The sequence below is a fragment of the Coffea eugenioides genome, chromosome 5 (assembly GCF_003713205.1).
Source record: "Coffea eugenioides isolate CCC68of chromosome 5, Ceug_1.0, whole genome shotgun sequence".
NCBI lineage: Eukaryota > Viridiplantae > Streptophyta > Magnoliopsida > Gentianales > Rubiaceae > Coffea > Coffea eugenioides.
The window spans coordinates 42,290,434-42,434,612 of NC_040039.1; the positions used below are offsets into that span (position 1 = coordinate 42,290,434).

At 36.3% G+C, this 144,179-nt stretch overlaps 9 protein-coding genes across 12 annotated transcripts; all 9 read right to left on the reverse strand.

Annotated features, from left to right (window-relative positions):
* Window positions 1-6,701: 6,701 nt before the first annotated feature.
* Window positions 6,702-86,636, reverse strand: LOC113769886 (putative late blight resistance protein homolog R1A-3). Of its 4 annotated transcripts, none has more exons than XM_027314203.1 (2): window positions 85,526-86,636; window positions 6,702-6,743 (listed from the first exon to the last, which is right to left on the reverse strand). In XM_027314203.1, exon 1 carries the CDS (start codon window positions 86,260-86,262, stop codon window positions 85,546-85,548), a length of 717 nt encoding a protein of 238 aa, XP_027170004.1. In that variant the 5' UTR covers window positions 86,263-86,636; the 3' UTR covers window positions 6,702-6,743; window positions 85,526-85,545. The 4 variants fall into 4 exon arrangements, with proteins under 4 accessions (XP_027170004.1, XP_027170003.1, XP_027170002.1 ...); XM_027314202.1 differs by lacking the exon at window positions 6,702-6,743 and adding an exon at window positions 84,745-85,329; XM_027314201.1 differs by lacking the exon at window positions 6,702-6,743 and adding an exon at window positions 84,745-85,434.
* On the reverse strand, window positions 6,854-10,610 carry LOC113771709 (putative late blight resistance protein homolog R1B-12). Its single transcript, XM_027316277.1, has 2 exons — window positions 7,897-10,610; window positions 6,854-7,523 (listed from the first exon to the last, which is right to left on the reverse strand). The coding sequence occupies exons 1-2, from the start codon at window positions 10,608-10,610 to the stop codon at window positions 6,854-6,856; spliced, it is 3,384 nt and encodes a 1,127-aa protein (XP_027172078.1).
* On the reverse strand, window positions 48,770-51,921 carry LOC113771710 (protein FAR1-RELATED SEQUENCE 5-like). Its single transcript, XM_027316278.1, has 6 exons — window positions 50,458-51,921; window positions 50,306-50,371; window positions 49,886-49,966; window positions 49,660-49,763; window positions 49,049-49,138; window positions 48,770-48,914 (listed from the first exon to the last, which is right to left on the reverse strand). The coding sequence occupies exons 1-6, from the start codon at window positions 51,919-51,921 to the stop codon at window positions 48,770-48,772; spliced, it is 1,950 nt and encodes a 649-aa protein (XP_027172079.1).
* Window positions 60,258-64,038, reverse strand: LOC113771711 (putative late blight resistance protein homolog R1A-3). Its single transcript, XM_027316280.1, has 2 exons — window positions 63,156-64,038; window positions 60,258-63,010 (listed from the first exon to the last, which is right to left on the reverse strand). The coding sequence occupies exons 1-2, from the start codon at window positions 64,036-64,038 to the stop codon at window positions 60,258-60,260; spliced, it is 3,636 nt and encodes a 1,211-aa protein (XP_027172081.1).
* On the reverse strand, window positions 86,399-89,307 carry LOC113771712 (putative late blight resistance protein homolog R1B-12). The gene is made up of 2 exons (XM_027316281.1): window positions 86,597-89,307; window positions 86,399-86,402 (listed from the first exon to the last, which is right to left on the reverse strand). The coding sequence occupies exons 1-2, from the start codon at window positions 89,305-89,307 to the stop codon at window positions 86,399-86,401; spliced, it is 2,715 nt and encodes a 904-aa protein (XP_027172082.1).
* Window positions 89,308-99,616: 10,309 nt separating this feature from the next.
* Window positions 99,617-100,720, reverse strand: LOC113771713. Its single transcript, XM_027316282.1, has one exon. The coding sequence runs from the start codon at window positions 100,718-100,720 to the stop codon at window positions 99,617-99,619; it is 1,104 nt and encodes a 367-aa protein (XP_027172083.1).
* A 14,731-nt stretch (window positions 100,721-115,451) lies between these two features.
* Window positions 115,452-117,795, reverse strand: LOC113770843 (putative late blight resistance protein homolog R1B-16). The gene is made up of 2 exons (XM_027315451.1): window positions 115,984-117,795; window positions 115,452-115,791 (listed from the first exon to the last, which is right to left on the reverse strand). The coding sequence occupies exon 1, from the start codon at window positions 117,642-117,644 to the stop codon at window positions 116,004-116,006; it is 1,641 nt and encodes a 546-aa protein (XP_027171252.1). The 5' UTR covers window positions 117,645-117,795; the 3' UTR covers window positions 115,452-115,791; window positions 115,984-116,003.
* An 89-nt stretch (window positions 117,796-117,884) lies between these two features.
* Window positions 117,885-119,786, reverse strand: LOC113771714 (putative late blight resistance protein homolog R1A-4). Its single transcript, XM_027316283.1, has one exon. The coding sequence runs from the start codon at window positions 119,784-119,786 to the stop codon at window positions 117,885-117,887; it is 1,902 nt and encodes a 633-aa protein (XP_027172084.1).
* Window positions 119,787-131,820: 12,034 nt separating this feature from the next.
* On the reverse strand, window positions 131,821-135,084 carry LOC113771715 (putative late blight resistance protein homolog R1B-17). The gene is made up of 3 exons (XM_027316284.1): window positions 134,202-135,084; window positions 132,025-134,056; window positions 131,821-131,932 (listed from the first exon to the last, which is right to left on the reverse strand). Exons 1-3 carry the CDS (start codon window positions 135,082-135,084, stop codon window positions 131,821-131,823), a joined length of 3,027 nt encoding a protein of 1,008 aa, XP_027172085.1.
* Between the last annotated feature and the right edge of the window lie 9,095 nt (window positions 135,085-144,179).

Here is a 144,179-nt window from a genome sequence, read left to right on the forward strand (position 1 = left end):
AAAAAAAGGGTAGTGCGTACACGCTTTAACCCGATGGCTTGGACCTAATGAATACAAAAATAGTAACCGCTTTCTGAAATATCTTTTCCAGTCACAAGTTTCAACCGGGTTGGTTATCGTCTGTCGATTGAAGTTCTTAATTTGAGTCTAGATAGTAGAAGCAAGAGAGAATGGAGTGGATGGCGAGTGAAGAGAAAGACGGCAGCGTAAATTCTTCAGTCGCTCAAGCTATCGATAATTCTGCGTCATTAGAAATTGATCAACCTACAGAAAGTACTATGTCATCAGGAAAGAAGGTAGATAAGAATTCTGAAGTTAGTCTTCAAGCAATTGCTTTCTTCTCTTTGGGAGAAAATAATTGGATTCAAAACGGTGGTTCAAGAAAAATCTTTTCGATTTTGTCGAGGTGGCGACGAAATTGAACAAGCAAGAGTTTACCATTTTTGGCCTGGAAACAATGTAATCCTCCATTTGCTCTTGCTTTACATTCCAATGCTATTTCTTATCATTGTACTTTGCTGAATCCTGATAAAGCTTTTAGTTTATTGGTTTAAATCAAAGAAGAAATGGAGGATTTGATGCTTACGCAAAAAAAAGAAGAAGAAGGATTTGATGTTGGACGTCTTATTCTGAATGTAGGTATTCTTTTTCAAGGGGAGACTGATTTGTGGTCCGGATCCAAAAGGGCTGATTTTAATTGCCATTGCTATTAGTCTATCAAGTTGGACATTTGCAGTTCATGTTGCAAGTGACATAAGGAATCCGGCCATCATCGTAACATCTTCAATTTTGACAACAATTGTTAGTTCTAAACTAAATTTCACACACACAAACACACACACTTGTATGAGAAAGTTGTGAACGTAACCGAATGCCCTTATGTAACTATATATTGCCCTCAATGCAGGTTCTTGTGAGCTTGGTATTTGTCAGTACCATTGATCCTGGTATAATTCCTAGAAATGATCTAGGAACAATTGATGCTGGTAAACGCAGAAGGAGATCAAGGGTAGTTGTCATAAATGGGATAGAGGTGAAGTTGAAGTATTGTAACATTTGTAACATTTATCGTCCACCAATTAAGAACCTGTCATTGTGCAACTTGTAACAATTGCATCCAACAATTCGATCACCATTGCACCTAGATCGGGCATTGTGTGGGACTGGTATGTATGATCACAAGCCTGCAAGTCCTTCTGGCATTAAAATTAGTTTACTAACTATAACTTTCTAATTTTTTTCTTTCAAAATGCAGAGGAATTATCGGCTTCATGTAACATTTCTATTGACAGGACTGCTCTTGTTTGCCTTCATGTTTATCTTTTCATGCAAATCACTACATCACAAATTGCCCGGAGACGGCAATGGGGTAATTGGATTGCTAAGAAATGACCCGTAGACTGTGGCATTGACATTATTCAGTTTTGTAGCCATGTGTTTTCTTGATGGCTTTTCTTGTTATCATGTTTATCTAATTGCTATAAACCAGGTTTGCCCTTTATACTTTCATTTATGCCAACAGTACTAGTATCATCACGGTTGATCTCAAAGTTGAATTCATGCATATTTTTCTTGCATGATTGTATTTCATGTATGTCAAATATATTAATTAACGGAAAATTCTTTTGAGAACAGTACTGAATTTTTGGTACAACAATTATTTAAAGTGCACAGCTTTGAGGAAATTTCTGCTTTGGCACATAAACATAGAAGGCCAGTCTAAATAGCTGCTTAAACAAATTATGATGCAATTTCTATATTATGCCTTGTGCAGACATCTTATGAGCATTTTCACCAAAAGTATGTGAACTCTGGAAACCCCTATGACAAACGAATCCTAAACAACATTAAGGAGGTTCTACTTGCTTCACAACTACCCTCTAGAGTCAACTTTCGAGCAGATGTGGAGCCTGGATGGTTTGGTGGATTGAGTGATATTAGCATCAAATGATTTTATTGCATATTTAGTACGTTTGCTAGATGATTTCCTTGTTTCCTTCAATTTACTTGTCCCATTTAGAATTGCATTGTACCATGTTTTGGTAGCTGAATTTCAAGTCTGAGATTGATTACAAGATGGACAGGGATAGCATAGATTATGAACCTTTTTAATTAGTGACTACATAATCATACTTCCTCATCGTTTCAAACATTTTGCTGCATTTGGTGCTAGCTAAACTTTGCTTATGTAAGTTTTCCAAGTTTGGTTACTTTAATTTTGTCATCAACATACCACAATTAGGAGGAAATGCATCACTATTTATTATGTCAAATTAAGATGAAAATGTTTTGAATCTTCAACCTAGGTATTTATGTATATTTTTCAAATTATAAATTGGCAGTTCGCCTCTAACATACTCAGCATCGATAGATCAAAGGCATTTTGAATTGAATTTTTGAATTCTGTCGAGTTTGAATCATTTTACAAGTATTGAAGTAATTCTTGCCATCCAATTTCTTTGAAACTACTAGAATAAATTTATTATTTGCACAATTTTTTGTTTATTGTTTGTTAGATCACTTGCAAAGTTGTTTCCAATGCAATAGAGTCATGAAAAAAACTTTATGGCTTTATTTGGATTGGCAAATTTAACGAAAGATTTAAAATTCATCCAAACCACTTTAGTTATTTGGATTGATAAAGAAGCATTTGACTTTGTAATTCACCAATTATCAATATATATATATAATATTAGAATAATTGATGACTTATAAATTCAAATACCTCCTAAACAATCCAAACAACTACAGGGATTTGAGAGAATTTTAAATTATTCGTCAAATTTTTGAATCCAAACGCAGCATGAGAGAATGTAGTATCCCCTTCCGGTCACCTAAACTGTTTTTTATGTTTTTGGATACTATAAAATCAATTTTAGCTACTCCCTCATGTAATGTGTTTCACTTGTAGAGCCACAACAAAAGTTTACAGGGGTAAGGTAGAGATACTATGAGTAGATTTTGGCAAACTAGAATATACAGTTGCGGCTCCAAAATATTCAAATTTAAAGGGCTTTTTAAAAATTTTTAGAATATTAAGGATGAACAGGAGAATTATCTAAATCTTTGGATAAGAGTATCTGGACTTGGAGGATCCCTTCCAGCTCCAGGTCCATCTTTGGTGCCATCATTTCCCGTGAAACTATATAAGGTGGGGTGGCCCTAAAAATTATGCTAAAATCTCTTAAAAAATGTTCCACTTATACCTTGCCCTCTACATTTACCCTGGATGTTACCTATTTTGGGAGGCCTTTTGTATTTTGAAAATTATATACTAATTTTTAAGATATAATTTTAGAACAATTTAAAACGTTTGATAAACATCTTTACAAAAAGTTTCATAATATTTCTAAAGCAATAAAGAGACATTTAAGGGCTATGGCTCATGTGAGACCCCGTAAATTTTCTCATTTTCTAAATGATTTTTATGAGTAAATAGAGTTTTTAAATTATTTTTCTAGTATAAGTTAGTTCATGAGGTTTTAAGAGTGTATACCGGATGTGGGACCCACTAGTGCGGTAAGTTCGATAAAATTCGATCAATTAGGTTAAGTTGTGTATACCGGGTTTAATTTCTCAGGTGTTAAGAGAGAATTAGAGGTTACCAAATGGATGAGAGTTGGAGAAACAAAAGGATAACCATGCATTAATGAGAGTGACAAGTGTCACTTTGTGATTGGGTTGGACTTTGACCTTTGGACCAACTTTACCAATAAATCAAAAAAAAAATTGACCAAAATTCATCATCTTGTAAGCTCCTCTTGGCCGAACCTTGCTAGGGAGAAAAGGAAAAAACTCTTCAACTTTCTTCACCTCAAATCTTGCTCAAGTTGTAATCCAACCGATTAAACTTCCAATCTCTCCATAAAAACCCTTAGTTGAGTGGTAGTGAAGTTGTTGGAGAAGTGGTTTGAGAAACAAAGGTGTTTAGTTGCTTCCTTTCTTGCATTTCAAGGTGAGTAGCTAGGGAATGCTTTCTTTGGTTTTGATAATGTCAAATTAATGACTTGTGTTGGTTAAAGGTATGATTTTGTGCAAGATTTCTTGACTTTGGTAGAGATTGGGGAAATTTTTATTTTATTCCATGATTTTTTCTGTTTTATATGTGTAATAATGGTAGGCTATTGATGATGGCTTAGAATGGTCTGGAATGAAGCTTTGATGCGTAAATTGTAGCTATTTGCGGAAAATTTCCGCTTTGAAAGGAAATTTCGGAATTAGGGTTCCAATTAACCCCATTCTGCCTGATACTGTTTCCCATAGTTAGAGGCCTAATTAGCCTTAGGTTAAAACATAAAAGTTGTAGAGAATAATGTTTTATAGTTTCCTGCAAAATTTCAGGCTAATCGGAGCAACGTAGCCTGTGAAAAGACTGAAATACCCCTACTGCCCTGATTCTGTCCGAAACTGAAAATCAGCTTTGGTAATTGATTAATTTGATTGGGAATACTACTGATTTGGTTGTTGATGTCTTCTTAATAAATATATCCTATTTTCTTAGCTTTCATATGGCTTTGGAATCACTTGAATTGGACTTTGGTACCCTGAATTATGATTATTTAACCAGAATGCGGTTCGTTAACCTGTTTATGCGGTTCTGGTTTGGTACATTGAGCTTTTGACCTAGTTGCACTACAAACTGGACTGAGTGGCCTTCTTCAACATTGTAGTCCTTTCTGTTAGCTTCGAAACGGTGTAATTTGCACCCCAATCCGATAAGTGTAGCTGCTGTTGTACCCGTTCCGTACAGTAACGTCAAAACTGTCTTTTGGTTTCCAACCTAAATTTCATTTCCGCACATGTCCTAGATTGATTTTGCACTTATATGTTCTAATTGGCCTTACTTTAGTAGTATGCGGGTTTGGTTTATGACTCGTATTCGAGTCTTATTGTGTTTATTTGAATGTTTTAGGGCTTGTCGGTGACGCAAGGCATTTGTCGGGCGGAAATTTGTGATAACTTCCTTTGCTTGAGTGGTGAGTGTACTACTCACATTATTGATACTTCTTGGCTTGTTATACTTGAGATTTATGATTGGAATGTTTGTGTTTACTGATGATACTGGTGAAACGAGGGTGTACTTTACCACTCTCGTACTCTAGGGTTTAATTGATTGTTTACTGTATTGCTTGAAGTGACTTGATTATACTTGAACTGTGTCATTTGGACGTGTTTCCAACGACTTATACTGTTGAATCTTAGCTCAACCCTATTGATGGTCAATTGAATCGAGTCAGTTAGGGCTTGGTCGAGGAAATTGATAAACCAAGGGGACTGTTATAAGGAATCATTGAGTATGAGACTCTTGGTTCCGGTATACTCGAGTATTACCATTACTGAACTGGTTGGAGTTCGGGCCCGGTAGGGGTATGAAAGGTGGATGGAAATTGGAGAAAGTGGAGTCTACGGTAATTGTTATTCCTTAAACATTGACAGAGGGTCAACGGGGCGAGATCAAGAACGGCAAGCAAGGAAAAGGGCTCTTGAAAGCCGTCTGTATCCTTTTAATAATTTTACTATTATACGGTGTTAGTCGCTTCACCTATGGAATGCATTTGGATTAAGTGGCTTTGTGCTTATTTGAACTTTATTACGTGGGTAATGGTACCTCATTGGGCGAAAGCTCACTTTGTTATATTTGTTTTCCTTACAGGGAATGAATAACTTTTGAAGACTGTATTTTGAGGCCGAGTTGAGCTAGTTTACATATTCTTCTGTATAGCTCCTCGATGGGGTATAAACCTCAAATGTATTTTGATCAAACAAGTTCCTTTAAGTTGTAGATGTGCAAACATGTATATATATAAAAGTGTTTGGACATGTTCATGTGTTTTTGGCTTGTACATGTTTGGTTTCATGGTTCATGTGGTTTGTTGATGTTGGGATAAATGTTGTACAGACTCCGGCCGGATTGGTGACGTGGCCGTCACTGTTCACGTTCGGCTTCGGATTCCGTTTTTTTTATTTTGTGATTTTTGCATCGTTTAAGCGCATTTTTATTTTTCGGAACGTTTTAGATGGCATTTAACTGCCTCGTTAGTCCTGGCGAGAGTTGGGCAGACAGTCCGCTAACCCCTTTGGTACGTCTTAGGGGAAGGTGGGGCTGTCACAGCTCAAGTGAAGTTAGCACAATTAATTAACTCTCTTAACTTGGTTTCTCTTTAATGTCAAGGATGGATAGAAGGGTTTTTTTTTTTTTTTTTAAATGTTGGGTTTCTTCCTTCATTTTGTACAACAATCAATCTTGGTATCAAAAGTTATTTCGTTAACTACCAATAGTATATTATTGTAATTCAAAGTTCAAACCAATAAAGACAAATAAGTTCTTAGAAAATTTGCAAACTCAGTTGTGGAAGCAGAGTACTAGTATTGAAAAATTGCTTTCCAGAGAGTATTTGGGGTACGTATATGTCCCAGTACAAGATTCGGCCACAGGAATAACAAGAAATTTGCAAAGAAAACAAGACACAACATAACCAGTATGTGTGCAGATGTAAAGGGTTAATAAAGAAAAGTAGAATGAAGTGGCTTCCCAACCAAACCAAACACACTTGAAAAGATCAATCATCCATCATGAAATAAGGATCTTCAGATCAGTGTATTTCCCCTGCTTAATTGCTCTTCCTGAATTTCCTCCAATGAACTGGTACGGTTGGGACATTTAGACACCTCAAGTATTTCAAGAGTTGATAGCTTTTCCTAACAAGAAGGGATCTCCTCCAAAAACTTGCAGCTTTCCAGAACTAATTAAGAAAAAGAACAACTTGATCTTGATGCTAAACAGATACACATAACCCGTAGCAGTACACAAGTAAAGGACTTACAAAACTTACTTGAGGAGATCAATCGTCCATTATGAGATAAGGATCTTCAGATCGGTATTTCCGTTGCTTCTTTGCTCTTCCTGAATTTCTTCTAATGAACTGGTACAGTTGGGACATTTTGACACCTCAATTATTTCAAGGGCAGAACTATTTCTCAAACAAGAAGGGATCTCCTGCAATGCTCCACAGCGATCCAATACTAACTTCTGGAGACCAGGAAAATAGTCCTGCTCGTCGTACTCGGAGGAGGCTGTCCACTTCGCAATGTTCAAGGAAGCTAATTTCAAGAAACAAACTTTAGGGAACTTCTCTACTTCCATTTCCCATATTTCCCCCTCAAAGGCTTGTTTGAGTAATTTGAGCACCTCAAGATTGGGTAGATTTCCAATTGCTGCCATTTTGCTCCATGGCATGCGAAAATAAGATAGGGTCAATTTTTTAATAGTCAAAGGAAATTGGAAATCTAACTGATATCGGTCACCTCCATAAATAACGCAACTCAGACTGAGTGATTCCAACTGACTTAGACAATCCATTACTACATGATATTGAACATCTGGCTTCAGATTGACAGAGCATCTCAGCTTACGGATATTTGGAAACTTTCTCAACAGCTTGCTGATGTTTTCCTCAGGATCGAGAGACAAACAGGACAAGAAATCTAAGTCACGCAACTGTGACGAGTTGTCAAGATTGTCTCTAGGGAAAAAAAAAACAATAATGCTTATCGACCTCATCAATTAGCTGTAAATGCCTTAGTTTCTTCAGGTTCCATATGGTATCTGGTAGTGAAACTGAACGATGAGTTGAAGAATTTCGCCAAATCAAAGTTTCCAAGTTCGGGAGATTGCATACTGATGATGGGAGACTGATTTTACCTCGACCTAGAATCGCCAAGTAGCGCAAGTGAACAAGCAGTTCTACCTCTCTAGGAAAGGGGTCGAGTCCAATTTGGCTCAAATCTAACACTCTAACAAGTTTGATGATGTGAAAAATGAATCGGAGGTCAAAACTAATACTGTCTTCATCGTGACTGAATACTAATAGACTGCGTATGGCAGGAGAAAATAACCTCAAGTTGTCAAAGTGCTCGAGCTTAGAATCAATAATGCATAAGCGGCGTGGGTAGCATGGCACAGTGAAAGCAGAGAAGTCATCATACCTACGTACCTGCTGCAAAAGCTTTTCTTCTTTGGCTTTTGTCACACAAAACTCATATAACAAATCGTGAATGCGACAAGCTTTGACCCCATCAATGGATCTTGGTTTCGAAACTATGACCAAGCTTCTGCTAATAAGTTCCATCAGGTAATCATTTCCCACATCCTCTGATCTCTTGAGATGAGTTTTTTGAACAAAACCTTCAGCGACCCATAGAGAAATCAACCTCTTGGTATTGTGTTCACGGTCTTCTGGAAAGGCTCCAAAATAAAGAAAACATGCCTTCAAAGTATCAGGTAAATGTTTGTAACTCAGCTCCAATGTAGCGGTACATTGTTCTGTACTAGAAACATTCCTTGAACTTAAACCTTCCACAGCTTCTTTCCAACCATATCGGTCCATCCTTGAGAGAATTCCGGCAAGAATGACAACCGTAAGAGGTAGTCCTTGACACATTTCCACGACTTGTTGTCGAATTTCGCATAGTTCTGGAGGAGCCAAATCTTGTCCAGGGTATAACTTCAATTTTAGCAAATCCCAGGTCTCATTAGGAGTGAGTTGACGAAGAGAATATGGTTCATGGTCGAGTTTGTCTTGCGGAGCAACACCACGGAGCCGACTTGTCAAGATAACTCTACTTCCATTTCTATCATCAGGGAATGAGGCTTCCAATCCGTTCCATGCATCAATGTCCCATACATCGTCCAAAACAATGAGATATCTATTTTTCAGCAAATGTCTTTTGACTTCAAGAGCCAGATCTTCTTCACCCATCTTAAAAACATCTTCAGGAAGCTTGGATTCAATGCAAGTCAAAATTTCAAATAACAGATTTCTCTTGTGGTATACTTGAGAAACAGTACACCAAGCCCGCTTATGAAAATAGGACGTAACTGAAGAACTATTGTAAACTTTTCTGGCTAAAGTTGTCTTACCTTGTCCTGGCATACCCACAATGGAAACAATTTTCACTTGGCATGATCCATGTCTGAGTCCATTGATTATCGATGCTGTCTCATCCTCGAATCCCACCACCACATCATTGACTATTGGCTTACTTCCTTCTTGTGGCATGTGATTGAATCTCTTCGTTACTTCCTTAACTTTTCCACCAAGTCTTTCGCTATCACAAATCTTCAAGGCCGCAGCTTTAATGATGTTCATTTCTTCTAAAATGGAATGAATGGACATTGAAGAAGAATCTATGATATTTCCAGTAATTAAGGAGTCAATAAGAAACTCTATCCTGTATGCCACCCCAACAATACGATTCCAAATTCCCTGGACCTCCTCATCTTCATTTTGCAGGCCCACAATTTTCCGCAGCAAAGAACGTAAACAAACAAGTTCTTCCTGGACTTTTTGAATTGGATGATCGATCAAAGCAATCGAGCCAGCCTCAGAACTTGTCACATCCATCATCTTTTTTAGAAGGGAATCAACAAAGCCCAGTCCATTGGTCTTAGGAAAATTGAATGATGATGATTCTGGACACTTCTCTGTGATTACTGCATCGATGAGCTTAATTATTTCGGATAACTCAGAACACACGATATCCATATCCTTGGCTTGTATAGCGTCTTTGATTGCATTCAGAGAGAGTGGGGAAATAAAATCTCCTCCATAACATTTCACGACTCGAGTAGGATCTCTTACTTTCTCATCGAACTCCTTTGGCTTCTCCTTCAAAATGTTTCTCAAGGAGTCTAGCCCCTCGTAAAACATTTGTAGTTGACGCAAAATCACAGGACAAGTACCATGCTTTAGTATCTCCCAAAGATTACACAGGAGAGAATGGTAGAAGTCTCTCAATATGTGCTCATCTGTATCTCCGTATGATTGTCTTGATAATTTTGAAGCAATCAGGGCCTGCATACAAGTCTCAAGGACTTGCGGTTCAACAGGAAAACTCTTCTGCGGCAGTTCCGAAATGCTTTCCTTGATATCCTCGGGAGATCCGAAACCCTTCTTAAACTGGAACTTATAAGAGAGGCCTGCTGCATTGATAGCCACAGCTTCAGTGTGAACCAACAAGGGTCCCAATTCTGTGTTTTCAACGTCATGCAGTGTGAGAAAACGGATGAAGTTTTTCATGAACGCCAGCTTCTCTTCAAGGGCTTTAATTAGTCGAACTTGATGTGCCAGCCGACTCTTTGGACGAAAATTCACTAGATTCTCCAGAAGAGAATCCATGAATTCCATAAGGTCATCTTTTCGAACGACCGAATTACTGGACTGCCGTGACGAGGAACCCAAGAAAACGACGTACCATTCGCAAATTTCTTGTTCGAAGGATCCCAAGTCTTTTTCTAAATGATGGACCACTTTCCAAGGCTGATAAGAAGATTGGATCTCCTTTGCCCACTTGGGAATGGCTTCGCCAATCCGAACTGCCAGAGCTTCTAGGCTTGCATGATGATTATTTGCCTGGTTCTTTTTGTTGTCAAATGGTAATTGCACATCATCGTTGCTGTATTTTCTCGCACACAGAAGAAATGTTCTCAGATGTCTTAGCTTGCGTCTCAGGTACTTCTGCGGCCAATTTGGAAATTCTGGATAACCGTTCTCCAGCGCTTGCAGATCATCCAAGGTGGAAGAAATACAAGTGATACTAGTGGAGGCCATCTAATAAAAGGAAGATCAACAAGGGAACCGGAATGTATCGATCTCAATTTAAGAGATAAAACAGTTCTCAAATATGAAAGGAGACGAGAAGATCTGCAAAACCTCAAAAACAAGTGCTCTCCTCTTTTCTGTACGTTGATTGCTAGTGTCCAGAAAGTAAATGACAAATAGTCATTGGATTCTTCTTGGATGATTGAAAGAAAAAAAGACCCCACTGCACTGCGTTATCCATTAGTCCAACTGTTGGAATGGTACAGCATTGACTACGCTCTTAGCAATCATGTCATCAGAACGACCCCACTGCACAACAAGTTAATTGGGAATTATAATTGTGATACATATAAAATAGTATTTATGAAAAAATGTGCTATCCAAACACAATAATTTGTAAAAACTATACGAGTACAATTCGATTTCAGGTATGGTGTTTTCCAATAAATAGAAGTTTTAATGCTTTGGACTATAAGTTTCATTTTTATAATTTCAGTTTATGACCCTTTTATGATAACTAGTAGGAAGTAGGTACCCTTATTTAAGATTAGATCATATTACCTTGGAATTAATTATTAGTATTTCTTCTGATAATTTTGGTGGTTGTTAATTGTACTGGAGTGTTATGTATTGATAATATTATTATGGGTTACTTGTAATCATATTTTGATAAATACACGATTCAGCATTCCTGCGGCTGTCTAACCAATCAAAAAGGGCTCCCTTTAATCATTAAAATCTTGAAACGTTTGGGGCTGTTTACAATTTAGTCAATTGCAAAAACGTTTTGTCATGGTTTGGCGTTTGTTAAACTTTCAATTTTCACACAGCTCATGCACTAGAAAACAGAGGAATCACATATCTCAATCAAAATTAAAAGGGTAAAATATCAAAAATTTCTTGTGGTTTGCTAAATATTTAATTTAATTTTTTCTGATTTAAAAACCTATATCATAACTCCATGTGATTTTAATTAAATTAAAAATTGGACAGAAACCATCCAATCCAAAGCAGAAGAAATGCAAGTAATACTTTAGTGCTGGAGGCCATCTAATCAAAGATTAATAAGAGAACCAGCAGAGATCTCAATTTAGAGATGATGAGACAACGCTCAAATGTAAAAGGAGATAAGAACTGCAAAACCTCACAATCGAGTGCTCTTCTCTTTCTCTGGTCACAGATTGCTAGTATATAGAAAAGAAAGGACAAATAGTAAATGGACATTTCTTGGATTATTTAAAAAATATATATAGAAAACGACTCCATTGCAAGACCCTTAGTCATTAGTCCAAATGTTTGAATAATACAGCATTAATTACGCTCTTAATAATCTTTTAATACATCTAGCAGCACTAATTTCGCAACCGGGTCAATCACACCATACTGCCAAATTATTTTGATTAATCTTGCACGTTATATATAATTGCTTATGTCAATGAAGTAGGACTTTAATTTAATTTTGAGATTAACACCAAGAATTCAATCAACAATCCATTTAATAAACTAGTAAAAGTTCACGTACTTTGCACGTGATTATATTAACCCAAATATAACATGTCTTATATTTTTTTTTTTGTGAAATTTGATTGTTTACATGATAATAAAACATGTCATATTTTCGTTAACCAATTATTATTTCAAAGACCATCTAAATATGAACTCTTTGATCAATTATTTTTGAATTTATTTTTAGTTTTCTTTTTTAATTTATGATGATCTTTTTGGTAAATTATGGATTTAGCTTTGATAAATAATTCCTAATTCGGTTATTTTTCACCAAAGATGTTGTATGCTCGCAATATTTTTACCATAAAATCATAATATTATTTTTTTAATATTGTACAAAAAATATTGCTAAATAGGAAATATATGCATACATGTCAAGTGTGAGCCTAGTAAATAGAATTCATAATTATTAGTAAAATAAAGACTTAAATCGTAAAATCAATTTCTAAAGGGGTATTAGAATAAATAAATTGATTAGTTAGATTTTGTCATTCTAATTATTTTCACCACGCTCACCCTTTTCTTTACCTTTTTGGAAAGCTCGTTTACGAACCAGAGTCTAGACGTGCCTTTTCTTACTAAAAAATAAACCCCAAAGTAAAGTTTCTGATGAAATCAACAAATTTTAAGAAATAAAAAAATTTGTATCAATATTTTAAATATTATTTTCCCTTGCTAAGACAAATGAAATGCAATTGTATAGTTAGAATGTATAGTTAGAATGAATTAATTATTTAAGAATAAAATATATGAATCGTGCTCATATCCAACTTCGCTTGAACATTTTACATTATATCTTTCCAGTTGAACTTTTCAAAAAAATTTCGTGAATTTGAATTGAATAATATGCGGTGCATTGTTGAATTTGGATTAATGACTTTTTTCTAAGTGTTATTGTGGTTGACAAGAACAAAATGATTTATACAGCTTAACTATCTTAAAATGGCTATTTAGTTTCAATTGATAGAAATAGTTGGATTCTTTTATTTTTGCTTTTCTTTTAGTATTTCTTTATACTGATAGACGGCACATAATTATGTACTTGTCTCATGATATTCATATCAAGATTCTCCAAATGAATATAGACTCTTTTCTTATTCTCTTTTGTTCTAAGAGCGTCTACTTTTTTATACTAATATTTTTTTACAATCTTAAAATTGTGGTTAATGAAATTGGTCAAACTATTTTCAGTAAGAAAATGTTTCGAATAAGAAACTTTGATGCACATAAAAATTGGAGATGAAATGTAAGGGTCGCTAAATAGTTTTAATAGGGAGTTTTTCATTTTAATTACCATTATTATTGAGATATATTCATTTGGAATGATTCATATTTTAATTATTACCACAATTAAAATACAATAACTTGGGGTAATATGGAAACAGCATAAATTAAGATTAAAAAAGTGCTTACAACTCATAATGCCAAATCTCGTCATACTTTTAATATAGTGATAGTAATAGTAATAGTAATGGATAAAGAGAAAAAAAAAACAAGATAACACGTTTGATATTGGGAGGGACAGGGGGCATGGAACATTCTTTTTCTCTTTATTGGTATTTTTTTGAGCCTTATTGTTATTAACTTATGTATGGTCTGCATTCATAGCCAGTTAGACGTATCATTCAGACATTTGGACATTTGAAGCTTGTCTTCAGAATCTCAACATTCATCACCTTTCTTACCTGTTTTTCTTGTTGAGGCAACACTGCCTATACTAATAATTTATCTGAAAGCCTTCATTGCTTTGTGGTCTTGACAGGTGCCGAACCTATGCAATAATAATTACCTACTCAAGAGAAATACAGATTTTGTATATAGCGGTGAGTAGGATCGAATCCACAGGGATTGGGGATAATTCGTTTCCTCTAGAGTTCGAAGTATGGGGGGGTTTTAGGATTAAATGCTTATGAATTGCTAACTAAATAAATTAAATGTCCAAAATAATTAATTGGAAGAAATAATCGGGAAAACTCTAGCCAAGGGTACACTTCAGAAATGGTTCATGCACTGATCATCGATTCACAGATAATTCTACATTTATTAATAGATTGGTTATAGTTGTCATGCACGCGATAAATAACCAACCCTTCCTTAATTTCTCGGTAGTTAAGGTACGACCGTTAACTATTTCTCTAACCCAAAAATAACCCTCGGTACGACCGTAGGATTTAATTTCTAGATTACATTAAGAATTAGAAAGGCGCAATCCTAACTAACAAACACGCTACGAGGGTTTGTTTAAATTAGATCGTATGTTTCCCTGACATAAAACCAATTACGCCAGTTGCTACTGGGATAGAGATAACGAACAATTACGGATTCAATTACCCCTATTTAGCAAAATAGCCTATATGAATAATTAATTATTGCGCACTAATCAATCATACACAAGAGCTATAACAATTAAAAGCAGGAATCATATAAATACCAATAAATGAAAGAAATAATTAAAAGCGATTTAGATCTCATAGTAATTGCCGAACCAATTCGTCAGTTGCCCCCTTGACTAGAATTAAAAAGCTAGTTCTCCATTGATGGAGAACAAGCTATTCGAAACTTACAATTGTCACCAATCCGTGACATATGAGAGAGCCTCCTTTTTCTCTCCAATTGTGTTTTTCCAAAGTAAAAAGCCAAAAGCCAATAGTTAACAACGGCGGCTAGCCTCATTGGTTTCTCCCTAATTGTCTTTTAGAAACCAAAACAAAATCAAAGACTTAGGAAAGTGCAAATCCTTTTTCACGTTGATTCCACCCCAAAATTGAAGGAATTGCCTCCTCTCTTTTCGGCTAGAAACAGCATAAAGAAAAGCTGATGCCTCCTGTCCCTTGTGCGGCCAGGCCCACCAAAGAGTCACTCACGCTGCTGACTCCTTCGAGTATTAATCACACGGGCTGGCCATCCTATCATTTTCCTAATTTTTAGTTTTTTGAAACCAAATAAACTTCCTCCTAATCTTCCACCAATAATCTACGTAGACTCCATTTTGAATTGGGAAACTCTTGAAAAATCACATCTTTTTATCTCTTTTTGCTCCACCTTCCTACAATTGGCACCATTAACCAAATATAAGTAGAATCTATCAATTAAAATAATATTTGGCTAAAATCAAAGGAAAAATAATTATTAATTTAACAACAAATTATGATCTATCAATTTCCCCCACACCTAAACAATGCTTGTCCTCAAGTATGAGAACACAAATCAAGTAATCAAATTCAAACAATGGTATTATTCAAATCTTCTATTGCCGAGATACAATTAAAACACATGTCAAGTATTAGTGACAATTTGCAAGAAATATCTCTCAAATTAGCTTTCAAGATCAAGGACTCTTTCAATTTCTGACTAACTAATCTAAGAATATAAAATATTTAACCAGCATCCATAAGCAAATGGTTCGACTATTAAGCAAAATCGCAACATTAAAATTCATGGATCAGCAGACTAGCAATTCATTCACATTTTCACATTTTTCACTATTAACACATTTTTTTCTAAATTATCCCCACACTTGATTGATTTTTTTTTTCAGGGGGAATGCTTAGTTTTTAGCCATTCAAGCGTTTTGACGCGAACTCCGATATTAGCCAAATGAAGGAGCCCGATTACTCAGCCATCATCATTTAAAAACCACATACTCATAGCTATCGTCGCTTTTTGACACGAAAGTCGACACTTGTGGTGAAGACTCCTGGTTACTAGGCAACGATACTAGCGGAGTATAACCTAATATTATTCATAAATAAGCAACAAAAATAAAATTAAATACCACACAAACCCACTTCGTTTCCTAAACATGGAGAACTAAGATTAATAGTTGAACCAATTTGCATAAAAAAATGCTAGACAAATATTTACAATACTTAGAGAAGTTAACCAAAAAGTGCAAAAGTCACAAAATCTCAAATATTCACCAAAAAGATACCCTTAAACTCAACCATGTCATATTTAACACCTTAGAGTGTAAAATTTTAGCAATAGAAAAATTTGAGATATCTAACCATCGTTAAATAGGAACAATCACAAATATGCACAAAGATAGGCAAAAATTGGATAAAATTCGACTAAGTCAAACAAAAAATTTCAACAAAAATACCTACACTTGCACATTTTCAATAAAATACCAATATACTACCCCCCCACACCTAAATCTTACATTGTCCCTAATGTAAGCAATAAAGAATAAAATTCAAAACAAAAAAGGACAACGAAACTTTCCTGATCATCAAAGGGGGGTTGTGACACAACTCTAGGTGAGAAGCAAAAGACATGTAGAGCTCAATGGCAAAACTGATGACGATGAAGGCTATGATCGGCAGCTAAGGATGTCAGGTGGCTTACGATAAATGAGGAAGAATTATGCGCGATGAGCAATGATAATCAGGAACTGACGATCCACATTGAACAGTGCAACGGTGGTAGTGGAATTTGAAGTCCTTTGGTTGCGGTCTTGCAACTGGAAAAAAAAAAGAAAGGAATAAAAAGGAAAGGGAGAGAAGAAGAAAAGAGAGAAAGAAAGAAAGAAAAAGAAAAGAAAGGAATTTTTTTTTAAACCACTGCGTTAAACGTGGGCACGCCTAACTGCCCTTGAATCTTCTGACCACCCCACGGAAATTAAGATCCTTAAGCGTGACCACTTGGCGTGGGCACGCCTAACTACTAGAGAGTCTTCTGACCAATTTTTGAAAATTGAGTTCCTTAAGCGTGACCACCAGGTGTAGACACGTCTAATTACTATAGAGTCTTCTGACCGCCGACGAAAATTGCTTTCCTTAAGCATGACCATCTGGCGTGGGCACGCCTAACTGTTGGGTAGTCTTCTGTCCGTCAAATTAAAACTTCCTTCCTTAGGCGTGACCACCTAGCGTGGACACGTCTAACTGCCAGTTTCCTGCCACAAAAGTAACAAATCATTAAATGCAACTAACATTTAACAAAAACTCTGAAAACATAAGAAAACTAAAATAAAGGCCTTGGGTTACCTCCCAAACAGCGCCTTTTTTTAATGTCTTTGGCTAAACATTACCATATTTATTCACGGAGGATAAAATCGTGTAGCTCGTTTCAGTGTTTCATCTTCTATGTAATCCTGATAGCCCTCGAAAATAGAGTAATTCTTGAACACACGAGCTACGGTCTTCCATGGACTAGTAGATGGCACCAAACAAACAAGTAATGATCTTAAGTCTTCACTCACTCCTCCATCACAAGCACTTACTGGTTCGAGATATTTTGCCATCGTGACTCTTAACTTATTCCTGTTATGAAACTCAAAATCGTCTAGTATAATAAACTCAATCTCACTAACAAAAATTGAAAAATAAGAATCAGGAGAATATTGATGAAGAAATGGAGAAGATATCACCGCATTTGGAGATTGTCCACTGAATTCGTCCACTTGAACATTTTGATATTGGGGTTCCATTTCTTGTACTTCAATCCCCTTTTCAACTGCATCTTTAGATTCTTCTTCTTGAAACTCTTGCAGTTTCATGTCACTTGTCAAGATAATTATACCCTCATCTTCTTCATGGTCGATAATAGTCGCTGAGGGCAATTCTTCACTTATTCGAGAAGTCAATTGTGTTATCCTAAATGTCAATTGATCCATTTGATCTGCCAGGTTACGCATGCTCGCTTGTGTCTCCTAATAAAAATTCATTGTCTCCTGTTGAAGTAGATGTGTCTCCTGTTGAATTTGATATGTGTTAGTAGCTATTAATTCAACTATTTCTTCAAGAGACATACCTGACATGGATGACTGTTCTTGAGACTCTAGTTGTTGAAAATTTATTGGCCTTTGTTCATAATTAAAATTGGAATCATCTCACCATCCTCGCTCATACCTGTTTGAATAAGGGTCATACCACGTTTGATATTGAAGTGAAAAATTTTCAAAAGTATCTATTGGAGCACTTAGACCATCTTGAAATGCAGGGCATATGTCGGTTGAATGATTTGAGGCAAAATAAGTTCCACAATTTGCAACAACCCATTGATCATTAGAAAAAGTATGAGTCTCATAACCCCTTCTAGAAATAAAATCCAGTCTATCATCAAAATACAGAATGTTAGCAGCCATAAACTATATATTAAAAAAATTAAAAAAAATTAAAAAAATGAAAACAAGATGAACAAAAAAAAAATTAATCAGGCACCAGTCCCCGGCAGCGGTGCCAAAAATTGACAGGTGCCGAACCTGTGTAATAATAATTATCTACTTAAGAGAAATACAGATTTTGTATATAGCGGTGAGTAGGGTCGAATCCACAGGAATTGGGGATAATTCGTTTCCTTTAGAGTTCGAAGTATGGGGGGTTTTAGGATTAAATGCTTATGAATTGCTAACTAAATAAATTAAATGTAAAAAATAATTAATTGGAAGAAACAATCGGGGAAATTCTAGCCAAGGGTACACTTCAAAAATGGTTCATGCACTGATCATCGATTCACAGATAATTCTACATTTATTAATAGATTGGTTATAGTTGTCATGTACGCGATAAACAACCAACCCTTCCTTAATTTCTCGGTAGTTAAGGTACAACTGTTAATTATTTCTCTAACTCAAAAATAACCCTAGGTACCACCGTAGGATTTAATTTCTAGATTGCATTAAGAATTAGAAATGCTCAATCCTAACTAACAAACACGCTACAAGGGTTTGTTTAACTTAGATCGTATGTTTTCCTGACATAAAATCAATTACGCCAGTTGCTACTGGGATAGAGATAACGAATAATTACGGATTTAATTACTCCTATTTAGCAAAATAGCCTATATGAATAATTAATTATTGCGCACTAATCAATCATATACAAGAGCTATAACAATTAAAAGCAGGAATCATATAAATACCAATAAATGAAAGAAATAATTAAAAGCGGTTTAGATCTTACAGTAATTGTCGAACCAATTTGTCAGTTGCCCCCTTGACTAGAATTAAGAAGCTAGTTCTCCATTGATGGAGAACAAGCTATTCGAAACTTACAATGGTCACCAATTCGTGACATGCGAGAGAGCCTCCTTTTTCTCTCCAATTGTGTTTTTCCAAAGTAAAAAGCCAAAAGCCAATAGTCAACAACGGCGGCTTGCCTCGTTGGTTTCTCCTTAATTGTCTTTTAGAAACCAAAACAAAATCAAAGACTTAGGAAAGTGCAAATCCTTTTTCACGTTGATTCCACCCCAAAATTGAAGGAATTGCCTCCACTCTTTTCGGCAAGAAACAGCATAAAGAAAAGCTGATACCTCCTGTCCCTTGTGCGGCCAGGCTAATAGGTTACAATTTTATCATTTATTTTTCCTTTTACCTGACTTGATGTGGATTAATTATTCTATTCTACTCACTTTTTGTAATTTACATTTATTTCAGGGAGTAGAACGAAAATACCACAACTAAGGCCAATTTAACAGTCATTGGGAAAGAATTCAAATGGCAGGCATACAGGGGGCATTTTTGGGAACAAAAGAGACGCAGGCCCTTTTTTGGGCAAGTGGGCCGAAGTCCTCATTTTTTCTTGGTGTGGGCCGCCGCACAAGAGAATAAGAGAAAGCATTAGATAAAAACCAGGGATGGCAGAGGAGTAGGGAACCTTGAGCTTTTGTTGACTTTTCCCTTAGGATCTCTTTTTGCTTTTGATTCTTACACATGTCAAGATCAAATGGAAGAACTTTGATTCTTCCTTTCTTGCTTTCGTAGTAGCTTTCCTCCATTTGTCAGGACAAGGGCTAATCAATTTAGTCATTCTCTGGAAACGTGTTATTCTTTCTTTTGTATGGACGAATTGAATTTCCCCAATTTCAAGGGACAATGGCCGCGGCTTTCTTTACAATTTCCTGTGGGCTTTGTTCATCAAGGATGAACTAATTTCCTTACTCTAGTCAAGGAACATCGGAGGCCTTGGTTCGCCTAAAAATTGTGAGATCGATTTAATTTATTCTTTTCCTTTTATTTATTGATATTCGCATATTCCTTGATTGCAGTACTTTTGATTATTTAATTAATTGATTGTCTTGGATCCGGATAATTAGTTAATTGAATAATCTATTATCAATTGGAACATTAAATCCGTAATTATTTGAGTGCCTCAAAATAGTGACAACTGGCATGATTAGGTTTGTGTCAGGGGAATATGCAGGCTAATCTAAAATAACCCTGGTAGTGTGTTATTTGGTTAGAATAGAGCTCCTCTAATATGTAAGGCAATTAGGGAATTAAATCTTACTGGCGTACCTAGAATTATTTCTCAATTGGAGCAGTGATTAACGAGCGTACCTTAGTCACCGACACAGTAAGGAGGGGTTGGCTGTCATTGCTTGTTTGACAGTTATAACCTATTTATTAGTAAATAATTGGAATTGCTTTTGTATCGATGATCAATTAGATGAACCATTGCTGAAGTTAATTCTTGGCTAGAACCTTAATTATTATTCATTTGATTTTAGTAAATTGTTATTTAATTTTTGGTAGCTTCTTGGATTTTATTTGAATTTCTTAGATCGCCACCTTATGTCTGCTAACATTTCGTATGTTGATGATAGACTGGATTTTATTCCTGAATGGGATTATGAGACTCGTGTTTTTCCTAATGATCAATGGGCTGTTGCAAATTGTGAAATTTATTTTGCCTCAGGTTATTCAACTGACACATGCCCCGCATTTCAAGATGACCTAAGTGCTCCAATCGATACTTTTGGAGATTTTTCACCTCAATATCAAACGTGGTATAACCCTTACTCAAACAGGTATGATCAAGGATGGTGGGCAAATTTTAATTTTAATTATGCGACCGGGCCAATGGATTTTCAACAGCAAGACTCTCAACAACCATCATCCGTGTTAGGTATGTCTCTTGAAGAAATGATTGAATTACTAGCTGCTAATGCATATCGAATTTAGCAGGAGACACAAGCGATGGCGAATCAAGTGCAACTATTGACATCCGGGATAATGCGATTAGCTTCTCACCTTGAAGAATTGCCCTCACAAACCAATATCGACCTTGAAGAAGATGTGAGTGCAATTATCTGGCCAAATGACATGGAACTGCAAGAGTTTCAAGGAAACGGATCTAAAGATGCAGTTGAAAAGAAAGCTAAAGTGCAAGAAATGAGGTCCCAGTATCAACTCATCCAGGTGAATGAATCCAGTGAACAATCTCCAAATGCGGTGACATCTCCTCCAGTCCTTAATCAATATTCTCCTGATTATTATTCTTTAATTCCTGTTACTGAAATTGACTTTATTATATCAAAAAATTTTGAATTTCATGACAGGAATAAATTAAGAGTAGCGATGACAAGATATCTTGGACCAATAAATGCACGTGAGGAGGGAGTGAATGGAGAATGCAAATTATCGTTCACTTGTTTGGCGCCATTTACTAGTCCATGGAAGCCCGTAGCTCATGTGCCCAAGGATTACTCAATTTACGAGGGCTATCAGGACTATATAGAGGAAGAAACATTAAGACGAGCCACAAGATTTTATCCTCCATGAACAAAATATGATAATATCTAGCCAAAGACATTAAAGAAAGGCGCTTATTGGGAGGCAACCCAATCTCTTTTAATTGTTTGTTTGATTTTGTGTGATAGTTTAAATATATTTTCCTTGAGTTTGATTGATTTCAGGTTTTAAATTTTCTTTTTTGGTGATTTGTAGGTATCCTTCTGTCATGACGCGCCCGCGTCAAGTCATAGGGAAAGCTCATGGACAGAAGGGTTCCTGCCCTCTTGACGTGCCCACGTTACGTTCGCGGGAAAGGTAAGTATTCAAAAAAAAAAAAACTCGAGGGCGGTTATTGATTTCGTGTTAGTCTCTAATTTTGAATTTCGAAAATGAGTTTTGTAATAATAATAATATTCAAAAAAAATATTTTTAATTGAAAAAAAACAAAAAAAAAAAAGAAATCCAATTTCTTTTTTTTTCCTCATTTTCCTCTCTTTCTTTCTTTTCTTTCTTTTTCTTTATTTCTTTCTTTTTCTTCTTTCTTCTTTCTTTCTTCCTTCTCCCCTGTTCCTTCTATGTCACTTGAAGCTCGCACGCCGCCCGCTGCTCGATGCCACTGCCGTGCGCCGATTCTCCTTCTCCCTCCGAATCTCTCTCTCTCCGATTGCCGCCCAAGCCGCCAACTCCCCCGTCCAACCTCGCGCACGGCGAGCCATCCAGCAACGCAGCTCCCTCGCGCGTCTCGCCCCTGCTCACGGCCGCATGACCACTCCACCACCAGCTCTCCTCCAAGCCTAGTCAGCAGCTCTTCCGTCTAGGCAACGCTCGCAGCCGCGCGCAGACTCTGCGGTCTTCTCCTTCTCCGTCGCACAGCTCACCCAAGCTCCAGCTCGCCGCTGCCACTACTACGGACGCTGTCCGCCATCACCACCTGTCAAACAAATTGACGGGTGGAGAATTTGGCAGCATTCATGCAGCATGCGGGTCTTATGCCTCATTTTGGGTACCACCCTTCACTTTGACCCCACTTCAGGGAAGTTTTGTTACCTTCTCCCCTACTTTTGATGTTAATTTGTCACATTGAGGGCAATGTATTGTTTAGGTGTTGGGGGGGATCAGTTGTAGTTCTAGTTTTTAGTAGTTTTTAGTTTTTAGCTGTTTTTCCTTTATTTTTAGTTTGGCATTTGTCTAGTTTTCGTTACTTTTTTGTCATTCACCTGTCTAGCTCTCCTATGACTGCCAAAGTTTGATGTTGGTTTGTTGCCTCTAACTTCACTGTTGCCAAGTTTTATTAATAAAATGTATCAAGTTAATGTGGTTGAATCCAAAAACATTTTTTTGGTGAATATCGGTGATTGCTTAATTCTTTTGATTTCTTTGTTAACTTTTCTAGGCAGAGAGAATGATTGTTGGCATTTTCATGTGAATTGGTCCAATATTGACTCTAATACTCCATGTTGGGCAATAATGAGGCTAGCTGCTCCTATTCTTATTTTTAACGGTGTTATTTTGCGTTATTGTGCTATGTGGCTGTAAATAAGGTTGACTGTACTCCGCTATTAGTTACTACCGAGTAACCGGGGGTCTTCACTAAAAGTGTCGATTCTCGCGTCAAAAGGTAGTAATTTCTACGAGTAAGTGGTCGTATAGCGATAGGAGCTAAGTAACCGGGCTCCTTCATCTAGCAAATGTTGGAGTTCGCGTCAAAAGGTTTCGATGGTTAGAGACTAAGTCCTTTGTGCTATTGAAAAAAAAAGACAAAAATAAATAAATAACGAAAAAAAAGAAGTGAAAGTTGTGTTAGTGTGTGATAAAAATCAGCTTGCCGATTTATGGATTTAATGTTGAGATTTTGATTAATAACTGGACCATTTGCTAATAAATGTTGTGTGTCATTTCTTTTTCTTAGATTAGTTAACCTAGAATTGAAGGAGTTTGTGGTTTAGAAGCTAACCGGGGTGATGTTTCTTGGGTATTGATCACTGATGCTTGATCTATGTTTTTCTTGGTATCTTAGCAATATGGTAGATGGAGCAATGACCATTATCAAATATTGGTACTTGTTTGCTGTTCTCATGCTTGAGGGCAAGCATAGTTTAGGTGTGGGGGGAATTGATAGGTTGCAATTTTATCATTTATTTTATTATTCATTTCTCCTATTACCTGACTTGATATGGATTAATTATTCGATTCTACTCACTTTTTGTAATTTGCATTTATTTTAAGGAGTAGAACGAAAATATCACAACCAAAGCCAATTTAACAGTCATTGGAAAAGAATTCAAATGGCAGGCATACAGGGGGCATTTTTGGAAACAAAAGAGACGCAGGCCCTTTTTTGGGCAAGTGGGCCGAAGTCCTCGTTTTTTCCTGGTGTGGGCCACCGCACAAGAGAATAAGAGAAAGCATTAGATAAAAACCAGGGATGGCAGAGGAGTAGGGAGCCTTGAGCTTTTGTTGACTTTTCCCTTAGGATCTCTTTTTGCTTTTGATTCTTACGCATGTCAAGATCAAATGGAAGAACTTTGATTCTTCCTTTCTTGCTTTCGTAGTAGCTTTCCTCCATTTGTCAGGACAAGGGCTAATCAATTTAGTCATTCTCTGGAAACGTGTTATTCTTTCTTTGTACGGACGAATTGAATTTTCCCAATTTCAAGGGACAATGGCCGCGGCTTTCTTTACAATTTCCTGTGGGCTTTGTTCATCAAGGATGAACTAATTTTCTTACTCTAGTCAAGGAACATCGGAGGCCTTGGTTCGCCTAAAAATTGTGAGATCGATTTAATTTATTCTTTTTCTTTTATTTATTGATATTCGTATATTCCTTGATTGCAGTACTTATGATTAATTAATTAATTAATTGTCTTGGATCCGGATAATTAGTTAATTGAATAATCTATTATCAATTGGGACATTAAATCCGTAATTGTTTGATTGCCTCAAAATAGTGACAACTGGTATGATTAGGTTTGTGTCAGGGGAATACGCGGGCTAATCTAAAATAACCCTGGTAATGTGTTATTTGGTTAGAATAGGGTTCCTCTAATACGTAAGGCAATTGGGGAATTAAATCTTACGGGCGTACCTAGGATTATTTCTCAATTGGAGCAGTGATTAACGGACATACCTTAGTCACCGACACAATAAGGAGGGGTTGGCTGTCATTACTTGTTTGACAGTTATAACCTATTTATTAGTAAATAATTGGAATTGCTTTTATATCGATGATCAATTACGTGAACCATTGCTGAAGTTATTTCTTGGCTAGAACCTTAATTATTATTCATTTGATTTTAGTAAATTGTTATTTAATTTTTAGTAGCTTCTTAGATTTTATTTAAATTTCTTAGATCGCCACCTTCTGCACAAAAATACCCCCTTTGTTACTGTGAATTTGAAAAGAAACAGTTACACCCAGTCCCTGTGGATTCGACCCTGCTTACCACTATCTATAGAAATTAATTTTAGTTGAGCAGGTTTTTATTATTGCACAGGCTGACAACCTGTCAATTTTTGGCGCCCACCCAAGAGTCACTCACGCTGCTAACTCCTTCGAGTATTAATCACACGGGCCGGCCATCCTGTCATTTTCCTAATTTTTAGTTTTTTGAAACCAAATAAACTTCCTCCTAATCTTCCGCCAATAATCTACGTAGACTCTATTTTGAATTGGAAAACTCTTGAAAAATCACATCTTTTATTTCTTTTTGCTCCACCGTCCTACAATTGGCACTATTAACCAAATATAAGTAGAATCTATCAATTAAAATAATATTTGGCTAAAATCAAAGGAAAAATAATTATTAATTTAGCAACAAAATATGATCTATCAGGTCTATTACGGACACAATTCTAAATGTTACGAGACAAATCCTTTGGGATGTTTTAAGTCACATAAGAAAATCATCACTTAAGAAAATTTTAATTAACATGTTGTGTAAGTCTTTGTTCTAGTGGTTTGAGAACTTAATCATAACATTTTTTGTTTTTGTTGGGGAGGGGGGAGTGGGGGGGGTGTTGGAAACATGAAGTTGATATCTAAAACTAGGGTAAAGTGCTCCATTGGTTACTTAATCTATTCAAAATCTTAATTTAGTTGTCCGGCCTGATGAGATAACATGCTTAGCATTTCAAGCTTCTTAAAATCAGTTTGCATAGAAAGAACTTTGAGATTCAGGTTCAACATGAGGAGAAATTAGCTCAGTAACCCATGGCCAAAATTGCCAATTTCTTTCCAATTTCTTGGCATTTTGTTAAAGTTCATGTCAAATGGACACTAAAATTATGTAAATTTTGGAACAATTGCAGAACAATATTTCTGGTTTATGGTATGACTATGTACAAAATCTAACCGTTCCGCAGTTTATGTAACACAATATTCTTGGTTAATTATAAGCAAACACCCTTGGTTATATCTCCTGTACAAGCCTACCCTGAAACCCCTTTATAACCGAACTATTTTTCTTATTGAGGGAAACTAGGGTTATTGATAGAGCCGTTATTTGGCACGTTTTGCACTGTCATCTTGTCCTAATTTTGGCTATTCATGGTGCTAAGAAAGGGGATTTCTCTCATATTTGACATTTGCGTGAATTGTAGGTGGTTAGCATTAAAAAGATATCGCGGGGAAAAATTTCCAGAAGACTTGTCGTCCCAGAGCGTGACCACGCCTTGAAAGGTGGACGAAACCGAAAGACGGACCGTGGTCCATGTGGACCAGGCGCATGGGATCAAAACTCAAAGGGGGAAATGGCTTTTGCAGATTGATTTTCACCAGACGTTTCTTGGCTTTTGGACTCCTTGGAATTGCGGCGGCTATAAAGAGAAAAAGGACAAAGCAAGATGGATCATCAACTTTTAGGCTTAGCTTTAATTTTCATTTTCTGCTCCTTGTCAGCCGCTTTGTCTCTGTTTTCTTTCTTTTACTTTCGTTCGCCTGCGGCTAGCGGCTGGTGGCCAGACATAAAAGATTTCTGCGGATTGCATCTGGGCTCTGCACAACGGAGACCTTTCTTCACTTTTTGCTTTTGACTTTTCTAAATTCCGTGGGTTTTCTCCTGTGCTTCTCTAATTCTTCGGAAATCAATTTAATGTATTCAACTAAACCACGCGGGATTGAAACGATGAGGAGCGGCTAATTTCCTCCTCTACCCAAAGGGTGACGCGAGGGCGCGGTCCATAAAACCTGTGAGATCTAATCAAGCTTTCATTATTTCTTCCAATTCGTTATTATTCGTGCGTTTCCTGAATTAATTGTTCATGGGTATTTTATTAATTGAATATCAACGGCCGGGTATTTGATTTAATTTAATAGCCTACTGCCACGTTAATTAAATAGAATCCGTAATTGTTCATTTAATTGACACCCCGTGGCGACCACCATAATTGGCTTTATAATGGGGAAACGCAAGATCTAATTTAAATAAACCCTCTTAGCGTGTTTATTGGTTAGGGTTGGGTTCTTCTAGCTTTAATGCAATTGGGTAATTAAATTCCTACGGTCGTACCTAGGGTTGTTATCTGGTTAGGGAAGCAGTCAATGGTCGTACCTTGACTGTCGAAAAGGTAAGGAAGAACTGGTTGTCAGAGCTTATTGATAGCTATAACCAACCTAATGATAAATGGAGGAAATATCTTTGCATCGGTGATCATTTAATTGGACCGTGCCTGAGCAGTTGATCCTTTGGGTGGAATCTTATTAATTGCTATTTTTTTAGTGACTTGTGCTTTGTGAGTTGGTTTTGAATTTAGTTCGCTTTGTTTTTATTTTACTTTTATTTTATTTATTCCTCTCCCATTGAAAATCCCCCAATTTTGCTCTGCTGATTTGGAAAGAAATAATTTCCTACCTGCTCCCTGTGGAATCGACCCTACTTGCCATTGTACGCAAAATTAGTATTTTTATAGACGAATCCGGTATATCGGATCAAGCAAACTCTTCGGGAACAGGGTGAATCAAGTAACCCATTGCACACCTAGGGTCCCTGCTCCAGTACTTGGATTCGTTTTATAATTATTTAATTGAGGTGGTAATTAGGACTTTTTAGTAATTATTATTGCACAGGTTCGGCACCTGTCAATTTTTGGCGCCGTTGCCGGGGAGTTGGCATTTGGATTATTTGTTTCTTTTCAAATTCAGTTTTTATTTTATTTTATTTTATTCTTCTTGATACTTTTGCTAGTTTATGCCCCGTTCTTCTCGCACAGGTGAATTGATATACGACGCAGAGGTTGAGAAGGCGGCGCGTAAGCGGAGGCAAGAGACCAAGAGACGAAAACAAGGGCACTTATTTGCTGCAAACGAGTCAGCGGAAGACGAAGTACGCATGGCCAACAACCAAACATTGAGGGAGCTGGCTGCCCCGGAGCTGACTCACCAGCCCTTATGCATCACATTCCCCACTTTGGCTGAGAATACTGCTTTTGAACTGAAGTCGGGGTTGATTCACCTCCTACCTTCTTTCCATGGTCTCTCTGGCGAAGAACCCCACAAACATGTCAAGGAGTTCGAGGTAGTTTGCTCTAACATGAAACCTCCTGGGGTCACTGAAGAGCAAATTAGACTGAGAGCCTTCCCGTTTTCTCTCAAAGATGCAGCTAAAGATTGGCTGTACTACCTACCAGCAGGTAGTATTACCACATGGGCGCAGCTGAAAAAGAAATTCTTAGAAAAATTTTTCCCTGCATCCCGGGCTGCGAGTTTGAGGAAGGAAATCTGCGGTATTAAACAATATCCCGGTGAGTCCTTGTATGAATACTGGGACAGGTTTAACAAGCTGTGCACTAGATGCCCGCAGCATCAAATTAGTGAACAACTGTTAATCCAGTACTTCTATGAAGGGCTCCAACCAACAGATAGGAGTATCATTGATGCTGCGAGTGGGGGAGCACTAGCGAACAAGACACCGAGGGAAGCGTGGGAGCTCATCGAGGCCATGGCAGAGAACTCCCAGCAATTTGGCTTCCGTGAGAGCAACCCTCCCCGTAAAGTCAACGAGGTAGAGATTTCATCCCTACAACAGCAAATGTCAGAATTGACATCGGTTGTTAGGCAATTAGCCATGAGAGACACGCCGAGAGCGAAAGTATGTGGGATCTGTACTAGCATGGACCACTGCACGGACACGTGCCCCATTTTGCAAGAGGACGGGGCGGAGCAGGTGAACATGGCTGGAGGCGTGCCCGCGCCTCGTAGGCAGTATGATCCATACTCCAACACGTACAATCCGGGTTGGAGAGATCATCCCAATTTCAGCTATGGGAACAGGCAACAAAATTCATTTCCGCATCGTCCACCAGGATTTCAGCAACCATGGCAACCGAAATCACAACCATCATCCTCCAACACAGGGAGTTCCTTGGAGGATATTGTAAAGAGTCTGGCTACGACTACCGCCCAGATCCAGCAAGAGACTAGACAGTTCCAGCAGGAGACCAGGTCATTGACCACAAATATGGCTCAACTCCAGCAAGAAACTAGAGTTTTAACCATGAGCACCAATCAGTTCCAGCAGGACACAAAATCAGGCATGAAGGATATGGAGGCTCGAATAAGCCAGATGGCAACTGCCATAAACCGCTTGGAGTCCCACGCTTATGGAAAGTTACCTTCACAACCCGAAATAAACCCCAGGAATGTAAGTGCCATGACCCTGAGGAGTGGCAAGACACTGGAAGGGCCGAAAGAGGGAAATTCAAAAGGCAAGAGTGAGGAGGAGATAGAGAAGGAAATTGAAGAGGAAGGGCGTATTCACAAGGATCCTGAGGTAACCTTCACTTCTCCGCCCACTATTAAATCTAACTTATCTCCTTTTCCTTGTAGGCTGGAGAAGACAAAAAAGGTAGAGAAGGAAAAAGAACTTTTGGAGGTGTTCAAAAAAGTGGAGATCAACATCCCCTTGTTGGAGGCAATTAAACAGGTACCGAAGTACGCGAAATTTCTCAAGGATCTATGTACCCATAAGAGGAAACTGAGAGGGGACGAAAGAGTAGCGGTGGGAGAAAATGTGTCAGCAATGCTCCAAAGGAAGCTTCCACCCAAGTGTGGAGATCCAGGTATGTTCACGATCCCCTGTAAGATAGGGAATACACCGATTAGGAAAGCAATGTTAGATTTAGGGGCGTCAATCAATGTGATGCCCAAGACTATTTTTGCTTCTCTAAATCTTGGGCCACTTAAAGAAACAGCCATCATAATCCAACTAGCTGATCGTACAAATGCATATCCAGAGGGGCTAGTTGAGGATGTCTTGGTACAGGTAAATGAATTGGTTTTTCCTGCAGATTTTTATATCTTGGACATGGGAGATGAGAAATCATTAAGCCCATCACCTATCTTGTTAGGTAGACCATTTCTTAGCACTGCCAGGACTAAGATAGATGTGAATGAGGGTACTTTGTCAATGGAATTTGATGGTGAAACTGTGAATTTCAATATTTTTGAGGCGATGAAGTACCCAGAAGAATCTAACTCGGTCTTTGCTTTGAGTGTTATTGAGCCTTTCGTGCAGGAAATTTTCGAATTAGATGGCGAAGACGCTTTGGAAGTGGCTCTAGCCAAGCACTTGGAGTTGGGTGTAACTCATGATGTGGACCTAAGGGGAGATTTGCTCCATGCAGTGGAAGCCTTACACTCACTTCCACCCGTATCCCCAAGGTATGAGCTTACTTCTCTTTTTGTGCCAGAGGCTTAAACGAAACTGCTTCCTTCAGTTGTGCAGGCACCAGATTTAGAATTAAAGCCTCTGCCAAAGCATCTTAAGTACGCATTCCTAGGAGACCGGGAGACACTGCCGGTAATCATCTCTGCGCACCTGTCTCCAAGTCAAGAAGACAAACTAGTGCGAGTCCTGAGGGAGCATAAGGAGGCAATTGGGTGGAGTATAGCAGATATCAAGGGAATAAGTCCATCCTTATGTATGCACCGAATTCGGCTCGAGGAAGATGCGAAGCCGGTAAGACAGGCTCAAAGAAGATTGAACCCCCTGATGATGGAAGTTGTGAAAAAGGAGATACTCAAGCTTCTAGAGGTGGGGATCATTTTTGCTATCTCGGATAGCCCATGGGTGAGTCCTGTCCAGGTAGTCCCGAAAAAGGCGGGAGTGACCGTGGAGGAGAACCAGGAGGGTGATATGGTCCCGGTCAGGAAAGCAACTGGCTGGCGCCAGTGCATCGACTACAGGAAGCTAAATGCCGTGACTAAAAAGGACCATTTCCCCCTCCCCTTTATTGATCAGATGGTAGAATGATTGGCAGGTCGTGTTTACTATTGTTTCTTGGATGGTTTTTCAGGTTACTTTCAGATCGCGATCGCACCAGAAGACCAGGAGAAGACCACCTTCACATGCCCATTTGGCACGTTTGCCTACCGCCGGATGCCTTTCGGACTCTGCAATGCTCCAGCGACCTTTCAAAGGTGCATGGTAAGTATTTTCTCCGAGTATGTAGAGAAAATAATTGAGATATTCATGGATGATTTCAGTGTGTACGGGGACAGTTTTGATGAATGCTTGGAAAATCTGGCTTTAATTCTGAAAAGGTGCATAGAGACGAATTTGGTACTTAATTGGGAAAAGTGTCACTTTATGGTAGATCATGGCATTGTCTTAGGACACGTTGTGTCGGCTAAGGGCATAGAGGTAGATAAAGCTAAGATAGACCTTATTTCTGCTCTACCTTACCCCGTATGTGTACGGGAAGTGCGTTCGTTTTTTGGCCACGCAGGTTTTTACAGGAGATTTATCAGAGACTTTTCGAAGATCGGAGCACCCCTGTTCAAACTACTGCAGAAAGACGTGCCGTTTGATTTCACAAGTGAATGTAAGGTGGCGTTTGACAAATTGAAGGAGTCACTGACATCGCCTATCATTCAACCCCCAGATTGGAGCCTTCCGTTTGAAATTATGTGCGACGCAAGTGACTATGCCGTGGGGGCCGTGTTGGGACAAAGAATTGGAAGAGCGCCACACGCGATCTACTACGCATCGAGAGCCTTAAGTGGAGCCCAACTTAATTACTCCACGACGGAGAAGGAATTACTAGCTGTTGTTTTTGCACTAGAGAAATTTAGGTCATATTTATTGGGTGCAAAAGTAATTGTTTTCTCTGACCATGCAGCCTTGAGGTACCTGTTGGCGAAAAAGGATGCCAAACCGCGGCTCATTAGATGGATCCTGCTCCTGCAGGAGTTCGACTTAGAGATTAAGGATAAGAGTGGAGCCGAGAATTTGGTGGCTGACCATTTGAGCCGATTGCTCACGAATCAAGAAGATCTACCGTTGAGGGAGTCATTCCCTGAGGAGCAACTTCTGGCCATTGATTCGTCGGCACCATGGTATGCCGATATTGTACATCACTTTGGACGAGCCGGAGATTATTCGATTTCGATTAAAAGGCAAACATTTTGATTTTTCAATCAATGAGTTTAATCTGACTTTGGGGTTTGTCAGTGAGGACACCATTGCCTCCGGAGATTATATTAATAGTGCTATTGACTACACCAGACCGTTCAGAACTGAATATATTGACATCTGGAGGGAGTGGTCTACGGATAAGCTAGTTTATAATCCGAGTCAGTCCAAGGCCTCTGAACTGAAGGATCCGGTCTTAAAGGTCATCCACAGGTTCTTGGCTTACAATTTCTCGGGGCGAAAGGATTCCTCCGGCACCCTTACCAAAGCAGAATTCTACTTCCTTTGGTGCATGCGCAACAATGTTAAGGTTAATTTTGGGTGTTGGATAGCCACTCAAATGGAGTCAGTCAATCATAAGCAAAATAAACCGATTATCCTAGGCTCGCTCATTACCCACTTGGCCATCCGATTGGGAGTGCTAGACCTTGACAGGGAGCACAACTTCGCCCTAGCTCGAGAGATTGAGCCACTGGATTTGCGCAGTTTAGAGTGAATGGGTGTCATTCGAAAGGTGGGCGATGCCTACCAATTTACACTCCCTGGTGAAGATGGCCCACGGCCTCGGATGCCCGCCACTGCACCCTCCACTGACTTGCCACCGCATCCGGATCAGGCGGGACCGTCCTCCTCGCATCCTCCTCCTGCTAGAGACCCCCGCTACCCGGACCTCCAGGAGGGTGTTCATGAGCTCAACACCCAGCTATCACAGATAGATGGCCGTCTTATGGCGCTCCAGGTCTTCGCCCGCATTCAGGCAGAAAATCAGGCGGCCTTCTACGCTCACATTGGATTCACGCCGCCTCATCCCCCTCCACCTTAGTGTCTCGCTTTCACTCCCCGGTGATCAGGGAAGTTCCTCTCAGTTCTCCTAATACTTCATTTATCTTACCTACATTGGGGACAATGTCGGTCTTAGGTGTGGGGGGAGTGGTTATCACTAGTCCTTTTAGCTTTGTCTCATCAGTTCTGTGCTTTTTGCTTCGTTGAAAAAAAAAAAGAGAAAAAAGAAAAAAAAATTTTTGAAAAAGAAGAAAAAATAGTAATGAGAATCAGTGTAGTTACTCGGTTTGTTAGTTATGTCTATGCTTGTCAATGTTGGGGCATGTGCTGTGATGAATGACACAATCAACGTAGGTGGTTATGTGGTTAAGTATGCTAGCTATGCATTTTGTTTCCCTTGACAATGTCGTTGAATGTTGAATATGCAGGAATTGACCCATTCTTGTAACTTTTGGGGAGCTTTTGAGCCTTGCTTGAGCATATTATTCTTATTTGCTCTATTTTGTTTGATTGAGTGGGTATCACACATGGTATTGGCATTCTAGAACTTGCTAGTTTATACATGTCAAGGCCACATTTTTGTTGAATTGGATGCATTTGAAATGATAAGGGCATTTAGGATCTAACCCTCTTTAGCTATCTAAAAAATCAAGCCCTCATCTTGTCTCCCAGTAGTGAACCAATTTGAGCTTTTGTCCTTTGTTTCTGGTTATTATCCGTGTTTGTTAACCCAAGACCTCTTTAAACTTTCTTGTTTACCCCTGTGTTGTCAAGGGATGCCTGAATTCCATCATTTGTGCGAAAACAAACAAATTTGGGGGTTGCAAGTGGTCTTAGATTAGGTGCCATATGATGTTAGCCTTGTAGAAAGAATGGGAAATTGGAAGGGGGCCACTGACCAGTGGACTTTGGCTTACAGGGCGTGGCCACGCCTTCCAAAAAAAAAAAAAAAAAAAAAAATTGAAGAAGCCCTCGTGACCAGTGGACTAAGGGTTACAAGGCGTGCCCACGCCTTGCGAGCAGTTCGTCTAAAAAAAAAAAAAAAAAATTTAATTTTGGGCACTTGTACAGTGTGTACAGCAAATGGGAACTGCCTAGCTAGTGAACCTCCTCCAGTAAAGCACTATGGATATTAGTAAGTTTCGGACATTCTCTTGACACTTTACCCCCTATCTATACTTTCTCAACCCGCTTGTCACCTGAGCCCCATTACAACCCTATTAAAGCCCCTTTGATTTATGTGTTTGGTTCACTTTTAAGTGGTGGAGATGTGATAAATGTGCAAGCCTATGGTAATGACATTCCGTGATGTTGATTTGAGCGTTCCTAGTATTCTTATATATTCTTCGATTCAAATTACAACATGTCCAGTGTGCTCTACCTTTGGTGATATTGTCAGGGACCCTAGATGCTTGTGTTAGTATAGACTACTGCATGACCTCCGCTCTCGTGGTTGTACGTCTGAGTTTCGAAATGCTTGAGGGCAAGCATTGTCTAGGTGTGGGGGGATTTGATAGAGCCGTTATTTGGCACGTTTTGCACTGTCATCTTGTCCTAATTTTGGCTATTCATGGTGCTAAGAAAGGGGATTTCACTCATATTTGACATTTGCGTGAATTGTAGGTGGTTAGCATTAAAAAAATATCGCGGGGAAAAATTTCCAGAAGACTTGTCGTCCCAGAGCGTGACCACGCCTTGAAAGGTGGACGAAACCGAAAGACGGACCGTGGTCCATGTGGACCAGGCGCATGGGATCAAAACTCAAAGGGAGAAATGGCTTTTGCAGATTGATTTGCACCAGACGTTTCTTGGCTTTTGGACTCCTTGGAATTGCGGCGGCTATAAAGAGAAAAAAGACAAAGCAAGATGGATCATCAACTTTTAGGCTTAGCTTTAATTTTCCTTTTCTGCTCCTTGTCAGCCGCTTTGTCTCTGTTTTCTTTCTTTTACTTTCGTTCGCCTGAGGCTAGCGGCTGGTGGCCAGACATAAAAGATTTCTGCGGATTGCATCTGGGCTCTGCACAACGGAGACCTTTCTTCACTTTTTGCTTTTGACTTTTCTAAATTCCGTGGGTTTTCTCCTGTGCTTCTCTAATTCTTCGGAAATCAATTTAATGTATTCAACTAAACCACGCGGGATTGAAACGATGAGGAGCGGCTAATTTCCTCCTCTACCCAAAGGGTGACGCGAGGGCGCGGTCCATAAAACCTGTAAGATCTAATCAAGCTTTCATTATTTCTTCCAATTCATTATTATTCGTGCGTTTCCTGAATTAATTGTTCATGGGTATTTTATTAATTGAATATCAACGGCCGGGTATTTGATTTAATTTAATAGCCTACTGCCACGTTAATTAAATAGAATCCGTAATTGTTCATTTAATTGACACCCCGTGACGACCACCATAATTGGCTTTATGATGGGGAAATGCAAGATCTAATTTAAATAAACCCTCTTAGCGTGTTTATTGGTTAGGGTTGGGTTCTTCTAACTTTAATGCAATTGGGTAATTAAATTCCTATGGTCGTACCTTGACTGTCGAAAAGGTAAGGAAGAACTGGTTGTCAGAGCTTATTGATAGCTATAACCAACCTAATGATAAATGGAGGAAATATCTTTGCATCGATGATCATTTAATTGGACCGTGCCTGAGCAGTTGATCCTTTGGGTGGAATCTTATTAATTGCTATTTTTTTAGTGACTTGTGCTTTGTGAGTTGGTTTTGAATTTAGTTCGCTTTGTTTTTATTTTACTTTTATTTTATTTATTCCTCCCCCATTGAAAATCCCCCAATTTTGCTCTGCTGATTTGGAAAGAAATAATTTCCTACCTGCTCCCTGTGGAATCGACCCTACTTGCCATTGTACGCAAAATTAGTATTTTTATAGACGAATCCGGTATATCGGATCAAGCAAACTCTTCGGGAACAGTGTGAATCAAGTAACCCATTGCACACCTAGGGTCCCTGCTCCAGTACTTGGATTCGTTTTATAATTATTTAATTGAGGTGGTAATTAGGACTTTTTAGTAATTATTATTGCACAGGTTCGGCACCTGTCAGTTATATTGGTATTTTATATAAAAGATTATATTTCTTTTTGGTCCTATTCTTGACACATTGACGAGTGCTATCTGATGAATCTTTTTGGATTTTTGGACATATATATGAAAAAAATTAGGTGGCACTAATCCCTAATGAATATTTAATTAATGAACATTTCAAGTTAATCTATTTATTGACGCTTTACCATGTACATTTTCATATATTTCATCAACCTCAGGGGTCAATTTTTCTAGATCATTGGAATTTTTTAGGTTATTTCATTAGATCTCAACATCAAATTTGAGTTTAAACAAGTTGAATAGTGGATTAGATAGCATTGGCATGCATAGATATTCATTGGGTTGTTCGTGATTTGTCTAAATTCCAAATTTATTGAGTTTTATAATGTAATTTTTGTAATTTTCTAGATCTATTAGATGTAGTGATTTTTCGGATTTATTGTATCTGTGATATAAGTAAAATATTGTCTGCCACATTAGTGCATATTTCATTGTATGAGATTATATCGTTTATAAAAAATAAAAAAATAAAAAAAGGAGTTATCTAGATCGCAAGATTTTTGGCATATATAGTGGTAGTACTCCTGATGTGCGCACGTAGCTGGTTAACATCTATATTTGCGGGCCAACTAATGACTCTGACATCTTCGCAAGTGCAAGTGCAAGTGCAAGTGCAGCAGCAGAAGCAGCCGGTCCGAAACAGAATTGTAGATTATTTTTAAAAAAATTATGGAGACAAGATCATTGAGGCAAGTGCAGCAGCAGCCGGCCTGAAGCAGAATTCTAGATTATTTCCAAAAGTTATGCAGACCAAGAAGAAAAGTGGCCTTACAACAATGACAATATGTCAATATTGAATCCTTGTTATATAGTATATTATCAGTTTGCAACCTAACAAATTTTTTATTACTGTAATCAGACTATTGTCAAGCAATTATTCTGATTGAAAGAGACCTTGCACCTGCTCTCAATTTTAATTTCATAGGTTAACGTGAAAGTTTCCTTGAAAGCTTGATCTCAATATTTGTTTAGCATGCGCATTTCCTTTCAGACTCACCTATGAATGAGTACTTCCATTGAAAGATGCCAGGGGGCAAATGTTCACGTAACAAGCTCCATTTCAAATCACCGTTTATTTAGAAAATGCCAAGGAGAAAGACAAGAACTATTTTGAACCAGAAATGCTGAAGGAGAATTAACTCAATCAATTATCCCACCAAAATCAAACGTTTAATGTGCAACAAAAGTACAGTTTTGGTCCCCAATATTTCGATTAAAACAAAATTTGTCTTCGACGCAATTTAAGACAACTAACCAAAAATCACCATAAGTAATAGTCAAAATCAAATTGATGTACGTCAACAATTTTGATAATCTATATTTTTGTTTAAGTTCACCAAATTTGCATGGGTATGTTGTTAATACCTCACAAATCCCTTATGATTCAGCCAAGGACGGAACAGGGGGCTGGGGAGGTGCAGCCCCTCGGTCCCCCCACAACCCCCAAAACTTTGGGAATAATCCTAAAGGCACTAAGACATTTTATCTAAGATAGATTAATCTCCTCCCCCTGCCCCCCAACATGCATATCTATTTCTAGTTCCTCTTAATTACTCTTCGTACATTTATCTATTTCTTGTCCCCCTTAATTACTCTTTTTATAAGACTCTTATATCAAGCAAACTCTTATTTCCTTCTCGTATTAGTGTCTTCGCAACTAGTAATGGTGGCATCAGGGTAACTACAACTGCAGCCTGCCGTCTGTGGTCCTAATCTACAAATGAGACTGGTTTGAATTGGGTTGCCCACTTAAAATTGTTTGAGACAGTCCAGATTAGAGCCCATCTCATTTGGCAAATCGGGCCGTGTACTGATCTCTAATAATGAATCGAAGAAAACAAACGGAGTTAGGTAAGCATCTTTATAGTGGAGCGCAATAACATTTGTGTTTGTCAATGATTAATTGGGTGAGCTAGGATTTTTGTGTTTTCCAGATGTTTATTTAAAATTTTAATATAGCTTACTTTATTTTGTTTTAAGAAAATATTTATACTTTTCCAAAAAAATTTCCTCCCTCCTCCCCCCCCCAACAGTAGCAAGCTCTGCCACCTACCATCAGTACTCACCCTACTTAATGTTTTTTTTTGTTGTTTTTCTAAAATTTGAGGTTTTTTAATTTAGAGTAAAGTGTAGATGTTGCATTGAACAAATTTTGCACTTCTAAAACAGGCCTGTGAAACAGATTCAATAGTAGTTGTCTAACTGCCCAACCCATCATCAACAGTAGGAAAAAATGGACCACTGAGGTCATGGGCTTCTTTCCATTCAAGTTTCATCCACTTCTTGTAAACACACACAGGTCCAGGCCATTGGGCCCAATACCTACTCACAATCTATAACCTGTTCTAGCGTTTTGAAATCTTTTTTCCAGCCAAAAGTTTCATCCAAGTTTTTTTTTTTTTTTTTTGGGGTAACCTTCATCCAAGTTGGTCATTATTTACAAATTCGAGTTCTTTTATTTTAATCAAGATGGTACAAATCAGAAAGAACGGATTGAATGGCGACTGAAGAGAAAGAAGACAGCATGAATTTGTCATTCCGTCAAGATTTAGATAATTCTACTTGGTTAGAAATTGATCAATCCACAGAAAGTTTGTCATCCCAAAAGAATTCTGAAGTTCGAGTCAGTTTTATGGGAAAAAGTAAGAAACTTCTCACTTCTTTTTGGGGCAAAATAACCGGATTTGAAAGGGTTCTTCACGAAAAATGCATCCAATTTTTCCAGAGAAAGAAAATTGAATGAACAAGAGTTTAACGTTTTTGGCCTGGAAATAATGTAATCCTTCATTTGATCTCACTTTACATTCAAATATCATTGAAATAGTTTTTGGAAAATTATTGTAAAACAAAGAAGAAACGGAGGATTTGACGGTTGTCATTTTATTCCAAATGCAGGTATTCTTGCTCAGAGGGGGACTAATATGTGGTCCGGATCCAAAAGCGCTGATTCTAACTGTCATTTCCATTGGTCTATCAAGTTGGACATTTGCTGTTCATGTTGCAAGTGATACACGGAATCCGGCCATCACCATAACATCTTCAATTCTGACACCAATCGTTAGTTCTGAACTTAAATGCACACACACACACACTGACACGTATATGTTTGTCAAAGTTATGCACGAATTGGATGCCCTTTTGCTAAGGAAACCACATAAATATTGCTCTCAATGCAGGTTCTTATCAAGTTGGGACTTGTCAGTACAATTGATGCTGGAATTATTCCTACAAATAATCAATATTCATGTGATCTAGGAACAATTGAAGATGGCAAAAGGAGAAGGAGATAAAGGGTTGTTGTCATAAATGGGAGAGAGGTGAAGTTAAAGTATTGTAAGATTTGTAACATTTATGCTCACCAAGAAGTTGTCTTTGTGCAACCAATGTTTTGAAAATCGAACTAGGCCGGCCGGTTCAATGCCATAGTTGACTTTGTCAAAAAATCGGTCAAGAACCGGTCGAACCGTAAAAACCGCTATTGAACCGGTTTTCAACCTTCCTTCTTTTTTTTTTTTTTGTGTGCAAAATGCAACTATCAAAATTCGAACTCAAGACCTTTGTAATAGAAGACCAATGTATTAACCGTTGTACCATCACATCTTATTAGTTTTTTTTTATAACTTATTTATATAAAGCAAACAGTTATATTTCTTTTTTCCATCTTTCTTATAAAATCTCATCCTTTCATGGCTCTTTTTTTTAAATTTTCAACTCTCTCTCTCTATCCTCTTTTCTTTCGTCACTCCCTTTTTAATCAAACCTCTTTATTTTTAATTTATTGATGTTTTCTTCCATCTTTTAAATTTTTTTTGTCCATTAAATTGAAAAAAGTTAAAAAAGAATTATTTTTTTAACCCAAATTATTTAATGCCACAACCACTCACTTTTATCTCATTTTTTGTTTCTTATCAAGTTTACATTTCTATTTTCGATTTTCTTGACTTCCTTCGAACTCCAAACTTCCTTTTTTAAATTGCAATCTCTAAATCCCAAAACGTAAATTAAAATTTAAGTTCACAATATCTAAATTCTCATAGACGTGAATTTTGTATAATTTCAAAATATTATGATATTTTTGGGTTGGATTTAGATATAATTGAAATTGAGATGAAATTTATTTGTTTTAACTTATAATTTAAAAAATTTATTTTAAAAATCCAAGTTATTAAAAAATAGTAAACTTTTCATCATATAAAGTATTAAATTAGTCCATTACATGTCTTATTTTGTACATATATATTTATATATATATTTATATAAATTATTTTTTTAAAAATTCATTGAACCTATGTTGAATCGGTCCGACCGATTGAACCTCGACCCTTTCACTTCACCGATTCAATTAACGGTTCGGTTTTTAAAACATTGTGTGCAACTGGTAACGACTACATCCCACAATTCGATCACTGCCCCAGGATTGGTCATTGCTTAGGGTTGGTATATATGATCACAACTTTGCAATTCCATCTGGCATTAAAATGAATTTACGAACTATTTTTCTTTTGATTTTTTCTTTAATGCAGATAAATTATCGTTCTGTTATATTTCTATTTGCAGGATTGCTTTTATTTACCTTCATATTTATCTTCTCATGTAAAACATTACATCACAAGTTGTTAGGAGATGGAGATGGGGTGATTGGATTGACATTATCGAGTTTTGCAGCCATGTCTTTTTTTGCTGGCCTGTCTTGTCATCATGTTTATCTAATTGCTACAAACCAGGTTTGACCTTCATACTTCCATTCTGCAGTTATATCATGGAGGTTGATCTCAAATTTGCATTGGTGCAATTTTTTCTTGCATGGTTATTGAAGAAAATTAAATCAAGCTATTTTAGTATTTAGTTTCCTAATTTTTTTAGTTTCTTGTTTTGGTGTTCTGTTTGTTTAGTTTCTGTATTAGTTTAGGAAATTTCAAATCAATTTTCAAATAAGTTTCAGTTTGTAATTGTGTTTGTTCAGGATGTTTAGCAGTCTACAAATACTACTAGTCTAATAAATTGTTATTTGAAGAGTGCAGCTGAATCAAGTCGTAAGATAGAGGGAAAGCTTCTAAGAGTTGTGAGTCATGGTAAGTGAAAGGTTACAACTTGATATTGTTATTGTTGAATTTTAAGTTAATAAAATTATAGAGTATTTAGTTGTTTGTTTATTATCCTCCTCTTTCCAAATATTTTTATATGTTTCAAATTGCTTCCACTGTGCTCGTGTATTTTTGTGCCAATCAATAGTATCAAAGCTCTGAATTTTGATCCTAGGGGCTTATTTGTGAAATTGAAGTATGGATTCCTACCATTTATCACGTTGTGACATTTTTAACTTTGATAGTAAAAACGATTTTGATGTTTGGAGTTGGATGATGAAGACATTTTTCAAGCTATTGGCCATTGGAATATTGTCCAAGGGGGTTCACGGAACCTGCACAAGGTGCGAAATTATCGAGTAGTGCAGTTAAAGAATTGGACAGTTAAATCGTACCTCATTTCATTATCTCTGTACCAAAGTCCAGTTGCATGTAACTAAAAAATTCATACATGCACAGACGGCAAAGGAGGTTTGGAAATTTTTGATGAATTTTTATGGTCATGATGGAGAAGAAATTTGTGATGATAAAAAAGAAAAAGAATTTTTTGATGAGGCAAAGAAAAAAAATTGCAGAAATTGTGGATGCACTTAAAGATGAAGAATTTAAGGCTGAAAAAGAAATTTCACATGTGATTGTGAAAAAAAAAGTGAAGTCGTTGGTGATTGAAGATTGTGATGAGATAGAAAATCTTGATGAATTATTTGAAGGACAAAAAAAAAATCAAATAGTTGAATTGATTGATATCAATTATGGAGTGGACGATTTAGTTGAAAATAGTGGTAGTGATAAAATTGATGCGATTGTTAATGTGAATCAATCAACAAAAAAGTATGGTGATGTTGAAAATATTAACAGTGGCAACTATATTGTTTTTGTTTTGCTAGATTTTCTTGATGATGTTGATGAATTGAGTTATGAAATATTTGGTAGAGCATGGGTGAATATGTTTGAATTTTTTGACAAAAGTGATCAAGTTAAGAAATTGTTTGAAAAATACAAGTTTCATCCGCTACTACGTGTGAAGATGAAGTTGAAACCCAATCATAAGTTGGGTTGAATGTTGTATTTAGGCGAAATTCTTCATGGAGAATCAAGTTCGAGATGGTATTGGAAATAACCATAATGAAGATTTAGTTTAAAGGAGATAATGAAGGAAATTAAACCAATCTATTTTAGTATTTAGTTTTCTAATTCTTTTAGTTTCTTGTCTTTGCGTCCTATTTGTTTAGTTTCCATATTAGTTTAGGAAATCTCAAGTCAATTTCCAAATAAGTTTCGACTTACAATTGTATTTGTTTCGAAAGTTTAACCGTCTGTAAATATTAATAGGCTAGTAAATTGTTATTTGAAAAGTTGAGTTAAGTCAAGTTGTGAGATTTTGAGTTCATAAAATTTTTTAGTATTTGATTGTTTATTTATTCTCCTCCTCTTTCCATATATTTTTATATGTATCAAAATTGTTTCCATTATACTCATGTGTTTTTTGCCAATAGTTATAGTTCATGTGTCGGGATTTCTCTTGATGTAGGGTGACAGGTTTTAAGCTCCCTACCTACATTTTTATAGGATTTTCCTTGAGAAAAATCCAATAGGTGCAATGGTCACTTGTTAAGGGTTCTTCTACTCTAGTTCTCCACAATCCAATTGGTCCTCCTCCGCATAGTGTAGGAATAGGTTGGTACTGTTGCCGATCGACCAAAAGAATGTACTATTTGTACATTTGCTATTGTGTTGAGAATGGGTTAATATTAACTGTATATATATCAGAGGATCTAAATATATGTAATATTATTTCAATTTGAATTTCAACTCTAAATTTTGTACATATAACCTGCATCAAAATTCTCTCTAATGTACAATACTATCAATATATGAAAGATGGAAAATTCTATATCAAAAGACATACATTTTAAGCAATAGAAACAGACTAAAGGATGACCCATTTCTTTGATTAAAAGATTCCCATATTTGTATCTATCACTTAAGAATATGGTGATTTAGAGTTGCATTTTATACGTGGACTCATGAAAGATTTATCCTCATGAAAATCAGTTGGGATCCTCGGTGACATGAATCCAATGTCAATCCAGTGCCACCTATAGTATTGCACCACTTGGCCTATTATTATTTGCACTTTAATTTTTTAATAATTCAACTTGGTTTGATTTAACACAAATTTTCTCTATCCTCTAAAACTTTGAACCAAATTAACCAATCGGTCTAATTCCATTACCAATACTTTCATCATTGATTACCTTCAACATCTCCCATCCACTCTGATGACATCCACATCTTAAGAGTCGTCGTCCTTTATTTCCACCACCGGCTCCGCCATTCGACGCGGCATCATCTTCACTGCCGATTGCGTCACCGTCAAAGGCACCAAGGACGTCCTTAACAAGCCCTTCTCTTTCGAGCTCTCCACTGGCAGGGATACCATGTACTTCATAGCTGAGTTTGTAGAAGGAGAAAGAAGATTGGATCAACTCCATCAGATGCTCAATTGTGCAGCGTTCCAGGTCCGTTACTGATTCTGAGGTCATTGATTACAATAGCAAAAGGGCTTAATTTCTGCCTTTCCAATGTAATTTTGGCGTTGCCCTTCTACTTGTAGCCTGGTCCTAGTATTTACCAAACGTTCTTCCTCACGACAACGCCGTCTACAGAGCTCTCCTTTGCTGTAACTCTGCCCTCTGTAACTTTTCCTATTGCTGATTTCCTCCCCAGGTTCTTGTAATTTCTTTTTTGCCATTTTCCCCACTCTTTTATGTGCCCATTTTCTTGCAGATGACCCTTTCGGCGATCCAAAGGTGATTGGTGACCCCTATTGCACGATTTTTGTGGGCCGTCTTTCCCACTCCACCACTGAAGAAACTCTTCGCCAGGTCCTTTTTTTTTTATTTAAGTTTCATTTTCTTGATTTTCACTTTGTTTTGTTGTTTTCTGGTTATGGCATTTTATTTCAAAAGATTACTTTTTTGAGCTTATCTGTTGAATTGGGGATATGGGTCTTGTCTATTTCTTTAGGCTATGAGCATATATGGAAGAGTAAAGAACTTGAGATTAGTCAGACACATTGGTTAGTTACTAATTTATCCACTTATTTATGCTGTTCAGTTTTTTTTAATCAACTTTAATTTCAATTGTATTTTCGGTTTTGAGTATTATTGTGTTATATTTTACTTGTCTGTTTATGATTTGCAAAGGAAGTTATAGTTTTTCTACAATTAAATGTGAAGCACCCTAGCAACCATCAATCGTTACAAGTATATGATGATATATGGTTTTTCTCGGCCTGGAATTTTGTCTTTCTTTTCTTCAGTTGCTTGGAAGAAAGTAAGATGAAATGCTCCATTATTATAGCTTTGTCATGCAGCAAATCTTTTTGCTCACAGTTTGTTGCTTGTAGAAAGAACGAAAGAAATAGAAGTGTACTTGGTTTTGAAATTGTAACACGCCAGGGAAATGTTAAGTAGGTGTGAGAACCCGTATTTTTTTTCCCATTTTCTAGGTTTTATTATTTTCCGTGGCTTGTTTTCCGCATTTTCGTGATTAGAAAAAAATTGTTAGATGAATTTAAGGAGCAGATATAATTTTTAGATGATTTTTCTAGTATCAAATAGGTTTTGAGAAATTAAGAGCGTATACCGGACGTGGGACCCACTAGTGCGAAAAGTTCGGAAAAATTCGGCCAACTAGGTTAAGTTTTGGATACTGGAATTAATTTACCGGGTGTTAAGAGATGAGTAGAGGTTGCAATTTGGATTGATATGAGAGAGACAAGTTAGGTAGATATTTAATAAAAGGTGACAAGTGTCACCATTTGAGTGGTCTACCTTTAAGACCACTATTCATGGTCTTACCAATTGACTAATTAAATATAAAAACAACCAAAAATTCTTCATTTCTTCTCCCTTGTTGGCCGGCCCTCTCTCTCAAAAAGAAAGGAAGAAACTCTTCAAGTTTTGCTTCCATTTTGCTCCAAATCATCAAAACCAACCATTGAAACTTGAACTTACTCCATAAAACCTCTTCAATTAGTGTTAGTAAGTTGATTGGTGGAGTGATTTGGAAAGCTAGGAGGACCTATAGCTCTCTCCCTCTTGTTTTTAAGGTAAGTTGTGAAGAACCACCCTCCTCCTTTAATTGATGCTTAAATCATGCTTAGTGGGAGTATAAGATGCAAGTTTATGGATTTTTTCTTGATTTGTGGTTGAAATGATGAAGTTTTATTATTTTTGGGGATTTTTCTGTTTTAATATAAGCATGATTGTGTGGCTATGTATGATGATTGGAAATGATGTTTAAGGCATCTAGAAGGTGGAAAAAGTGATTAATTGCAATCAATTTCTGTTTTGGAAGAAAATTGAAAAACCTAGGGTTCATGAAGGAACATTCTGCCCGAATTTATAGCTCCTAGTTAGAGGCCGAATTGGCCTTAGGTTAAAACATGAAAGTTGTAGGGAATGACATTTTAGAGGTGCCTACAAAATTTCAGATCAATCGGAGTAGCGTAGAGTGAGAAAAGTTGAAATTACTATTGTTGTTCTGGTTTTACCCGAATGCAAGAATTGCGCCTGTAATTGGTTGTTTTGGCTGGAATTTCTTCCGAATTGGTTGTTGAGGTCTTCTGATGAAATGTAGCCCCGTTCCTTAGCTTTCAGCTGGTTTTGGAATTTCTAGATTTGGACTTGGAGAGTCTGAGTTATGATGTTTCCGCTAGAATGCGTTTTGGTGAATCTGTTTTACGTTTTTGATGTAGTATCTTGCATTTTTGACCTGTTTGCACTCAAAACTGGGTTGAGTGACCTTCTGTGATGTTGTAGCCCTGTCTTTTAGCTTCGAGATGGTGGGTCTTGTACCCTCATCCGATAATCGTAGTGAAATTGGTGCCATTACCGCAAAACGAGGACAAAAACTGTTTTTTTTTCAAGGCCAAAGCTAATTGCATTTCCGAATTTTCTGGTTTCCTTTAATGTTTGTGTATGCTTAGGGAACCCTGTTTTGGTAGTATATAGAATTGGTTAATGACTTGTAATCCAGTCTTATTGTGTTCATTTGAATAGTTAGGGCTTGACTTTCATATTCGGTTATTTCCTAGCTAAATTTTGTACTTGAATACCATTAAGCCTAGTGAACGGCTTTTGGGAATGAGATTATTTTTGTACAAGATATTGGGACTGATTTGAGGAAATAATGAAGCCATGATGGCCGGAAAATAGGTAAACACAAGGGATATGCTGCCGAAATTTTACTTGAAGGCTAGTTGGATTTACTTGTGTTTTGAGCGAAGGGATTTTGGGTTGTTTGAGCCTAGGTTTTCATATTACCTTTTCGTTACCAAAAATCATGTTTTGCACCCTTGCTTTAGTAAATTTGGCGAGGCATACGACTGGTAGTCCAGCCTCACATATGTATTCTGTATACTCAATTTTGAAAGTGGAACCTTCAATTGTTTTCCTTGGATTATTTTAGGGTTTATTGGTGATTAAAGCTCTCTTTTGGGAGGTATCTGCACTGACCCTGGTGAGTGTACTACTCACTTGTGTGTTACTATATGGATTTGAATGTAAATTGCTTGAAGTGAATTGAATGTGACTTGATTGCAGTGAAAGTGTACTTTATCACTCTCACTTATATGCCTCATATCATTGTTGTCATGTTATTGGAATGTTACATGAAATAAAAGTACTCGACTTGGTGTCGATTGGACGAGTATCCAACGACTACAAATGTTATCAATGAGCTCAACCCCATTGGTAGTTGATTGAATTGAGCCGGCGAGGGTTTGGTCGTGCCAATTAATGAACTTTGGGTAAAGTTATATGGAATCTTGTAGTATGCGAGACTCTCGATTCCTGTATACTCGAGTAATACCAAAGTGCAAGTGTTTGGAGTTCGGGCCCGATAGGGGGATGTTAGGTGGAAGGAGTGGAGGTAAAGTGGAGTCTACGGTTGGTTACTTTTGAACATTGACGGAGGGTCCATGACGTCCGATCAAGAAATGCAAACTAGGAAAGAGCTCTTGAGAGCCATCTGTATCCTTTTCTCACCATATTTGACGTGTGCCTTTGTTTATTTTTATTATATTGATTGAAAGCTTGATGCTTATATGCACTTGGTTGCGTAAGTGATAGTATCTCACTGGGCAATTAGCTCACACCATTCCTTTTGTTTTCCTTACAGGAATATGACTCTTTTTGGAATGAATCTTGATAGATGATTGCCGAATGAACTAGATGTATATCTCTTTTGTATTGTATATGAAGTGAAACCCTAAATGTATCTTTAGGGTCGTTTTCACTTTCAATTTGGCAAACCGTGTATATATTAACTTTTGAAAATTTTTGTATGTCACTTTGGATTGTAATTGCTAACGTTCAAGATATGAATGTTTGTTTGATATTTGATTGCATTCTGACGGGTCGGTTACTATTCATGGTCAACTCCGAATTTCATTTTTTTATTTTGGGTTATTTTACCCTTTTGCCTTGTTTACGCGCGTTATAAGTTCCGGAACGCAATAGATCGCTCTGAACTGCACCGTTAGTTCTGGCGAGAGCTGGATAGGCAGTCCGCTAACCCCTTTGGTTCGCCTTAGGGGAAAGTGGGGCTGTCACAGTAAGTACTTGGTTTTCTAATGCAGTCTAGTATCAGTTGTATAGGGAGAACAAATGCAAAGGAGAAATATAGGGAACCTATTCTTTTTTTTATCAATTGTAACACCCTTTCTGTTGCAACGTATAGAATGATCCTAGTTAAATCCATGACTAGAATTAGCTGAATGGTGATGTTAAGTTTGTGATGTCTTTGTTTAATCTATTTGTAATTAACCTTAATGTCTTTGGTTTACTTTTCATAATTCAGAGGTGGTTGTTGCATGAATTTCAAAGTTTTCCTTGACGTATTCTAAACATTGTGGAATCCTTTGTTTTTCACCCATTCATTTTTCTTCTGTGGTCTTTGCCTTGCTGGAAGGAACTTGACTTTTGGTGATCTCACTGTAGGTAAAACAAATGGTAGTCACAACACTTGCTGGAATAGTTTAGAAAATATAACAGCAAAGTTTTGATATTTTGCAATGCAGAAAAATTGTTATTAGCTATAGTTGTTTCTATAGGGAATTGGTTCATGATGCTCTCTGTTAACGATTGCAGTAACTCATGCCTTTTGTTCTTGATAAGACAAGCATTTACCTTTTAAGCATCCGCTTCCAGGAAATTCTTAGAAGTTATTTGGAACACTTTCTTGGAGCAAGAAGCTAATATATTAATCCATTTTCTGATTTCAGACCTTTGAGGAAGCTGATACCAAGCATGATGAAAAGATTGACAAAGAAGAGTGGCGTAGCCTTGTTCCAAGACATCCTTCTCTTTTGAAGAATATGACTCTTCAATATCTTAAGTGAGTTGTGTTTGTATTATCTTTTGTTCTTTAAATCATTTTAGGCCCCGTCGATTTTTATTTTGGACAGCTTTCAAGATCTATGAAGCAGGAACATGATATGTGAATAATAGATGACTTCTTGCCCTTAATTGATGATAGCTTTGATGACCTATCTACAATTTCTAAGATTTTTTATTTGTTCTTTCACATGAATTATATTCAGTTCTTGCATAGATCTTTGAGACAACTTAATAGTTTGTGAACTGTGTACCTTCACCATTCTGCAAATAGACCTGTTGATTCTGGAGTTTGGGAAAAAGTCAGAAAGTTGGTTTGCCAACATTTTTAAATGCTGTATGCTGTATGGTCTTCATTTTCTAGACATATGTTTCTTTTTGAATGCAATTAACTTGCTACTAGACAAGTAATGTATTAATCTGAGGAATGAGTTCCCGCACAGGAGATGCTGCACTAATTTTCCACGAGGAAAGATCTAAAGCACCATGAAGCAAATGTTGGAGACCTCTTATTATGTCTTGCAAAACCCATTTCTCTAACTCTCTGATAAAAAATCAATCCAAGCACAAAAGATCAGTTTCCAAATCTAGATAGCAAAGCTGCCTCAAAGTAATATGAAACAGAGGAAACGATAGAGAAGTGTCAGTCTTCCTTCTGCTCCTTCTCCTTTGATTTACTCTTTCTGGACTTTATGAAGCAGAAACATGAGCAGCAGGGAAATTGCAACAAGAACTTTGTCCTGTTGGTTCTTTGTCAGAGCATAGCATCTAAGTCAATTATGTTTTATGACACAAGATATGTAAGAGTAGACTGCATTTTCTCGGCGTGAAGTTTTTATCCCTTTGTTTACTGTATGCACTCCATATTCGCTATTTGCATGCAAAATGAACAATGTCAGCTTTTGTTTCAGTTAAATTGAAGTTCATGCTAAATAATTAATGTTTTACAGGGATTATTATGGTTGTGTTGTGTCCATTATCAGAATTGAAAATATAAACTTATGTCAAGAGGGGCGATAGTCGATGATACTATGGTTTCCAAGCCTCTTCACATTCCACAATATCCAAATGTCTTATTGAATTTTGGAATGGTAACAAAGTGTTCAAATGAAAGATCTAAAAACTCAGTACTAGTGTCAATTGAAACATATGTTCTACATAGAAGAATGTGCATTAATTTTGGGAAGCATGAAAAGTTCCATTGTCAATTTCTGTCAAATTTTCAGGTCTTTTGTCCACTTGAACACTTGCACGAAATATCATTGATGCATGGAACTGGACAACCACACCTATCATTGCAATCAACTCCAACTTGTTGTCCCATAGTGCAAGAGTTGTCATTCAACTCGAACTGATTTATTTTCGCTCCTTCGAAACCATGTAATTCTTGTGCCTATGGTTAGAATTATATCACCAAAAAATTGAACACATAAATAAATGGATGAATAAAAAAAGACAATAAACAATCTTTTCTTAAAGAAGTAATTATTCATGATCACAACTGTAATAATTTACCTTGAGTAAGCCAGTCATGTTCATGGAACTGAAAGTGCATAGCTGGCCATAATTTTGTTGATTAACATCCAAATTCACAAACTATCAACCACAAAAGTGAAAAATATTCATGAACTTTAGTATAAACCAAAACATAAAATTTTTATAAAATAATTTTATGCAAATAAGAAACTAAAAAATTACCGGTGTAGGATGATATGGTTGCACAAAGTTGCTTTGTTGAGATTGCAAAGACTCTATCATACTTACTGGCATAGAATAACATGGTTGGATAAACGTTTCTTATTGATACCGTAAAGATTCTACCATGCTCCCCTCATTTGTTTTTGCCTAAAAATAAAAATAAATAAACATATTTATAAATAGTTTGACAGTAAATAATACTTAATTGTTAGTCTACATATAATGTCGAATCATTACCTCTTGTAATCCATGCTGTTGCATACTGCACCTCGTAGATACAATATTTATAGTATCTCCTATAGGCTAATGAAAAGAAAAAACAAAGATTGGATGCATAATATAAGAAAATATTGAATTACAAATATAGTAAAATTATAATGTAATAAAACCTCATTATGTGATGACGCTGGTAACTCCATAGTTATACTATTTTGCAAACTTTTTTTGGTTGACCTTCTTCTCTTAGTAGCCTTTTCTAGACTACTCTTCAATCTCTTGCCTGAAATAGTCTTCATCTTTTTTTTAATACCATTGATATTGATACCACTTGCATTAGTAGTGTTATTTGTGGGGTTGGAAACTTTTGCTTCATTTGACATCTCATTGCTCGACCCCTCTTGATGTAACCTTGCATCAACCAAATCCAATATTTTCAAAAGGCCTTCTTTAGCAATTTTATAAGTTTCTTCTGCTTGAGCAGCTTTTGTGACCAATTGAGTATATAGTCTACACAAATCTCTGTAACGCTTCGTAAAAGTCACTTTCGGATCCAAATCATTATTGATATTGCAACAATTGTTGTCTTTAACATATCCAGCTTTTGCTTTATTGGTCCATCTCTTTATTATGTATTGACTAGGGATCTTCATGATATTTCTTATATTAAGAACTTTCAGAGAATGAGAGCATAAAATCCCAGAGAATTCAAACTTCTTGCAACTACATGAAATCTGATCACCTATTAAATCAAATCTAACCATATGATAGTTTTTTTTGCCTTTAGGAGTGATCTTATATTCTGTCACTGTTCCAACCTCACTGTAGGTGATTATACCACAATCATAAGATTTACCCCACTCAATTTCAAACCATTTGAATACTTCAGGAGTATAAACACTTGTAGCTTGTTTCAAAACATCAACATCGAATGGTAGTACTGGAGTACTCATATATACTCTAAAGTCAACTTTAAGTTCTTTATATCTCCGATCATCAACTAACCTCTCAAAATGATTGAAAAACTCATGAAATTTATTCTTGTAGGTTACATACCTTTTTATCACACTATTCATGCTTTCGCTCCTTTGAGCTGTTGTCATATTTGCACAAAATGTTTCCCTTCCATACACCAATGCCCATTTTTCTTTAATCTCAAACATACGTTTTAACCAATCATTGTCTTCAAGACCATACTTCTTCAACATAGTATTCCATTCAGATATAAAGTCTTCTTCTTCATCAAAATCATATACACATTTACTGAAATCATTCGCAAATTGTTTAAAACTTTCGAACACCTGACTGAGATGAATAGCTGCATTTTGAAATATATGCCATATGCAAAGACGGTGACGTGTTTCAGGCCATGTAGAAATTAGTCCTTTAGCCATTGCTGCGTCCTGATCCGTAAGTATAGTATTTGGTTTTTTTCCTGACATTGCTCTCGCAAAAGTGTCAAACAACCACTCAAATGTTGAAGCAGTTTCATCATATAATAAAGCAACCCCAAATATTGCAGTCTGTTTATGATTATTCACTCCAACAAATAATGCAAATGGACGGCCTTTATTATTCTTTCTATACGTCGTGTCAAAACAAACAACATCTCCAAAACTTGCATAATCTGCCCTCATTATTCCGTCAGTCCAAAAAAATATTTGTAATCAAAGCATCCTGATCCACTTGAATTGCATAGAAGAAATTAGGATCCTCTAATTGCATTTTTTGCAAATATTCAAGTACACCTCCTGTATCTCCAACTTCCATTTGTATTGTTCGTTTAGAACGTAAATAATTCCTGTAATCCTCAGGAATGAAACCTAAGTTCTCCCGTCCTCCTACTTGTAGTGCCATAAGTTCATGAGAAACTTTTGGTGCTATACCCACACGGTATGCCATATCAATTTCAGCTGCATGAATAGAATTTATCCTTCTATGTGATCTGTGTAAATGACTTTTGTTGGGACTTGAAAGATAGTGATTATGCTCAATGATCAACTGACATATACGAAACTTACCAGTTTGTCTACTGTTAACCTTCATCTTTGCCGAACAATTAAATCGTGTTTCAGGACGAGGGGCTCTTACATTGAGATCTCTTTTATCCTTTCCTCGTTTTCCTTCAGCACTACAACAAAATACCCTATCCATGAGCTTACCATTACTATCTTTGTGGAAGCTACTTCTTTTGATTCCAAAACCAACTTCATTTGCATATGCTAAGTAAAAATTATAAGCATCTTCTTCACTCTCAAATTCCATGCCCATCTTCGGAATTAGTTCAAAAGGAATCAATGTATGAATTTTATTTATATCCTTTATCACATTTAAAACTGGTGGAGTGGAAATATTGCTTATGAATTGTTAAAATACTTACGAGTTGTTGTCTATTTCCTAACTTTCTTAATATTAAAAAAATTGAAATTCGAAATCAAGATCATGGAGCAAATAGTGATATTGATTTAATAAATCAAAGCTGAAAAAACTCAAGACTTAAACCGGATGCAAGGTTGGATAATTACCTGAATGATGTGAAACGTTTTGGTTTGTTCTTTGCTGGAGAAAGCTAGGGAAGGTTGGGCTTTAATTTGAGTACTTCCTGAATCTTTGTAGTCAATTTGCTTCAATAGTCGGCGGCTGCAGTTTTAGCTTATTCGGCTACGGTTGATTGTTCTAAGCCATCAACGATAAAAAGGCTTGGACTTTGGAGGCAATTGTTTAGGGTTATCTTTTTCTTTTTCCCAAAGCAACCGATCTTGAGTGGTTGCTATACAAAAGTATTGGTAATGGAATTAGACCGGTTGGTTAATTTGGTTCAAAGTTTTAGAGGATAGAGAAAATTTGTGTTAAACCAAATCAAGTTGAATTATTAAAAAATTAAAGTGTAAATAATAATAGGCCAAGTGGCGCAATACTATAGGTGGCACTGGATTGACATTGGATTCATGTCACCGAAGATCTCAAGTGCATGAAAATACCTATTCTTGGTACAAATATCTAGTTTGCACTTTAAGGAAATTTCTACGTAGGCATGTAAACACAGAAGGTGATTTAAATTAATAAAATTATGATGTAAACCTTGTATGTTGTCTATCCAGACATCTTGTGAGCATTTTCACAAAAGTATGTGAGGTCTTTTTTTTTTTTTTTTTTTTTGAAGGTTGTGAGGTCTGGAAACGCCTGACAAAGGAATCCTAAACAACACTAAGGAGGTTCTACTTGCTTCACAACCACCCTCTAGAGTCGACTTTGGAGCAGATACAGAGCCAGGATTGTTTGGTGGATTAAGTGATATCAACATCAAATGATTTTATTGCATATTTAATACATTTGGTAGATGATTTATTTCTTTCCTCCAATTCAGTAGTCCCATTTTAAATTAGGTACCATGTTTTGGTAGCTAAATTTTTGTCTTAGGTGTGTTCAATAAAACTAAAATCTGAAAACTGACTTCTAAAATCTGAAACCTGAATTCCGTTAAGTTACTGAATTGTTAAGTACTAATTTGATACATTTCAGTATATATTATATTAAGTGATAAGTGAATAGCTTATCACTAATTTTTGAAGCAAAGTATGTTTAGGAAATTCAGTGCCAATTAATTCATTCAAATGTTTTATTTTTTATTATCAAATGCATCTAAATATGTTAAACCTGAACCCATTATTTTTTTTGTCAAAATATATGAACTCATTAAGTTTAAGTATTAAATTGGATTATGAAACAAAGCCTTAGATTGATTACAAACTACAGAGCGATAGCTAGATTATCAACCTTTTTAATTAGTGGACTACATAATCGTACTTCCTCAATGTTTCAAGCATTTTGCTGTATTTAGCGCTTGCTAAACTTTGCTTAGGTAAGTTTGCCAAGTTTGGTTACTTTAACTTCGCTATCTGCATTCCACGGTTAAGAGGAAAATGCATCAGTATTTACTATGTTAAATTAAGATGAAAATGTCTAGAATGTTCAACCTCTGTATTTGTGTTTATTTTTTAAACTATAAATTGGTAGTTTGCCTCTAACATACTCAGCACTGATAGCGCAAAGGCGTTTGGAATTGGTTTTTTGAATTCTGTCGAGTTTGAATCATTTTACAAGTATTGGAGTAGTTCTTTGCCATCTAAATTTTTTGAAACTACCGGAATAAATTCATTATTTGCAGAATTTTTTGTTTATTGTTTGTTAGATCACTTGCAAAGTTGTTTGGCAAGTTTTGTGAATTTCAATGCAATAAGAGTCGTGAAAATCTTTAAGAGAATGTACTATCTTCTCTGGTTCACCTAAACTTTTTTTTTTAAAAATATTTTTGGATCCTATAAAGTCACTTTTAGCCACGGTGCCGTGTAATATATTTCGCTTGTAGACCTACAATAAAAGTTTACGGGGGTGAGGTAGAGATAATATGAGTAAATTTTTGGGATAATTTCACAGACCTCCCCTGAGGTTTATGACAATTTCACTCGGCTCCCCTTAGATTTTACAAATTACACCGACCTTTCTTGTCACAATAAAATGACTATAATGACTTTCACTTAATAAATAATTTATAGTATAATGAAATGAGATTAAAAAAAAGAAAAAGAAACCTGACTTTTTCGGTTATTCTGTTTATAAGTTACAACCAACGACGATTCTCTCTTACTTACTGTCATTCCGTTCTCATCCATCAACTTCTTCCTCCTATAAATCGCTCTCAAATTACCACAAACCATTGCTTATAATTGCAGCCAATCACACCACAATTGATCCCTCAAACCCTACTATATATTCCTATTCCCCCTTTTTTCTCTTTGGAATTGCCAAATCAAAAGTTTAGTTAAGGAATTAGATTTGATGGTTGAAGTACAATTCAATTTTATAGTCAAACTAAAAGGAGATGAAGAGGCACATAATACTAATGGAACAAAGAATGCAATCGTTGGCCAAAAGAGGAAGAGGGATGGAAATTGGTAAATTTGCTAATTTGTCTATCATCCATCTAAAAAACTTTTTAAGATGTTAATAAGTACATTTATATTTCTTTTTATGCTTGACAATTGTTAGTTGTGGTTTCGCTATGGAAATAGAGTTTTTTCTCTGTATTTAATATGTTAATATGTTTGGAGATTTGTTGGTAGGTTAGATTATTTTGTTTTGAGAAGGTGTGAGCATTGGGTTTAAAGTTTAGGGTGTGATTAGTTGTAAATAGAATTTTTGTTTTTGGCATAATGAATTTCTTGAAAATCTCTATAGTCATAATGATGCCTTCCTTCATTAAACTTGATTAATCCCATCCATGCCTAAATCTCCCCGTAAGGATTTCTTCAAAGCCATAATGTGGGTCATGTTGTAGCAGTTGAGCCACTTATATAGAACCAAACCATGACATCCTATATTGAAAATTATGCAAACATAAGGGTAGTTGATTGTGAGTTTAACCATTTTATGGAACCATATGGTGAGAATATTTCTCAAGGATGGAACGAATCTTGAAAATTGAATGCATGGTTTGGGAAAAGCAATTTTATGACTTGATGATGGAATTGCTTGGGTTTATAATTTGGAATTAGACTATTTGTTAGGCTAGTTTGTTAGTATAATGGGTTTGGTTGAAATATGGAAGAAAGCAATTGGCAAAATAATTTTTGTTTTATTTTTGTACAAAAAAGGTAGTTTAGAATTTTTGAAAAAAAAAATAGCCTTTTGGGTCTATATTATTATATAAATAGTAAAAGCAAGGGAGATAGGTGCAATTTAATAAACTTGAGGGGAGCTCTCTAAAATTGTCAGAAACCTCCCCTGAGGTTTTCGAAATTATCCCTAAATTTTTTGAAGATTGAAATATATAGTTGCGGCTACAAAATCTTCAATTTAAAGGGCATTTAACAAATTGTTAGAATTTTAAGGATGAGAAATCTTTGGATAAGTGCAGTTGAAGAAACCTTGTCCGCCACCAATTGCGATCAAACTCCTATATGAGTTGGGGTGGCCCTAAAAATTAGGATAACTTTTTTATACAATATTAATATATAATATTTTTTTTTATACTCGTAAATTTAGATTATGCCACGTAACATGAATTTTAATTTAAAATTCAAATTATGCAAATGTGGAATACATCAAAAGTTACTAGTATAAAAAAAAATCAATATACTACCAAGGCATAAAAAATTAAAACTAAAAATTATGCTAAAATCTCTTCAAAAGTGTTGCAATTATACCTCTTTCTCTACATTTTTCTTGAATGTTACCTTGGAGGCCTTTTACACAAGGTTGGCAACGAGGCAAGTACCCGCCTCGTGAGAAAAGTAACAGGGCATCCTGTGGCCCACTAAAATTAATTGATATACGCAAATAATATACATACACACATACATATATATATATATATATATATTTGAATTAATTATGAGTCATATTAGTTTCTAATTTTGTTTAAAACTTAAACACCCACTGCCCACTAAAGAAAAATAAGTATTTTTTTGAAAAAAAAAAAAAAAATGCTCTTGCCATTTTGCCTACTTCCTCTTTCTTTTGTTTCGGCCTCTCGTTTCGGTCTGAGCAGAATGCCTTCACTTCTTCGCCATGAAACTGCTGCAAGTCCGACAATACAGAGCTGGCTCATTTAAACTAATGCGAACCCTTCACTATGCAGTAATCTGGTAGCACTCGTGACTTTTAACTAGTAGTACAATAGCACTTCGTACAAGTCCAAAGCACTAACCTTTACTTTTTGACTTTTGCATAAGTCCAATAATGTATTATCACATCCTGAGACTTATTGATGTATACTATGTATTAACATGTCATATTTTGAATGTGTTTAATGAAGTTGAGGATCGATGAATTAGCTTGTTGGTTTCCTTCCCGATAATTTATACTATTAAACCACATAGTGGCTATTGTTTTCTTGATCTCTGAAGTGTGAAGTTCTTTTCATGCTGAAGTTTTGGGCAAATTATCACCTGCAGGTATCTGCGAGGGAGCAGGGCAGGGGTGGAGGGATCCAATTCCACCCCGTTGCCATCCCTACTTTTGTATTTTGAAACCTATAAAGAAACTTTTTAAGACATCAATTTTAGAACAATTCAAAAGATGCATAACAAATAACTTTATGAAAAGTTTCAAAATCTTTTTAAAGCTATAAAGAGAGCTTTTAGGATTACGAGGATTCTCAAGTGAAGTTAGTACAATTAACTCTGTTTGCCTTGTGTTCTCCTTAATGCCAAGTTCAAGATTTAAATTCTAAAACTGATAGTTGGCAGTGAAAAAAGTGTAAGGAAGGGTGGGAGGTGTTAGAAAGAGAAAAAAACATAAAGACTTTCTTAACTGGGCTTCCCCCTTTTTTTTTTTTTGGTAGAAACTTGGCTTACTTCATATTGTACAACAATCAGTTCTGGTTTGTGCTTGCATCAAAACTTATTTTAAAATGGCTAAAATGGTCATCCAACTATTTAAAATCAGTTGGGATCCCCTATACTACTATCCAATGCTAAATTTCAGTGTCAGTCCCACTTATCACGTGATAGTAAAGAAAACTTAAATAAACAGAACACGACAACTTAAATAACGGAACACTTGATATAAATATAGAAGTTGACACTAAGGATCCCATGTAATTTAAAATGTTTTTTTTTTTTTTGGGCAAAGATGTGTTGTTGTATAAAAATTAAAAAGAAAAAAAAAGAGAAAACCTGGGCAAAAGAAGTACTTACAACCAATTCACTGCTCAAGCAGAGTATGACTTTTAAAAAATTTACCTTCCACATTAGTATTTGGGTACGTAGACAGGGAGAAGAATCAATTGGACTCCGGTTCTGATCACTAAACTTTTTTATTAGCCAAAAATGTCACTGATCTAGTAAATTTGTACCATTTTAGTCATTCCGTGTATTTATGCCGTTAGGAGAGACGAAAAATCACTTTTTTAGGGGCAATTTCGTCTACACCTGTTAAAAAATTTAGACCCTCCTTCTTCTTCGTCCTCATCTTCTTCCTCAAAGTCACAGCAAAAATTAGACCCACCTGAATTTATCTGCCCATGAATTTCTCTGCCCAATTTCTGGGTCTTTGATGTCTAAAAATCAAAGACCCAGACTGCCTGGGCAGCCCTCTGAACCTCAGATTCCCGTGACTTAGTTAGTACAAAGCTGCCACACAATTCTCACGTGTTGATTCGGACGAGTCAGACTCATTTCCATCCCACAAAATTGCCACCAGGCTGGCCACCGCGCCGCCATCCAACAACGCCGACCGCCCCTCCAGTGACACCGCCAAATTGCATGAAAAACATTCCCTTTTCTCTTTTCTTCTTTTTCCTTCTTTTCTTTCTTTCTTTCCTTCTCTTCTTTCTTCCTTCTTCCTGCTGTCCGCCGCCGCCCCCATCGCGTCGCTGCCGCCGCTCGATCTCCACCAGCCGCGCGCCACTCCAGTCGCGCGACCAGCGCGCCACGCTGCCTCCCTCCAGCTCCAACCCTCCGCGCGCCCATCCTATACGCCAGCGGACAGCGCGCAGCAGCCGGCCACCTGGTCGCGCGCCGCCGCGGCTATCAGCACTCACACGCCGCACGCCAGCCGTGCGTCTCTTCCGCGGCCAGCGCGCGACGTCTCCCTCTCTGCGCAGCCAGCGCGCGCGAGCTCCAGCACCAGCAGCCATCAGCAGCTTTCTGCGCAACTCCACCGTGCGCAGATCCAGCTCCTCAGCAGACCGCGCACGAGCTCAACCGGGAGCGACCCTCGCCGCCGCGCCTCCAACCGAGCAGAAAACAAAAATGGAGGGTTATTCTCTACCCCTCTCAGCAGCTCCGTTTCAGAAACTGAAGGTTCCTGTTGAGAGGCCGTTTTTGCTTGAACAATGGTGGTTTCCATGGAAGAATAATCAGGTGGGGAGGGGATTTCGACACGGGATTGTCGACACCGGTTGATAATTGAAGATTTAAGAGCTAAATTAGGAATTACAGCGAAAAAATCAGGGGTTGAGCCATCGGATAAATTTGGGATAACCCCTAAATCCTTGCAAACTTGAACAGCAACCCGCTCTAAAGTTTGGCCAGAAGAAATCACCACAGGATCAGACATCAAAGACCCAGAAATTGGGCAAAATAATTCAGCAAGTGGGTCTAATTTTTGCTGTGATTTTGAGGAAGAAGATGAGGACGAAGAAGAATGAGGGTCTAAATTTTTTAACAAATGTGTAGACAAAATTGCCCCCAAAAAAGTGACTTTCCGTCTCTCGTAACGGCACAAATACACGGAGTGATCAAAATGGTACAGATTTACGAGTTCAGTGACATTTCGCGCTAATAAAAAAGTTTAGTGACTAGAACCGGCACTTTGAAATAGTTTAGTGACATTTCGCGCAATTCGCTCTAAAAAAAATGCAAAACATACTATTTGAGGGAAAAAAGAAACAGCAACTTCATTGACTTAAATCTTAAAAAAAAAACTTGGGAAGTGATATTTCCCACATCAAATTTCTGCTACAGGAATTAAAGAAAAGTTACAAAGAAAGCAAGAATAACTTGATCTTAATGCTAGACAGATACAACATAACCAGTTTCAGTTCAGAAGTAAAGGATTGATTAAGAAAAGAAAAGTAGATTAAAGTGGCTGCCTAAATCAAACAAACTTGAGAAGATCAGTCATCCAATATAGGATAAGGATCTTCAGATCAGTATATCTCATGCTTATTTGCACTTCCTGAATTTGAATTACTGAACTTGTAGAGTTGGGACATTTAGACAGCTTATTTCAAGGGTTGAAACAATTCCCAAACGAGAATGGATCTCCTCCAAAAACTTGCAGTCTTCCAATGCTAATTAAGAAAAAGAAAAAGAAAAAGAAAAACAATTAAGAAAAAGAACAACTTGATCTTGATGCAAAACAGATAAACATAACCCGTAGCAGTGCATAAGTAAAGTACTTAAAAAACAAATGTAGAGTAAACTGGCTGTCCAAAGCAAACTTACTTGAGAAGATCAATCGTCCATTATGAGATAAGGATCATCAGATCTGTATATCCATTGCTTCTTTGCTCTTCCTGAATTTCCTCCAATGAACTGGTACAGTTGGGACATTTTGACACCTCAATTATTTCGAGAGTTGAACTATTTCCCAAACAAGAAGGGATCTCCTGCAATGCATCACAGCTTTCCAACACTAACTTCTGGAGACTAGGAAAATAGTCCTGGTCCTCGTACTCAGAGGCTGTCCACTTCACAATATCCAGGGAATCTAATTTCAGGAACTTAACTTTAGGGAACTTTTCTACTTCCATTTCCCATAATTCCCCCTCAAATGATCGGTCGAGTAATTTGAGCACCTCAAGATTGGGTAGATTTCCAATTGCTGACATTTTGCTCCATGGCAAGCGAAAATAAGACAGAGTCAATTTTTTAATAATCAAAGGAAATTGGATATCTAACTGATATCGGTCACCACCGTAAACAACGCAACTCAAATCGAGTGATTCCAATTGACTTAGACACTCAATTGCGACATGATGTTCATAGCCATGATTGAGATAAAGAGAGCTTCTCAGCTTGCGGATATTTGGAAACTTTCTCAACAGCTTGTTGATGTTCTTCCGAGGATTGAGACTTAGACAGGACAAGATATCTAAGTCACACAATTGTGAAGAGTTGTCAAGATTGTCCTCAGGGAATCTAAAATGATAATTCTTAGAGATCTTGTCCTTTAGCTGTAAATGCCTTAGTTTCTTCAGGTTCCATATAGTATCTGGCAATGAAACTGAAGAATGAAACGAAAAATTTTCCCAAATCAAAGTTTCCAAATTCGAGAGATTGCATATTGATGCTGGGATGGGACTGCCATTACCTAGAATTGCCAAGTACCGCAAATGAACAAGCAGTTCCAATTCTCTTGGAAAAGTGGGTCTTAGTTGAATTTGGCTCAAATCTAACACTTTGACAAGTTTGATGATGCTAAAAATGAATCGCAGGTCAAAACTTCTTTCACGGTCTACACCACCATGATGGAATAATAATAGACAGCGTATTGCGGAAGAAAATAACCTCAAGTTGTCAAAGTGCTCAGGCTTAGAATCAATGCATAAGCGGCGTAGGTAGCATGGCATGGTGAAAGCAGATAGTTCATCGTACCTACGTACCAGCTGCAAAAGCTTTTCTCCTTTGGCTTTTGTCACACAAAACTCATATAATAAATCGTGAATGCGACAAGCTTTGACCCCATCGATGGATCTTGGTTTGGAAACTATGACTAAGCTTCTGCTAATAAGTTCCATCAGGTAATCATTTGCCACATCCTCTGATCTCTTGAGCTGAGTTTTTTGAACAAATCCTTCAGCGACCCATAGGGAAATCAACCTCTTGGTATTGTGTTCATAGTCTTCTGGAAAGGCTCCAAAATAAAGAAAACATGCCTTCAAATTATCTGGTAAATGTTTGTAACTCAGCTCTAAAGTAGCGGTACATTGTTCTGTGCTAGAAACATTCCTTGAACTTAAACCTTCCACAACCTCTTTCCAATCATGTCGGTCCATGCTTGAGAGAATTCCAGCAAGGATGACAACCGTAAGAGGTAGTCCTTGACACATTTCCACGACTTTCTGTCTAATTTCACATAGTTCAGGAGGAGCCAAATCTTGTCCAGGATATAACTTTGCTTTTAGCAAATCCCAGCTCTCATCAGGTGTGAGTTGACGAAGAGAATGAGGTTCTTGGTCAAGTTTATCTTGGGGAGCAACATCTTGACGTCGACTCGTCAAGATAACTCTACTTCCATTTCCATTGTCAGGGAATGAGGCTTCTAATCCATTGAATGCTTCAATGTCCCATACATCATCCAAAACAATGAGGTATTTGTTCCTTAACAAACGTCTTTTGACTTCATGAGCCAGATCTTCTTCACTCATCTCAAAAACATTGCCAGGAAGCTTGGATTCAATACAACTCAAAATTTCAAGTAACAGATTTCTCTTGTGATACACTTGAGAAACAGTACACCAAGCACGCTTATAAAAATAGGACATAACTGACGAACTATTGTAAACTTTTCTAGCTAAAGTTGTCTTACCTAGTCCTGGCATACCCACAATGGAAACAATTTGCAGTTGGAGTGATCCTCTTGTGAGTCGACTAATTATCGATGCAGCCTCATACTCCAATCCCACCACCACATCATTGATTATTGGCTTATTTAACTGTGTTGGCATGTGAAAGAGCCTCTTGCTTACTTTCTTAACTTTGCCATGAAGTCTATCATTATCACAAATCTGCAAAGCCTTAGCCTTAATGATCTTAATTTCTTCTACAATGGAATGAAACGACATTGAAGAAGAATCTAGATCATCCCCAACCATTAAGGAATCAACAAGAAACTCTATCTTGTATGCCACCTCTATAGCACAATCCCGAATTGCTTGGAGCTCCTCATCTTCACTGCGCAACTCCACAATTCTCCCCAGCAAAGAGCGTAAACAAACAAGTTCTTCCTGGACTGCTTGAATTGGATGATTCATGAAAGTAATCGAGCCAGCCTCAGTACTTGTCAGTTCTATCAGATTTTCTAGAAGGAAATCAATAAAGCCCAATCCGTTGGTCTTGGGATAGTCGAACAATGATGGTTCTGGACATCTCTGTGCAACCGTTGTCTCGATAAGCTGAATCTTTTTCAACAAATCAGATGACAAAAGTTCCATATCCTGGGATAATAATACACCATCTTTGATTGCATTTAGAGAGGGGGAGAGAATAGCAAGTCCTGCATCACAGATCACAAAGTACAGTTGGATCCCTTACTTTCTCATCAAACCTCTTTGGCGTTCCTCTTGAGAATGATTCTCAAGGATCTTCGCCCTTAGTAAAGCATTTGCAGTTGATTTTTAAAGAAATCATAAGAGACGTACCAGATTTTAGTATGTCCCCAAGATTACACAGGAGAGAATCAAGAAAATCTCTCAATATTTGCTCATCTGTGTCCCCAAGTGATTTTCTTGATAAGTTTGAAGCAATCAGAGCCTGGACACAAGTCTCATGGACTTGGGGCTCTACAGGAATAATCTTCAGCAGCAGTTCCAAAATACTTTTGTCAGTTTCATCCTGCAATTCGGATTTCTTCACGAACTTGCACTGATAAGAGAGGCGCGCTGCTTTGATAGCCACAGCTTTAACATGAGTCAATAAAGGTCCCAATTGTGTGTCTTCAACGTCATGTAGTGTGACAAAACGGATGAAGTTTTTCAGGAACTCTAGCTTCTCTTCGAGGGCTTTGATGAGACCATCCGCAAATCCCCAGTCATGAAAATCCTCTAGACTCTCCAGAAGAGAATCCATGAATTCCATAATGTCATCTTTTCTGACAATCAAATTACTAGAAAGCTTTGATGAGCAATCTGAGAAGAAGAAGTACCATCTGTAAATTTCTGGCCTCAAAGATACCATGTCTGATCCTTCTATACAATCGACAATCTTGAAAGCCTGATTATATGATGGATTCTCCGAACTAGAAAGATAAATGGAGTGAAGCTCCTGTGCCCTTTTGGAAATGGCGTCTTCAATCCGAACTATCAGAGCTTCTAGACTTGCATGATGATTATCTACCTCCTCTTTGTCGTCAGATGCTAAATGCACATAATCTTTGCCCCACTTTGTCGCACACAAAATAAATGTTCTCAGAAATGTTAGCCAGTTTTTCACGCTAAGCAAAAACTCCGGATAATGAAAAATATTCAAGAGCGATTGCAAATCATCCAAGGCGGAAGAAATGCAAGTAATACTACTGGAGGCCATCTAATCAAAAGAAGATTAATAAGAGAACCAGAAGGGATCTCAATTTGGAGATGAGACAACTCTCAAATATGAAAGGAGATAAAGAACTGCAAAACCTCACAATCGAGTGCTCTTCTCTTTCTCTGGTCATAGATTGCTAGTATATAGAAAAGAAAGGACAAATAGTCAATGGACATTTCTTGGATTATTTAAAAAAAATTATAGAAAACGACTCCGTTGCACTCCCTTAATCATTAGTCCAAATGTTTGAATAATACAGCATTAATTACGCTCTTAATAATCTTTTAATACATCTAGCAGCACTAATTTCGCACCGGGTTAATCACAGCATACTGCCAAATTATTTTGATTAGTCTTGCACGTTATATGTAATTGCTTATGTCAATGAAGTAGATGTCAATGAAGTAGGACTTTAATTTTGAGATGAACAACAAGAATTCAATCAACAATTCATTTAATAAACTAGTAAGAGTTCACGTCCTTTGCATGTGATTATATTAACCCAAATATAACATGTCTTAGATATATATTTTTGTGATATTTGATTGTTTACCTGATAATAAAATATGTCATATTTTCATTAACCAATTATTATTCCAAAGACCATCTAAATACGAAATCTTTTATCTATTATTTTTGAATTTATTTTGAGTTTTCTTTTTTTAATTTATGTTGATCTTTTTGGTAAATTATGGATTCAGCTTTGATAAATAATTTCTAATACGGTTATTTTTCACCAAATTTGTTCTATACTCACAATATTTTTTCCATAAAATAATAATATTATTTTTTTAATACTGTACAAATAATATTGTTGAACAGGAAATACATGCATACATGTCAAGTGTAAGCCTAGTAAATAGAATTCATAATTATTAGCAAAATAAAGACTTAAGTCGTAAAATCAATTTCTAAAGGGGTATTAGAATAAATAAATTGATTTGTTGTCATTCTAATTATTTTCACCACACTCACCCCTTTCTTTACCCTTTGGAAAGCTCGTTTACGAACCAGAGTCTAGATGTTGCCTTTTCTTAAAAATATACCCCAAAGTTAAGTTTCTAATGAAATCAATAAATTTTAACAAATAAAAAAAAATTTGTATCAACATTTTAAATATTATTTTTCCTTGCTAAGACAAATGAAATGCAATTGTATAGTTAGAATGAATTAATTATTTAAGAATAAAATATATGAGTCATGCTCATATCCAACTTCGCATTAACATTTAATCATTCTACTTTATATCTTTCCAGTTGAACTTTTCAAAAAAAATTTATGAATTTGAATTGAATAATATGAGGTGCATTGTTGATGGATTATTGACATTTTTTCTAAATGTGATTGAGGTTAATAAGATTATAAATTAACTTAATTATGTATGGTCTGCATTCATAGCCAGTTAGACGTATCATTCAGACATTTGGACATTTGGAGCTTGTCTTCAGAATCTCAACATTCAACACCCTTCTTACCTATTTTTTCTTTTCGAGGCAACACTGCCTATACTAATAATTTATCTGAAAGCCTTTATTGCTTTTTGGTCTATTACGGCCACAATTCTAAATGTTACGAGACAAAATCTTTTGGGATGTTTTAAGTCACATAAGAAAATCGTCACTTAAGAAAATTTAATTAACATGTTGTGTTAATCTTTGTTCAAGTGGTTTGAGAACTTAATCATAACATTTTTGGGGGCCATTTTTGGGGGCCCGGGGGTGGTGGTGGTGGTGGTGGTGGTGGAAACATAAAGTTGATATCTAAAACTAGGGTAAAGTGCTTCATTGGTTACTAAATCTATTCAAAATCTTAGTTGAGTTGTCCGGGCTGATGAGATGACATGCTTAGCATTTTCAAGCTTCTTAAAATCATTTTGCATAGAAAGAACTTTGAGATTCAAGTTCAACATGAGGAGAAATTAGCTCAGTAACCTATGGCCAAAATTTTCAATTTGTTTCCCAATTTCTTGGCATTTTGTTAAAGTTCATGTCAAATGAACGCTAAAATTATGCAAATTTTGGAACAATTGCAGAACAATATTTCTGGTTTATGGTATGACTATGTACAAAATCTTACCGTTCCGCAGCTTATGTAACACAATATTCTTGGTTAATTATAAGCAAACACCCTTGGTTATATCTCCCGTACAAACCTACCCTGAAACCCTTTATAACTGAATTATTTTTCTTATTAAAGGAAACTAAGGTTGTACTGGTATTTTATATAAAAGCTTGTATTTCTTTTTGGTCCCATTCTTGACACATTGACGAGTGCTATCAGATGAATCTTTTTGGATTTTTTGACATATATATGAAAAAAATTAGGTGGTACTAATCCCTAATGAATAGTTAATTAATCAACATTTTGTGTTAATCTATTTAGTGACGTTTTTACATGTACATTTTCATATATTTCATCAACCTCAAGGGTCAATTTTTCTAGATCATTAAAATTTTTTAGGTTATTTCGTTAGATCTCAACATCGAATTTGAGTTTGAACAAGTTGAATAGTAGATCAGATAGCATTGGCATACATAGATATTCATTGGGTTGTTCGTGATTTGTCTAAATTCCAAATTTGTTGAGTTTCCCAATGTAATTTTTGTAATTTTCTAGATCCATTTTTTTTTTGTCGATCGTCAATCCTATACTATTCTAATCTAAGGAGAAAATCTAACTGGGTCTAGGGGGGCCGGTGGGGACTGAACCACTACCGGACCAGACGGGTACATAGCGCACTAGTCTGAATTTTTTAAGAAGTCATTTAATGTGGCAATTGGTGGGAGGCAAGATTTGAACCCTTGTCTCCCACCTCATCAAGCCTTAATTTTCTAGATCTATTAGATGCAATGATTTTTCGAATTTATTGTATCTGTGATATAAGTAAAGTATTTTCCGCCACGTTAGTGCATATTTCATTGTGTGAGATTATATCGTTTATCAAAAAAAAAAAAAGCTATCTAGATCGCAAGATTTTGGCATATATACATAGTGATGGTACTCCTGATGTGCGCACGTAGCTGGTTAACATCATGATTAGGTGACATATATATATATATATATATATATATATATGTATATATATATTTGCAGGCCAACTAATGACTCTGACATCTTCGCAAGTGCAAGGGATCAGTGCAGGAGCGGTTGCAGGGACAGTTACGTGCATTTTGCACGCGACGTAATTTTATTTGTATATAATGTAATTTATTTTCAATAATGTGTAATTTTAGAGCAAAATTTTATGAATCCCACATATATTGTTAAAATTGAGATACAAGATAAAATTTGGACCATACAATTTTTTTGATCAAATCTTGGCCTGAACTGTCAGGAACAATTGCTTTCTGCAACCGTTCCTACCCCTCTTCCCCAAGTGCAAGTGCAGCTGCAGCCGGTCCGAAGCAGAATTGTAGATTATTTTAAAAAATTATGGAGACATAATCATTGAGGCAAGTGCAACAGCAGCCGGCCTGAAGCAGAATTGTAGATTATTTCAAAAGATTATGCAGACAAGATCATTGATAGATTAAACCAAGAAAAGTGGTCTTACAACAATGACAATATGTCAATATTGAATCCCTTTTTTATATATTATCAGTTTGCTACCTAATAAATTTTTTATTACTGTAATCAGACTATTATCAAGCAATTATTCTGATTGAAAGAGACCTTGCACCTGCTCTCAATTTTAATTTCATTGGTTAACGTGAAAGTTTCCTTGAAAGCTTGTATCCGGACCAGAATTCAGCATGGATGCCTTAATCTCAATATTTGTTTAGCATGCGCATTTCCTTTCAGACTCTGCAGTGGGCAAATGTTCGTGTAACAAGCTCCATTTCAAATCACCGGAAATGCGAAAGGAGAATTAAACTCAATCAATTATCCCTCCAAAATCAAACGTTTAATGTGCAACAAAAGTATCAGTTTTGGTCCCCAATATTTAGTCCATCTAATATTTCGATTAAAACAAAATTTGTCTTCAACCCAATTTAAGACAACTAACGAAAATCACAATAAGTAATAGTCAAAATCAAATTGATGTGCGTCAACAATTTTGATTATCTATATTTTTGTCTAAGTTCCAAATTTGCATGGATATATTGTTAATACCTCACAAATCCCTTATTATTCAACCAAGGATGGAACAGGGGGCTGGGAAGGAGCAGCCCCTTCGCTCCCCCCACAACCCCCAAAACTTTCGGAATAATCCTAAAGGGACTAAGACATTTTATCTAAACTAGATTAATGACAGGTGCCAAACCTGTGCAATAATAATAATAAAACCTAACAACCACCAAAAGCAGTCAATAATCAATTTTAGGTATTGAAGCAGGAACTATAGATGTGCAATGAGTTACTTGATTCACCCTGTTTCCGAAGAGTTTGCTTAATTCGATATATCAGAATTAATTAACTGACAAAATTTACTAAATAGTAGACAGTGGCAAGCAGGGTCGTCTTCTCAGGGATTGGGAAATAGTTCGTTTCCTTTCGAGTCAAGACAAACGAGGGGATTTAGGATTGAATGCTAATGAATTGCTAACTAAACAAATTAAAGGCGAAAAAATAGTTAATTGAAAGAAATAATTGGGAGAGCTCTAACCAAAGGTACACTTCAGAGATGGTTCATGCAACTGATCATCGATTCAAATATAATTCCAACAATTATTAATAGATTGGTTATAACTGTCACGCGATAAACAACCAGCTTTTCTTACTTTTTTTATAGTTAAGGTACGACTGTTAACTATTTCTCTAACCAAGAAATAACCCTACGTACGACCGAAGGATTTAATTTCTAAATTGTCTTAAGAATTAGAAAAACTCAATCCTAACTAACAAACACGCTACGAGGGTTTGTTTAAATTAGATCGTATGTTTTCCTTGCATAAACCTAATTATGACAATTGCTACCGGGACGGAGGTAATCGAACAATTACGAATTCAACTACCCCCAAATAGCAAAATAGTCTACGTGAATAATTAAATATTACGCACTATTCAATCATACACAAAAGTTATAACAATTAAAAGCAAAAAACATATAAATACCAATAAATGAAGGAAGCGGTTAAAATAATTTAGATCTCATAATAATTATCGAACCAAATTTCCAGTTGTCCATTTGACTAGAATTAGGAGGTTTGTTCTCCATTAATGGAGAATGCGCCACGCAAAATAGTTGAGAAAAACCGTCCATGCTTGTTTCACGAAATTGGTCAACAGAAAAAGAAAGAACAAGGAAATTCGCTCCTTTTTATTGTCTCCCACAAAAAAAAAACATAAAAAGAGTCTGATGTACCATTCGGTCAAAACAAGGGAAAAAGCAATTGAACAAGTCAACAACGATGGCTCTTCTCAAGTTATTCCCAAAAAAGTAAGCAAAGTCAAAGACCAAAAGGAGTACAATCTCTTCTCCACGTTGGTAACCACCAAAAAGGGTGAAGGAATTGATTTTTCGTTTTGCGGCCAGACCCACTAGAGAAAGAGACGCACCCTAGTACTAGTTTTTCTTCTAAAAAGTTGGTATCCGAATACCAAACACTTCCTAAATAACAAATCCTATAACAAGTCACTTTCTTCCGCTTTGGAGTGACCCCACTGATTTTCCAATTTTTAGCCAGCCACTTCACTCCTTTTTTGAAGCTCCCACGTGCGAAGAATCACGACAATCTGGCTTTGAAGGTTGGGGTGAGGCGTGGGCACGCCTAACTGTAAGGAAATCTTCTGGAATTTGATTTTCAGCACTTTTTTTTCACCGCTTCCTGTAATTAACACCAAACACAAAACTTGAATAGAATCCCCCAAATAGTGCAACATTTAGTTAAAACAATTATGCAATATTATCAAAATATCTCACTAAAAAGCATCCTATCAATCTCCCCCACACCTAAACTATGCTTGCCTTCAAGCATAATTAACTCATAAGTGCAATTAAGATACCAAGCAATTCACAGCAGTTCATACCAATAACGGTATTCAAATTTCCTCAACAATCTCATCAAAATCAGGATATACCAAACTGACAATTCTCACATTTAATGTGCAATCATTCACTCCAATGTGTATAAGATATAGAATGACTCTCAATTCAACACAATAGAATGACATTACCATAAGTTTGCTTATATATCATATCTCCACCACTTAATTATGAATTAGATGCACCAATCAAAGGGACTTCACAGGGTTGTAATGAGGCTCGGGTGAAGGGATTGGATAAAAAGGATTTTAAGGGTGTAAAAAGGTCAAAGAAGATGCCCTCAAATTCATTGCACAGGTTCTTGCAAATTTGTACCTCCAAGGCGTATCAACGACCCAACAAGTGAAGTAATAGTCGGCACTTATCACAAATACTTTGATTTCAACTTCTTTTTTTTTTCTTTTCTTCATATATTTTTCTTCTCTTTTTTTTCTTTTGTTGCTTCTCTCTTTTTCCTCTTTTTTTTTCTTTTCTCTCTTTTTTTTTGAATACCGACACCATGGAAATCAACTTCACTTGTCATACTTGCATTTTCGATTTACTGCCTTTCAAATAATATCCCAAACTCCCATGCCAATGAGATCAAAGCATTTCTTTAACTCAAGGTACAAAGAGAAAGTCTAAAAAGAAGGTTTTTCGAGTAACAATTAGGGTATCAAACGAAAAAAAGGGGTAAAGGCTCAACTTGACTCATTAAGGGTAGATAAGATAAAGGTAGGTTCTTGAGCAAGTAAAAAAAAAAATGGTTCAATCCTAGGTGCCCTCATCATTTTAATGTATCAAATTCAATTAAATGTGATCTTGACATGCATAACCGAGTAAGTTCTAGAATGACAAATCATGTGCAATAACCACTCAATAAACGAAAATTTAAGCCCAAAAATCGTACAAGTGGTCAAAATTAAGTCAAGTTCAGCATATTCATCAATCAATTCATTATCGAGAAAAGTAGAAAATCCTATGGCATGAACTTACTACTCATACTCGTATCTCAATTGCAGTTATCATTGTTTAAAGCAAAGAACTACTAAGGCAAAAAAAAATGCAAATCAAATAACTAAAAGCATAGTTAACTCTCCCCACACCTAAACCTTACATTGCCCTCAATGTTAGAAAATAAAGACCAAAAATAGAGGTAATGGAGCAACGACACTTCCCTGAACACGGAGGAGGGTAGAAACGGATTAAGGCTCGGGAGGAAAGAGTGGACGGAAGCCCACGTGGGTGAAGTACTGAGCTAAATTCTGCACCATTCCGCACACTTGGCGCTCGATCCGCTCTAATCAAGTATCCATGTGATGTAGCTGAAGCGGAGGTCGGAAGACTGTCTGTCAGCAAAGGACGACGGTAGAGGTGCCGAAGAGGAAGGCCCAGCGGCGTCAGTAGAAAGACCGCTAGTCTCCGAAGTGGCATATTTAGAAGTTTTGCGCCTAGGAGGAACCTGGATCGGCCTCGGGGGGACGAATTGGAAGACACCATGTACCTGTTGCACTAGACCCATCTTTTTCAAACAAACTAAATCAAGAGGTTTCATAGTACACGCCAAATGCAGATTATGATTAGTTAAGTCCAGAATTCCCAGATTTATAGCCAATTGAGTGATAAAAGAGCCCAGAATTAACAGCTTATTTTTCTTGCTTAAAACAGTTCAGAGGTGAGAAGCAAACCAACAACCCAAATTGACCTTAACCTCAGCAACCATACACCAAATAAAAAAGAACTCAGGTTTGGTCAAAATAACTGAACTGTCTTTCTTACTAGAGAAGCTATAAGCCATAAAATGGTGTAAATAGCGAAAAATGGGGCTCTTAAGGAAAGAGGTTTTAGACTGGTTAGAATCATAAGATTGTCGGTCAACCGATAAGTTTCGCCAATAGCCAGTGTTATGGGAAAAGAAGGGCTCAGTGAACTTGTAGGCACTTGCCATATATTCATCAGTTTGAGAGTATGGAATGTCAATAAAATCAAGAGTCAAATTAAACTCAGTGATAGACTGTGTGAACTCCCTACCCATCAATCTAAAACGTACCACCCCAAGAGTATTAACGGAGAATTCATCAGGGACATTAAACTCAAAAGTAGCATAGAATTCCCACGTTAACTTAATGAAAGCAGGTAAAATGATAGCAGCATAACAGGTCCAGCCTATGGCGGCGAACTTTCTAGTGACCTCATCCCTGATATTCAGAAGATCAAGTGTAGGGCCGTGGATAAACTTACAAGGAATAATTTTTCTTGTGCAAGCAGCGGCATACCTTTCCTTATCGGCAGCCCTGGTAAAGGTCAAATGGCCCCCGAAGTGGGTTGGAGAGAAGATGTGAACCTCCCTATTCCGCCCAAGGCGGGTTCGGGAGCCTCCCGGAACAGTCGCTTGGGAAGGCCCACTCAAAGGTACAGTTGGCTGTGGGTTGGAGGTGGATGGTCTATTCCTTTTTTTATCTTTTAGTTTAGCCATTTGATACCAGTAAACAGGGCAGGGGCAAGGTCCAAGTACTCAAAATAAGTCAAATGGCAGCCAATTAAACAAAGGCTCCCCAATCACAGCTCCAAACACCGACAATTAAGGAAATAGACAATAAACACACCAAAAACTAATTAAACAGGTAAACACAGCAAAAAACCCCCAAATACCACGATTTTAATGCAAAATTGAGCAGATAGCCAAAAGTAGCCAAAGACCAAATCACAGCACCCCAATTAAACACAAACTATCTGTCATCAGCTACAAATTATAATATCTGGCCTCAGCTAACAATTAAAAATCTGTGCTCAACTAAAAGTAACAGAAAATTAAAGAAAAAATTACCTGAGTGGAGGATAGGTAGTAGGGATGACAGCGGTAGAGTAGCGGCGACGGCACCGAGATGGAGGAAGAGACGTGTGACGACCCCACCTCCCCCTAAGGCGAACCAAAGGGGGTTCGGCCAACCGCCTGCCCAACTCTCATCGGAACTCACTCACTTATCGCTTCAAGAGCAAGTAAAGATGTGCCAATCAAACTTAACATATATACAATCATTAACACAGATATACAATCCTCAAGGTTAAGCACAAAAATTCAAGATCCAACCAACTACTAATATTATCACTATTACACAACAAAAGTTCCAGTCAAACGTTAGTCGTCCTCTAATCGTTCGTCCTTGCTCTCAACCCTGTAAGGAAAACAAATGTAACGGAATAGAGGGGTGAACTAAAACTCAGTAAGGTTCCCCTACACATAACCAAACAATTAAAACAAGGACATTATTAATTTAATAATAATCATTCTAGAAAACATTCACAATATAAAAATAATGAAAACACACTCATTAAAAGGATACATGCTCATGTAGAGCCCTTCGTTCTATCCATCATTCATTCAGCCAGTCATTCTCCTTCCTTCAATCATTAATTTCTTCACTTATAACTTCAATATTTCAGTTCATTCATTTCATTTTCCACCACTAGCCAATTCACTGGCCAGTTCTCCATCAACTTTCGTAGTCATACTCGAGTATACCAAAACACTGTTTCAGAGTCACCAGCCGCCCGACCGAATCCTCTTCTGGCTCAAGTCAACTGGCAACGAAATAGTATTCAATCATTGAAAATTCACTTTTTGGCTTGGGTTGAGTGCGATAAAGTACGCACTCGCCCATCGAAAACCTATTTAACAATCATTAGAAATCATTTAACATTCAAACAATCACTCACAGATATTCACATGGTCACTTATTGCACAAACATACAAGAAATACTCACCCTAAACAAGTCACGTTTTATCAAAATTCAGTTCAGGGCCAGCACCTTGGCCACTCTTGAAATCTACAGTCAAATATGGTCCACAAAGAGCCAATCATATTCCCGAGAAATGCATACTTCAAATGGTTCGAGAAAGGCTTGAACTCCAGCTCGGGTGCCTGTACAACAGAAGGCAAAAACTTTTTCTGAGTTTCAGGTACAAAAACAGAAGTGAGCTTATACCTTGAAGAAATTGATGGAAGTGAGTGCAGTGCTTCAACCGCACGGTAAAACTCATCACTTATTTTCACACTAAGAGTTGCTCCTAACTCAAGATGTCTGGCCAAAATCATTCCCAATGCATCCTCTCCCTCCAATTCAATGGTTTCCTATACAAGGGGTTCAATAACACTCAAAATAAAAATAGAGTTAAATTCTTCCGGATATTTCATCGCATCAAAAATATTAAAATTTATAATTTCTCCATCAAACTCCATTGATAGAGTACTCTCATTCACATCTATTTTTGTCCTAGCAGTGCTTAAAAATAGTGTACCTAACAAAATAGGTAACGAATTTACTGATCTTTCATCCCCCATATCTAGGAAATAAAAATTTGCTAGAAAAACTAACTTATTGACCTGCACCAAAACATCTTCAACTAACCCCTCTGGATAAGCATTGGTACGGTCCGCTAGTTGGATTATGATGCTTATGCCTTTTAATGGCCCAAGATTTAGAAATGCATAAATAGTTTTAGACATTACATCAATCGACGTCCCTAGATCCAATATTACTTTTCTAATTGGGGTATCTCCTATTTTACATGGAATTATGAACATATCTGGGTCCCCACACTTTGGTGGGAGTTTCCTTTGAAATATAGCCGACACATTTTCTCCCACTGCCATTCTTTCGTCACCCCTGAGCTTCCTCTTGTGGGTGCATAGATCCTTCAAAAACTTTACGTAGTTTGGTATCTGCTTAATGGCATCCAACAAGGGAATATTGATCTCCACTTTTCGGAACACATCTAGAATTTCTTTTTTCTTCTCTACCTTCTTTGTCTTCTCTAACTTGTAAGGAAAAGGAGATAAGTTAGATTTAATAGGAATTGAAGAGGTAAATGTTACCTTAGAGTCTTCGCGAATACGCCATTCTTCTTCAATCTCCTTTTTTATCTCTTTCTCACTTTTGCTCTTTGGATTTGTCAGCTTAGGTTCCTCCACTTCCTTGCCACTTCTCAGTGTCATGGCACTTACATTTTTGAGATTTGTCTCGAGTTGTGATGGCAATTTTTCAAAGACGTGCGACTCCAGGCGATTAATTGCAGTTGTCATATGACTTATTTGATCTCCATATTTTTCATGCCCGATCTAGTTTTCAACAGGCCCGCTCTAGTTTCTAACAGGCTCGCTCTAGTTTTCTTTTGAAATAGAGCAGTACTTATGGCCAGACTCTTGACAATGCCTGCCTAAGATTCTCCTGAATCTGCAGATGAAAGCTGAGGTTTCACTTGCCATGGTTGCTGAAATCCTGGAGGACTATTCCCGAACGAATTCTGCGACTTGTTCCCGTAACTGAAGTTGAGATGATCTTTCCAACCGGGATTATACGTGTTGGAGTACGGGTCATACTGTCTATGGGACGCTGGGATGCCACCTGCCATGTTTACTTGCTCAGCTCCATCTTCTTGCACAATGGGGCATGCATCTGTGGGATGGTCCATACTTGTATAAACTCCGTATACCTTCGCTCGCTGCGCATTCCCTATGGCTAATTGTCGAACAAAAGACGTCAACTCTGACAGTTGCTACTGAATGGATGACGTCTCTACCTCATTGACCCTACGGGTGGGTAGTAGAGGAGAGTTACTCTCACGGAAGCCAAATTATTGAGAATTTTTTGTCATTGCTTCAATAAACTCCCATGCTTCTCTCGGTGTCTTATTTGCCAGTGCTCCTCCACTCACAGCGTTGATGATGCTTCTGTCAGATGATTGCAGCCCCTCATAGAAGTACTAGATCAATAGCTGCTCACTAATTTGATGCTGAGGGTATCTAGTGCACAACTTATTGAACCTTTTCCAATAGTCATACAAAGATTCTCCGGGGTACTGCTGCTGCATATTTCCTTCCTCAAACTCGCAGCCCAGGATGCAGGTAAGATTTTTCTAAAAATTTCTTTTTCAACTGGACCCATGTTGTGATACTACCCGCGGGTAGGTAGTATAGGCAATCATTCGCTGCATTCTTGAGAGAGAAAGGGAAGGCTCTAAATTTGATTTACTCTTCAGTAATCCCAGGAGGCTTCATGTTAGAACATACCACTTCGAACTCTTAGACGTGTTTATAGGGTTCCTCACCAGAGAGACCATGGAATGAGGGTAAGAGATGAATTAACCCTGATTTTAGTTCGAAGGAAGTGTTCTCAACTAAAGTTGGGAATGTAATGCACAAAGGCTGGTGGATCAACTCCGGAGCAGCCAGCTCTCTTAGTGTTCGGTTGTTGGTCATGCTAATTTCGTCTACTACTGACTCGTTTGCAGTAGATGACTGCCCTTCTTTTCGTCTCTTGGTCTCTTGCTTTCGCCTGCGCGCTGCCTTTTCAAACATAGGGTCGTATATCAATTCTCCTGTGTGAGAAGAACGTGGCATAAACTATCAAAAATATCAAAAATAAACTGAACTAAAAGAGAAACAAATAATTCAAGCGCCAGTCCCCAATAACGACGCCAAAAATTGATAGGTGCCGAACCTGTGCAATAATAATAATAAAACTAATTACCACCAAAAGCAGTCAATAATCAATTCTAGGTATTGGAGCAGGGATTCTAGATGTGCAATGGGTTACTTGATTCAGTCTGTTTTTGAAAAGTTTGCTTAATCCGATATACCAGAATTAATTAACTGACAAAATTTACTAAATAGTAGACGGTAACAAGCAGGATCATCTCCTCAGGGACTGGAGAACAGTTCGTTTCCTTTCGAGTCAAGACAAACGGGGGGATTCAGGATTGAATGCTAATGAATTGCTAAATAAACAAATTAAAGGCAAAAAAATAATTCATTGAAAGAAATAATTGGGAGAGCTCTAGCCAAAGGTACACTTCAGAAATGGTTCATGCAACTGATCATCGATTCAAATATAATTCTAACAATTATTAATAGATTGATTATAAGTGTCATGCACGCGATAAACAACCAACTTTTCTTTACTTTTTCGATAGTCAAGGTACGATCGTTAACTATTTCTCTAACCAAGAAATAACCCTAAGTACGACCATAGGATTTAATTTCTAGATTGCCTTAAGAATTAAAAAAGCTCAATCCTAATTAACAAACACGCTACGAGAGTTTGTTTAAATTAGATCGTATGTTTTTCTGACATAAATCCAATTATGTCAGTTGTTACCGGGACGGAGGTAATCGAATAATTACGGATTCAACTATCCCCAAATAGCAAAATAGCCTACGTAAATAATTAAATATTGTGCACTATTCAATCATACATAAAAGCTATAACAATTAAAAGCAGAAAACATATAAATACCAATAAATGAAGGAAGAGGTTAAAATAATTTAGATCTCACAATAATTGTCGAACCAATCTTCAGTTGTCCCCTTGACTAGAATTAGGAGGTTAGTTCTCCATTAATGGAGAACGTGCCACGCAAAGCAGTTGAGAAAAACCGTCCATGCTTGTTTCACGAAATTGGTCAACAGAGAAAGAAAGAACAAGAAAATTCGTTACTTTTTATTGTCTCCCACAAAAAAAAACATAGAAAGAGTCTGATGTACCAATTCGGTCAAAACAAGGGAAAAAGCAATTGAACAAGTCAACAACAGTGGCTCTTCTCAAGTTATTCCCAAAAAAGTAAGCAAAGTCAAAGACCAAAAGGAGTACAATCTCTTCTCCACGTTGGTAGCCACCAAAAAAGGTGAAGGAATTGATTTTTCTTTTTGTGGCCAGGCCTACCAGAGAAAGAGACGTACCCTAGTCCTAGTTTTTCTCCTAAAAAGTTGGTATCCGAATGCCAAACACTTTCTAAATAACAATTCCTATTACAAGTCACTTTCTTCCGCTTTGGAGTGACCCCACTGATTTTTCAATTTTTAGCCAGCCACTTCACTCTTTTTTTGAAGCTCCCCATGTGCGAAGAATCACAAGAATCCGGCTTTTGAAGGTTGGAGTTAGGCGTGCTGTCTGGAAATCTTCTGGAATTTGATTTTCAGCACCTTTTTTCACCACTTCCTGCAATTAATACCAAACACAAAACCTGAGTAGAATCTCCCAAATAGTGCAACATTTAGTCAAAAAAATTATGCAATATTATCAAAATATCTCACTAAAATGCACCCTAACAATTAATCTCCTCCCCCTTCCCCTCCCCCTAACATGCATAACTACTTCTGGCTCCTCTTAATTACTCTTCATACATTTGTCTATTTCTTGTCCCCTTTAATTGCTCTTTTTATAAGACTCTTATATCAAATAAACTCTTATTTCCTTCTCGTATTAGTGTAGCATTAGTACAAATGGGCTCAGAAATGAATCGAATCGAAATTTTGACCCATTATGCTCGATTCAAAATTTGAACTCGAATCCTATACGAGCTCTAAATTTGAGATCAAGTTCAATTCAATATTACATACTCGATATTATATTATTTCCTCCTCTTGTTATATTGTTTGAACTCGAGCTTGAGCTTGCCAAATATCCACCGTCAAATCGAGCCCTTAATGTGTTGAGTTCAAACTATTTGTTAAATGCTCAATTCATTCACAGCTTACAATAGAAAAATAACAACTGAAAAACACTACATAAAAGTAAATAAAGGAAATAAAAGGTAATAGAATCCACTTGACTTAAGAATGTACGAGGATTAGTTAAAAAAATACAAAGTCACAACTTTTTATCTGGCTTCTCAAGGATCCACTCTTTCTAAGCTCCATTATTATGCTTCAAGCATCAACGGTTCTCAAACTCCAGTTTTGCAAGGCAAGTTTTTATTTTTATTTCCTTCAAACTTTTTTTATTATATTTTAAATTGTATTATTAATTTTGAAATAGTTATTTTTAATTTGAGTTTGTTGTTTTAGAACTACGTAATGATTATTGCTTCTATTAATGTAAGAAAAAAATAAACGAGGCCAGTAATATGAATTATTAATCTATTAGTATATTAGGTAGTTATTTCTCGCATTGATAGGAAATCGAATGGTAGGGAATCCAAATTTTGTAGTTTGGTTTATACTTTGTCTTTTATTATTGAAATACATAATTTTGATTTTAAATTTACCATGCTTTATAAGCTACAATATGTGTTGTTACTATATGTTGGATTTTTTGCCTCCTCTAAACTAAAGTTTTTGGTTCTACCACTGTATTCAACAATATCCATTTAACTCTTTTGTAGCATCATATAAAGTGGAAAAATTGACCCCAACCAAAAAAAAAAAAAGTATTTCCAAGCATTAGTTAATATTTAAGCACAACAAGTGTCTAACCACTTTACATAAAATTAACAGGGGATTATGTGGCCAAATGCAAAGCCATAAGGGGAATAAGTGGCAATTCCATATTTTCACATATACCATGTTTCTAGCTAGCATGCACATAGGTTGATCACCATGACTATAGTTGCTTTTTGTTTATTTTCGGCTTTACGTAAAATCATAGATAGGTTAATTGGATATTTTAAACAATAGGAGGATTGTATGATAAAATGCGAAATTATGAAAGATAATATTATTTACTCCATTCGCGTACATCTAGTCTAGTATTAAGAGAAGGAAGAAGCTGAGGGTTTTGCAATCACTCCTTACAAAACCTATGCATTATATCATCTTTCTGCAGCTTCACTACACCAAATCCCGTTTGGTATAGTACAAAAATCGTATGTTTTCAGACTCGAATTGGGCATCAACTCGGTCGAGTTCAGGGGTCAGAGATCAATGGGTTCGACGGATTCGATCAGGATTGAACCGGATGGCGTCATAAATAAAAATTATTTAAAAATTAAAATATTGTATGTAAAATACTTAAGAGCATGTTAATATTAATAAATGTATATTCATATATATTTGATATTTCAAATATATTTAACAAGAAAATAGAAAGAAATTAGAATGATCAAGTAGCAATTTATATTATTCAATGAACATTAACAAGTTTAGAATTAAAATTATGGATTTAATTGAAAATAACACCAAACTTTAGGGCAACATTTATAAAGTATTAAATATTTGAGATATATTAATAATTTTTAACAACCTAGGGGCCAAAACATAATTTTGAAAATGCTTTGACTATTTCAAAAAAAAAAAAGCTTTGACATCAAACTGATTCATCCAGTTTGCCCGTCAAACCCGATTTTTGACCGAGTTTGACCAAATTTTTATACATTCGGGTTTTTAGAGTAACTCGGACTGGACACTTGGCCAGTTCTCGATTCGACCGGCCAGTCCGGTCCAAGTTTGAAAACACATCTAAAATCTTGATTTAACTCCTATACAAACCTGTGTTTAGTTTAGCTATCTTGAAATTGATGACCGGTTTTACCTCCTATACAATAATGTTTTTGCTGCCTTGTGGAAAACAGGTCATACTACCTCTATTTTATTTGAATGCCTTTATTTTATTTGAGTGCCTTTATATCTTTGTTGTCCCATTACTAATGAAGAAGACAAATTGTCGCAAGTGGAGGCGCCAGCAGCGGCCGGCCTGAAGCACGACCGTCGATTATATTCAAAAGTTATGGAGACGAAAGATCATTGGGAGATCACGCCATTAAAATTGGTATCAGAAACAATGACAATATTGTTCTTTTTTTTTTAACTTTTCCAGGCAAACTTTACAAGTTGAAGCAATGAAATTCTAAATGTAAACTGACATGGAACACTACTGACTAATATATTATGGTAAATAAGATTTCATGTTAATGCATAGTGAGATATAATTAGATATAAATTTTTTATGGCATAATACTTCTTTTTTGAAGGATTTATCGCATAATGCTTGCTTGCTTGCCGTGCATATTTTACTTTACAACAATTATTTCTGGGCTTTACTTGAACTTTTCCATTTGCACTTTATCTGATCCTATTTCAATTGCTATGAGGAAGCTTCTTGTCCATTTAAGTTGAATACTACTTGTTTTTGACCAATTTACATGAAAAAATTTTCACAAAATAAATATTTTTATTACTTGCACAAACGTAGAGTGTGCCATTTTATTATTGAATACACATATAAAGTGTGTTTTAAACATTTTTGCATTTATACCTAATCCTACTTCTATATTATAGGGAAGGGGATAGACTGAACTAGGTCATTGGAAACCAAAGTGAATTAAACTACCCTTGAACCAAACAGGTGCCAAAGGATGCTCATTGAATTTGAAAAAGTCACGTATTAGTGACAATTGATAGGAAGGAAGAGTCGAATTCTTAATCTCTTACCTCATAATAACCTTAAAAGCCTTTGTCATGGCCAACACCTGATCTTGCCAAACGAGATCGGGTTGATTTGGATTGTCCATTTGAAATTTTTGGACAGTCCAGATTAGAGGCGATCTCATTCGGCAAATGAGGGCTGTGTACTAACTACTAAGCCCTAATGGTGACATCAATGACATCAAATGATTTTATTCTATCAGTTTGGAAGATGATATCCTTGTTTCTTCCAATTCATTAGCACCATGTAGAAGTATAATATAATGAAGCTGAATTTCGTTTTAGATACAGGAAATGAACTTTTTTTTATGGTATCTTGAATTAGTTTTGTAATTGGTGTTCAAGAAATTGTTCAAATATGACAAAGACAAACTAGCTTTTATTTTAGGCTGCAAACCTATATACATATAAATTCGAAATGATTAAGAAACTGAGGCAGCAAACCTAAAAAAAAAAATTAAAAGGTATTTTCCTTAGATTTATTGCAATTCGATCACAAAATGGATCAAGCTGAACAGCAATACAACAAATTATTAAAATGTTGGGTTTCTTAATTCTTTACCTGGTTGCTATATGATCTAATGATCTAATTGTACAACAAAGTACAATTAGCTCTCTTAACTTGGATTTTTCTCAATGTCAAATTTAAGATTCAAACCCTGAGCCTAATAATTGGGAGTGGAAAAAATATCGAGAGGGATTAAAAAAGAGAGGAACTTTCTTAACTTGCGTTTTTCTTCCTTCATTTTGTATAACAATCAATTTAATATGTGCTGTGTATTAGAAGTTATTCTGCTAACTACCATAAACCCCCCCCCCCCAATGGTATATAATTGTACTTAAGAAAGATAAATAAGCTCTTAGAGAATTCATAAACTTGGTTGAGCAATCAGAGTATTACTAACCACCGGATCAAACCAATGGTCAGAGAAGCGCTATTAGAATCTTCTTAACTATCAAGTTTAGTATTCGAATCATGTGCTCCTTAATTAGGAGGGAAAAGGATGTGGGAGAGGACAGGTGATAGGTTGCATTTTTGTTATAAAATTCATGATTATTTTTCCTTTAATTTTGATCAAATATTGCGTTAATTGATAAATTCTACTTATATTTGATAATTGGTGTTGGTTGTAAGGATTCGAAACAAAAATGAGTTAAAAATTTTAACTAATTTCTATGTAAATTTGGTATAGGTGCATCAAGATCTAACTCTGCGTGTCCGGAAACTCTAGATTTTGTGCGCGATTTTCAATCTTGAATTGAAGTCGGAACGAAGCCGTGGAAGTCGAACTCTGCACGGAATGACTAGTCTCCTATTTTTATTAGGTCACTGGTCTAGTTATCTATCTTGACTTATTGAAAGAATCAAGGCGGATTGGAAATTGGATTTCGCTAAATAGAAATAGTCTAGTAGTATTAGGAAACGGAACGACAGAGGATTATTGTTTCTTTATCTCTTCGTTCCCCAAGTGGGAGACTAGTTAGTAGGTACTCCCTCCGTCCCATTTTGATAGTCCTGATTTTTTTTTCACACAGTTTATGAAAAAGTAGTTAACTTTGTTGGAACAATCAATTTAGGTAACTATTTTCCTAAAATACCCTCACATTAATTAGAGTACAACTTTATGGGAACTTAAATTGATGGTAAAAAAAGAATCAACTCTCATTAAATGGGATAGATTTATAGTAACAACAACTTACATTGAATAAGGGTATTTTAGAAAAATTAAAATACAACTATATTGTTCAATTGGAAAGTGGACTACAATTTGGGACAGACGAAAAAGGAAAACAGACTATCAAAATGGGACGGAGGGAGTATCTTTTATTCTTAGCAAGAAACAAGACAACGGACTTCCTTTTCTTTTCCTCTGGAATTCATTTCAATTGGTGAATGCCCGCAGTAATAAATTTCAATATTTTGCGCATGGCTTTTTCCATGATGATGAACTAAGTTTGTCATTCTAATCAAGAAACAAAAAAGGATTTGGTTCACCTAAAAATTGTGAAATCGAATTAATTATATTTATATCTTTTATTTACTGGTATTCATATGTTCTCTGAATTAATTTCTTATGGTTATTATTTTATTTGAATATCAAGGACGCCCAATATTTACTTTAATCTAACAACTTACAACCATTAGAGCAGTTAAATCCGTAATTATTTAATTACTTTAAATTAGTGGTGACTGACATGATTGGATTTGTGTCAGGGGAATATATGGGCTAACTTAAAATAACCGTTGTAGCGTGTTATTTGGTTGGAACATGACTTTTCTAGTTCTTAAGGTAATTGGAAAATTGAACTCTAAGATCATAGTTAGGGTTATTTCTTGATTAGGGCAATGGCTAATAGTAGTACCTTGACTATCGATAAAATAAGGAGAAGTTAACTGTCATTGCTTAGTTGGCAGTTATAACTTGTTTATCAGTTAATAAGTGGAATTATTATTGCATCAATAATCAATTAAATGAACAATTTCCAAAGTTATTTCTGGGCTAGAGTTCAATTATTATTGATTCAATTTTAATACATTATCATTTAGTTTTCAATTACTTATTTATTTATTGAATTACTTCCATTTTCCCAAAAATCCCCCCCATACTTGAACTTTAGAAGAAATAAATTTTTTTCGAGTCCTTATGGATTCAACTCTACTCACCGTTATATATAAAATTTTGTACTTTATTTGAGTAGGTATTTACTATTGCACAGGCTCGACACTTATTAATAGGAGGGTAAAAGAGATTTAAAAAAATTCGAGTATAACCTTTAAAAACTTGCCTTCCACATGGTCATTAGGTCTTCCACGTAGTATTTAAGAGGAAGCATGAATCACACGACATGATGTTATTTTTAAAAGGCCCATGTCCTTCATTATTAATTTTTATTTTGATTTGGAAGTTGTCTGATGATCCCTTTCTTGTTATGCTGAAGCCTTTCTTGAACTGATCTGCTCTAATCCCTTCCATTTTTTATTTTTTATTTTTTTGAGCAATCCATTCTAATTTTGTTAAGTCCTATCTTGAATTGGTTTTATTTTTGTTGCACAAGAAATGCATCAAATGCTCAGACAAAGAGGAACTTTTACTTTAGCCTGCATATCTATATCCCTGAAATTTCAAAATGTAGTATAATATTGAATTGATGATTGTGCCAGCAAACCTGAAATCGTTATAGGCTCCCTTCTACGATTTATTTCAAATTTTGAATGGGGGAAGAGGTCCGATTTTGCCTGATCTATTAAACTATTATAATTGGATCAAGAAATGGATTCTAGTAAACCGCTATATATAACAGGTATTAATATGGCGAGTGCTTGATTTTAAACCTGATTGATTATATGATTTACTAAAGTTCTACTGGGAGAGTCAGAAAGATCAGAAATTGTAACCATGAATTCTAGAAAATATATAGGACGTCAATGGCATTTATTCTACTCGACGAACTAATTTAGTTGTACCTATACCTATAGGTTGAACAAAACAGTAGTCGATATGCAACTAAGCAGTATTACCTTCAAATAAGTGCAAAACATTCTTGAAAACCTGACTCTTATTTGAGACAAATCCACTTGAATCTTTACAAACAACATCAAACTTGGGAAGTGATATCCCACTACAAGATTCTGTCACAGGAAAAACGAAAAACTTACAAAGAAGACAAGAATGACTTGATCTTGATGCTGAACAGAGACACAAGACCATTAGTAGTGCAGAAGCAATGGACTGTCAAAGAAAAAAGAAGTACAATGAAGTGGCTGCCCAAACCAAACATACTTGAGAATATCGGTCATCCATTATGAAATAAGGATCTTCAGATCAGTATATCCCATGCTTATTTGCTCTTCCCGAATTTGCTGTAACTGTAACTTGTAGAGTTGGGACATTTAGACATCTCAATTATTTCAAGAGTTGAACTATTTCCCAAACAAGAAGGGATCTCCTCCAAAAATTTGCAGCCTTCCAATACTAATTGGAAAAAAGAACAACTTGATCTTGATGCCAAACTGATACAGATAACCAAACCAAACACACTTGAAAAGATCAGTCATCCATCGTGAAATAAGGATCTTCAGATGGGTATTTCCCCTGCTTAATTGCTCTTCCTGAATTTGCTCCACTGAAATATTAGAGTTGGGACATTTAGACACCGCAATTATTTCAAGAGTTGATATATTTTCCAAACAAGAAGGGATCTCCTCCAAAAATTTGCAGCCTTCCAATACTAATTAAGAAAAAGAACAACTTGAGCTTGATGCTAAACAGATACACATAACCCGTAGCAGTACATAAGTAAAGGACTTAAAAAAACTTACTTGAGAAGATCAATCGTCCATTATGAGATAAGGATCTTCAGATCGGTATATCCATTGCTTCTTTGCTCTTCCTGAATTTCCTCCAATGAACTGGTACAGTTGGGACATTTTGACACCTCAATTATTTCAAGAGTTGAACTATTTCCCAAACAAGAAGGGATCTCCTGCAATGCATCACAGCTTTCTAACACTAGCTTCTGGAGACGAGGAAAATAGTACTGGTCCTCGTATTCATACTCGGAGGAGGCTGTCCACTTCACAATGTTCAAGGAAGCTAATTTCAAGAAACGAACACTAGGGAACTTCTCTGCTTCCATTTCCCATATTTCCCCCTCAAAGGCTTGTTTGAGTAATTTGAGCACCTCAAGATTGGGTAGATTTCCAATTGCTGCCATTTTGCTCCATGGCAAGCGAAAATAAGATAGGGTCAATTTTTTAATGGTCAAAGGAAATTGGAAATCTAACTGATATCGGTCACCGCCGTAAACAACGCAACTCAGACTGAGCGATTCCAAATGACTTAGACAATCCATTGCTACATGATATTCACAGCCCTTATCGAGATAAAGAGAGCTTCTCAGCTTGCGGATATTTGGAAACTTTCTCAACAACTTGTTGATGTTCTTCCGAGGATTGAGGCTTAGACAGGACAAGATATCTAAGTCACACAACTGTGAAGAGTTGTCAAGGTTGTTCTCAGGGAATCTAAAATGATAATTCTTATCGACCTCGTCCATTAGTTGTAAATGCCTTAATTTCTTCAGGTTCCATATAGTATCTGGCAATGAAACTGAACCATGACTCCTAGAATTTCGCCAAATCAAAGTTTCCAAGTTGGTGAGATAACTTATTGATGCTGGGACGGGACTGCCATTACCTAGAATTGCCAAGTACCTCAAGTGAACAAGCAGTTCTAGTTCTCTAGGAAAGATGCCTTCTAGTTTAATTTGGCTCAAATATAACACTTTGACAAGTTTTATGATGTGAAAAATGAATCGAAGGTCAAAACAACTTCCATTGCCTTCATCGTGACTGAATAATAATAGACTGCGTATGGCAGGAGAACATAACCTCAAGTTGTCAAAGTGCTCCACCTTAGAATCAATGCATAAGCGGCGTAGGAAGAATGGCACATTGATATCAGATAGTTTATCATCCCTGCGTACCAGCCGTGAAAAGTTTTCTTCTTTGGCTTTTGTCACGCAAAACTCATACAACAAATCGTGAATGCGACAGGCTTTGACCCCATCAATGGATCTTGGTTTGGAAACTGTGACTAAGCTTCTGCTAATAAGTTCCATCAGGTAATCATTTGCCACATCCTCTGATCTCTTGGGATGAGTTTTTTGAACAAAACCTTCAGCGACCCATAGAGAAATCAACCTCTTGGTATTGTGTTCATGGTCTTCTGGAAAGGCTCCAAAATAAAGAAAACATGCCTTCAAAGTATCAGGTAAATGTTTGTAACTCAGCTCTAATGTAGCGGTACATTGTTCCGTACTAGAAACATTCCTTGAACTTAAACCTTCCACAGCTTCTTTCCAATCATGTCGGTCCATCCTTGAGAGAATTCCGGCAAGAATGACAACCGTAAGAGGTAGTCCTTGACACATTTCCACGACTTGCTGTCGAATTTCACATAGTTCTGGAGGAGCCAAATCTTGTCCAGGATATAACTTCCCTTTTAGCAAATCCCAGCTCTCATTAGGAGCGAGTTGACGAAGAGAATATGGTTCATGGTCGAGTTGGTCTTGGGAAGCAACACCACGGAGCCGACTTGTCAAGATAACTCTACTTCCATTTCCATCATCAGGGAATGAGGCTTCCAATCCGTTCCATGCATCAATGTCCCATACATCGTCCAAAACAATGAGATATCTGTTTTTCAGCAAACGTCTTTTGACTTGAAGAGCCAGATCTTCTTCACCCATCTTAAAAACATCCTCAGGAAGCTTGGACTCAATAGAAGTCAAAATTTGAAGCAACAGATTTCTCTTGTGATATATTTGAGAAACAGTACACCAAGCACGCTCATAAAAATGGGACTTCATTGAAGAATCATTGTACACTTTTCTAGCCAAAGTTGTCTTACCGCATCCCGGCATACCCACAATGGAAACAATTTTCACTTGGCATGATCCATTTCTGAGTCCATTGATTATCGATGCCGTCTCATCCTCGAATCCCACCACCACATCATTGACTATTGGCTTACTTCCTTGTTGTGGCATGTGATTGAATCTCTTCGTTAGTTCCTTTACTTCTCCACCAAGTCTTTCGCTACCACAAATCTTCAAGGCTGCAGCTTTAATGATGTTCATTTCTTCTAAAATGGAATGAATGGACATTGAAGAAGAATCAAAGATATTTCCAGTTATTAAGGAGTCAATAAGAAACTCTATCCTATATGCCACCCCAACAATACGATTCCAAATTGCCTGGACGTCCTCGTCTTCATTGTGCAGCTTCACAATTTTCCTCAGCAAAGAGCGTAAACAAACAAGTTCTTCCTGGACTTTTTGAATTGGATGATCGATCAAAGCAATCGAGCCAGCCTCAGAACTTGTCACATCCATCATCTTTTCCAGAAGGGAATCAACAAAGCCCAGTCCATTGGTCTTAGGAAAATTGAATGATGATGATTCTGGACACTTCTCTGTGATTACTGCATCGATGAGCTTAATTATTTCCAATAACTCAGAACACACAATATCCATATCCTTGGCTTGTATGGCGTCTTTGATTGCATTCAGAGAGAGTGGGGAAATAAAATCTCCTCCATAACATTTCACGACTCGAGTAGGATCTCTTACTTTCTCATCGAACTCCTTTGGCTTCTCCTTCAAAATGGTTCTCAAGGAATTTAACCCCTCGTAAAACATTTGCAGCTGACGCAAAATCACAGGACAAGTACCATGCTTTAGTTTCTCCCAAAGATTACACAGGAGGGAATGGAAGAAGTCTCTCAACAGATGCTCATCTGTGTCTCCATGTGATTGTCTTGATAACTTTGAAGCAGCCAGGGCCTGGATACAAGTCTCAAGGACTTGATGTTCAACAGGAATAATCTTCTGCAGCAGTTCCGAAATGCTTTCCACGACATCCTTGGGCGGTCCGAAACCCTTCTTAAACTGGCACTTATAAGAGAGGCGTGCTGCATTGATAGCCACGGTTTCAGTGTGAACCAACAAAGGTCCCAATTCTGTGTTTTGAACACCATACAGTTTGACAAAACGGATGAAGTTTTTCATGAACGCCAGCTTCTCTTCAAGGGCTTTAATTAGTCGAACTTCATGTGCCGGCCGAATCCATGACCAATAATTCACTAGATTCTCCAGAAGAGAATCCATGAATTCCATGAGGTCATCTTTTCGAACGAGCGAATTACTGGACTGCTGTGACGAGGAACCCAAGAAAAAGACATACCATTCGCAAATTTCTTGTTCGAAGGATTTAATGTCTTTTTCTAAATCATGGACCGTATCCCAAGGCTGATCAGAAGATTGGATCTCCTTTGCCCACTTGGGAATGGCATCTCCAATCCGAACTGCCAGAGCTTCTAGGCTTGCATAATGATTATCTGCCTGGTTCATTTTGTTGTCAAATGGTAATTGCACATCATCGTTGCTGTATTTTCTCGCACACAGAAGAAATGTTCTCAGATATCTTAGCATGCGTTTCAGGTACTTCTGCTGCCCATTTGGAAATTCTGGACAATCGTTCTCCAGCGCTTGCAGATTATCCAAGATGGAAGAAATACAAGTGATACTAGTGGAGGCCATCTAATAAAAGGAAGATTAACAAGGGAACCAGAATGTATCGATCTCAATTTAAGAGATGAAACAGTTCTCAAATATGAAAGGAGATAAGAAAGATCTGCAAAACCTCAAAAACAAGGGCTCTCTACCCAACATGACAAATAGTCATGGGATACTTCTTGGATGGTTGAAAGAAAAAAACGACCCCACTGCACATGCGTTAGCTAATCTGTTTCTCAAACAGATCCGCCACCTCTTTTGACCACCATCCTATTGGTTTGCTCGAAGCATGTCTGGTCCCCATCCATACTTACCCCATTCTTCATCCGAGAACCCTTCCTCCTCTCGACTCTCTTCAGCATTCAAAAGGCGCTTGGCGCCCACAATCAAACTTTGGTTTTCAATATTTTTAACTGTTTAGTTGATTCCCTCCCGGTTAATTAATTTCTAGGGATAACGAGTTTTCTGACAATTTCACTCAACTCTACTGAGGTTTTGAAAATTACATATATCTCCTTTAATTTGATAATTTTAAAATAATATTAACTTGATCAAATTTTTAAATAAATATCTAAAAATATCCTCGTGTAATAATTTTTAATTTACTTTCCTATAAAATTATAAAATTATCTAATATAATTATAAAAAAATGATGTCGAATTTTTTATTTCCATACCTACTATTTGATAAGTTGGCATTAGTCCAACTGTTTGAATGGTACAGCATTGATTATGCTCTTAACAATCTTATCATGTGAACTGTATAAACAGTATCAGTTGGGTTATAAACAGTAACAATAGACTGGTTATAGTGTCAACATGAAAAACTTTGATGGTTTTCATGGTTAAAGAGTGTTAGTGGCGTAATGGACCAGCGGCAACTCACCACCATCCCCGTTTTGACCGAGATGGTCTTTCCTCGAATCTCTTCTGCATTCAAAAGGCGATTGGCAAACGCCCACAATCAAACTTTTGTTTTCAATATTTTTACCTGTTTAATTGATTCTCACCCGGTTAATTAATTTCTAATTTGTCACCACGCTTTCGTTCGTTGTGTCTTCGAGGATTTCATATCTTATCCCTATTTTCCTTTACGTTTTCTTAAGCACTTGAGGGCGTTCATTGATCCGTTTAGATTGGATATTATACATTTTAGCAATAAGGTAAAAAAAATGATTAAAAATATATTCACGAAAAATAATATTTCTTTTTTAGAAAAACACAATTCAAACACAACATAACTCTTCCAATTTCTTCAAAATTTTGCTCCCCTCCCTTTTGTTTTACTCTCTTAAAATTCCTGCAACATTGGTTTAGTGGGTTCTCATTAAAATAATTAATTTTTAACATTTTTTAATTTGATTTACTTATAAATTTTTAGAAATTGAAAACTGCAAAAGGAAGGCCAGTTAGATAGCTCCAAATTTGCTTAAAACTTTTTAGAAATTGAAACCTGAAAAAGTAGGGCCAATTAGGGAGTGAAGCTAATCTGTAAATACATAAAACGCGAAGGGTTGGGAATAGTGATTTCTGTTGGTTTCTTTGTAATTTGAGTGTTGATTTTGTCCACATTTGTCTTTTTGGGTGTGATGGAACCCATTGTGGGATCATCTCTGTTTCATATTTGTTGGCCACAAGTTATGAATTTTGGTGCCCCGTTCCAATTTTACCTTTTACGCTGGTTTCGCTGTTGTTTCTCTACAGATTTTGGCCTTTTTTGTCTTTTTATTGCAAATACTATTTTTAGTGGTTAGGTCGCTGCCTGCTTCATATGTCCACCCACATTTCTTCGGGCCTCTCACGTTTTTTGCAAAATTTTTTTGGGTCTACCGCCTTATGCTAGCCCACTATGTTTGGGTTTAAGACACAAGAAAAATACCAGTGTATTCATCCATATATAGCTATAAACATATGACACGCAAACAAAACAACTACTTTAGTTGCCAAATTATTCTTCACAAGTTAAATAGTACCAACAACAAACAATTAAAAAATTGATACAATTTACACATTACTAATCAATACAAAATATTACAAAAATCAACACAACCTAGGTTCCGTTTGATAATACTGAATTTGAATTCTGAAGTCTGAATTCTGAAATCTGAATACTGAAACAATTAATTTGCTAAATTTTAAGCACTGAAAATAAATATATAAATGTCTGAATTTTAATGCTCAACCTATCATATATATATATAATAAAGTCGTATCCTCATTCTTATCCCTTCATGTTTTCTCTTTCCTACGTGGCTTAACGAGACGGCAAATAGTTTCCTAATAGGATTCTTAATAAATAATATATATATATATATATAATAAAGTTTATTCTCATCCTTATCCTTTTAGTTTATCTCTTTCCTACGTGGCTTATCGACATAGCAAGTAGGTGCAACGCGCTCTATGAGTTAACCCCCTAATAACCTACGCTATTCTATCTCTCTTTTTTCTCTTGACTTTACAATTCTAGATAATTCTTCCATAATTATCTCTTCCATTCTCTCACCTTTTTTTCCCTTAACCCTAATCGTCAAGCCTAAATTTTCAGGGGATTAGTATAAATAATTTTGAATTATGTTTTTAACTCTCTCTCATCTTCAACTCAAAAGTTCGAAATATCAATTCAAATATTAGATTATCTTTATCAGATTATCGCTATCGAAGATACTCTACATTTTTACTCATATATATGGTTATCGATCTATTACTTATCACTTTATCAAGCAGTGCAGATGTTTACACTTTTCCACAATGTTTTTGGAAATTTTTTTTTTCAATGCAAGGACCGGATTTGGAACTTCGTTTTTATTCCCTTCAATGCAAGGACCGCATTTGGACTTTGTTTATGCTCGCTGTATGTGGTCTGTAATTTCCTACACCTTTTTCATAGTTAGGTCATTGAATTTGAATTTTCTAACTCTTCAAAAGTTACAGTTTGGTTTTTATTTCTGGCAAGGTTTTTGTAATTAATTTGTTATTTCAATTTATGGATTCACTCTTCAATTTAAGTAGAACACATATTGCTTTTTTGGTTAGTGATTTAGAAGTGGCCTTTTAAACTATGTGTTTTCACACGATTTTTTAATTGCCTTTGACAATTTATTAATTGTCTTCAACAACGTATTAATTTTTTTTATTTTCTGGGTTTCTGGGGTTAAAAAAATTTTGTGCAGTTTTCAATGTTTTTTTTTAGACTTTGATAGAAAGCTTCTAAAGAACAAGAAGGTGTCATTGATTACATAAATGGCAAGGCATCAAGTTCATTGTCATACAGCAGTTCACGTCATGCAATATACATCAGACTATTTAGATTTTTTATGTTTTTGACTTAATAGCAAAATACATCTTATGTTTTCGTTTTGGTTTCTATTAGCCATGAACAGATTTAGAAGGTTGCTATGTTCCTGTGACTTGATTGATTCTGAATTATTATCTTTTATTAATATTTCACTCGGCTTCTTTTCTTTTCACATTAACCTTTAAGCCATTTATATTAAGTACCAAAATTGATGTTTTGGTAACGGGTTGGCCATTCTTTTGTTTACAGAAGATCAGCCAAGATTTGATCTTCCCTATTTTCAAGTTTTTGAATGTCATCATATTGTCGATTTTTTTTTTGCATTTCGAATTATTAATCACTGAATTAGATGTTTAAATATACATTATAAGACTATTTTTTAATAACAATGTATTTAAGAAAGGTTATAATAGATTATACAATAAGTTTGTATTTTATGAAAATATTTTTATGAACTACACTAAATAATTTATTATTTTTAAACAATTCCCATTCAACGAATGGGTACAAAACTAGTTTATACTGTTTGATAAACATTTATAACTGAATGTTTAATAAGTTAAATTTGACAATTTTGCCCTTATATCTTTTCATCCAAAAAAGAAATAGAACCTGTGATTTAATTAGCTAAAAATGTTAGGTATGAAAATGACAATATTTATTTTTAAATTAAATTAATATAAAAGATGAATTATATTATATGAGGAGTGTGAAGAAGAAGTGAAAGTCATTCAAAATGGAGAAAAGAGAAATAGAAAATCATTAGATACAAAATATTAGATTGTTTAATTATATAAGAATTTTGAACAAAATTAATAAATAAGGGTAAATTTGGTAGATAAGATAAGGTAGTTGAAGTAATTCTATTGATTCTTATCAGAATTAAGCATTCAGTTAGGATTCTTGTACTGAAACAAATATACACAAGTTCAGCACTACTTAACAAGTTCAGTAAATTGATTTTTATTTATCAAACACTCAAAACATATAAATGTTTGAAAAAGTTTAGATTCAGCACTTTTTTATATTATCAAACAGACCCCTAGAATAATACACCTCAAATTATACTATCATACACACTAAGAAATCCTTCAATTAATCCACTCTCACAACTTTCACTAGCACAAAATTAATCAAAACCAATAATCAAATCACAATTAGACAAATCATAAATATACTGTAAACACTAAAAATGCCAAAAAATTAAAAATGCAAAACAATTAACCACTCTACCAATAGAAAAGCATATCAAAATCATAATCATTCAAAATAATACAAAATATGACAAATTCATACTACATTATAAAAATTATGTTACAAATCTTTACACATGTTCCAATATAAGATACATGTACATTTAATTAATAAACAAACAAAGAAGGGTTGGGTTGGATGGTCAGATGAGAAAAATGGTAAGTAATAGATTTTGAACCTAAAATCTTTCACTTATAAAAAAAATAATAATAACCTATCATACCCCAAAAACACACAAAAAAAAAGTATAATATGAGCACCCCACGACCCGCGGGGACCAATGCCTAGTACTATATCAAGCATGCAATGCATTGGTTCAAGCTAAGCAATGATTGACTAGTACTTAATAATAGTAAACTAACACTTGAATAATATTTATGATGACTAGATTATTTGAATAATATTAAAATAACGCTTGAAATATTATTTGAAATAATTATTGTAACACTTCTGGTGATATGATATATATAAGATAAAAAATATTTGTTGGTAAGATAAAAAAGTTAATTGAGAATTATAATTGTGATACAAGCAAAATAGTATTTGTGGAAAAATTTGCTATCAAACACAATAAATTGTATAAACTACTACAATTCAATTTCAAGTATGGTGTTTTCTAACAAATAGAAGTTTTAATGCTTTGAACTGTATTGATTGCCATGTTTATTGCGTATTTGCCTTGCTATCAAAGAAGAGCTTTTCAAATTGAGAGCCGTCTACAATCGCTTTTAAGTAAAATTGGTAAGCACCACAATCTCCAATTTTAGTTCTATGTTTTTAGATGAAGTTTGTCAATACCTACGTTAACTATAAGTTTCATTTCATAATTTCAGTTTACGACTCCTTTATGATAACTAGTAGTAAGTAGGGTACCCCTATTTAAGATTAGATTAGATTACCTTGGAATTAATTGTTAGTATTTATTCTGATAATTTTAGCGGTTGTTCATTGTAATGTTGTTGAATGGAATTCCATATGTAGTGATAATTTCAGCATTGCTGCGGCTGTCTAACCAATCAAAAAGGGCTCCCTTTAATCATTAAAAGTTTGAAACATTTGAATTTGGTCAATCGCAAAAACTTTTTGTCAGCTCAATCGTTTTAGCGTTTGTTATACTTTCAATTTCCACACAGCTCATGCACTGGAAAACAGAGGAACCACATGTCTCAGTCAAAATTAAATTTATTTCACGTGGCAACCAGTAATAGTCCTAAAGTTGTCGGGCACTACTAAAATAATTGCAAAGAAAAAAGAAACGTCATGAAAGTCCTCAAAAGGGATCCAGTGTCAGTCTCCGTGACATGTGATTTATAGTAACCGGCGATGGACTGGTCTATTGGTATCTCCGTTGAAATGTTCACGTGTTCCTGAACTTGATGGAGAAGATATGATGAGGAAGGCAGTGCTTGTGTTATGTTGATGAAACGGTGTCAGTTAAATAGAAGGATGTGGTGTTGTAACTGTTGAGGAGCTCTACCTGATGATGTCACTGAACCCAATAGATGACGTCACTCACCCCAATACAAAGTATCTGTTATATTGGGTATATCGGGTCGAGTACACGTGGCAGATCGAACGGTACGAGCGCCTTATAATATTACAAAGACGCTCGGGGCGGACACGTGGACGGTGGATAGGGGGGCCACGTCATCATCCAAGGGATAATTGGATGGTTGAGATTTACTCAACCCAATATAATGAACGGCTATGATTGAAGAAACACATCAACATGGTAGCCTTCCTCCGAGGACAAGGAGTTATTTTGGTAGAAACAGCCATGTCGCTCAAGGGGAAAGTATTCATACAACTCGTACCATGCTTTCGGAATCGCTCGTACTATTTACATCTCAATTAATGGAAGCAAAAGCAAGATATTGTCCGCAGCAAATTAATAAATTCTTTGAATCATATCTTTTTCCTTCACATCCATGGGTTACAACTTGATGCCTGACAGGTGCCGAACCTGTACAATAATAAATACCTACTCGAGAAAAATACAGATTTTGTATATAGTGGTGAGTAGGGTCGAATTCACAGGGACTGGGGATAATTCGTTTCTTCTAGAGTCCAAAGTATGAGGGGTTCTTGGATTAAATTCTAACTAAATAAATTAACTGCAGAAAATAATTGATTAAGAGAAATAATTAGGAGAAACTCTAGCCAAGGATACACTTCAGAAATGGTTCATGCAACTGATCATCGATTCAAATATAATTCCAGCATTTATTAATAGATTAGTTATAGTTGTCATGCACGCGATAAACAACCAACCTTTCCTTAATTTATCGATAGTTAAGGTACGACCGTTAACTATTTCTCTAACCCAAAAACAACCCTAGGTATGACCGTAGGATTTAATTTCTAGATTGCATTAATAATTAGAAAGGCTCAATCCTAACTAACAAACACGCTACGAGGGTTTGTTTAAGCTAGATCGTATGTTCCCCTGACATAAACCCAATTACGCCAGTTGCTACTGAGATAGAGATAACGAACAATTACGGATTCAATTACCCCTATTTAGCAAAATAACATATATGAATAATTAATTGTTGCGCACTAATCAATCATCCACACGAGCTATAACGGTCAAAAGTAGGAAACATATGAATACCAATAAATGAAGGAAGCAATTAAAATAAATTAGATCTCACAGTAATTGTTGAACCAAATCTTCAGTTGTCCCCTTGACTAGAATTGAGAAGCTAGTTTTCCATTAATGGAGAACCAGCCGTGCGAAAATAAAACAATCGGAGCTTTCTCATGTTTTCAAATGGGAAAAGGAAACTAAAGCTGAGCTCTGAATTACACGTGAATCTGGCCCTTTTATATCTTCAGTAACCGCCGCCCCCAAGAAAGCTAACGTCTGACCCTAAAAAGCAAAAGCTAAGCTAATGACTAAATGCCCTCCGTAAATCTGGCTTTTTTCCTCCTTTATAGCGCCGCCAGGAGCCAAGAAAACGTTTGACCCAATTAATGAAACCAAAGCTAATTTTTTGGAGTTTTAATCCCATGCTTCTCGCGGTTCACGTGGACCCAACCTTCTAATTGCCCACTTTTGCTGCTACCAAGCCCGCGGGTCCGGCCTCTAGGTGAGTCTCCTCAGTTTCTGGCGTGGGCACGCCCTGAAATGAAGGGTCTTCTGGAAATTTGCCTCAAGAGATTACTTTTAACACCAACCACCTACAATTCACACAAATATCAAATATGAGCAAAATCTCAATACTTAGCACAGTAAGTAGCCAAAATTAGGACAAAATAACAGTGCAAAATGTGCCCAATAATTGCTCTATCAAATCCCCCCACACCTAGACAATGCTTGTCCTCAAGCATGAGAACACCAATCAAATAATCAAATTCAAACAATGGCTATTGCTCAAATCTTCTATTGCCAAGATACAATTAAAACATATGTCAAGTATTAGCGGCAATTTTCAAGAAATATCCCTCTAGTTAGCTTTTAAAATTAAGGACTCTTTTAATTTATGACTAACTATTCTAAGAATATAAAATATTCAACCAGCATTCATAAGCAAATAGTTCGACTATTAAGCAAAATCTCAACATTAAAATTCATGGATCAGCGGGTTAACAATTCATTCACATTTTTTACCATTAGCACTCTTTTTTTAAAATATCCCCACACTTGATTGATTTTTTTTTTTCAGGGGGAATGCTTAGTTTTTAGCCATTCAAGCGTTTTGACGCGAACTCCAACATTGGCCACATGAAGGAGCCCGGTTACTCAGCCATCATCGCTTAAAAATCACATACTCATAGCTATCGTCACTTTTTGACGCGAAAGTCGACACTTGTGGTGAAAACTCCCGGTTACTAGGCAACGATACTAGCGAAGTATAGCCTAATACTATTCATAAATATGCACCAAATTAAAATTAATAAGTACACAAACCCACTTCATTTCTTAAACATGGAGAACTAAGATTAATAGTTGAACCAATTTGCATAAAAAAAATGTTAAACAAATATTTACAATACTTAGAAAAGTTAACCAAAAAGTGCAAAAGTCACAAAATCTCAAATATTCACCAAAGAGATACCCTTAAACTCAACCATGTCATACTCAACACCTTAAAGTGTAAAATCTTAGAAATAGAAAAATTTGAGACATCTAACTATCGTTTATCAGGAATAATCACAAATATACACAACGATAGGCAAAAATTGGACAAAATTCGACAAAGTCAAACAAAAATTCCAACAAAAAATGCCTACACTTGCACTTTTTCAATAAAATGCCAATATACTACTCCCCCCACACCTAAACCTTACATTGCGCTCAATGTAAACAATAAAAAATAGAATTCAAAGCAAAAAGGGACAACGAAACTTCCCTGAGTACGCAATGGAGGGTCTCAAGCAGCTATAACATAGGTGGGAATGGGAGTTCTTCCTTTTATCCTTTGTTTGAGCAGAGATGAGAATAGGCAGTAAGGGACCTTCTTTTTTTTTCTTTTTTTTTTTTGAATAAAGGAACCCCTGTGTTAGGCGTGGGCATGCCTAACTGCCTTCGAGTCTTCTGACCAACCGCCCGAAATTAAGATCTTGAAGCATGACCACCTGGCGTGGGCACGCTTAACTATTAGAGAGTCTTCTGACCAATTTTCAGAAATTGAGTTCCTTAGACGTGACCACTTGGCGTGAGCATGCCTAACTATTATAGAGTCTTCTGACCGCCGGCAAAAATTGCTTTCCTTAAACGTGATCATCTGGCGTGGGCACGCCTAACCGCTGGTTAGTTTTCCGTCCGCCAAAGTAAAATTTCCTTCCTTAGGCGTGACTATCTAGTATGGGCACGTCTAACTGCCAGCTTCCTGCCACAAAAGCAACAAATCACTAAATGCAACTAACACTTAACAAAAATTTCAAAAAGCATAAGAAAACTAAAATAAAGAGCCTTGGGTTGCCTCCCAAGCAGCGCCTTTTTTTAATGTCTTTGGCTAGACATTGCCATATTTATTCACGGAGGATAAAATCGTGTAGCTCATTTCAATGCTTCATCTTCTATGTAATCCTGATAGTCCTCATAAATAGAGTAATTCTTGAGTCCACGAGCTACGGTCTTCCATGGATTAGTAGATGGCGCCAAACAAACAAGTGATGACCTTAAATCTTCACTCACTCCTCCATCACGAGCTCTTATTGGTTTGAGATATTTTGCCATCGCAACTCTTAACTTATTCCTGTCATGAAATTTAAAATCTTCTGGTATACTAAAATCAATTTCACTAACAGGAATTGAAGAATAAGAGTCAAGAAATTGTTGATTAAGAGATGGAGGAGATGTCACCGCATTTGAAAAATGTTCACCGGATTCATTCACTTGAGTGATTTGATGTTGGGATCTCATTTCTTGCACTTCAACTTTCTTTTCAACTGTATTTTTAGATCCGTTTTCTTAAGACTCTTGCAGTTCCATATCACTTGTCAGGATAATTGCATCCTCATCTTTCTTAAGGTCAATGATGGTTTGTGAGGGCAATTCTTTATAAATTGGAGAATTCCATTTGCTTGGTGTAGATACCAATTCACGCCTTTCATCTTCCATCTCTTTTTGAATTTGATCTTGACCCTTATCCTTTAGAACCGTAAGCCCTTTAATTTCTTTTCCACTTCTGAGGGTCATGGCACTCACGTTCTTTGGGTTAACTTCAAATTGAGATGAAAGTCTTCCTTTCTCTTGAGACTCCAAACGATGTAGTGTAGAGGTCATCCGACTCAACTGATTTTCTATGTTTCTGATGCTCGTGTCTGTCCTTTGTTAGTATTGAATGGCATTTTGCTGGAGTTGCGTGGTGTTGGAAACTAATGCCTTGACCATATCCTCCAAAGACATGTCAGTATTTGATGAATGAGATTGGTATTTGGAGGGGTACCGCGGCTGAAAATCTTGTTGCCTATTGGGCAAAGAATTTTGTTGCTTGTTGCCTTCATAGCTAACATTTAGATGGTCTCTCCAATTCGGATCATTCATATTGGAATAAGGGTCACACTGCCTACGAGACACGGGCACGTTGCCAACCATGCTCATTTGTTCAACTCCTTCATCTTGTAACACTGGGCACCAATCTGTGGGATGACTCGTGTCCTTACAAATACCACATGTTTTGGCCTGTTGAAAATTTCCTACAGCCAACTGTCGAATAGCCGAAGTTAATTCAGATATTTGCTGTTGAATTGATGAGACATTTACCTCATTTACTCGACAAGTATGGGCATCCTCCCTTGTGTCAAATTGTTGAGAATTTTCTGTCATCCTTTCTATCAATTCCCAAGCATCTTGGGGAGTCTTATTCATCAAAACACCTCCACTGGCAGCGTCTATAAGACTTCTATCCGTATATAGCAAACCTTCATAGAAATATTGAATCAAGAGCTGCTCGCTAATTTGGTACTGAGGGCATCTAATACACAATTTCTTAAATCTCTCCCAATAGTCATAGAGAGACTCCTCTGGATGCAGTGTAATGCCGCATATTTCCTTTCTCAAATTGGCGGCTCTTGACGCAGGAAAATATTTTTGCAAAAACTTCTTCTTTAATTGTTCCCAAGTTGTTATACTACCTGGTGGCACATAGTAGAACCAATCTTTTGCCGCGTCTTTGAGGGAAAAGGGAAATGCTCGCATTTTTATTTGCTCCTCAGTAATCCCCGAGGGTTTCATACTTGTGCATACTACATCAAATTCCTGCAAGTGCTTGTAAGGCTCCTCACCTGAAAAACCATGAAAAGAAGGTAAGAGGTGAATTAGGCCAAACTTTAATTCAAAAGGAGTTTCTTCATCTAAATTTGGAAAGGTAATGCATAATGACTGTTGATTAAAGTTTGGAGTAGTCAACTCCCTTAAAGTTTGAACATTAGCCATGGCGACGTCTTCTTGATCAGGATTGCTCGAGTTGGCACTATGCACAGTCTTCTTTATCTCATGGTCAAAAATTAATTCACCTGCTCAAGAGGAGCGGGGCATAAAATCGAAAGAAAAAAATAAATTAAAAATAAAATGAACTCAAAAAGAAAACAAATTAATGAACGCCAGTCCCTGGCAACGGCGCCAAAAATTGACAGGTGCCGAACCTGTACAATAATAAATACCTACTCGAGAAAAATACAGATTTTGTATATAGCGGTGAGTAGGGTCGAATCCACAGGGACTGGGGATAATTCGTTTCTTCTAGAGTCCAAAGTATGAGAGGTTCTTGGATTAAATGCTAACTAAATAAATTAACTGTAGAAAATAATTGATTAAGAGAAATAATTAGGAGAAACTCTAGCCAAGGATACACTTCAGAAATGGTTCATGCAACTGATCATCGATTCAAATATAATTCCAGCATTTATTAATAGATTAGTTATAGTTGTCATGCACGCGATAAACAACCAACCTTTCCTTAATTTCTCTATAGTTAAGGTACGATCGTTAACTATTTCTCTAACCCAAAAACAACCCTAGGTATGACCGTAGGATTTAATTTCTAGATTGCATTAATAATTAGAAAGGCCTAATCCTATCTAACAAACACGCTACGAGGGTTTGTTTAAGTTAGATCGTATGTTCCCCTGACATAAACCCAATTATGCCAGTTGCTACTGAGATAGAGATAACGAACAATTACGGATTCAATTACCCCTATTTAGCAAAATAACATATATGAATAATTAATTGTTGCGCACTAATCAATCATCCACACGAGCTATAACGGTCAAAAGCAGGAAACATATGAATACCAATAAATGAAGGAAGCAATTAAAATAAATTAGATCTTACAGTAATTGTTGAACCAAATCTTCAGTTGTCCCCTTGACTAGAATTGAGAAGCTAGTTTTCCATTAATGGAGAACCAGCCGTGTGAAAATAAAACAATCGGAGCTTTCTCATGTTTTTAGATGGGAAAAGGAAACTAAAACTGAGCTCTGAATTACACGTGAATCTGGCCCTTTTTATATCTTCAGTAGCCGCCGCCCCCGAGAAAGCTAACGTCTGACCCTAAAAAGCAAAAGCTAAGCTAATGACTAAATGCCCTCCGTAAATCTGGCTTTTTTCCTCCTTTATAGCGCCGCCAGGAGCCAAGAAAACGTTTGACCCAATTAATGAAACCAAAGCTAATTTTTTGGAGTTTTAATCCCATGCTTCTCGCGGTTCACGTGGACCCAACCTTCTAATTGCCCACTTTTGCTGCTACCAAGCCCACGGGTCCGGCCTTTAGGTGAGTCTCCTCAGTTTCTGGCGTGGGCACGCTCTGAAATGAAGGGTCTTCTGGAAATTTGCCTCGAGAGATTACTTTTAACACCAACCATCTACAATTCACACAAATATCAAATATGAGCAAAATCTCAATACTTAGCACAGTAAGTAGCCAAAATTAGGATAAAATAATAGTGCAAAATGTGCCTAATAATTGCTCTATCAATGCCACTACATCCTCCATTCTTGAAAAGTTTTAGCATCAATCTTAACTCTTGATGCCACTAATGTCATTCATTGCATTGCTACTAGTATAGGGGTACGTGAGTTGCATGTTGAATTACTAGCAGTGACCTAACCACTTCAATCAGAGAGAGACCTTCAGCTAACTTTGCATTTCCATCCAAGATGTAGGGTAGGGTGAGAATGAATTCAGGCCACAAAGTTTGAATTTCAGTGCAATTTCTTTGGACCCTCAAATTATTGGAGTCGACAATTTGCACCCTAAACTGCTAAAAATTGTCGCCAAAGCAAAAGTTTAGAATGTGGATGATGGAGCAATTATTGGGCACCTTTTGCGCTGTTATTTGGTTATAATTTTGGCTACTTACTGTGCTAAATATTGAAATTTTGCTCATATTTAATATTATGTAAGGTTGGTGTTAAAAATGGTATCTTGGGGCAAATTTCCAGAAGACTTTTTGTTTTAAGGCGTGCCCACGTTAGAAACTATAGAAAGATGCCTAAAAAACGGACCCTACGGGATTAGTAAAGAAAAGTGAGAAATTAGGAAATCAAAAGGTTGGTGGGCCGCGGAGGTGCAGAGGATTAAAACTTTCCTCCTAAAGAAAGTAGTGCTCCGACGTTTTCCTTTTTTTTTTCTATGGCTATCTGCGGTAAATTGGAAAAAAAGCCAGATTCACATGGGATCGATAGATTAGCTTTAGTTTCTTTCCCTGTTTTTGCTCTCTGCTTTTGCTTTTGCATGACTATCTTTAGCCCTTTTTCTTGACTTTGCTCCAGTGCGGAAACGAAAGAAGAAAAGAAATTAAGAGGCTTTCTCTTTCATTCCTTCGTTAATTCATCTTTCTCAATTCTTTAACAATTGTGTGGATGGAATCAATCAAATCACGCGTGATTGATACGATGAGGAGCGGCTAGCTTTTTCCTCTATCCAAAGGCCGACGCGCAGGCGCAGTCCTTAACATCTGTGAGATCCAATCAAACTTTCGCTATTTCTTTCAATCCGTTACTATTTGTGCGTTTTTCTGAATTAACTGCTTATGGTTATTTTATTAATTGAGTATCAACGGTCAGATGTTTAATTTAATCTAATAGCTTATTGTCACGTTAACTAAATTGAATCTATAATTGTTCGTTTAGTTGACAACTAGTGACAACCACCATAATTGGCTTTGTATTGGAAAAACATAAAATCTAGTTTAAATAAACCCTCTTAGCGTGTTTATTGGTTAGAGTTGAATTTTTCTAGATTAAATGCAACTAGATAATTAAATTCCAACGGTCGTACCTAGAGTTATTTTCTGGTTAGAGAAGTAGTCAACAGTCGTACCTTAACTGTCAAAAGAGTAAAAAAAAACAGGCTGTCAGAGCTTGTTGATAGTTATAACCAACCTAGTGACAAATGAATAAAATATCTTTGCATCGATGAGCATTTAATTGGACCGTGCCTGAAAAGTTGATTATTTGGGTAGAATTTTATTAATTACTATTTTTAGTAAATTGTACTTGTTGAGTTAGCGTTTGAATTTTGTTTATTTTATTTTCATTTTCATTCCATTAAATATCCCCCAATTTTGTTCTATTGATTTGGAAAGAAACGACTTCCTATCTGTTCCCTGTGGAATCGACCCTACTTGCCATTGTATGCAAATTTAATACTTTTATAGACAATTCTGATATATCGGATCAAGCAAACTCTTCGAGAACAGGGTGAATCAAGTAATCTATTGCATACCTAAGGTCCCTGCTCCAGTATTTGGATTTGTTCTATAATTAATTGTGGTGGTAATTAGGATTTTTTAGTAATTATTATTACACAGACTCGACACCTGTCAATTTTTGGCGCTGTTGTCCGGAGAACGGTGTTTTGGTTAATTTTGTTTCTTTCTAAGTTGTTTTCTTTGGATTTGTCTGGCATTTTTCTATTTTATGCCTCATTCTCCTCGTACAGGCGAATTGATTTTGATCCGAAAGTAGAGAAGACTGCGCGTCGAACTAGAAAAGAGACTAAACAGCTCAGAGAGGAGCAATCTAGCATTGCATCTCAGAGTCTGGATCCAGAGGTTGAATCAACAGATTCGAGTGGTGGTAATTCAAGTGACCCAAGCCAAGAGGACATACCTATGATGAATGCAAGAATACTAAGGGAGTTGGCTGCTCCGGAAATGACCCAGCAGCCTTGTGCATTACATTTCCAACTCTAGCTGAGAATACCTCCTTCGAACTGAAGTCAGGATTAATTCATCTCTTATCCATGTTCCATGACCTTTCGGGTGAAGACCTCATAAACACATTCAGGAGTTCGATATGGTATATTCTAGTATGAAACTCCAGGGATTACTGAAAAGCAGATCAAACTTAGAGCATTTCCTTTCTCCCTAAAGGATGCAACAAAGAATTGGTTATACTACCTACCTGCAGGTAGTATCACAACATGAGCCCAACTAAAAAAGAAATTTTTAGAAAAATTCTTCCCCGCATCCTGAGGTGCAAGTCTGAGAAAAGAGATATGCAGTATTAAGCAGTATCCTAGGGAATCCCTATATGATTATTGAGAAATGTTCAATAAGTTGTGCACTAGATGCTCACAGCATCAAATTAGTGAACAACTATTGATCCAACACTTCTATGAGGGACTTCAGTCATCTGATAGAAGCATTATTGATACTGTGAGTGGGGGAGCACTAGCAAATAAGACACCGAAAGAGGCATGGCTTCTTATTGAATCTATGGTAGAAAATTCTCAACAGTTTGGCTTTCGTGAGAGTAACCCTACCCGTAGGGTTAACGAGGTAGAGACGTCGTCCATTCAGCAGCAGCTATCAGAGTTAACATCTTTTGTTCGGCAATTAGCTGTGGAGAACGTGCATCAAGAAAAGGTCTGTGAAATTTGCACAAACGTGGGCCACCCCACTGACTCATGCCCTGTTTTGCAAGGGAATGGGGCTGAACAAGTAAACATGACTGGAGGCGTGCCCGCCTCTCATAGGCAGTACGATCCATACTCGAACACATACAATCTAGATTTGAGAGACCACCCCAACTTCAACTATGGGAACAGATCACAGAATTATTGTCCACCAGGATTTCAGGAACCATGGCAATCAAAATCTCAACCTTCGTCCACCAATTTATGAGCCTCTTTGGAAGATGTTGTCAAGAGTCTGGCCACGAGTACTACTCAGCTCCAGTAAGAAACTAGATCCTTGGTTACGAGTACTGCTCAGTTACAGCAGGAGATTAGATCGGACATGAAAAATTTGGAGACTCAAATAAGTCACATGAAAACTGTAATTAATCACTTAGAGTTCCAAGTTTTTAAAAAATTGTCATCGTAACCCGAGGCAAATCCCAAGAATGTAAGTGTCGTGACACTGAGGAGTGACAAGGAAGTGGAGGTGCCTAAGGCCACGAACCTGAAGAGTAAAAATGAAAAAGTGATCGAAAAGGAGATTGAAGAAGAATGGCGTATTCGTGAAGACCCTAAGGTAAAATTTACTCCTTCAACTCCTATTAAATCTAACTTACCTCCTTTTCCTTGCAGGTTGGAAAAGATAAAGAAGCAAAATAAGGAAAAGGAGATTCTAGAGGTATTTTGAAAGGTGACAATCAATATCCCTTTGTTGGACGCGATCAACCAAGTGCCAAAATACGCTTAATTCTTGAAAAACTTGTGCGTCAACAGAAGAAGTTGAGAGGGGATGAACAAATTGTGATAGGTGAGAACGTTTCAGCGATTTTACAAAGAAAACTATCACCTAAATGCAGAGATCCAGATATGTTTACTATCCCCTGTAAGATTGGACTTCTAATATCGAAAATGCCATACTAGATTTAGGGGTTTCTATTAATGTGATGCCTAAATCATTTTATGATTCCCTAAATTTAAACCTTTAAAAGAAATGGGGATAATAATTCAATTAGCTGATCGTACATTTGCTTATCCGGATGGGATAGTTGAGGATGTTTTAGTGCAAGTAGATGGATTAATTTTTTCTGCTGTTTTTTATGTGCTTTACATGGATGATAGAAGTGCCCCAAATCCATCATCCATTATATTAGGAAGGCCATTCTTGAGTACTGCCCAGACTAAGATTGATGTTAGTAAGGGTACTCTCATGATGAAATTTGATAGAGAAATAACCCACTTTAATATTTTTGATACAATAAAACATCATGTTAACTCTCATTCTGTGTTTGCTATTCATGCTACTAATCCCCCTTTACAAGAATTTTTTGAATTTGTTTGTAGGAGTAAATTCAAAGTTGCTACGAACAAATATCATGGAATGAAAGCAATTCATGAGGTAAAATTTGGTAGAAAATTAAGAAAAAATGTTGCACTCAATGGCTATTTGGATCCTGGAGGACGGCCACCGATTACAAGAAAAATTGAATTACATCTAGATTGAAGAGTGATGTTTAACGTCTAGCCAAAGACGTTAAAGAAAGGCGCTATTTGGAAGGCAATCCAAGAATTTTAATTATATTTTATTTCATATTCGTGTGTTCAAAATTAGTGGGTTTAATTTCCTATTGACAAACAACCTGTATTGTAGGTCATGAGAGTTTCTGTGCAGTTTTATTCTAGGTTGGGAGCAAAAAAATTCGTGGGCAGAAGATTTCATGTTACAAGGCGTGCCCGCGCCTTGTATTCATCGCACATGGGCGTTTATAAAATTTGGTGGACAGAGGACTTCCACCTCCAAGGCGTGCCCACGCCACACAGCAGATTATATTGGGCATATTATAGGCAGACGACCTCACATTCCAAGACGTGCCCACGCCTTCCAACCTTTGCGACAACAAAAGTCAAACGCGACCAGGACCATGTCTAACCCCACTTTTCTACTTTTCTCTTTTCTTGTTTTGTCTGATCTTTTCAAATTTCTTTGTCTTAGTTTCTACTTTTCACTTTCCGTCGTTTTGTCTTAGTTTCAATTTCTATTTTTTCCCCATTTTTTTGTTCGTCCGCTGCCATTGCCGCTGCTGCTGATCCGCACGCCGTCGACGCCGCTAATTCGCGACCTTTGCAGTCCACCCATCGCCGTAGCTATTGCCGTTCGTCGTCACCGAAGTTGCCCGCCTGCCATCTGCTACCCGGAGTAGCGATTTCACTTCGCATCCGCCGCCGTCTTGCAGCGCTGCAGGTTTTCGCCCGTATTTAAACGGAGAATTAGGCAGATTTCTTTGCTCATATTGGATTCCAACCGCCTCATCCTCCTCCCCCTTAATGTCTCGCTGCACCCTCTCGATAGTCAGGAAAATTTCGTCCCCTTTATCCATACGCTTTATTTGTCTTTGCTACATTGAGAACAATGTAGGTTTTAGGTGTGGGGGGGATAGTTTCTATTATTTCTTTTTGCTTAAAAAAAACAAAAATAAAAACACAAAAACAAAAACAAAAAAAAATGAAACAAACAGAAAACCAAAAAAAAAGTATAGTTGGTTGATTTCTTTAGTTCTACATTTGTTAACTGCTAGAGTATGTTGCTATGATGGATTGCACAATCAGAGTGCACGTGTATGTGATCATATATGCTAGTTGTGCATTTTACTTTTCCTTGGCAATATCATTGAATGTTGAATATGCTGGACTTGACCTATTCTTGAAACTTTTGGGAGCTTTTGAGCCATGCACGAGCACATTATTCTTATTTGCTTCGTTTGTGTTATTGAGTGGGTATTACACATAGTATTGGCATTCTAGAATTTGCTATTTTGTACATGTTAATGTCACATTTTGTTGAATTAGATGCATTTGAAATGATAAGGGCATTTAGGATTTAACCTTCTTTAACTTTTTACAAATCATGCCCTCATTTTGTTTTCCAATAGAGAATCAATTTGAGTTTTTATCCTTTTCCTTTGTTTGTTTGCCGTGTTTGATAACCCAGGACTTTTTTAAGACTGTCTTGTTCAACCTTATGTCGTTAAGAGATGTCTGAATTTCATTGTTTGTTGCAAGGAAAATAAATCTAGGGTAAAGTGTTGTCAGAATAGAAGTTGTATGGTGCTGATTCTGTGCATCTGAGATCAAAAGAAAAAAGAAGAAAAAAAGAAATGAAAAAAGGAGAAATTGTCTACAGACTGGTGAACAGAAGACTCTTTATTTCATGGCGTACCCACTCCTTGCAAGACACCCTTTCAAAAAAAAAGAAGAAATTTTGACACTTGCACAGTGGGTATAGCAAATGAAAATGCCTTGCTTTTGGAATTTCTCCAGTAAAGTGTTAAGGTTATGCAAATGGATATCGGACATTCTTTTGACACATTACACACTATCTTTACCTTCTTATCCTGCCTTTTACCTAAGCCCCATTACAACCCTATTAAAGTCCCTTTGATTTTTGTATTGAGTTCACTTTTGAGTGGTGGAGATGTGAATGGTAATGTCATTCTGTGATATTGATTTGAGCGTTCCTAATATCTACATATTTTCTTGAATGTGATGAGTATTACTGTTCATACTCTTTAGATAACTACCTGTCCGGTGTGTTCTCACTTTGGCGACATTATCAAGAATGCGGGATGCTTGTGTTAGTGTAGATTACTGCATGACCTTTGCTTTCTTGATTGTATTTCTGAGTTTCGAAATGCTTGAAGACAAGCATTGTCTAGGTGTGGGGAGATTTGATGGAGCAATTATTGGGCACCTTTTGCGCTGTTATTTGATCATAATTTTGGCTATTTATTGTGCTAAGTATTGAGATTTTGTCCATATTTGATATTTGTGTAAATCGCAGGCGATTGGTGTTAAAAATGGTATCTCGGGGCAAATTTTCAGAAGACTTTTTACTTTAAGGCATGCCCATGCCAGAAACTATAGAAAGATGCCCAAAAAACGGACCCCACGGGATTGGTAAAGAAAAATGAGAAATTAGGAAATTAAAAGGTTGGTGGGCCGCGGAGATGCAGAGGATTAAAACTCTCCTCCTGGAGAAAGTAGTGCTCTAACGTTTTCCTTTTTTTTCCAGCGGCTATCTGCTGCAAATTGAAAAAAAAAAGCCAGATTCACGTAGGATCGATATATTAGCTTTAGTTTCTTTCCCTGTTAAACGATTTTTGCTCTCTGCTTTTGCTTTTGCACGACTGTCTTTAGCCCATTTTCTTGACTTTGCTCCAGTGCGGACATGAAAGAAGAAAAGAAACTAAGAGACTTTCTCTTTCGTTCCTTCGTTAATTCATCTTTCAATTCTTTGGCAATCAAACCATGCGTGATTGATATGATGAGGAGCGACTAGGTTTCTTCTCTACCCAAAGGCCGACGTGAAGGCGCGGCCCATAACATCTGTAAGATCTAATCGAACTTTCGCTATTTCTTCCAATCCGTTACTATCCGTGCATTTCCTGAATTAACTGTTTATGGTTATTTTATTAATTGAGTATTAACGGCCGGATATTTAATTTAATCTAATCGCCTGCTATCATGTCAACTAAATTAAATCCGTAATTGTTCGTTTAGTTGACAACTAGTGACAACCACCATTATTGGCTTTGTGTTGGGAAAATGTAAGATCTAGTTTAAATAAATCCTCTTAGCGTGTTTATTGGTTAGGATTGAGTTTTTCTAACTTTAATGCAACTGGATAATTAAATTCATACTGTCGTACCTAGGGTTGTTTTCTGGTTAGAGAAGCAGTCAACGGTCGTACCTTGGCTGTCAAAAAAGTAAGAAAAACTGGCTGTCAGAACTTGTTGATGGTTATAACTAATCTAGTAACGAATGAATGTAATATCTTTGTATCGATGAGCATTTAATTGAACCATACCTAAAAAGTTGATCTTTTTGGTAGAATTTTATTAATTGCTATTTTTAGTAAATTGTACTTGTTGAATTAGCGTTTGCATTTTGTTTATTTTATTTTCATTTTCATTCTATTAAATATCCCCGAATTTTGTTCTATTGACTTGGAAAGAAATGACTTCCTATCCGTTCCCTGTGGAATCGACTCTACTTGCCTTTGTATGCAAATTCAAGGGAGCACTTGGTTCATGCTCCGGAATTGGTATTGGATACGGAATGAATTATAAAAAATCAGTATGGGTATAAGCTCCGGGTATCATTGAAATCACTACTGCTTGGTACAATTTTTAGTGGAATGGGTATCAAAATTATTATTGCATTTTTGCCTATCTTTTTCTTTGTTGGGTTCAATCATACGGAGCCTTTAGCAACAATCACCAGCCATCATCCAACTATAAAGAATTTCTTAGGCTGTACAGCATTCATTTGGCGGAGAACGAGGCAAAGCAAATATACAGACTTGCTTGGAATACTCTTCGCACCTAGATTTTACAAGTCAACGCATACAACACAAAACAAAAGTAAGCAAAAGAAGTTACTGAAGAACCCATTTCCCGTTAGCTACTTGACTCCATTATAGCCAAACTCGGAGTTCCTTCATACAATACCAGCCATCATCAGACCATCCCCAATCAAGGCCTTCTGTTTTTTTTTCCCATTTTTTGTCCTTTTCTCTTATACTTGCAGATATTGCTCATATGATGAAGCAACACCACCTTTTCTTTTTTCTTGTCAACTGATACAATCCAAATTGAGAACCTGTCAATGGCTTGCAAACAGATTTAAGGAACATTGAGTGGGGTGGCACCAAACTCAAGCCGACCGGTTTCTTTCTCAAGTTGAAGTTGAACCCCTTGAGATTGCAGCTATAAATTCTGGTACTGATTTAAAATCAGAGGTGAGGTTGTGTAGGAGCTTGTTGTGATGGATGAAATTTGGGGGGTCTAGGGTTAGGATTTTGAGGGTGAGGAAGGAGTGATACTAGTGAGGGGGAAGGTGGAAGTTTTTGAGATGTCGAGTGATGGCAACAAGGAAAATTTTTGGATGCCATGGAAGAGGAGACAGAGTGGTGGGAGATGATGGGAGAAGACCGGAGGGAAGATGACTGAACGAGGGTGAAGGGGTCAGTGAATAAAAAAAAATGTTTTATAAAAATTATCTTGGAATCAAATATAGGAATTAACAAAACCCACCAATTCATTCAGGAATGGAGAGTTGCTATTTTTTTAGAATTCATTCCAAAATCTTGAATCCCACACCTATTATCCAAGCACTTAAAATGGACATCATTCCAAATCCTGAATTCCATACCCTCAAACCAAGCACCCCCTAATACTTTTATAGATAATTTCGGTATATCGGATCAAGCAAACTCTTCAGGAATAGGGTGAATCAAATAACCCGTTACACACCTAAGGTCCCTACTCCAGTATTTGGATTTGTTCTATAATTAATTGTGGTGATAACTAGGACTTTTTAGTAATTATTATTGCATAGGCTCGACACTTGTTAGTGAACTATCACATCCAAATTGCTCAAAATAAAAGTTTAGATTTTGAACCACAAGTTTGAAATATGGGGAAAATAAATTTTATTCTGGTTTGTATGAGCTCAATTTGAACAAGTTATCAAGCATTGGATTTGTACCCTATCTATTTCTCAAAGGTCTGTCCAATATCAGAAAACACATTAAACCTTTACCACCAAGGTTGTTGGTCTCCATTTATTCTAAATGCCATGTCCATTCTAGTACTATTCCTCTATCTAAATGCAAGCTGTGCATTTTCCTCATGCTGTTGTTGTTTTTATTTTTCTTAATTTATCTAGCAAGATTTTATGTAGACAACATTAATATTCTGAACTGAACCAGATTAGGAACAATTTTACTGCAATTGATTAAGACTGATAAATGTTTTTGATGAGATGTGGTTCCTTAATCAGTTGGGTGCCCATATCCTTGATGTGGAAATGAACATCCAGAGGGCTTATGACTTACCACTCTTAGTTAGGGGTGGCAACGGGGCGGGGTTGGGGCGGGGGAGGGTAGTTAGGGGTGGCAACGGGGCGGGGTTGGGGCGGGGGACCCCTCCCCCGCCCCGCCCCCCCGTTGCCTATTAGTTCCTCCCATCCTCCGGCCCGTCCCCCGCCTCCTGCTCCCCCCACCTTACCCCGCCCCGCCTTGCCCCGTTTCCCCCGCGGGGGTACCCGCGGGGTTAATAAGATTTTATTATAATTAAATTTTAATAAATAATCAAGTACTAAAATATTAATACATCACCAAATTATTATTCATTGTAATTTTACAATTGAAACTCATAAAAACAACCAAACAGAAGTTATTTGAATACAATCCAATATGATGAAATAAATATAACTAAAATAGCCAAGTTTTCACTTTTAGTACAAATGCAATCACTAATTCATTATTGTGTTTGTACTTTTTTTTGAGAAAAAAATGTTATTCTATTAAGTGTAATTAGAAATTTAGTATAAATGTATTAGTAAATTTAGTATAACTAATTAATAAATTCTATTAGTAGACATGTATAATTATTCATATAATTGATAATATCATTATATTACATAAACTAATATACATTATATAATACATCTAACTAAATATCATTATCATAAGTTTATAACTAATTAACTTACATATTATATATAATTATATATATATATATATTTTTTGTTTTGCGGGTAGCGGGCGGGGGATGGGACGGGGGTATATTCCCCCGCCCCCGCCCCATCCCCCGCCCCAACCCCCGTCTCGAGAGCCCCCCGCGGGGCGGGTGCCCGCATTGCCATCCCTACTCTTAATTCTGTCATTAACATTTACAGGCAAAAGTGATATGATATTTAACTTTATCAAACTTGTGAACTAATTAAGAATACCAGTAGTAATAATCTGGTTACTTAGTTTACTAATTTTAGAATCCTTTGAATTTCAAAAAGCCAAAAATTAGTAAGTACTTATCACGAAATCGTAATAGAACTAAAACCTATTGAGCATAATAGTCTTTTGGAGTTTTAACCTTTGACTGGTTTTAGTAGACGTCAAGGTTTCACCTAATTTTTTTTGAATTTTCAATGAAAAATTAGTAAGGGTGTGTTTGGATTGTAATTTTCACGAAATTAGGTGTGTTTGGATTGTAAGTTTTCAAAGAATAATTGTTATGTTTTTCTTGAACATATTTTTCAATTATCTTTTTATCTTACATATATCAAATCGCTATAATAATTTTTCTAAAAAAAGTCCAAAAAAAATCAATCCAAACAAGGAAGAATTTTCACATTTTATTATGGTCCTGTGGGATTGATCCCAGCTGTTGAGTTGGACTGAAGCGAGCTCAGACAACTGCAGTCCTTTCATGATGTATAGTTTTGTCATCAATTCATGGACCAACTGCCATTTATTTATCATACTAGAAAGGCCTGGCTATGCTGCGGATAGCCAATGCCCGCCCTAAAATGTTCAAAGTAACAAAATTTGAAGGATTATTTGTGAGTTGAGTGTCGTGTATAAATATATTATAGAGAGCATCTTAATGTATTGCTTTGGTTAATAAAGGGAAAAAATTCGTTGTAATAAAAAGCAAGTATTAACGCATAAATAAAATAGATAGGAAGAATGTATATTATGGTTGGTGGCAATTCCAATTGGTTTATACAGGTTTAACTAGTGCTAAATATTTTAAGATAATTTAAAGGGAAAATTACATTTTACCCCCTTAGTTTGGTGTTTTTGACATAACCCCCTACAGTTTTAAAAGGTATACATAATCCCCCAATGGTTTGGATTAAAGTGTCAAAATAACAAAAATAGTCATTCGTAACGAAACTTTTAAAAATTTTGAAATTACCCTCATAAATACATTACACACTAATCCTGTATAATTTTTATGTTTTACCATATAACCCACTTATGGTTTAATGCTATACCATATAACCCCCTTATGATTTTTAAAATATACACATAACCCTGATTGGTTAATAAATAATTTTCAACTTTACATAAGGGTATTTTTGACATTTTAGATGACTCCTTTACGAATGACTATTTTCGTCATTTTGATACTTTAATCCAAACTATGAAGGGGTTATGTATAATTTTTGAAACTATAGGCGAGTTATGTAAAAAGCCACTAAACTATAAGGGGTAAAGTGTAATTTATCCTAATTTAAAATGTCATTAAATATTAATTTATTAATGAATAAAAGTGAAAGAGAAGAATGTACAGTGCATTTGGCAGCAATAATAAATTAATAATCTTTATCTTTGTAATAAGTCGCACTCAATTTTAAATATTTTTTCCATTTTTGAAATTACATCCCTTTTACATCCCATTTTTGAAATAATTTAATAGACTTTTCAAACTCTAGATTTGGGAGAGATATAATTCAATTAGAGTACCATTTATATGATCATTTCAAGTTATATTTGACAAATTTACTTAATTTTTAATTGGATTTCAAAATCTAGTAGTTGGGAGTAGAATTGTAAAAAGAGTGTAGGGAGGAATGGGAGGGGTTTTATTTTTTTTAAAACAAAAAAACTTTGGGTTTCTTCCTTCATTTTTACGACAATCAATTTTGGCACGTGCTTGTATCAAAAGTTACTTTTATTACTACTGGACATCCCCCAATAGTATATTATTGTAATTCAAAGTTCAAACCAATAAAGACAAATAAGTTCTTGGAAAATTTGCAAACTCAGTTGTGCAAGCAGAGTACTACAATTGGACTCCAAGAAACTATTTCAAGTCAAATCAGATGATGCTACTATTAATAGGCCCATGTCCTTCATCATTAATCTTTTATTCTGATTTGGAAGTTGTCCAAGTGATCCCTTTCTTGTTATGCTGAAGCCTCTGATCTAATCGATTCCAATTTTTATTAGTCGGATCCTGAATTTGGTTTAGTTTTGGTGCACAAGAAATGCATCAAATGCTTAGAGAAAGAGGAACAAAATTTTACTTTAGGCTGCAAACCTTTTTGATTATCCAATGTAACAGATATTAATGTGCTGGGTTCTTAATTCTGTACCTGCTTGATTATATGATTTAATAAATTGTTATTAGGAATCAGAAAAGATCAGAAATTGTAAAAGAAGGTGATGAAAATGAGCTAATAAAATTGTTGAATCCTAGTAAATATGATACCCGATGGCATGTATTCTATTCCACGAACAAATTTAATTGCATCTATTGGTCGAATATATCTGCCTTTGACATGCAACTAAGCAGTCTTAATTTCGGATAAGGGCGAAACATTCTTGAAATCCTGACTTATTTGAGGCGGCAAAAAAACAGCACCTTCATTAACTTGAATCTTTAGGAAGAAAACATCAGACTCGGGGAGTGATATATCCCAAAACAAGATTCTGTCACAGGGATAACAAGAAGTTGCAAAGAAAACAAACAGATACAACATTACCAGTTCTGTGTACAGAAGTAAAGGATTAATAAAGAATAGGACACTGAAGTGGCTGCCCAACCAAACCAAACACAATGGAAAAGATCAGTCATCCATCATGAAATAGGGATCTTCAGATCAGTATTTCCCCTGCTTAATTGCTCTTCCTGAATTTGCTCCACTGAACTTGTAGAGTTGGGACATTTAGACGCTTCAATTATTTCAAGAGTTCATATATTTTCCAAACAAGAAGGGATCTCCTCCAAAAACTTGCAGCTTGATCTTGATGCTATTAAGAAAAAGAACAACTATTAAGAAAAAGAAAAAGAAAAACTATTAAGAAAAAGAACAACTATTAAGAAAAAGAAAAAGAAAAACTATTAAGAAAAAGAACAACTTGATCTTGATGCTAAACAGATACACGTAACCCGTAGAGTACATAAGCAGAGTAGAGTACAGTGGCTGTCCAGAGCAAACTTACTTGAGAAGATCAATCGTCCATTATGAGATAAGGATCTTCAGATCAGTATATCCATTGCTTCTTTGCTCTTCCTGAATTTCCTCCAATGAACTGGTACAGTTGGGACATTTTGACACCTCAATTATTTCAAGAGTTGAACTATTTCCCAAACAAGAAGGGATCTCCTGCAATGCATCACAGCTTTCCAACACTAGCTTCTGGAGACGAGGAAAATAGTACTGGTCCTCGTACTCATACTCGGAGGAGGCTGTCCACTTCACAATATACAGGTAATCTAATTTCAGGAACTTAACTTTAGGGAACTTCTCTACTTCCATTTCCCATATTTCCCCCTCAAATGATCGGTCGAGTAATTTGAGCACCTCAAGATTGGGTAGATTTCCAATTGCTACCATTTTGCTCCATGGCAAGCGAAAATAAGACAGGGTCAATTTTTTAATAGTCAAAGGAAATTGGAAATCTAACTGATATCGGTCACCGCCGTAAACAACGCAACTCAGACTGAGTGATTCCAAATGACTTAGACAATCCATTGCTACATGATATTCACAGCCCTGATCAAGATTAAGAGAGCTTCTCAGCTTGCGGATATTTGGAAACTTTCTCAACAGCTTGTTGATGTTCTTCCGAGGATTGAGGCTTAGACAGGACAAGATATCTAAGTCACACAACTGTGAAGAGTTATCAAGGTTGTTGTCAGGGAATCTAACATGGTAATTCTTATCGGCCTCATCAATTAGCTCTAAATGCCTTAGTTTCTTCAGGTTCCATATAGTATCTGGCAATGAAACTGAACCATGAACACAAGGATTTCGCCAAATCCAAGTTCCAAAGTTTATTGAACCGTGATCAGAAGAATTTCGCCAAATCAATGTTTCCAAGTTTGTGAGATAACTTATTGATGCGGGGACGGGCCTACCATTAACTAGAATTGCCAAGTACCTCAAGTGAACAAGCAGTTCTAGTTCTCTGGGAAAAGTGCTTCCTAGATTAATTTGGCTCAAATCTAACACTTTGACAAGTTTGATGATGTGAAAAATGAATCGAAGGTCAAAACTACTTCTACTGTCTTCATCGTGACTGAATAATAATAGACTGCGTATGGCAGGAGAAAATAACCTCAAGTTGTCAAAGTGCTCCACCTTAGAATCAATGCATAAGCGGCGTAGGTAGAATGGCACATTGATATCAGATAGTTTATCATCCCTACGTACCAGCCGCGAAAAGTTTTCTTCTTTGGCTTTTGTCACGCAAAACTCATATAACAAATCGTGAATGCGACAGGCTTTGACCCCATCAATGGATCTTGGTTTGGAAACTGTGACTAAGCTTCTGCTAATAAGTTCCATCAGGTAATCATTTGCCACATCCTCTGATCTCTTGAGCTGAGTTTTTTGAACAAATCCTTCAGCGACCCATAGAGAAATCAACCTTTTGGTATTGTGTTCATGGTCTTCTGGAAAGGCTCCAAAATAAAGAAAACATGCCTTCAAAGTATCAGGTAAATGTTTGTAACTCAGCTCTAATGTAGCGGTACATTGTTCCGTACTAGAAACATTCCTTGAACTTAAACCTTCCACAGCTTCTTTCCAATCATGTCGGTCCATCCTTGAGAGAATTCCGGCAAGAATGACAACCGTAAGAGGTAGTCCTTGACACATTTCCACGACTTGCTGTCGAATTTCACATAGTTCTGGAGGAGCCAAATCTTGTCCAGGATATAACTTCCCTTTTAGCAAATCCCAGCTCTCATTAGGAGCGAGTTGACGAAGAGAATATGGTTCATGGTCGAGTTTGTCTTGCGGAGCAACACCACGGAGCCGACTCGTCAAGATTACTCTACTTCCATTTCCATCATCAGGGAATGAGGCTTCCAATCCGTTCCATGCATCAATGTCCCATTAATCGTCCAAAACAATGAGATATCTGTTTTTCAGCAAACGTCTTTTGACTTTAAGAGCCAGATCTTCTTCACCCATCTTAAAAACATACTCAGGAAGCTTGGACTCAATACAACTCAAAATTTGAAGCAACAGATTTCTCTTGTCATATATTTGAGAAATAGTACACCAAGCACGCTCATAAAAATGGGACTTCACTGAAGAATCATTGTACACTTTTCTAGCCAAAGTTGTCTTACCGCATCCCGGCATACCCACAATGGAAACAATTTTCACTTGGAGTGATCCATTTCTGAGTTGATTGATAATCGATGCCGCCTCATCCTCGAATCCCACCACCACATCATTGACTATTGGCTTACTTCCTTCTTGTGGCATGTGATTGAATCTCTTCGTTACTTCCTTAACTTTTCCACCAAGTCTTTCGCTATCACAAATCTTCAAGGCCGCAGCTTTAATGATGTTCATTTCTTCTAAAATGGAATGAATGGACATTGAAGAAGAATCTAAGATATTTCCAGTTATTAAGGAGTCAATAAGAAACTCTATCCTATATGCCACCCCAACAATACGATTCCAAATTGCCTGGACGTCCTCGTCTTCGTTGTGCAGCTCCACAATTTTCCTCAGCAAAGAGCGTAAACAATCAAGTTCTTCCAGGACTTTTTGAATTGGATGATCGATCAAAGCAATCGAACCAGCCTCAGAACTTGTCACATCCATCATCTTTTCTAGAAGGGAATCAACAAAGCCCAGTCCATTGGTCTTAGGAAAATTGAACGATGATGATTCTGGACACTTCTCTGTGATTACTGCATCGATGAGCTTAATTATTTTCAATAACTCAGAACACACAATATCCATATCCTTGGCTTGTATGGCATCTTTGATTGCATTCAGAGAGAGTGGGGAAATAACATCTCCTCCATAACAATTCACGACTCGAGTAGGATCTCTTACTTTCTCATCGAACTCCTTTGGCTTCTCCTTCAAAATGGTTCTCAAGGAATTTAGCCCCTCATAAAACATTTGTAGTTGACGCAAAATCACAGCACAAGAACCACGCTTTAGTTTATCCCAAAGATTACACAGGAGAGAATGGTGGAAGTCACTCAATATGTGCTCATCTGTATCTCCGTATGATTGTCTTGATAATTTTGAAGCACTCAGGGCCTGGATACAAGTCCCAAGGACTTGCGGTTCAACAGGAATAATCTTCTGCAGCAGTTCCGAAATGCTTTCCTTGATATCCTTGGGCGGTCCGAAACCCTTCTTAAACTGGCACTTATAAGAGAGGTGTGCTGCATTGACAGCCACAGCTTCAGTGTGAACTAACAAAGGTCTCAATTCTGTGTTTTCAACACCATGCAGTGTGACAAAACGGATGAAGTTTTTCAGGAATGCCAGCTTCTCTTCAAGGGCTTTAATTAGTCCAACTTCATATGCCGGCCGACTCCTTGGAAGATAATTCACTAGAGAATCCATAAATTCCATAAGGTCATCTTGTCGAACGAGCGAATTACTGGACTGCTGTGACGAGGAACCCAAGAAAAAGACATACCATTCGCAAATTTCTTGTTCGAAGGATTTAATGTCTTTTTCTAAATCATAGACCACATCCCATCGGATCTTTTTTCCCCTCTTGGGAATGGCATCTCGAATCCGAACTGCCAGAGCTTCTAGGCTTGCTTTATGATTATCTGCCTGGTTCTTTTTGTTGTCAAATGGTAATTGCACATCATGGTTGCTGTATTTTCTCGCACACAGAAGAAATGTTCTCAGATAGCTTAGCATGCGTTTCAGGTACTTCGGCGGCCCATTTGCAAAAAATTGACAATCGTTCTCCAGCGCTTGCAGATCATCCAGGATGGAAGAAATACAAGTGACACTAGTGGAGGCCATCTACTAAAAGGAAGATTAACAAGGGAACCAGAATGTATCGATCTCAATTTAAGAGATGAAACTGTTCTCAAATATGAAAGGAGATAAGAAAGATCTGCAGAACCTCAAGGCTCAAACACAAGTGCTCTCTTCTTTTCTGTACATTGATTTCTACTGTCCAGAAAGTAAAAAAAGACCCCACTGCACATGCGTTAGCCATTAGTCCAACTGTTTCGCTAATACCATTAGAACTGTATAAACAGTGGCAGTTGGGTTATAAAGAGTAACAATAGACATGATAGACATGAAAAACTTTGATGTTTTTCATGGATAAAGAGTGTTAGTGGCGTAATGGACCAGTGGCACCTTGAATGCTAATCTGTTTCTCAATCACATCCGCCACGTCTTTTGACCACCATCCTAATCGTTTTGCTCGAAGCATCAATGCATCATCTCTGGTCCCCATCCATACTAACCGTAGTCTTCATCCAAGGACCCTTCCTCCACTCGACTCTCCTCTGATTCAAAAGGTGCTTGCAAACGCCCACAATCAAATTTTTGTTTTCAATATTTTTAACTATTTAATTGATTCTCTCCCGGTTAATTAATTTCTAATTTGTCATCATGTTTTCTTTCCTTGTGTGTTCGAGGATTTCATATATTGTCCCTATTTTTATTTATGTTTTTCTCAAGCACAGGAGGATTTTCTTTGATCCGCTTATATTCCTATTTTTTTAGATTTTTTTTTTGTGAAAGTATATGATAATGATTTGATAAATGTAAGATGAAAAAGTGATGAAAAAATGTATTCATACAAGATATGATAATGATATTTTTTTTTTGTAAAAATATATGATAATGATTTGATAAATGTAAGATAAAAAAGTGATGGAAAAATATATTCATAAAAGATGATAATTTTTTTTTTGAAAAAAGCACACATTCCAAACACAACATAAGTCTTACAATTTCTTCAAATTTTTGCTCCCCTCCTTTAGTTTTACTGTCTTAAAATTCCTGCAATATTGGTTTAGTGGGTTCTCATTAAAATAACTTTTTTTGAACTTTTTCATTTTTTAAATTTTATTCAATTATAACTTTTTAGAAATTGAAAGCTAGAAAAGTAGGGCCAATAGAGAGCTCCAAATTTACTTATAATTTTTGAGAAATTGAAACCTGCAAAAGTAGGGCCAGTTAGGGAGTGAAACTAATAATATATCAAGCATGCATTGGTTCAAGCTAAGCAATGATTAACTAGTACTTAATAATATTAAACTAGCACTTGAATAATATTTATGATTGCCAGATTATTTGAATAATATTAAAATAATACTTGAAATATTATTTGAAATAATTATTGTGGCACTTCTGATGGTATCATATATGTAAGATAAAAAAAAAATATTTGTTGAAAAGATAAAAAAATTAATTAAAAATTATAATTGTGATACTAGTAAAATAATATTTATTGAAAAATTTGCTTTCCAAACACAATAATTTGTATAAACTATTGCAATTCAATTTCACGTACGGTGTTTTATAACAAATAGAAGTTTTAATGCTTCGGACTCTATTGATTTTCATGTTTGTTGCCTTGCCATCAAACAACAGTTTTTCACATTGAGAGCCATAATCTTCAACCGCTTTAAGTAAAATTGGTAAGCACCACAATCTCCAATTTCACTCCTATGTTTTTGGATGAAGTTTGTCAATGCCTACGTTATCTATAATTTTGATTTTCATAATTTCAGTTTATGACCCCTTTATGATAACTAGTAGTAAGTAGCGTACCCTTATTTAAGATTAGATTAGATTACCATGGAATTAATTATTAATATTTATTCTGATAATTTTGGTGGCTGTTGATTGTAATGCTGTTCAATGGAAATCCATATGCAGTGATAATATTATTATGGGTTACTTGTAATCATATTTTGAAAAATACACGATTCAGCATTCCTGCGGCTGTCTAACCAATCGAAAAGGGCTCCCTTTTTTCCCTTGATAATTCAAAAAGGGCTCCCTTTAATCATTAAAATTTGGGCAAATTACATTTTACCCCCTTGTGGTTTACCCTTTTTTACATAACCCCCCTATGGTTTCAAAAGCTATACATAACCCCCTCATGGTTTGGATTAAAGTGTCAAAGTGACGGAAATAGTCACTCGTAACGGAACTTCTAAAAATGTCGAAATTACCCTTATAAATACATGACACATTAACCCCGTATGCTTTTTATATTTTACCATATAACCCCCTTATGATTTAGTACTTTACCATATAACCCCCTTATGATTTTCAAAATATACACATAACCCCCCTTGGTTAATAAATAATTTTCAACTATACATAAGGGTAATTTTGACATTTTAGGTGACGCCGTTACGAATGATCATTTCCGTCACTTTGACATTTTAATCCAAATCATAAGGGGGTTATGTATAGCTTTTGAAACCACTGGGGGGTTATGTGAAAAAATGCTAAACCACAAGGGGGTAAAGTGGAATTTACCCTTAAAATTTTGAAACGTTTGGGCTGTTTACAATTCGGTCAATTGCAAAAAACTTTTTGTCAGCTCAATCGTTTTGGTGTTTGTTAAACGTTCAATTTTCGCACAGCTCATGCACTGGAAAACAGAGGAATCACATATCTCAATCAAATATTATTTCACGTGGCAACCAATAATGGTCCTAAAGTTGTCGGGCACTACTAAAATAATTGCAAAGAAATGTCATGAAAGTTCTCAAATGGGTCCAGTGACAGTCTCATCTGTCCCTTTTTTTTTTTTTTCTAAAGCAAATTTACGTAGATTCGATTTAGATCGCCATCATCATGCGATAATAAGACACATATCTGAAACTAAAAATTGCTGGTAGAGTTTCTCACGTATTGTCCAACTCCTGCCATCATCATGCGATAAGACACATATCTGAAACTAAAAATTGCGGATACAGGGCAGGAGGGTGACCGCTCTTGAACGGTTTCCTCACAAGGCCCAACAAATGGACCATAATAAGCCATGTCAAGAAGGCTTCAATAGGGTTAGAACGACACTGTATTGAGGAGAAACGGGAAAAACAAAAAGAAAAAGAGTTGACAGACTGTTTCATGAAGTGTTGGTCCGTTATCGCCCCCAAATGAATCCTCCAAATGAAAAGCTAAGCCGCGCTCCCTCCAAAATAATTGCCCATATTCATTAATGCAAAATTCTACAAAACAGAGCAAGAAAGAAAAGCAAAGGCAAAATAACATTGCAGAATTGGAAATTGCCAGGTAGTATACAAAGGATAGCAAGAAGTAGTAGAAATAGAGTGGCTGCAAAGGAAAATCACGGCGAGAAGAAGCAATAAGTAGTGGCAGAAGGAGAGAGTTTAAGATTGGTACTCAAATATCAAAAGGCTTGAGAAGGTGAACGGGAATTGTGGAGTACAAGGTTGGGAGATCCGGAGATGAGATAAAGCAGAAGAAACACAGGTAAGAAAACATCAATGGTATCAGATAAATTGTGGATCGATTTGACTTGTAGTTATCTTTTGCTGTATACATTGTTGTGAACAAATGGGCTGATTATACTTGCTGCAGTTTTGGTTGAAGTAATTGTTTAATACAGTGGAAAATGGATAATACACTGGAACCTTCGGTTGCACATAATAGATATTATAATTACCAACACGGGGAAAGAAAGGTACTGAATTAACTTACATCATGTAATTAACTTACAACACCAAGTACACCCTTTTATTATTCACATATATGTCTTTTTCTCTCCTTCACCTCAATGAACTCTACGCCTCCATTTTATACACACTGCATGGTCAGGAGAGGGGCAAACTAAAATTGTATGATGAGCATAGACCAACTACATATTACTCATTTAACACACTGTATTCAATAACATTACCTTGGTCTTCACCATACGCTTTATGTTTCACCGAACTCGGAGAGCGCAATTGCTTCTGCTATTAAGTTACACGACAAAATCTGGCTTCGTGAGATGATTAATTTCCTCTGTTTGCTTCTACCTTGCCGCTAGCCTTGCATGCATTCAAAATGGATATAACACTCTCATACCCAGCTTCAAAATGCATACAACACTCTCACTGCATTGTTTGCTTTCTTGCTTATGCACTCAACACCATATCCCAGCTCTCTCCACCCACTTTTCTGTCAATTGCTACCTTCAGCAGGACGCCTCCTCTCTTCACTCAGTTTTGTTTTGTGTGGCTCTCCACTTTTTTGTTTGCTTTCTTCCTTATTCACTCAACACATACCCAGCTCTCTCCACCCTTTTCTGTTAATTGCTACCTTCAGCAGGATACCTCCTCTCTTCTCTCAGTTTTGTTTTGTGCGGCTGATTCAAATTTTCAACTTGATTTTCAAAATTGAAACTCTTCGTTTGGTCCGTCATGTTCCCGTTTTGGCTAAACATTTTTTTTTTTAGAACGCCGTCGTTTTTGGGGCCTGTTGAAGGCTTCCTGACGTGGAATATTTCTTGCCTCACATTTGGGTCTTGTGAGGAGACCGTTCAAGAGCGGTCAGTCTGATGACCGCTCCTACCCCTAATCCAAAAATTGCTGGTAGAGTTTCTCACGTATTGTCCAACTCCTGTTATTAATTGACTGGACGTGAATTTTTCATGGGTCTCTCTTAAATTACTTTCAGAATCGTTTAGTCTGAGTGTATCTAATCTAATCGAGTGAGTTTACCCGTCGTTCTGAGAGTGTGTCCAACAACATAGTTCTCATCAACAGCGGCATTAGCTTCCTCTTGGTCGTCTTTTCAACTCGCTAAAGAAACAAATTAATATGATAGGCTTCCTCCGAGGACAAGGAGTTATTTTGGCAAAAACATCTATATGTTGCTCAAGGGGAAAGTATTCTTACAACTTATACCATGCTTTCGGGAATCACTCGTACTATTTACATCTCAATAACGGAAGCCAAAGCAAGATATTTTGTCGGCAGCAAATTTATGACTCCGTTTGGATTGACTATTTTTTCAACAAACAAGTTTTTCAAATATAAATATTACAGTAATATACAATAACTCAAAAAACATTCCATCCATATTAGTATATCAAAAATTTCAAAAAAATTTATAGTAAATTTTTTTCATATATACTGCTACAATAAAATATTTCAAAAACACTCCAAAAAAACAGCTAATATATCCTTTTCCTTCACATCCATGGCTTACATCTTGATGTCACTACATCTACCATTTTTCAAAAGTTTAAACATCAATCTTAACTCTTGGGTGCCATTTTCGAATAACTCCACTAATGTCATTCATTGCATTAATACTAGTATAGGGGTACGTGAGTTGCATGTTGAAGTATTTATTCCGGTGATACTCGTGCCAAAAATATTTTTAAAGTGTGATAGTCAAAACAATCAATTAATGAGTGGAATCTATTGAGTATCACTTGAGTTTCTTAGTCTATTTAATTGAGTATCAACTATTATTTGATAATCTAATACTAATCTTTTGATTGGGAATTGAAAAAAAAAAATCACCTTGACAATCTAAACTAACTTAATATGTCTAATAATTTTTATATGTCCTAATACTATATTAGTTTGAAAACGAACTTTATTTTTCAATTATTTTACATGACTTCGAATGACTAACTTTTGCAAACTTTAATTCTAATTACATAATGACATTTGTATCTCTGTGTCCACATTAAAGCGTGCACATAAACTATACATTTTCTTATGTTCAAAGATATTAGGTAGACATTAACAAATTCAAATATTAGAGTAGAGGTGCTTTATTTTGCTCCACTAACGGTCAATATCTAAGTTTGTCCAAAAATATTAATAGAGACGAAAAATTATGCTACACCAATATGTAAGCTCATTTTATTATTTTTTGAACTTCCAATTTTATTCTTATGAAAACTAATTTTTATCTTAATTACATAAATCATTTTGCCAGCACTCATAGCTATCGCCCCCTACTCTCTCTCTCTCTCTCTCTCTATATATATATATATATATATATATTGGATAAAACTCATAACCACATTAAGTATTGTAACTACCAAATTACTATAACCATATAAATCAAAATTCTTAATAAATTTACATAAATTGTATTGATGTGAAAAATCTAAACTATAAGTGTGCCCTTAACACTAGTAATTAATCAAATGAATGCGCCGTGTTAGTTTCTCAGTGTTTTCTTAACATGTAGATTACCTTGAAAATTTATTCTCAACAATAACAATGTCAAGGTCATCTAGAACTGGATTCCAATGAAGCACTACAGATTTAATTTTTACGCACGGATTAATTTCACCTGGTCACATCCAAATTTCACATCGACGGGCTGATACACAATTATGGATTACTTTTAAGAAAGTATGAGACAAGTTCATTGGGAGATTCGGCAAGCAATACTGGTTTGACAAAAACGGCGACGTTACTTTTGTAATTCAAGTTTCGCGATTATCATTTTGTATATTGTCGTTGCTAATTTCATGAGTCAGACAGACGAAATTGTTCGTGTAATTAAATTAGCAAGGGATACTATTGACTAGTAAATATTCACCTGAGAAACAAGACCAAGTTTGTATATGTATATATATATATATATATATATATATTAACGGTGTATATACTATCACCCTTGAATGCATATCACATATATAAAAAATAATATTTAAATTCAAATTATGATTAAATGGTATAAATTTAAAGGTAAAAGTGTACACACTGTCAGTATATATAAGATTAATTCATATTTTATTTCCTCACAAATTCAAGAAGCGCTTTTTTTTTGGTTCCTTTCAAGCCATATTTTTTACTAGGAATAAAAAGTCACAGACACGTCACATATTCAAAATTCAATGGTTAGAATTTAAAATTCACATAACTTTTACCCAAATCGAAATTAATGATTGAGTCGAAACTCTAATATGAACTAGAAGATCAACTGAGGGAGATTTAACCAAAGCACTTTTTTTCAAAATACTACATTTCATTTTTGTAGGTTTATTTTTTCTTAATTATTTGTTAAAGAAGCTTTTTTCTCGTATGATCCAGTCCAAACTGTTTAAAAATAGGAGTTTAGCTTGTCTTGACTGCAATGGATATATTGAAAGTTAATGTGGGATGCATCAAAAGGCTAACTTGGAAGGAAACAGATTTGATGGGGTGGAAGGGGGCTCGGAAGAGTACGCTCAGCATACGCATTTGAGTTTGGCTGGGATCAAAAAGTTTATACTCTTCCAAAGATCAACTTCCTCCCTGATATAGCTGCGGTGTGTGAGTTTTTCTGGCAATATAGCATAAGAAAATAAGACGCTCCACCTATATCTAATAAATCACGGGTTCGAGTTATTAAAACAGGTATGATGGGAACATTATTGATCCCATTTTAAAAGTTAAAAAAAAAGGTACGCTTTGAGAAGTAAATTAAAGAGAATTCAAGATTTTAAATTCGAGTGAGATGTATGACAACCATGACTGAGAGAGACTAGTCCAGACTTATTAATAACTAGGAGACGATAGCTAAATTATATGTATGCCCAGGATCAAATAATAGTGATCTATACTATGTATAAAATAGACTGCGTAGTATTGTTTTAATTTACTTAGCGTTGTAATACTCGGTGGAAGTTGGAATTTTGCTTGAATGCATTGGGCGAGTACATTAAATTTCATAAGTAAAAAACTGAATTAAGTGTTTTAATTTACACAAATGATGATGTTTTCTCCCAGATAGTCTGCAAAGCAATGGACAAATGAATAAAGTAACCTAACCTTGTTAATTTGATGGTATTTCGGATTTTTTTTTTTCCAGAGGAAGAAAGTTCTCACCCTTTGATGTTTGTAATATCAGTAAACTTGTGATCTGCGTGGAAAGAAATTTCTGGATTGTACTTGTTGTGTGTTCTCTGGTTAACTACCTCTGCAGGTTGCTTCGTATTTCTCATTGCCCTGCAAAGAAGTGTACTAGCAATGAAGAAGCAAGTTGATTTGTAAAGTTCTGAAGACTAAAGTATTAGACAACATGGTAATAAGCAACCAGTTTTTTAGGCCTCTTGCTTCTTGCATAGGCGGATCAATGAGAACGGCCAAGCCAAACCAGGTAGTCAGAGCAACTCCTATAGGAAAAAATAGAAATGCCATTGTATATGGTAGTTGCAGCAACAACATGGATAGCAAGAAACCTGTGAACATATTCAGTAAGTAGGCAAGAACCACTGGATGTTCGGTTGCAAAAAAGTTTAAAAGGCTGCTGATAGAATATAAAGATGAGCTGAAAACGTTATGCCTTCATTGTGCATAGTAACTGGGCTAATAGAAGATGAAGCATACTTCTTACTAGATTCTAATGCACTGCTCACAAAGTTCAGTAAGGATGCTAATTCATCATCACTGGGCTGCAACATTCCTAGGCTCCAGAACTCCAGAGCAAATACTTTCTTACCACTGACCACTTTTAACATCAGCATGCTCAGCAGAATTTCCCAGGCTAGAAGTTCCCGAAATGAAAACACCAGTTTCTACATGGCCTTATGGTGTCAACAGAGGAAAATGCATCACTATTTACTGATAGCGCAAAGGCGTTTGGAATTGGTTTTTTGAATTCTGTGGAGTTTGAATCATTTTACAAGTATTGGAGTAGTTCTTTGCCATCTAATTTCTTTGAAACTACCGGTATAAATTCATTATTTGCACAATTTTTTGTCTATTGTTTGTTAGATCACTTGCAAAGTTGTTTAGCAAGTAAGTTTTGTTGAATTTCAATGCAACAGAGTCGTGAAAATCGTTAAGAGAATGTATTGTCCTCTCTGGGTCACCTAAACTCTTTTTTTTTTTTTTTTTTTTTTCTGGGATCCAATAAAGTCACTTTTAGCTACTCCCCCATGTAATAATATATTTCGCTTGTAGACCTACAATAAAAGTTTACAGCGGTGAGGTAGAGATAATATGAGTAGATTTTTTGAACACTGAAATGTATAGTTGCGGCTACAAAGTCTTCAATTTAAAGGGCATTTAACAAATTTTTCGAATTGTAAGGATGATCAATCTTTGGATAAGTGCAGTTGAAGAATCCTGGTCCGCCACCAATTGCGATTAAACTCCTGTATGAGTTGGGGTGGCCCAAAAATTTAAGATAACTTTTTTATATAATGTCAATGTATAATTTTTTTTTTACACTGACAAAATTAAATCATGTCACGTAACATAAATTCTAATTTGAAATTCAAATTATGGACATGTAGCATACATATAAAGTTACCAGGGTAAAAAAATCAGTATACTATCAATGCATAAAAAAATTAATGCTAAAATCTCTTCAAAAGTGTTGCAATTACACCTCTTTCTCTACATTTTCTTGAATGTTACCTTGGGAGGCCTTTTATATAGGGATGGCAACGGAAGCAAGTACCCGCCTTGTGAGAAAAGTAGTGGGGCACCTTGCCGCCCACTAAAATTAATTAATACACATGAATAATATATATATATATATATATATATATATATATGGATTAATTATGAGCCATATTAGTTTCTAATTTTGTTTAAAATATTAAACACCCACTGCCCACTAAAGAAAAATAAGTTTTTTTGGGGGGGAAAAAAATGCTCTTGCGATTTTGTCTACTTCCTCTTTCTTTTGTTTCCGCCTCTCGTTTCTGTCCGAGCAGAATGCCTTCACTTCTTCGCCATGAAACTGCCGCAAGTCTGCCAATACAGAGCTGGTTCAATTAAACTCATGCGAACCCTTCACTATGCAGTAATCTGGTAACACTCATGAATTTTAACTAGTAGTACAATAGCACTTCATATAAGTCCAAAGAACTAACCTTTACTTTTTGCCTTTTGCATAAGTCCAATAATGTATTATCACATCCTGAGAATTATTGATGTATCCTGTGTATTAACATGTCATACTTTGGTGAATGTGTTTAATGAAGTTGAGGATCGATGAATTAGCTTGTTGGTTTCCTTCCCGATAATTTATACTATTAAACCAAATAGTGGCTATTGTTTTCTTGATCTCTGAAGTGTGAAGTTCTTTTCATGCTGAAGTTTTGGGCAAATTATCACCTGCAGGTATCTGCGAGGGAGCAGGGCAGGGGTGGAGGGATCCAACTCCACCCCGTTGCCATCCCTACTTTTGTATTTTGAAACCTATAAAGAAACTTTTTAAGACATCAATTTTAGAACAATTCAAAAGATGCATAACGAATAAATTTATGAAAAGTTTCAAAATCTTTTTAAAGCCAAGTGAAGTTAGTACAATTAACTCTGTTTGCCTTGTGTTCTCCTTAATGCCAAGTTCAAGATTTAAATTCTAAACCTGATAGTTGGCAGTGAAAAAAGTGTAAAGAAGGGTGGGAGGTGTTAGAAAGAGAAAAAAACATAAAGACTTTCTTAACTTGGCTTCCTTTTTTTTTTGGTAGAAACTTGGCTTACTTCATATTGTACAACAATCAGTTCTGGTGTGTGCTTGCATCAAAACTTATTTTAAAATGGCTAAAATGGTCATCCAACTATTTATAATCAGTTGGGATCCCCTGTACTACTATCTAATACTAAATTTCAGTGCTAGTCTCACTTGTCACGTGATGGTAAAGAAAACTTAAATAAATAGGATATGACAACTTAAATAACGGAACACTTGATATAAATATAGAAGTTGATACTAAGGATCCCATGTGATTTAAAATGTTTTTTTTTTTTTGGCAAAGATGTGTTGTTATATAAAAATTAAAAAAAAAAAAAAAAAAGAGAAAACCTGGGCAAAAGAAGTACTTACAACCAATTCACTGCTCAAGCAGAGCATGACTTTTAAAAAATTTACCTTCCACATTAGTATTTGGGTACGTAGACGGGGAGAAGAATCAATTGGACTCTAAAACATTACTTCCAAGCCAGATTACATGATGCTACTACTAAGCAGTATTAGCTTAAAAAAAATGCAAAACATACTATTTGAGGAAAAAAAGAAACAGCAACTTCATTGACTTAAATCTTAAAAAAAAAACTTGGGAAGTGATATTTCCCACATCAAATTTCTGCTACAGGAATTAAAGAAAAGTTACAAAGAAAGCAAGAATAACTTGATCTTAGTGCTAGACAGATACAACATAACCAGTTTCAGTTCAGAAGTAAAGGATAGGTTAAGAAAAGAAAAGTAGATTAAAGTGGCTGCCTAAATCAAACATACTTGAGAAGATCAGTCATCCATTATAGGATAAGGATCTTCAGATCAGTATATCTCATGCTCATTTGCACTTCCTGAATTTGAATTACTGAACTTGTAGAGTTGGGACATTTAGACAGCTTATTTCAAGGGTTGAAACAATTCCCAAACGAGAATGGATCTCCTCCAAAAACTTGCAGTCTTCCAATGCTAATTAAGAAAAAGAAAAACAATTAAGAAAAAGAACAACTTGATCTTGATGCAAAACAGATAAACATAACCCGTAGCAGTGCATAAGTAAAGTACTTAAAAAACAAATGTAGAGTAAACTGGCTGTCCAAAGCAAACTTACTTGAGAAGATCAATCGTCCATTATGAGATAAGGATCATCAGATCTGTATATCCATTGCTTCTTTGCTCTTCCTGAATTTCCTCCAATGAACTGGTACAGTTGGGACATTTTGACACCTCAATTATTTCGAGAGTTGAACTATTTCCCAAACAAGAAGGGATCTCCTGCAATGCATCACAGCTTTCCAACACTAACTTCTGGAGACGAGGAAAATAGTCCTGGTCCTCGTACTCAGAGGCTGTCCACTTCACAATATCCAGGGAATCTAATTTCAGGAACTTAACTTTAGGGAACTTTTCTACTTCCATTTCCCATATTTCCCCCTCAAATGATCGGCCGAGTAATTTGAGCACCTCAAGATTGGGCAGATTTCCAATTGCTGACATTTTGCTCCATGGCAAGCGAAAATAAGACAGAGTCAATTTTTTAATAATCAAAGGAAATTGGATATCTAACTGATATCGGTCACCGCCGTAAACAACGCAACTCAAATCGAGTGATTCCAATTGACTTAGACACTCAATTGCGACATGATATTCATAGCCATGATTGAGATAAAGAGAGCTTCTCAGCTTGCGGACATTTGGAAACTTTCTCAACAGCTTGTTGATGTTCTTCCGAGGATTGAGACTTAGACAGGACAAGATATCTAAGTCACACAATTGTGAAGAGTTGTCAAGATTGTCGTCAGGGAATCTAAAATGATAATTCTTAGACATCTTGTCCTTTAGCTGTAAATGCCTCAGTTTCTTCAGGTTCCATATAGTATCTGGCAATGAAACTGAAGAATGAAACGAAAAATTTTCCCAAATCAAAGTTTCCAAATTCGAGAGATTGCATATTGATGCTGGGATGTGACTGCCATCACCTAGAATTGCCAAGTACCGCAAATGAACAAGCAGTTCCAATTCTCTTGGAAAAGTGGGTCTTAGTTGAATTTGGCTCAAATCTAACACTTTGACAAGTTTGATGATGCTAAAAATGAATCGAAGGTCAAAAGTTCTTTCACGGTCTACACCACCATGATGGAATAATAATAGACAGCGTATTGCGGAAGAAAATAACCTCAAGTTGTCAAAGTGCTCAGGCTTAGAATCAATGCATAAGCGGCGTAGGTAGCATGGCATGGTGAAAGCAGATAGTTCATCGTACCTGCGTACCAGCTGCAAAAGCTTTTCTCCTTTGGCTTTTGTCACACAAAACTCATATAATAAATCGTGAATGCGACAAGCTTTGACCCCATCAATGGATCTTGGTTTGGAAACTATGACTAAGCTTCTGCTAATAAGTTCCATCAGGTAATCATTTGCCACATCCTCTGATCTCTTGAGCTGAGTTTTTTGAACAAATCCTTCAGCGACCCATAGGGAAATCAACCTCTTGGTATTGTGTTCATAGTCTTCTGGAAAGGCTCCAAAATAAAGAAAACATGCCTTCAAATTATCTGGTAAATGTTTGTAACTCAGCTCTAATGTAGCGGTACATTGTTCTGTGCTAGAAACATTCCTTGAACTTAAGCCTTCCACAACTTCTTTCCAATCATGTCGGTCCATGCTTGAGAGAATTCCAGCAAGGATGACAACCGTAAGAGGTAGTCCTTGACACATTTCCACGACTTTCTGTCTAATTTCACATAGTTCTGGAGGAGCCAAATCTTGTCCAGGATATAACTTTGCTTTTAGCAAATCCCAGCTCTCATCAGGTGTGAGTTGACGAAGAGAATGAGGTTCTTGGTCAAGTTTATCTTGGGGAGCAACATCTTGACGTCGACTCGTCAAGATAACTCTACTTCCATTTCCATTGTCAGGGAATGAGGCTTCTAATCCATTGACTGCTTCAATGTCCCATACATCATCCAAAACAATGAGGTATTTGTTCCTTAACAAACGTCTTTTGACTTCATGAGCCAGAACTTCTTCACTAATCTCAAAAACATTGCCAGGAAGCTTGGATTCAATACAACTCAAAATTTCAAGTAACAGATTTCTCTTGTGATACACTTGAGAAACAGTACACCAAGCACGCTTATAAAAATAGGACATAACTGACGAACTATTGTAAACTTTTCTAGCTAAAGTTGTCTTACCTAGTCCTGGCATACCCACAATGGAAACAATTTGCAGTTGGAGTGATCCTCTTGTGAGTCGATTAATTATCGATGCAGCCTCATACTCCAATCCCACCACCACATCATTGATTATTGGCTTATTTAACTGTGTTGGCATTTGAAAGAGCCTCTTGCTTACTTTCTTAACTTTGCCATGAAGTCTATCATTATCACAAATCTGCAAAGCCTTAGCCTTAATGATCTTAATTTCTTCTACAATGGAATGAAACGACATTGAAGAAGAATCTAGATCATCCCCAACCATTAAGGAATCAACAAGAAACTCTATCTTGTATGCCACCTCTATAGCACAATCCCGAATTGCTTGGAGCTCCTCATCTTCACTGCGCAACTCCACAATTCTCCCCAGCAAAGAGCGTAAACAAACAAGTTCTTCCTGGACTGCTTGAATTGGATGATTCATGAAAGTAATCGAGCCAGCCTCAGTACTTGTCAGTTCCATCAGATTTTCTAGAAGGAAATCAATAAAGCCCAATCCGTTGGTCTTAGGATAGTCGAACAATGATGGTTCTGGACATCTCTGTGCAACCGTTGTCTCGATAAGCTGAATCTTTTTCAACAAATCAGAAGACAAAAGTTCCATATCCTGGGATAATAATACACCATCTTTGATTGCATTTAGAGAGGGAGAGAGAACAGCAAGTCCTGCATCACAGATCACAAAGTACGGTTGGATCCCTTACTTTCTCATCAAACCTCTTTGGCGTTCCTCTTGAGAATGATTCTCAAGGATCTTCGCCCTTAGTAAAGCATTTGCAGTTGATTTTTAAAGAAATCATAAGAGACGTACCAGATTTTAGTATGTCCGCAAGATTACACAGGAGAGAATCAACAAAATCTCTCAATATTTGCTCATCTGTGTCCCCAAGTGATTTTCTTGATAACTTGGAAGCAATCAGAGCCTGGACACAAGTCTCATGGACTTGGGGCTCTACAGGAATAATCTTCAGCAGCAGTTCCAAAATACTTTTGTCAGTTTCATCCTGCAATTCGGATTTCTTCACGAACTTGCACTGATAAGAGAGGCGCGCTGCTTTGATAGCCACAGCTTTAACGTGAGTCAATAAAGGTCCCAATTGTGTGTCTTCAACGTCATGTAGTGTGACAAAACGGATGTAGTTTTTCAGGAACTCTAGCTTCTCTTCGAGGGCTTTGATGAGACCATCCGCAAATCCCCACTCATGAAAATCCTCTAGACTCTCCAGAAGAGAATCCATGAATTCCATAATGTCATCTTTTCTGACAATCAAATTACTAGAAAGCTTTGATGAGCAATCTGAGAAGAAGAAGTACCATCTGTAAATTTCTGGCCTCAAAGATACCATGTCTGATCCTTCTATACAATCGACAATCTTGAAAGCCTGATTATATGATGGATTCTCCGAACTAGAAAGATAAATGGAGTGAAGCTCCTGTGCCCTTTTGGAAATGGCGTCTTCAATCCGAACTATCAGAGCTTCTAGACTTGCATGATGATTATCTACCTCCTCTTTGTCGTCAGATGCTAAATGCACATAATCTTTGCCCCACTTTGTCGCACACAAAATAAATGTTCTCAGAAATGTTAGCCAGTTTTTCACGCTAAGCAAAAACTCCGGATAATGAAAAATATTCAAGAGCGATTGCAAATCATCCAAGGCGGAAGAAATGCAAGTAATACTACTGGAGGCCATCTAATCAAAAGAAGATTAATAAGAGAACCAGAAGGGATCTCAATTTGGAGATGAGACAACTCTCAAATATGAAAGGAGATAAAGAACTGCAAAACCTCACAATCGAGTGCTCTTCTCTTTCTCTGGTCATAGATTGCTAGTATATAGAAAAGAAAGGACAAATAGTCAATGGACATTTCTTGGATTATTTAAAAAAAATTATAGAAAACGACTCCGTTGCACTCCCTTAATCATTAGTCCAAATGTTTGAATAATACAGCATTAATTACGCTCTTAATAATCTTTTAATACATCTAGCAGCACTAATTTCGCACCGGGTTAATCACAGCATACTGCCAAATTATTTTGATTAGTCTTGCACGTTATATGTAATTGCTTATGTCAATGAAGCAGGACTTTAATTTTGAGATGAACAATAAGAATTCAATCAACAATTCATTTAATAAACTAGTAATAGTTCACGTACTTTGAAAGTGATTATATTAACCCAAATATAACATGTCTTAGATATATATATATTTTTGTGATATTTGATTGTTTGCCTGATAATAAAATATGTCATATATTCATTAACCAATTATTAATCCAAAGACCATCTAAATACGAACTCTTTGATCTATTATTTTTGAATTTACTTTGAGTTTTCTTTTTTTAATTTATGTTGATCTTTTTGGTAAATTATGGATTCAGCTTTGATAAATAATTCCTAATACGATTATTTTTCACCAAAGTTGTTCTATACTTGCAATATTTTTACCATAAAATCATAATATTATTTTTTAATATTGTACAAATAGTATTGTTGAACAGGAAATACATGCATACATGTCAAGTGTAAGCCTAGTAAATAGAATTCATAATTATTAGCAAAATAAAGACTGAAATCGTAAAATCAATTTCTAAAGGGGTATTAGAATAAATAAATTGATTTGTTAGATTTTGTCATTCTAATTATTTTCACCACACTCATCCCTTTCTTTACCGTTTGGAAAGCTCGTTTATGAACCAGAGTCTAGATGTTGCCTTTTCTTACTTAAAAATAAACCCCAAAGTTAAGTTTCTAATGAAATCAACAAATTTTAACAAATAAAAAAAATTTGTATCAACATTTTAAATATTATTTTTCCTTGCTTAGACAAATGAAATGCAATTGCATAGGTAGAATGAATTAATTATTTAAGAATAAAATATACGAATCATGCTCATATCTAATTTCGCATGAACATTTAATCATTCTACTTTATATCTTTCAGTTGAACTTTTCAAAATTTTGTTGTGAATTTGAATTGAATAATATGAGGTGTATTGTTGAATTTGGATTATTGATGTTTTTCTAAGTGTTATTGAGGTTAATAAGAATACAAATGGTTTATACAGCTTATTTATCTTAAAGTGGCTATTTAGTTTCAATTGAGAGAAATAGTTGGATTCTTTTATTTTTGCTTCTCTTTTAGTATTTCTTTATACTGATAAAAAGCACATAATTATGTACCTGTCTCATGATATTCATATCAAGATTCTCCAATTGACAATGGACACTTTATTTCCTACATATTTCTCTTTTGTTCTAACAGCATCTATTTTTTGACACTAATATTTTTTACAATCTTAAAATTGTAGTTAATGAAATTTGTCACACTATTTTGAGTAAGAAATTATTTCAGATAAGAAACTTTGATGCACATAAAAATTGGAGATGGAATGTAAGAGTCGCTAAATAGTTTTAATAGGGAGTTTTTCATTTTAATTACCATTATTATTGAGATTTATTCATTTGGAATGTTTCATATTTTTAATTACTACCACAATTAAAATGCAATAACTCAGGAACAATATGGGAACAACAAAAATTAAGATAAAAAATGCTTATAACTTATAATGCCAAAACTACTTTTAATATAGTAAAAGATAAAGAGGAAAAAAACAAGATAACACGTTTGATATTGGGAGGGACACGGGGCATGGAACATTTTTTTTCTCTTTATTGTTATTTTTTTGAGCCATATTGTTATTAACTTATGTATGGTCTGCATTCATAGCCAGTTAGACGTATCATTCAGACATTTGGACATTTGGAGCTTGTCTTCAGAATCTCAACATTCAACACCCTTCTTACCTGTTTTTCTTTTCGAGGCAACACTGCCTATACTAATAATTTATCTGAAAGCCTTTATTGCCTTTTTGTCTATTACGGACACAATTCTAAATGTTACGAGACAAATCTTCTGGGATGTTTTAAGTCACATAAGAAAATCGTCACTTAAGAACATTTAATTAACGTGTTGTGTTAATCTTTGTTCGAGTGGTTTGAGAAAACATAAAGTAGATATCTGAAACTAGGGTAAGGTACTCCATTGGTTTCTAAATCTATTCAAAATCTTAGTTGAGTTGTCCGAGCTGATGAGATGACATGCTTAGCATTTTCTAGCTTCTTAAAATCATTTTGCAAGGAAAGAACTTTGAGATTCAAGTTCAACATGAGGAGAAATTAGCTCAGTAACCTATGGCCAAAATTGTCAATTTTTTTCCAATTTCTTGGCATTTTGTTAAAGTTCATGTCAAATGAACACTAAAATTATGTAAATTTTGGAACAATTGCAGAACAATATTTCTGTTTTATGGTATGACTATGTACAAAATCTTACCGTTCCGCAGCTTATGGAACACAATATTCTTGGTTAATTACAAGCAAACACCCTGGTTATATCTCTTGTACAAACCTACCCTGAAACCCCTTTATAACTGAACTATTTTTCTTATTGAGGGAAACTAGGGTTATACTGGTATTTTTATATAAAAGCTTGTATTTCTTTTTGGTCCTATTCTTGACACATTGACGAGTGCTATCTGATGAATCTTTTTGGAATTTTGGACATGTATATGAAAAAAATTAGGTGGTACTAATCCCTAATGAATAGTTAATTAATGAACATCTCGTGTTAATCTATTTATTGACGCTTTAACATGTACATTTTCATATATTTCATCAACCTCAGGGGTCAATTTTTCTAGATCATTGGAATTTTTTAGGTTATTTCGTTAGATCTCAACATCGAATTTGAGTTTGAACAAGTTGAATAGTCGATCAGATAGCATTGGCATACATAGATATTCATTGGATTGTTCGTGATTTGTCTAAATTCCAAATTTGTTGAGTTTTACAATGTAATTTTTGTAATTTTCTAGATCTATTAGATGTAGTGATTTTTCGGATTTATTGTATATGTGATATAAGTAAAATATTTTCTGCCACATTAGTGCATATTTCATTGTACGAGATTATATCGTTTATCAAAAATAAAAAAAGAGAGTTAACTATTAGGTGACATCGATATTTGCGGGCCAACTAATGACTCTGACATCTTCGCAAGTGCAAGTGCAGCAGCAGCCGGTCCGAAGCAGAATTGTAGATTATTTTAAAGAATTATGGAGACATGATCATTGAAGTAAGTGCAGCAGCAGCAGCAGCCGGCCAGAAGCAAAATTGTAGATTATTTCAAAAGATTAGCAGACAAGATCATTGATAGATTAAACCAAGAAAAGTGGTCTTACAACAATGACAATATGTCAATATTGAATCCCTTTTTTATATATTATCAGTTTGCTACCTAATAAATTTTTTATTACTGTAATCAGACTATTGTCAAGCAATTATTCTGATTGAAAGAGACCTTGCACCTGCTCTCAATTTTAATTTCATTGGTTAACGTGAAAGTTTCCTTGAAAGCTTGATCTCAATATTTGTTTAGCATGCGCATTTCCTTTGATCTCAATATTTGATCTCAATAATTGCACTCAATTCGGGGTTTTCATTGAATTTTTCCATTTGCGCTTTATCTGATTCTATTCCAGTTGCCATGTGGAAGGTTCTTGTCCATTTAAGTTGAATGCCACTTGTTTTTGGCCAATTTACATGAAAAAATTTTCATAAATAAATATTTTTATTACTTGCACAAACTTAGAGTGTGTTATTTTATTGAATACACGCATGAAGTGTGTCTTAATCATTTTTACATCTATATCTAATTCTACTCCTGTACTATGGGGAAGGGGATAGACTCAACTAGGTCATTGGAAACCAAAGGACTAAACCACATGGATGCCAAAGGATGCCAAATGGATGCCAAAGGACACTCGTTGAATTTGGAGAAGCCACATATTAATAGCAATTGATCAGAGGAAAGAGTTGAATTCTTAATTTCCCACTTCATAAAAACCTTAAAAGCCTTTGTGGTAGCCAACACCCTGATCTTGCCAAATGAGATCGGGTTGATTTGGATTGTCCATTTGAAATTTTTGGACAGTCCAGATTAGAGGCGATCTCAGTCGTCAAAGGGCTGTGTACTAACTACTAACCCCTAATAGTGACATCAATGACATCAAATGATTTTATTCTCTAGAAGTTTGGGAGATGATATCCTTGTTTCTTCCAATTCATTAGCACCATGTACAAGTATAATATAATGAAGCTGAATTTCGTTTTAGATACAGGAAATGAATTTCTTTAGTGGTATCTTGAATTAGTTTTGTAATTGGTGTTCAAGAAATTGTTCAAGTATGACAAAGATAAACTAACTTTTATTTTAGGCTGCAAACCTATATACATATAAATTCGAAATGATTAAGAAACTGTGGTAGCAAACCTATAAAAAAAAAATTTAAAGGTTTTTGCCTTAGATTTATTGCAATTCGATCAGGAAATGGATCCAGCCAGCTAAACAGCAATGCAACAAATTATTAAAAAGTTGGGTTTCTTAATTCTTTACCTATATGATCTAATGATCTAATTGTACAACAAAACAATTAGATCTCTTATCTTGGATTTTTCTCGATGTTAGATTTAAGATTTGAATCTTGAACCTAATAATTGAGAGTGGAAAAGATATAGAGATGGGTTAAAAAAGAGAGAAATTTTCTTAACTTGAATTTCTTCCTTCATTTTGTACAACAATCAATTTAATATGTGTTGAGTATTAGAAGTTATCCTGTTAGCTACCATAACACCCCCCCCCCCCAAATGGTATATAATTGTACTTCAAACCAAGAAAGATAAATAAGTTCATAGAAAATTCATAAACTTGGTTGAGCAATCAGAGTATTACTAACCACTGGGGTTAGACCAATGGTTAGAGAAGGGCTGTTAGAATCTTCTTAGTTGTCAAGTTGAATGTCTAAATCACATACTTCTTAATTACGAGTGAGAAGGATGTGGGAAAGGATGGGAGGGTAAACAAGATTTTTTTAAAAAAAATCAGAGTATTACTTTTAAAAACTTGCCTTTCACATGGTATTTAGGTCCGCAAGGAGGGAGAGTGAATCAACTGGAAGCTAAAAAATTACTTCAAGTCACATTACATGATGATACTATTAAAAGGCCCATCTCCTTCCTTATTAAGTTTTATTTTGATTTGGAAGTTGTCTCGGTGATCCCTTCCTTGTTATGGCGAAGCCTTTCTTGAACTGATCTGCTCTAATCCCTTCCATTTTTTATTTTTTTGGCGCAATCCATTCCAATTTTTTTTTATCTGTGTCTCCTGGTGATTGTCCTGATAACTTTGAAGCAATCAGAGCCTGGACACTTGTCTCCTAGAGTTGGGGCTCTACAGGAATAATCTTCAGGAGCAGTTCTGAAATACTTTTGTGGGTTTCATCCTTCAATTCGCATTTCTTCATAAACTTGCACCGGTAAGAGAGGCGTGCAACATTGATCGCCATAGCTTTAATGTGAGTTAATAAAGGTCCCAATTGTGCATCTTCAACGCCATGTAGTGTGACAAAATGGGTGAAGTTTTTCAAGAACGCTAGCTTCTCTCCGAGGGATTCGATGAGATATACCGCACATGGATCTTGAGCTACTTGCCATTCTACTTCCCAGTGATAAAAATACACAAGATTCTCCAGAAGAGAATCCATGAATTCCAAGCTCCGTATCATTGGATAATAATATACCATCTTTGATTGCATTTAAAGAGGGAGAGAGAATAGCTAGTCCTGCATCACAGATCACAAAGTACAGTTGAATTTCATATTTTTTCGTCAAACCATAAGGGGATTATGTATAGCTTTTGAAACTATATGGGGGATCATGTACAAAAATACTAAATCATAGGCGGTAAAATGCAATTTATCTTTTTTTTGGGTGGAAATAGGAAGTTCATATATAAAACTGGGATAAAATGCTTCATTGGTCACTAAATCGTATTCAAAATCCTAGTTGAGTTGTCTGGGCCGATTTGTTTACATGCTTAGTGTAGTAGGGTCAATCTGCAGGCGCCACGTGTCAGCTCGGCCATGATAGTCGGCCAGCTCGGAACGGCAGGTCGGCAGGGGGAGCACCAGCTCGGCCGAAGCTACCGCCTCTCAGGCGGATGGGTTTAGTGGGCCGCGGCCTCCGAATCATTCGAGCTAGTCATGCGGAACCCTAGAAAGACTCCGAGCCCTAGGGGACTTCGACTCCTATATGGAATCTACCACCCACAAGCCTATAAATTGTAAACTAAGAAAAAGGGAGGAAAAATACTTTTCTTCATATATTTAGACTACATAACATACATATATATATACACAAATGTAACCTAATTTAGATCCTAAAATCATGCTAATCTAAATCAATCTACTACCTAATTAATATATGATACTATAATCATATGATACCTAATTAATACATGATACTATAATCATATGATACCTAATTAATACATGATACTATAATCATATCTTTCCTAACATTTACTCAGACTTATATTCTCGACGACAAAAGTCTCCTAATGCATGCCCTGAACTATCTCCTTCGTTATTAGATCCTGTCTCAAGTGATGATCTTCCTATTGCTCTTCGCAAAGGTAAGCGTCAATGCACTTATCCTGTGTTTGCGTGTGTATCTTATAATCATTTACCCACATCTTCTTGTTCCTTTATTACATCTATTGATTCTATCTCCCTTCCTAAAACTGTTCATGAAGTCCTATCCCATCCTGGATGGCGCAATGCTATGATAGAGGAGATGAATGCTCTAGATGGTAATGGTACTTGAAACTTAGTAAATTTACCTGCAGGGAAGAAGGTCATTGGGAGTAAGTGGATTTTTGCAGTTAAATTCAATCCTGATGGGTCGGTTGCTGGGTTAAAAACTCGCCTTGTTGCCAAAGGCTATGTCCAAATCTATGGAGAGAATTATTCTGACATTTTTTCCCCTATTGCTAAATTAACATCTGTCAGGTTATTCATTTCTATGGCAGCCACTCATAATTGGCCTTTGCATCAACTAGATATCAAGAATACCTTTCTTCATGGAGACCTCTAAGAGGAAGTTTATATGGAGCAACCATCAGGGTTTGTTGCTCAGGGGAAGTCTAGGAAGGTTTGTCATCTTCGGAAGTTCTTGTATGGATTGAAACAAAGTCCTCGTGCTTGGTTTGGAGGAAACCTGGTCTCATGGAAGAGTAAGAAGTAGAATGTTGTCTCGCGATCAAGGTTAGGGTCCTGTCCACTGCCAGAAAATTCATTAGTCATCATTCGGTTCATTTGGTTCTGTATAGGACACATCTATATTCTATTCTTCACTTTTGTTTTAAAGAGTTTAGATCTGTCCTTTTCTATTTTTTTCTGTTAATTCTGAACCCATGGCAGAAACGAAATCTGTCGTTACGTCTGATGTGGTTCCTATGATGTCTAAGATCACGGACCACAAATTCAACAATTCTAACTATCTTGATTGGAGCAAAACGGTTCGTCTTTATCTGCGAAACATTGATAAAGACAATCATCTGACTGATGATCCTCCAAAAGATGGTTCAAAACAGACATGGCTAAGGGAAGATGCTAGATTGTTTCTGCAAATATGAAATTCTATTGACAGTGAGGTAATTAATTTAATTAATCACTGTGAATTTGTTAAGGAGTTAATTGAATATTTAGAATTTTTGTATTATGGTAAAGGGAATATTTCTCGCATATATGAGGTGTGTCAAGTCTGTTATCGTGCAACGAAACAAGATAAGTCCATCATGACTTATTTTATGGATTTTAAGAAAACTTATAAGGAGCTTAATATGTTATTACCGTTTAGTTCTGATGTGAAAATTCGGCAAACTCAATGGGAACAGATGGCAATTATGAGTTTTTTGACTGGTCTTTCACCTAAATTTGAAATTGCTAAATCTCAGATTCTTTCCAGTCCTGAGATCTTATCCTTGCAAGATGTGTTTAGTAGGGATCTTCGCACAGAAAATACCCAATCTGTTCAGTCCAGCAGTACTCTTGTTGGTTTGGAAAAACAGCAATACAAAGGTGGTGGTAAAGGAATTGACACTCGGGGACAGAATGCAGAAGTGGTTGTGTGTCACTATTGTTATAAGCCGGGTCATATAAAGCGTGATTGTAAGAAATTGCAGTACAGAAACCAGAGAACTCAATCCGTACATATTGCTTCTACCAATGATGCTATTAACCATGAAAAGTCTGTTACGATCTTTGCAAATGAATTTGCTAAATTTTCTCAGTATCAAGAATCATTAAAGTCTTCATCTACTCCCGTAACAGCCATCGCTGAGTCAGGTAAACCAAACACATGCCTTGTGTCCTCGTCCTCCAAATGGGTAATTGATTCTGGTACAACAGATCATATGACAGGTAATTCTAGTCTATTTTCTACCTTTCAGCCACACACATCTACACCTGCAGTTACTTTAGCTGATGGGTCAAAATCTCGTATTCTTGGACCAGGCTCAGTTAACCCCACTCCATTAATCTCATTGTCATCTGTCTTAAGTTTGCCTGAATTGTCTTTTAATCTAATTTCTATGAGTAAACTTACTCATGCCCTCAATCGTTCTGCCCAATTCTTTCCTGACTATTGCCTGTTTCAGGATCTTATGACGAAGCAGATTATTGGTAAAGGGTATGAATCTGGAAGTCTTTACATTCTTGACACACAGATACCAAAGTCCATAGCTTGTTCTGGAATTGTAACTCCATTTGAAGCACATTGTAGGTTGGGTCATTCTTCTCTCCCGTTGTTAAAGATACTTTGTCCACAATTTCAGAGTTTGTCTCTATTAGATTGTGAGTCTTGTCAGTTTGTCAAATATCATCGT

Coding starts and splice junctions, on each gene's coding strand:
- LOC113771709 (XM_027316277.1), bottom strand. CDS start 10,610: ATGGCCTCCACTAGTATCACTTGTATTTCTTCCACCTTGGATGATCTG. Junction 7,524..7,896: donor GAGCACTTTGACAACTTGAG/GTTATTTTCTCC, acceptor TTTTTTCCCTAG/AGACAATCTTGACAACTCGT.
- LOC113771710 (XM_027316278.1), bottom strand. CDS start 51,921: ATGAGGGCAGATTATGCAAGTTTTGGAGATGTTGTTTGTTTTGACACG. Junction 50,372..50,457: donor CAGCGTCATCACATAATGAG/GTTTTATTACAT, acceptor TCTTTTCATTAG/CCTATAGGAGATACTATAAA. Junction 49,764..49,885: donor ACATGACTGGCTTACTCAAG/GTAAATTATTAC, acceptor TTCTAACCATAG/GCACAAGAATTACATGGTTT.
- LOC113771711 (XM_027316280.1), bottom strand. CDS start 64,038: ATGGCCTCCAGTAGTATTACTTGCATTTCTTCCGCCTTGGATGATTTG. Junction 63,011..63,155: donor TGGGGACATACTAAAATCTG/GTACGTCTCTTA, acceptor TCTGTGATGCAG/GACTTGCTATTCTCTCCCCC.
- LOC113769886 (XM_027314203.1), bottom strand. CDS start 86,262: ATGGACGAGGTCGATAAGAATTATCATTTTAGATTCCCTGAGAACAAC.
- LOC113771712 (XM_027316281.1), bottom strand. CDS start 89,307: ATGGCCTCCACTAGTATCACTTGTATTTCTTCCATCTTGGATAATCTG.
- LOC113771713 (XM_027316282.1), bottom strand. CDS start 100,720: ATGGCTAATGTTCAAACTTTAAGGGAGTTGACTACTCCAAACTTTAAT.
- LOC113770843 (XM_027315451.1), bottom strand. CDS start 117,644: ATGTGTCAAGGACTACCTCTTACGGTTGTCATTCTTGCCGGAATTCTC.
- LOC113771714 (XM_027316283.1), bottom strand. CDS start 119,786: ATGGCCTCCACTAGTGTCACTTGTATTTCTTCCATCCTGGATGATCTG.
- LOC113771715 (XM_027316284.1), bottom strand. CDS start 135,084: ATGGCCTCCAGTAGTATTACTTGCATTTCTTCCGCCTTGGATGATTTG. Junction 134,057..134,201: donor TGCGGACATACTAAAATCTG/GTACGTCTCTTA, acceptor TCTGTGATGCAG/GACTTGCTGTTCTCTCTCCC. Junction 131,933..132,024: donor TGGAACCTGAAGAAACTGAG/GCATTTACAGCT, acceptor TGTGTGACTTAG/ATATCTTGTCCTGTCTAAGT.